General features: G+C 34.8%; 6 protein-coding genes and 3 long non-coding RNA genes across 27 annotated transcripts; 5 read left to right on the top strand and 4 right to left on the bottom strand.

Annotated features, from left to right (window-relative positions):
* Nucleotides 1-9,501: 9,501 nt before the first annotated feature.
* Nucleotides 9,502-21,951, bottom strand: LOC105420420 (uncharacterized). Its single transcript, XR_016049743.1, has 4 exons — nt 21,844-21,951; nt 17,635-17,684; nt 14,997-15,080; nt 9,502-9,517 (listed from the first exon to the last, which is right to left on the bottom strand). It is a non-coding gene; the product is annotated as an uncharacterized LOC105420420 (long non-coding RNA).
* Nucleotides 21,952-28,576: 6,625 nt separating this feature from the next.
* On the top strand, nt 28,577-45,742 carry LOC18431353 (proteasome subunit alpha type-1-B). The gene is made up of 2 exons (XM_006841478.4): nt 28,577-29,192; nt 44,607-45,742. Exons 1-2 carry the CDS (start codon nt 28,842-28,844, stop codon nt 45,054-45,056), a joined length of 801 nt encoding a protein of 266 aa, XP_006841541.1. The 5' UTR covers nt 28,577-28,841; the 3' UTR covers nt 45,057-45,742.
* Nucleotides 45,743-46,308: 566 nt separating this feature from the next.
* Nucleotides 46,309-46,811, top strand: LOC148783375 (uncharacterized). Its single transcript, XR_016049742.1, has 2 exons — nt 46,309-46,394; nt 46,485-46,811. It is a non-coding gene; the product is annotated as an uncharacterized LOC148783375 (long non-coding RNA).
* An 8,355-nt stretch (nt 46,812-55,166) lies between these two features.
* Nucleotides 55,167-60,329, top strand: LOC18431355 (Ribosomal protein L3 family protein). The gene is made up of 2 exons (XM_006841480.4): nt 55,167-55,739; nt 59,798-60,329. The coding sequence occupies exons 1-2, from the start codon at nt 55,208-55,210 to the stop codon at nt 60,085-60,087; spliced, it is 822 nt and encodes a 273-aa protein (XP_006841543.3). The 5' UTR covers nt 55,167-55,207; the 3' UTR covers nt 60,088-60,329.
* A 1,913-nt stretch (nt 60,330-62,242) lies between these two features.
* LOC18431356 (uncharacterized) lies at nt 62,243-63,444 on the bottom strand. The gene has a single exon (XM_006841481.4). It carries the CDS (start codon nt 63,442-63,444, stop codon nt 62,473-62,475), a length of 972 nt encoding a protein of 323 aa, XP_006841544.1. The 3' UTR covers nt 62,243-62,472.
* A 4,238-nt stretch (nt 63,445-67,682) lies between these two features.
* LOC18431358 (uncharacterized) lies at nt 67,683-79,572 on the bottom strand. Of its 10 annotated transcripts, none has more exons than XR_016049739.1 (4): nt 78,909-79,564; nt 77,335-77,455; nt 69,239-69,311; nt 68,277-68,746 (listed from the first exon to the last, which is right to left on the bottom strand). XR_016049739.1 is itself a non-coding variant. In XM_011623952.3 (4 exons), the coding sequence occupies exons 1-4, from the start codon at nt 79,308-79,310 to the stop codon at nt 68,621-68,623; spliced, it is 717 nt and encodes a 238-aa protein (XP_011622254.1). In that variant the 5' UTR covers nt 79,311-79,572; the 3' UTR covers nt 68,277-68,620. The 10 variants fall into 10 exon arrangements, 5 of the variants coding, with proteins under 5 accessions (XP_088714884.1, XP_011622254.1, XP_088714881.1 ...); XR_016049741.1 differs by having other exon boundaries at nt 69,239-69,340; nt 78,909-79,485; XR_016049740.1 differs by having other exon boundaries at nt 69,129-69,311; nt 78,909-79,485.
* A 5,346-nt stretch (nt 79,573-84,918) lies between these two features.
* LOC110006996 (uncharacterized) lies at nt 84,919-100,145 on the top strand. 10 transcript variants are annotated; one of them, XR_016049728.1, is made up of 5 exons: nt 84,919-85,078; nt 85,200-85,290; nt 85,382-86,908; nt 91,295-91,354; nt 95,493-95,872. It is a non-coding gene; the product is annotated as an uncharacterized LOC110006996 (long non-coding RNA). The 10 variants fall into 10 exon arrangements; XR_016049729.1 differs by adding an exon at nt 99,449-100,145 and having other exon boundaries at nt 84,926-85,078; nt 85,200-86,908; nt 95,493-95,652; XR_016049733.1 differs by adding an exon at nt 90,628-90,647 and having other exon boundaries at nt 84,926-85,078; nt 85,200-86,863.
* Nucleotides 100,146-117,642: 17,497 nt separating this feature from the next.
* LOC18431359 (NC domain-containing protein-like protein) lies at nt 117,643-123,643 on the top strand. Its single transcript, XM_006841484.4, has 3 exons — nt 117,643-117,788; nt 122,056-122,351; nt 122,781-123,643. The coding sequence occupies exons 1-3, from the start codon at nt 117,695-117,697 to the stop codon at nt 123,192-123,194; spliced, it is 804 nt and encodes a 267-aa protein (XP_006841547.1). The 5' UTR covers nt 117,643-117,694; the 3' UTR covers nt 123,195-123,643.
* A 5,916-nt stretch (nt 123,644-129,559) lies between these two features.
* Nucleotides 129,560-138,749, bottom strand: EMB1138 (DEAD box RNA helicase (RH3)). The gene is made up of 10 exons (XM_006841485.4): nt 137,718-138,749; nt 136,956-137,086; nt 136,419-136,827; nt 134,570-134,668; nt 133,382-133,606; nt 132,734-133,111; nt 131,703-131,846; nt 131,434-131,529; nt 130,920-131,203; nt 129,560-129,932 (listed from the first exon to the last, which is right to left on the bottom strand). The coding sequence occupies exons 1-10, from the start codon at nt 138,177-138,179 to the stop codon at nt 129,854-129,856; spliced, it is 2,307 nt and encodes a 768-aa protein (XP_006841548.1). The 5' UTR covers nt 138,180-138,749; the 3' UTR covers nt 129,560-129,853.
* Between the last annotated feature and the right edge of the window lie 5,430 nt (nt 138,750-144,179).

Raw genomic sequence — 144,179 nt, 5'->3', positions numbered from 1 at the left:
AATGTCAATTTTTAAATAATAAGGCAGTCATTTGCACATGAATTTTTCAATGTCTAAATATTCAAAAGCAGTAGAAGGAAATATCACAATTTATTTTATTTTTTACTAAAAGAAGAAATATCACATTTATTTCTAACAATAAACAAGAAAAATAAATAAATTTATTTTTCTAATTTACAGCATTCGAAATTTCTAACATAGATAAAATATCACAATTTTTATCAAAAAGATTATTTTTCAAGATAATGAGGTCACGTGCGCATAAAATTTATCGCGCCTAAAATTCATGATAATAAGTAGAAATAATTATTTCGTTTTATTTTTTAAAAAGAATGGATTATTTTTCGAGACAATGAGGTCACTTACACACAAAACTGATAAAATAAAGATCCTAGATGGAAATATCACTATTTATTAAAAATAGACTATTTTTCAGAAAGACGATGTCACTTACCCACAAATGTTTGAGAGGGAGCTTCCGATAAAAAATTCGATTCGAGAGAGTTCACTGTGTTTCTACCAGAGAGAGAGAGATCTCAAATTTTTCTAGGGTGGGAGTGCTCACCTCTCCTATTTAAATTCTTATAACGTATTATTATAATATTTTATTACGCTCTACCTCATACCTGAGGTGTCGCGTTAAGCGTCTGCTTTTAACATACGAAAACCACGTCCGCTAAAGGAAGTAGCCAGCAGCAAGCAGCAGCTGCAAAGGCTGCAAACAAAAGCAGCAGCAAAAGTTTAAACCAAGTAAAAAGTTTTGAAAATAGTGATGGTCTCCAAGAACAATCATACTCAATCAGACCATCACCTATTTAAAAGCATCTTTTCTCCCTTTTTTTTTTTTTTTTTTTTTGAAATTTTAGGATTGTTACATGCCATTTACAAAGATCAATCTAAACGGTTCACACCAGTGTTTTAAAAAACGCCGAGTCAAACCGAACTCGTCCGGTTCGACTCGAAAATTGCAAAAAGTGGATCGTATCGGCTAAAAAATCGGAAATCGTCCGGTTCTAGAGAGAACCGGACGATTCTGTACAGTGACTCGCCTATTCACTGTACGGAATCGGCGAGTCTGAACAGTGAATCGGCGAGTCCCGTACGGTTTTTTTTTTTTTTTTTTTTTTTTTTTTGTGTAATCCATGATAGATTTTTTTGTAATACTTGATCGATTTTTTTGTAATCTATGATCGAATTGTTTTTTTTTTTTTGTAATCCATGATCGAATTTTTTGTTTTTTTGTAACCCATGATAGAATTTTTTGTAATCCATGATCGAATTTTTTGTTTTTTGTAACCCATGATAGAATTTTTTGTAATCCATGATCGAATGTTTTGTAATACATGATCGAAATGTTTGTTTTTTTTTTGTAATCCATGATCGAAATGTTTGTTTTTTTTTTTGTAATCCATGATTGAATTTTTTGTTTTTTGCTTTTTTTGTAACCCAGATAGAGTTTTTTGTAATCCATGATTGAATTTTTTGTAATCCATGATCGAATTGTTTTTTTCTTTTTTTGTAATCCACGATTGAATTTTTTGTTTTTTTTTGTTTGTTTTTTTTTGTTATCCATGATCGAATTTTATGTAATCCATGATCGAATTTTATGTAATCCATAATCGAATTTTTTGTAATCCATGATTGAATTTTTTGAAAATTTGTGATTTTGTTTTTTTAATCCATGATTGAATTTTTTTTGTAATCCATGATAGAATTTTTGGAAAATTTGTGATTTTTTTTTTTAATCCATGATCAAATTTTTTTTTGTAATCCATGATAGAATTTTTTTAAAATTTGTGATCTTTTTTTTAATCCATGATCGATTTTTTTGAAAATTTGTTTTTTTTTTTTTTAATCCACATTATTCAAAGAGAAAATGAGAGAGATGATGATTCGGAGGCCACCCTATCCCGGCCATATTATTCACATATCGAGTCCCAACAGCAACAGTGTAGGGATGAGCACGACAGTGCAGGTGAGCATGAAGGATGGACAATCTTCGAGGATTTTAGATTGGAAACACAACAAAACACTAACACTCGGGGATTTGAGAATAGTCAGACGCCTGCTAATATTGATGATTCGTTTTTAAATCGAATCAATAAATTGTTAAACGAATTCAATCAATGACACCAGCGTGACCAAGAAGAACAATAACGTCGTCTATCATTTTATTTTTAGATCATATGTTACTAATTTTATGCTTTATTGTAGTCCATGTATGTTGATATACTTATTCCATGATAATTATATGTTTATCTTTTTGTGTGATGTTAAATTAAATGCTGAATGGCGGTTCATGCAGGGAAAGAACATATCAATATTCGCATATTCATTAAAAAACATGAAAATTCTTAATGGAGTACCCCCATTTCTTATTGAATTCCTAAAAAACAATATTTATAATGAATTTTAATAATTTTTTCGGATTTTTTTTAAGCTTTATTCTGACCGATTCACCCGATTCTCGATCCGGATTGCCGATTCACCGATCCGGATGGGTTTTTTGAAAACCCAATCTGAATCACCGATCCATTTTTTAAACCATTGGTTCAAACACTACTTTCATAGATCTCATGCACCCTCTCTGTCGCTCACTTTAATTACAGAATCGCAGTCGTTCAACCTTTCATGAATCTTGTGAATAAGCATCACCTGTTTGCTATAATCAATTTAATCGTTCTGGCATTCAGACAATCTTTCCGTTTTCTTGATCTAGGTCGTTGAAACACTCTTTTCACGCTTGCATGTATATTCTTATTCAGAACCAGATACCCGTCTCCCAATGCGTTCTGCGATTCCCTCACTCTCATACTCTTATAAAAACCTATGCATCCTCCCTCTCACATACCATATAATCTTTAAAAGCAAAAGATGTTCATCTTTTCAAATCAATGGTCACATTAAAATCATTTTCTTTCTTTTCTTTTTTTTTTAAGGTAATTAAAGCCCCAATCCATTTTTTCTTAAAATATTAGTGGGATGGTATCAATGAAAATGAAAACCACAACTGGTGACTAGAATATAGGGTGCAGCCACCACTACCACAGCCGTTTTCCCAAATCCTCCCTTTCTCTCTCTCTATCAGTGGATTAACCCAGCTCTTTTCCCAAATCCTCCCTTTCTCTCTCTCTATCAGTGGATTAAAAGATGAAGTCTTTTTTCAGGATGTTTCAGCTGTAGGAGTCAAACTTAGGACAGCTTAACTAATCAAGCCCTAGCCGGTATTCATGAACTCTCTTTCTCTCTCTCTCTCTCTCTCTGAAAAAGTTTATATAGAGCCAAGGCTCTAAACAATCAAATTTGGACCTACCTCAAAAATTTCACTAGAAAAAGTTGTTTTGATGCTCAAATATCTTCAAATTGATCATCTTGACATAAAGATGCATAGACATGAAAAAAAAAATAGATCACAAGTTTTGGAAATAAAAGTGTATTTTGTAATGCAGTTTTTTATCGTCAATTTTCAAGATTTTCATGTTTTTATAGATATGTCGATCTACACTATTGTTTAAGCTTTACACTTTATAAATAAATACAAAATATATTTTAAAGCTATCACAAAGATTTATTGAAACCACATTTCTCAACACTATTTTAGAGCCTAACCTCTAATTTGATTGTTCAGAGCCTAGGCACTATACAAACCACACCCTTATTCAATACTCAACAAAAAGGACACCATAAAAGATTTTAAATAAAAAACGAGTTCACATTATTCATAGTCTACAATCCAAAAAAAATTCAACAAAAAAAGAGAAAATATATATACCAGCAGAGTATATGATATTTCCAACTATTCAACGGAGCGCACTAGTTTTGGCCACCCGCGATTTCTGGTAGGTAAATACACCCTCACTTCTTTGACTCCATCCCAAAATATTTCTATTTTGCTACAAAAGTAAGAGGTGGCGCTAATAGATAGACAAACGCGTAATTGGTTTTGAGTTCAACACTCCATTGTATTCTTCGAGTGTATTTGTTTGGTATACCAGACCGCACCTCAGCCCTACCAGTCATCCACTCAAATGCGTACAAAACAAAGCAATTGTAGTGGGTGGGAGGGCAGAATAGTCTTTTCCTCACCGTACTCTCAGAAAAGGATGGTTCGTTTAGGTGAGGAGATGAGGAATTTTTTTTGTCACTGTTTCTCTAAGAAAAAAAAAAGAGGAGATTAAGAATTTTACACACCATTCCAAGGCCCTAATTTTGGAATTTTCGATTGATTTTTTTAGTAGATGAACAAAGAGAGAGAAAACCCTTCCACTAAAATAAATAAGAGAATTAAAACCTGGAAACATGATAATCACAACCACTTAGAACGTCCATGGAGAGATTGGGACCCCCCAAATAGAAACATGAAAACCACAGCCACTACAATTCAGGGTGCCGACAGCTCTATGCCGTCCATCCATCATCTTGAGAGCCGGCGATTACCCAAGAATGCTTAAGATCATAGTATCTAGGAGAAAAAGAAATCCTTGAGATCATAATTACATATTTGAAAGGTGGTAGATTGAAAGATGAATCAATTGTTTCATTTTGTTTAAAAAATTGTAAATGAAGCTTGGCTGTGCCTCTCTTGTCAACTTTACGGCTGACATCAATCACAAGTTAGAAGAAAGGTCTATTTCTCCCACCTAATATTCATCGCACGTTGCTATCCAGAATAAGCAACATAGGGGCCATCTCAGAAACCACTATTTGTTGATTTGCTTGGTGAAAGGAGTAGAAGAAAACATCCCTTATAAAGCGATGAAATGTGATGCACCGTATTACAAAAGGTATCTCTAATGAATGAATCGTCTTAAAAACAAATTTCGTAAAAAGAAGCTCAGGTAGAAACTGTCTTGAAAAGAAATTTCAGAAAAACATGGGAAAGAAGAAGGAGTCTTCAAAAGGAAAACGAAGGAAGGGGTGGGGGAGAGAGAGAGAGAGATTTGAAAAGTAGAATACAAAAAACCTTGGGGAGAAAGAATTGGTCTTAAAAAGAAAAACAGAAGGGATCTTAGAGGGAGAGAGGGAAGGAAAAAAATCTTGAAAAATAATAAAAAACCTTTGGTAGGGAGAGAGAGAGAGAGAGACTCCAAAAATATCTTAAGGTCATTTTCGAGCCTCAGATGGTTGTCGTGAACTTGAGACTTGATGGATCCACCCACATGTGGAAAGAAATGGGAGGCAAAGCTGGGTCTCTCGGTCAAAAATAGAAATGGACAGAAATTGCAGAAGAAAATGGAAAAAGGTGACCCAAGGGGTCATTGGTTCATGGTAAAGAACTTGTGGTCGAGCCGCCACTTTCCATGTTTGGTGCATGGGAAAGAAGTTCCGCCCATGTGAAAACAAATTTCCATATAGTGCTCAATCAATTCTATTTTGTAGAAAAGCACACATACTAAAAAAGGTTTGTACCCGCTTTCCCACGGGCAGACCATGCAACATATGAAAGCTCTCTCAAAGAGAACTTCCACACCAACCAAATACCCCCAAAAGAATCAAACTTCTTAAGGTGATGACAACCAGGACCAAACGTGAAATTATGTGACAAAAAACATTGATAAAGAAGGGATGAAGAAGAGCAAAAAATTGAGAACCAAATACCATGTACCATAATCAAAACAAAAAGGTAATACTCAAATTCTAGAAAGCATTTATAAATAAAAAATTTAACACTAACTGGAGAGGCAGTCAGATAAAGAAGTAGGATTAATTTGTACGTCAGGCCAGAAAGAGAGATCCATCCATTCTTCAATACCACTATCATTACTTTCTACTTTTGCTCATCATACAACCGTAATTACTCTCTCTCCAAGGAAAGTTTGTTTGGTCATGGTAAGAGTGTAACTGTGGTCAGCAAGACTGAAGCATTACGCACCAGCAAGCGTAAAGAGAATATTGGACCATCTTTGGTGGGAAATTTAAAAAACAGAATAAACAAATAAACAAAAACATACAAGAAGCAACCAATATCCATATAGTCTAAATAAACAATCAGCACAAGATTACTTGAAAACCCATTAAGAAATCCATCTCTCCTTGACCATGAACAAAAATATTAGACCATAGAGCTGTGTTAGAAAGCAAATGCATACTATATTATAAACATCAGATCTCAAGAACATCCAGCTGTAAATGAGAGGCAATCTGAGCCATTCATCCAGCAACAGTGGGCCATCTGAGCCATTCAGTCTCAGCAAGTTGCGTGCAATAAACTACTCATAATTAAGACTAAAATCCTATTGGCCATCCCATTAAAAAAAATAACAAGGTCCCAGGTTCAAAACTATCACATCTTCAGTGAAACTACTGATTATACAAGATTCTTTCATAGCCCAAGCTCTATTTTATGGTGATAGGAAGAATAAAATTATGTTCTTGACTTTGAAATTTACATTAGAAACTCTCTGTTGCACACAAGATTTCTCTTTACCCTTCTATGAGGATGATTTATTGTTGAACTAAGCAACAATATCAGTCATCATATGGGATTACCTACCATTTGAATACTCCAGCAATATCTGTATATGCATTAAACTGGGGTGCATTTAGGCCCTTCAAAATGAGAATAAAATAGGAAGACAAAGGAGACCACTAAAATTTTGTGAAAGCATGCGTACAGGCACAAAATCGGGATTTCACACCCACTATGGTGAACTTGCTAAATCAAGTTTATACATTTTTGGACAATTAATGCCCTCACTCCTTATTGCATCTCTCACAAATCATGGGACGAAGATTATAAATAAAGACAAATGAGTTTGTGAACAATTGGGAGCATCAAGTCATTCAAATGGAGATATCACAGGACCCAGTTGGGATATTTTACTGCTTGTCAACTAGCAAATGGCCATGTCCTTACTATTTTTATTTTACCCCTAGTGGATGGCGAAGTCCTCTTTCATTAAGAGCTTTACATATATACATAAGAATAGGTTTTTCAGACAAAGTCCCCTAGGTTTTGACACGACGAGAGTTTCAAGTACAACATTTACCAACAGGAAGTCTTAATGCCATCGTTAGCTGGCCCAATTTCTTTAACTTGTTTTATTTTCTGGTTTCTCTCTCTGTCCCTCAACATAGTATGTATTTCGTCTGGCTGTACTTTAGGTAAAATTAGATATATTCATATTCCCAACAATGAAAGACTGCTAAATAAATAAATACATAAAAGATACCTCAAACCCTAGAGTTCCCATTTGCGTTTGTAATGAAGCTTCTGTTTTTCCAAACCAACTTTCACAAATCACCCCCAGCTAGTTCTCTATTAAAAAAGAAGAGTACAATGTGTCGATACAGAGCAAGAAAATATAGTTCCCTACAGAGTGAGAATCTGAGAAAGTTCAGCATAAAGTATTGTAACAAATCCTGGGGCAGTTTGACCACAGGTGGATTCAATTAGGGAGCACTCAAGAAAGGAGACACAATCAAAGGGGAACCCCTGGACTTTTACCCATAAATGATACTAGAGTTTCTGATCTATCACAATTGAAGCCCTTTTCAAGGCCCTCAAATTTGAAAGTAGGAAGAGGAATAGGTTGCTCCAGTGGACCCAATTTGGATGGTCCCCTATTTAAATGAATGGGTCAATCAATAGACATTTCTAGACTTTTCAGAAATAAATGGGAGGGGGGGAGGGAGGGATGTTTTCCAGAGTTTCCTTAACAAGCTTGAGAGAAACAGTCAGGGCCTTTTTTCTCTATCTATTTGGGCTCTTCGGAGTCAGGCAGAGGTCAGCTTCATCGTTGCTGTCCAATTGGAGCTTTTGGTCTTTGCTTTAGTGGGTGTGCATACTTTGGAGGATCGGCATTCTTAAGATCATGTGCGACTTTGGAATGAGCCAAATAGGATAAATCTTCAAGGAGGCAAGAAACTAAGAAGAAGTGATATGACACTGATAGTGAGAATACAGGATCACATCATATTTCAGCTTGATTGATTTGTTGAGGGTGGGTTCCTCAAAGTCCTCTCATGGGGCTAGGGGATATGATCCTCCCCCTTGGTGTTTATCAATGATTGTTTAGGAGATTTTAGATCCATGTAGGGCTAGCCATGATTTGTTTTACCATGTGTATTGATGATTCGATGCTAATGTAAAAGCCTAATGTAAATCCAGATTCATTAGCAAATAGCGACATGATCAATGACGTTACATGTAACTACAGAGAGGCCCTATCTGAGATGCCACCTTGGCATCATAGTGATGGTCGTTTTCATTTTGTATGTTTCAAGGTATTCCCATTTAGGTGATTCATCATAAAAGGACAAAAACGTCTCACCCATGAAGAGTATAGAGGACCAAACATTTGGCTTGTTACCCACGAATAGGCCTGGGGGTGCACTGATTCATCCTTATTTCCTTAATAAATGCTTCATTCAAACTGGTCCTTATTTTATACTCTAAATTTCGTTTCAGGAATGTCAGTAATATATACTTCTATTTGTGCCAATGAACGCATATGGGGGCCTAGTGAACCACACCACAAAGACCCCCCAGGACGTGCCCATGAATTTGTGGGCCTGGTCCTCAAAGGCACAATCTAGTACCTAGCAAGGCTGAAAGCCCTAGTAAAAAAAATCCTTGGTTTCCTTTAAGAAACTGAAAGCCATGCCCATTTATTCTTCACAAAATGGTGGAAATCAAGCTGACAATGTGCTGGCTCACAAAGTTGTCAAGGAGATACTTTTGCAAACCACTCTTTTAACATATTTTTGTATAGAAACAAAAGCCCAAACGCGTCGTTTTGCTTAACTAATGAGTAGTCCAAATCTAGTTAAAAGTTGAAACCCAAGCTGAGCAAACTGCTTCCAATCATTTGTAACATACATTGTTCATTAAAATCAAAGTGTACTTTGACGACTTCAGTAGTAATACTTTAATCATTTTAAGAAACACTAAAAGAGTATACTCTCTTTCAATATTTACTCTTACAGAACCAGAAATGAGAAAGCAGTTCATTTAGTTTCTATACATAGAAAGCCATCTTACTGATCAAATCTTCCAGCAGCTTCATTGAGTCTCCAAGGCAAGTTCTTGCCATGTGTCTTCGATAACTGCATCATTCTCTGGAGCTAGCCAACAAAATAAACAGACTCCATTCTCAGTAGAAGAAGGGAAATCCAGATGAGAGGAAGAAAATGGCCTTAATTTTTTGTTTGTCCATTAGAACAATTTCATGATTTTGTATTATGGCTTCAAATAGTAGATCAGCAGAACTACCTGCATCATCACCATCCCCTTCTCGGAATGTAGCTACAGTGGGTAATGGAATGTCTACATTAAATAAATTGAGTTAGTACCAAAATTTTTGTCTATTAAAGTAGATTTAGATTCCAAAAGCTGATTAAGTGATAAATAAGAGTATCTCAGATAGTAGAGGAACTCTAATACCATCATCTGGCAGAGTATCCATCATCCATTCCTCATCAAGAATGTCCAATAGTAAACCCATGTTTAGTAGCTCCGCCATTTGGTACGCCTTCCCAAAGAAGCAAATAAAGGTTGGACCAACTTAATGAAGTCCTAAGAGAACAACATCAATATATAAACTTTAAACTAATGAGAATCTTTACTGAGAAAAAAGAACGTAATAATAGCATAACTGAAACTACATCCAGATTTTTGTCAAGAACTTGTATATTCAAATTGAAAACAAAAGAAGTACATAATCAAAATTTTCAAAGAATTCGCTTCTCGGATCAGTTTCATAAACCATTGTCTGAGTGTACATTTTTTTTTTTAGGAAAAGCTCAACTACCCATTGTCTGCTTGTTTGGAAATCATGTGGGATAGGAAATATTGTCAATAATGTCATCGTAATGTCAAAGTGACAGTCGCAAGCATGCAGAAGTTATTGGCACATTTTTATAAACTAAAACATTAGTATCCAAAAGGAGCAAAACAAAGGGTTTTAAGTTTTAACAAAGTGTTACTCAAATAAAAACCACTAGTGGTCAACACAGAGATAAGTGCAAAATACAGAAGACCAGGGAATAGAATGCTTATTTGTTTGGGAAAGAGGGATTAGATACCATGACAATGAAACCAATTAGGAAAAGTATTTCTTTTATCAAATTAAAGCCCTAAAAATAACAACTACAATATGGCAATAATAATTACAAATATGACCTTATGCACAAAAGAGAACATTAATCCCATAAAATAACCATGCATGCATCAACACTCAGGACCACCTCCCACAATTTCATCCAAGTTGCTCCCAAGAGTTGAGTAATAAAGCTCAAGTCATAAGAAATATGCTTTCCTTGGTTCACAAATTGGACAGCCAAATATTTTTACAATCTTATGTTCATTGTGAATCATTCATTCAGCCCCAACAGTGAACTTTAGGCCTTGCAGAAAGTTGTTTATGGCAAGTTATTTGCATAAGTAATTGTTTGCATCAGCTAGCCAGTTGCACATATATTTTACTAGTTCTCAACCCATGTAATGCATGGGTTAGTGCATGTATATTTGTGTGCTAGAAATATAGAGATTGGGACACCTCAGTATGACAATCAATCTCTAATAGATGTTCTGGACTTTTAAGTAAAAGAAGCCCTAATTCTTGAGGTTATCAATGTTATAGAAGGATGTACTAAGAACTTATTAAACTTTAATAGGAAATGTTATCTACTAGGACTTTAGGATTCTATCACATCCTTACTAAAGCGTGACGAATACAAATTCACTGCAGAGATAAGTTTCATACATTAGATCCAATACTCAAATCTTTAAAGGGAAAAAATAGAAATCACCCATCAATGACAAATTGAAATGAATGCCAAATTCCAAGTGTACTAAATAGTTACTAGATGTATAAAATAGTCATACTTATTAGTTATTACCTTGATTCATGGGAAGTGATGTTCTTAATGAGCCACATTTATTTATGCAATCCAAGCATGAAATGAGCTATACCTCAACACTTTTATGGAACCGAGAAATGAGGAAAAAATGTCACGAACTATGGAAGGATAATGATGTTGTGATCTAAAATCATCGTTATCATTATCATCCGAGCCTTGTCCCAACTATTTGGGGTCGGCTACATGAAGCTCATTCCATCATTCTGCTCTATTAAGGGCGTGTTTGATAACTGGAAGTTAGTTCCCAAACGATGGAACTTACGTGTTACTATTCATGTTTTGTGTTTGATAAAAAAATGCAAAGATATTTAAAGAAGTTCTTTATACTGTAGCTCTTCCCACTTTTACGCTTTAAAAAAGTTCCGTGGAAAACCACGGAACTTAAAAAGGAACTCCATCCCTACCTCACCCTCTCGCTTCTTTAGCACCCTCATGCCATTGCATTCCATGCCTCCGCTTCCTCCACGACTGCTCCTCCATGCCTCCACCTCCGCCTCTTCCGCAACTGTTCCTCCTCATCAGGTACTTCTCTCTCTCTCTAACCCCTCTTCCTCTCTCTCCCTCTCCCTCTCTCTCTAACTCCTCTTCATCAGGTACCTTTCTTTTTCCCCTAAAAATTTCCCCTAAAACCAGAAATTTCATTATTGGGCATTTTAGGGGTTCTTTTGTGGACAATAAAATGTTGAAAATTATTAGAATCATTAGTTTTGGGGGTGCTTTATCTTGCAGGGTTTCAAAGATTAAATCATTAATGGAGAAAAGATGCATCTTCTGATTTTAAAGTTATGTTTAGAGATATGGTAGAATACTTTTCTGGTTTCTTTTATTGGGCATTTTGGGGCTTCTCTCGTGGACAATAACACCCAAATGTTGAAAATTATTAGAATCATTGGTTTTGGAGTGTGCTTTATCTTGTAGGGTTTCAAAGATTAAATTAATGATGTATATTGCATTTTCTGATTTTCTTTTCATTATCTCTATCTCTTTTGTTTTCTTTTACTTCTTTTTTTTTGTTTAGTTCTGAAAATAGAGTACCAGTTTGAGAGTTATTAGAGTTTTAATGCTATGAATGAGTCTTGAACTTCTAGGATTGTAAGGACAGGGGACTGTTAGTAAAAAATAGTGCATTTTCTTCACATATTTCTTTTTTTCTTTTCCTTTTGAGTACCAACATATTAAATTTCAAGAAGAATTTGTGAATGAAATGTGGTTTTTCTTTTTTATTAACATTTTAGGGTTTCAAAGGAAGTTTACTAACCCTGCAGACTTTATTCTCCTCCTCACCCAACTGAATTGGGTTTTTTTACTGTTGTCTATGAGAACACCTTCTTAATGGCATCTTGCTTTTTTCAGACATTTTTTTTTTCAGATATTTTATGAATGGATGTCTATGAGATTATTTTCTTATGAAAATGTGGATTTTTAGATGAAATTGTTAGTCTTTCTTTGGATATTTGAATGGATGCCTAAGCAGGCTTGCTTTTCAATCTCTTGCTAGATGCACTAAACATACAATTTTTTAATTGTGAATGGAGTCTTTCTAATTACTGCATCGATGAACATTAAAGATCGCCACAATCTGATGTGGAATTTTTTCTTTTTTGTGAAGGCTTTCTCAACATGAAAATGTAGTCATTTGGACAAAAATTGGTCCTTTCTTTTTTTTCAGATTGTTGAGTAGTGGATGTCCAAGATCTGTCTTTTCTGTCTTGCTAGATGGGTCAAAGGTGCAATTTGAATGTGTCTAAGATCTGTCTTTTTTCTTTCTTGCTAGATGGGTCTAAGTGATTATATTCATCACAATCTATATCATCTGTTTTGCTCTAGGTTGTTTTTTTGCCAAAATTTGGTATATTTGATCTGATATTGACAACTAAAGGAATGGATAGTTTATGGCGTGAGATTTATTGAAGTACTTGTTTTTAACTTTTTTGGGAGTTTTTCATTTACTCTCTATTGTCATTTTAGGGCTTGAATGATTGTTATGGGAAACCTGTGCTCTACATTTTGCAATTTTCACTATCACTTGCTAATCTTCCAGCATGTTATCAAACACAGAAACCAAAAACTTCTTTAACTTCCCAGGAGGTTATCAAACACATAAACCAGGAACTTCTTACAGTAACTTCTATCTTCGCAGCAAGGAGGAACTTCCAATTCACAGTTCATGAACTTGCTTCCAGTTATCAAACAGGCCCAAAGGGTCATACCCTCAGTCAGACTATACATTATCACATCTCTTCTCACCACTTCCATCCATATTTTGGGCCTTCTCCTTGCCCTTTTAGACCCTTCCACTTGAACCAAGTCCCTCCTCCTAACTGGTGTCGTATTAGATCTACGTGTTGTACATGACCAGCCCACCTAAGTTTACTTTCCATGTTTTGATCCAAAATATTTGTTGTAAAATAATTCGATGTGAGGAGAGATAATGTGAAAATATAACATGCGGCAGCTTCACTAAACAGTATATTTTCGATTCTAAAATCTGGGGTAAATTTATGCTTCATTTGGAAAAGGATTCCATTCTCGTACATCTTGCGTGAGATGGTGTTGGAGGTTAACAATGTCGGTTTGAGAACACCAAATCAAATTGCGATGTCTATGCAAAACACCACTAGAAGCAGCATTTTGCATTCTTTCTAAGCTGGGGTTCATATGCTTTTAATTATAGAATGGCACACAAAAATGCCCCAGCACTGATACCCATTAACTCCTTTGCTCAATACACATCCCAAATGAGCTATCAGGATTATAATTTTCGATAGCCTGCTTATTATTGGGATTCCTATAGTAAACGGGAAGATGATTTAAAAATATTCTTAAATAACCCGGTACATGCCATGTGTAGTTTGACCCTATTATAGGAACCTATTGCACAGTGGAAAGAACGACAAAGTGTGACATACGCACCACGCATTATAGTAATGTATATATTGAGTTATTTCCTATGATCATTTATAGTGAAAATGTCTTAAGTCTAGAACCACAATGAGTCAACTGTAGACGTAATTGCAGCAATCTTCCAGTTGCAACACCCCAATGAATATGCACTTTAGGTATTCGAGCAATAATTTGGAGAACAGAGATTCTCAATTCTACTTCAGGCATATCCATCAAATTATAAATGGATTAAACAACCAATGCCATATGAAAGGCTTATGGCAGTGCTACTTGTCGCCAAAATAATATAACCCACATATCTAAGACGATAAGCCACAGCATGGGCCAGCTCTATTCAATAACATAGCACAAATTGCAATTACGAAAGTAAATGCGCATCGTGTGGGACAACTATTTGATTTAAAGGTTAGTTCACAACTAATTAACAAAAAGTATTTCACTTTGAAGAAATATTGAGCTCTTTGTAAAACAAGATACAAGGAATGTTGCCACTACGGAGAAAAATGACAACCTATGTTCAAAAATGCGGAGGTGCCCGCCTAGGCAGTTTGGGGTCTGGGCCGCCTAGGCAGGCAGGCACCTAGACATAAAGGCGGCATGTGTTGACTTTTTTTAAAACTTGGACCCCCCACTTTATTGACTATAGAATTGTGTTTTTTTTATTTTAATAAGTTTTGTATACAATATATAGTTAAGATGTCGGAAGTACAGATCAAAGATAAGCATTTACGGCTTAGACATGAAGACGAGGAAGACATTTCACCTACAATCTTTATCTATCAAGTATCAACTTATCACTTAAGCCTGAAGATTACAAAAAACAACAAATTCGAACTTGAAAATATTTACAAGAAGCGAAAATTGTAAATACATGCACAAAAACAAGATTAATTTACAACTACTAGTCTAAATATTTCAAATGTCAAATTAGAATTTTGGGGATAAAAGTCATGGTCTATGAATCATACAAGTAAATTCATGTATAAATTTTTTTAAAAAAAGGAGTAAAAAACAATATTTATTTGGTTTGGGGGCAATGGACTTTGTTATGATTTGTTTTCCCAAAGACCCAAACTACATATCCAAATTGGAAAATAATAATCCAAATAGACAATAACATATCAAATATATATCACAAAGTATCACAAAAAGATACCAATAGCAAAGAATAACATCATTAGACATTGTGGAAAAAAATACAAAACCTAATAAAATCTATTGAAGTATACCAAACATTTACGGCTTTAGACTTGAAGATGAGAAAGACATTTCACCTACAACCTTTATCTATCGTATCAACTTATCACCTAAGCCTGAAATTACACGAAAACAACAATTTCAAAACTTGAAAATATTTACAAGAAGTGAAAATTGTAAATACATACACAAAAGCAAGATTAATTTACAACTACTAGTCTAAATATTTGAAACGTCAAATTAGAATTATAGGGATAAAAGTTATGGTTTATGAATCATACAAGTAAATTCATGTATAAAATTTAAAAAAAAAGAAGTAAAAACAATATTCATTCGGTTTAGGGGCAATGGACTTTTTTATTGAATTGTTTTCCCAAAGACCCAAACTACATATCAAAATGGGAAAATAAAATCCAAATAGAAAATAACATATCAAATATATATCACAAAGTATCACAAAAAGATACGAATAGCAACAAATAACATCATTAGATATTGTGGAAAAAAAAATACATAACCTAATAAAAACCAGTGAAGTATACCAACCTTCTTGAAGTGGATTCGATATTGGGCCAAAACAAAATGCTTTAGTTCCCAAATCTCTTCTTTTACACCCACTAGAAGCCTAAAGATTGGGGATGAATATCCTTTACTTTCGTGCCCATTCGATGAGGTTGAAAAATATTTTGATCTCTCAACGAATCTACAAATCTAGTTTTTTCTCAAGTTTCTCACTCAAAACTTCACTAAAAATGTTTTTGGGCACAAGAATGGCCCCCAAAACCCTATTCCTCCCTTTTAAGGGGGTAAAATGACGATTTTACGCATTTCCCATATGACATTTTCTGTCAATAGTCGAGGCGGCGCCTAGGTGCCCACCTTTTATGCCGCCTAGGCGGTTGCCTTGGGCGCCTAGATGGATCCGCCTAGAGTAAGCCGCCTTGCCCACGACTAGGTGTTTTTGGAAAAAGACCGCCTAGGCGGCAAGGCGGCCGAATTTTCATTCATTGATAACAACTAATGAAAATGATGGAAATATGCTGTCATGAATGGATCCCAAGACAAAAAGGTTTGCATGATGCAGACACAACGCCTTAAGAGCATGTTTACTGAAATGCGAGAAATAAAGCATCAATTCAGGCTCTGAAAGAAGCATCACAGGCATGGGTTTCAATTCCAGCACTAGATAATGTCTACGATGAAGTCCTCCCCAAAGATTCTTGAATTTTACAATAACCGCAAACCCATATTGCTAGGTAGGTTTAGGCCGTCAACAATAACAAAGTGGCTTGGAAAATCAAATAAAGTGTCATCCCCAATCATTTTGTCTTGTTTCTTAAAGTTTTTAAGAGTGGAGGAAAAACCCAAATAGAATTATGAACATCTGACATTTGGACAGAAAAGAAACAAAAATATGGAGCCGTAAATTATGAGTGGAATTTCAACAATAGTCAACATCAAAACTCTCCTAAAATAAACATTCTTCTATAAATGGTAGAAAATGATAGTCAACATCAAAACTCTCCTAAAATAAACATTCTTCTATAAATGGTAGAAAACGATGGACTGATTAAGAAGCCTATTATTGGATTTAGAAAAGGAAAACAAATAGCATAAATTAAAAAGAAAAAGAAGAAAAGACCCACCGTAGATATAACTGAATATTTAGAATGCGATAAACACAAAATTCCTAATGAATACAATATTCAACACATATATACTTTATAAACAAAAGAGTCTCACATGTCTGAACTCTGAAGTAAATGAGCAATAAAGCTAATACTAATAAATACAAGGCTTCATAGTTTCACAAATAGCATAACAAAAAATAATTAGGATGTAAGAAATAAAAAATGAATACTAGGCAGCATTAAACAATACATACTTTCCCATATCAACATAGAGAATGGACTAATTTAGGTCACTCGTGGTTTCTCTCAAAGAGCAATGAGAAAAAACAGAAATGGAAATTAATAAATCAAAAAGTAGACATGATTTTTTTATTAGTGTAAAAAAAAGATGCAATTGCATAAGATGTGTTGTAATTTGAAGAGCTAGAAACCCATAACAATAAATTTAAGTGATACCTGAAGGCAAAGGAAGAAAACCCCAAGAATACAGAAAAACGTAGATTTTCATAAAACTAATCCTCAAAACAAAGATCAATACTGATACAAATACATAGCGATACATCTTTCTAAAATATAAACCAAATGAAATAGTAAAAGCTTGATATAAGAACTCCTAATATTAACCATAGCTCACTGATCAATATACCGTGAACTCAATAAGATTAACCCTTGATTTGATGATGGAACCTTCCACCAGTAAAATGTATTTACCAAACTCCGATTTTAAGATCATGAATTGAACATTGGAACTTCCAATGGATAAAATGCTGTGTCCATACACTATGACATTTCAACCTTCCTATAGTCAATCTGATATTTTCCAACATCCGAAAGAACTGCACAAACAAAAAAAGGGAAAAACACTTGCAAGTCCACTCCAGATATCCTTTTTTTTTGAGAAAGTTAACTTTGTCTACTCCAGATATCTTAAAGGGAACTTCACAGAGGTTTTTATTGACTGCTCATTTTCACGTGGATAATATGATTTACTAGCAAAAATGAGCAATTAACAAAAGATAGATTCGGGAAGTAAACTTACAAAATAGTTGTGGTTCAATCACAAACAAGCCTTAGATATCATCGAAAACCCTGAAAATATCAATAATGAGATTGAAGAAATTAGAATCTTGAAATTAAAAACACCTCCCTCCATCCCTTTCCCCTCCCTCTCTAGGTCAGAATATCTTGAACATAATCATGAACAAAACCTATAGACCTCACCAATGGTTCCCATTAAAAGCCCTTAGATGATGCAATAATGCAAATTTAGCAGTCTGCTAAGAAACAAGTGCTCTCTCTCAAGAAAATACCAACACCCTACAATATGGGCCACTTTGGCAGCCTTCAGATGCATTTCCTGGAAATGCACTGAAATTCTGCTCCATGTATCTCCTGAGAATGCCCCATGACTGGGAAGCTGACTGGATGCTGTTTGGATAGCATCTGGATGCAACATGTAAGATGCATATACACTGTTTGGCTGGTCTAGAAGATGCATTTCTCAGAATATCATTCTACCAAGGGAAATTATCAAAATACCTATGAGAGATTAATTATTTAACGTTATTGCCAATTGTCACTATTCCAACTCAGGATGATGTTTATTTTTATGGGTATTTTTAAATTAAAACAAAATATATGGGTAAGATTTTAACTTATTCATGAAGTTCATAACTTCATGAATTTCCCTTCTAAATATTTTGCCAACTTTATAATTAATATTATTATTTTTTTAATATTTTGTTAATATCTATTTAGATATGCCTAATATGAGTATGTTCTATGATTCACACACTTGCTATAGAAAAATATATAATAAGCGCATTCATAGGCCATGCTATAATTAGTTTTTTTAATCGATTTAGTAGACAGAATCATACTTTGTTACATAAGTCAGATATCTTTTACATGGTACAAAGGAACACCATGCCCACCATGCCCACCAATTTGTCCATATCCATAACTTCTAATCAAAATTTTTATTTAAAAAAAAATTCCAATCAGAGTTATCTCAAAATTACAACATAAGCAAACACCGTCGCAATGCTAGATAGAGAAATCTGTCTTACTCAAAACCGATATCTCAAAATTACAACATAAGCAAACACCGTCGCAATTCTAGATAGAGAAAACTGTCTTACTCAAAACCGATAACGTATCATACTATGGCCTCCCTCTATTTGCACGATAGGAATGATTGCAAGTGCAGAACAAAAGAATATACCATATATGTCCATGTTATTGATAATATGCTTGTGTATATACATGTTTGTGTAGGTTCCATGTATTAACGTACATAAACCTTGTTTGATTGTCCAAATACCCATATTCACCCCAGAAAAATTTGCCAAGACAAGCAAAAACTCAAATCATAAAATTAGAAGAGATGTCATGCAAATACGACCCAAATAACAAGGGAAAGACAGCAGACATACTTAAGAAGCAAAGCACGTTAAAAATACTAAGCAGGAAACTGAAGAATGTTTGATAAATGTGATGGAAACATATGATATTCCAAAGAGACTCGGAAAAAAAAAAAAGACATTTGATATTCTAATCAAGAATCAACCCATTTAGAAATGAATAAAATGAAAGGCTAGTCGATCCAACTATTAAAATCAAATGTTAAGTGTTTGTGTGCATTACAATTTGAGGGAATTACTGTCGCTAGTGTAACATGTTTCATGTCTTTGAAACCGAGGTATCCCAGCACCAAGCATCATTCTAAAACATTATCTTCGACCTAAGCAGTGGATAGATGACCCCTCCCTAAGTGTAGGGATCTTAAATTTTTCTTAGTCCTCTTCCCTCAAATTAATGCTTATAATAAAGTGAAATTCCCTCCAACCTATTTGATTTGGGGACAAATCAACTAAGTACATCAAATCCTGATGGATATGGAAAAATCAATACAAAATTTCTTTTATAGATCATCACTAGATTGTCAAGGTTTTGGTTAGAAAAGAATGTCAAGAGAAGGAACAACATTGAAATGTATAATAAAACAAGCCTTCTTACCTCAAGAAAAGGAACAAAATTCACAATCATGAGATCATCAAAACATTAAGTCCATTGATAACAAATACCCTGCATAATATTTTAAGGTAATTGAATGGATGCAGTTCATTAATAGAAAAGAATGTCAAAATTTTATATCTGCCCCATAGAGGCTTGGTTAGTGATGAAGAATGTTCAACATATGCATAGCCCTTTTGGTAAGAAACCCTAGTCATGTGAGGCTCTTGAGTCCTCGCATTAGAGTTATAACTTCAAAAATTCAAAAATATATATATAAGGCAAATAAACTAACATAAGATGAACACCTTCCTAAAATGCTGGGAAAATAGATGAAGATGAACACCTTCGTTCTTCTAAGGCTGCAGCTTGAGATTCCCAGTAAGAGTTGCAGGGTAAACTCTAATTGCGATTTGCAGAGAGAGAGAGGCGTGATGGGATGAGCTCATGGGTTAGAAAGAGAGAGAGAGAAAGAGTGGCATGAAGGTGGAGAGTGATGAGATGGGAGGAAGGCTCACAAGTTTAGGTGGCGTTAATTATGTATTTCATTGATATGATGTGCGAGAAGAAGTCTAGTGAACATAAGTCAAGCATTCTCCATAAATTGAATGCAACAGGAGCATGTCAACCCATAGTATTGTTGTAACATACCACTGATTTATAACATGACCAAATGACATAATTTGAATAAGTCTAGCCATACTATCACATACACTCAAACTTTCTAAGCTCTCATGGATCAAATGAACACAAGTCAAGCAACAACCATATGTTGGGTGAACTCCAGGCAAACAATGGGCTTTCAAGTTGATTTGAAGTGAGCTTCCGAGCAATTTCAGCAATTCAAACCCAACTTCAAGAAAAATGATGGTCCAAATATCATAAAAGATATCAAAGGACAGTATGGATGCATCAACATTCTCTACACTTTTTTGGAGAGGGAGGTTGTCCAAAGCGAGAGAGAGATCCTCCATTAGTGAGCATGAAGAGAGGCCATCAGGAGGCCTTCTTTGCCTCTTAACGTTTTCTCCCTTCTTTTTTTTCCCTTTTTTTTTTTTTTCTGATGATCTTACACAGAGAAAAACAATTTCTAAGCTCACAACTTCAAATTAGCAAATCAAATCCACCGTAGTCTTTCTAAACTGCTACACTCCTCTTCAATCATCCATTTAAAAGGTCCTGAATTTCTGTCTCACCTTCCCCTACAACAACGGTTCTCTTAAATTGTCAAAGTAAACATGTCCTCGAATTTCTCTCTATACTGTGACCAAATCACACATCAATCTACAATCAACAAAGTTCTAGAGAGAAAAATACATATTACTGCCACAACAGGATCTATTGATAAGTAAGGTCTTTCTCACTGTAGCCAACTCTTCAATCAATCTAAAAAACCCATGAAATCAGAATTGATCCCAATTCTTTCTTCAATCAATCTAAAAAACCCATAAATTCAGAATTGATCCCAATTCTTTCTCTCTATGAAAAGTTCAAACAACAAGCCCTTTCTCTCTATAATTGCTCTTCTTGCATACTTTACCCTTGCTTAACCTTTTTCTCTCTTTATCTCTCGTTGCAAATGAAGAAAAGGTTTGAAAGAGAACTAGAGATACGAATGATGTTGGAGTAGGTGAGGGTATAGACAGAGAGAAAAGGTTTGAAAGAGAGCTGGAAATACGAAGATGTTGGAGTAGGTGAGGGTAGAGACAGAAAGAGGATAGAAGAAAAAGGGCAGAGGAGAGGGAGGGAAATAAAATTTTCATCTATTCCATTTTGAAGAAATGAAGGGAAATAAAATTTCATCTATTCCATTTTGAAGAAATGAGGACCATCCATTCCATTTTGAAGAAATTTTTCATCCATTCCATTATGAATCAAGGAAATAAATCAGATTATACAGGACCATTCTCAGCTTTGTTATGTACCGAACATCACCAAAAACCACCAAATAAACAGAGGAAATCCAACCCACAATAAGGAAAGAAAAAAATATATATCTTTATGGAAGGACAGAAATGACAGTTCCATACTGTAAACAGAAATTTCGTGGCTCCCAATTCAAGCCACAAAATAGCGAACTAATGTAACTTTTAAAGCCCTAATTTTTTTGGGGCAGATTTACAACAGAGAAAATAAGTAAAGCCCTAAATTTTTTTACATTAGGAAACCCTGAGAGGATCCGACACCCAAATTAGTAAAAAAGAAAAAAATGGAAAATCTGCATATAACTCACTAATCGAGCGGCTCGCTCAGGGGTTGCTCTTGCTCGCACTGGTTCCTCTAGCTCTTAGTCGCAGAGGATGAGAGAGAGAACGGGTGAAATGTACAGAAACCCGCACTTGGAGTATCCCACTTCGAAAAGTTGGTGGAAAGTCTAAACTCGAAACCCGCACTTCGAAAAGTTGGTGGAAAGTCTAAACTCGAAACCCGCACTTCGAGTATGGCCAATCCCACTCATGAAATGGGAAAGTTCGAGTAAAAAAAATTTAACATCCCAACTTTATACATAGGAACGCAATAACAAAAGGAAACAGTTTATATAGAGCCGAGCTCCAAACAATCAAATTTAGAGCACACCTCCAAAATTTCATTAGAAGCGGTTGTTTTGGCAACATCAAAATGCATGGATATGAAAAAAAAAATAGATTTCAAATTTTGAAAAGGACCCGGTTTCTATACAGCCAAGCCCGTATGTGTAGAAATGTGGGCCTATTAATAAATCTATTTTTGAGATGGATTTTTTGACTTAATTTTTAAAGATATGTAATCTCTAACATGGAGATCATGAATATGAAAAAATAAGTAAATTTAAAAACTAAAAATAATAACTCTAGTAAAAAAACATTTGGATTTTTATATGAAACACCTACTTGCATACATATTCAAGAGAATGCTTTACACTTTTTGGACCACATATATAGTCATGTCGTCCAACCCACATAGAACAATTTCCTTTTGGAAATAGTGCATTTTGTAACGTATTTTTTGACCGTCAATTTTCAAGATTTTCAAATTTTTATAGATCCGCTCGATCTACACTATTTTTGAAGCTTTAAATTTTATAATTAATATAAAAATATATTTTAAGGCTATCACAAAGATTTCTAGTATTGAAAATTTGAAACCATATTTCTTGATACTACTTGAAAGTGCGTTTTATAGAGCCTCGACTCTCTACAAACCTCACCCATAGCAAAACTCAATCAAAGACTAAAGATATCGGTGGTAAGGGTGGTTGGTAGTACACATATGTCTCGAGTTCCAATTTTGTCATATAAAAAACCATTTCCTTGCAAATCTACCAAAAAAATTAGAAAAGAAAAAAAAAAACGTAATCGAAAACTAGCTCAAGAAATTAGCTTGCCATAGTTCATGGGGTGGCAGTCTAATCGGGTCGACCTAAACTGGGTATGGGTCTAGGTCCATATTTTGGACTCGACTAGGGGTATGCGTTTGTATCTAGTGTGGATCCTAGGGTCGACGTCGATCCAAACTCGTCCTGACCTGCTATAAATTATATAAAATAAGTACTATCATAATTATTTAACAAAAAAATGTACTCACAATCATCATCATCATAGCCTTTTTCTAATCAATTGGGACCGGCTACATGAATCCCGATTCGTCATTCTGCTATATTAAATGTCATACCCTCAATGCGGCCATAAGTCCCAATATTTTTTCGGACTACTTCCACCTACATCCTTTTGAGCCTACCCCTTGCCATTTTCAATCTTTTCACGTGAACTAACTCGCACCTCCTAATAGGTGTTGTATTTGTTTAGCACTACATATGGCCAGCCCACCTAAGTCTATTATATCTCATATTATCATTTATTAGTGTCACACCTAAATTCTCGAGAATTTATTCGTTTCAAATTCTATATTTTATTGTCTTGACATTCATCCATCTCAACATCATGATATCCGCTAAACTCATTCTATGGGTATATTATTTTTTGTCCGCTCAACATTCTGCCCCATAGAGCAAAACTAGTCTCATACCTGTTTTATAAAACTTGCCCTTCGGCTTCATTGATATGCGGTGACCACATAAAATTTTAGTTGCACATATCCACTTCGCCCACCCAACTCTAATTATATGTGCAACATTTTATTCAATCTTTCTATTTTCCTGGATTATCGGCCCAAGATATCGAAAATGCGATCGTTTTTGTACTTCGTGGTCTTCAATGTTAACCACTTCCTTGTCTCTACTTCTATTGTTACCAAATTTGCATTCCATATACCCTGTCTTAGTCCGACTAATTTTAAAACATTTTGATTCTAGAGCATCCTTTCAAAGCTCTAACTTTATTTTAACGATGCTCCGAGACTTGTCGATCAAAACCATGTCATCTTCTAATAACATGCACCACAATACCTCATCCTGTAGGTACCTGGTTAAGTTGTCCGTAGTTAAGACAAAGAGATATGGGATTAATGATGATCCCGTTATTGAAAACTCATTAGTTGTTTGTACTGGTTAGAGCTCCACTGTACATATATCTCACAAAGTTGATGTAGTATCTAGTAACTCATTTATTTTCCAATACCCACCAAATCAAATATCAAGTTACTATATCGTAAACTTTATTTATATAAATAAAAACCATGTTGAAGTCTTTTCTCTTCGCCCTAAACTTCTCAATCAGTTGCCCAAGTAGAAAAATAGTCTCAGTTGTTGACTTTCTTGGCATAAAATCAAATTAGTTTTCAGATACACTCGTTCCATCCTTAGTCGTTGCTTAATCTCTCTCTCAGAGGTTCATAGTATGGCTCATAAACTGTCACTTAATAGTTCGCACAATTATGTATTCATCATTTGTTCTTGTAAATAGGTGCTATAATATATTTCCTCTATCCGTCTGATATTTTCTTTGTTCTCAATACCTTGTTAAACAACTTCGTCAACCAGTTAATGTCAATTTCCTCCATGCACTTCCAAACCTCTATCGGGATACCATCTGGTTCTAAAGCCTTTCCTATCTTCATTATTTTCAAAGTTTCTTTTACTTTTGACATCCTAATCCTACGAATGTTCGCCCTCATTTGTACCAATATTTCCTTATACCGCTCTTGTTCTTATTATATTTGTCATTTAATAATTTTTTAAAATAAACTCACCACTTTTTATTGACCTCGTCATCCTTCGCCAAAACCCTTTGATCATCACTCTCAATGCATCCCTACACTTTTTCTATCTTATTTTTTCTAATATGAAAATATCTTTTTCACCTTATCTTGTTCTTAGTTAGTTTTATAAATTGTCATATACCTTGAATTTAGCTTTTACTTACTATTTGTTTAGTGTTTTTTTTAGCATTTTTATATTTTTTTAAGTTTTGATTGTTTCTATTATACTGTCAAGTTTTACAACATAATTGTTTTTCTCTAATGGCCTCTGAACCTCATTGCTCCACCACCAAGTTTTCATATCGGAGATTTTCCCCCTCTAAATTCTCTTAAAACTTCTACTGCCACTTTCTTTATACAGTCAGCCATCTCGTTCCATATTACATTTACATCATGTTCAAAATTTCATTTTTCTTCTTCAGCTCATTTGTCCCTAAATAAGTCTATTTTCTCATTTTTTTTAATTCCAACACCTAGTTCTTAGACACCCATTACTTCAACCCTTTCTCTTCCATATCTTTATACAGACGTCTATAACTATGACACTACGCTGGGTAGTCAATCTGTCTCATAACCTTGCAATCTTTATATGACAGTTGATCTACATTCTTAACTAGGAAGAGGTTTCTATGTGGTCATGTTCATAGGTTATTATATGTTTATCTCACTTTTTAAAGTAAGCGTTTGTTATATCTAGATCGTAGGCCATAGCAAAATTTACAATAACCTCATCCATCTCATTTTCTTCCCCAAAACTATATCCCCCATATATCCCTTTATATATTCCATTATCAGTCCCTACATGACCATTTAGTCCCCTTCTAAAAATATCATTTCTCCATTTGGTATGTTTTGGAGTATTCCATCTATGTCCTCCTAAAATTATCTCCTAATTCGATCATCTAATCCTACTTGTGATGCATAAGTACTAATTACGTTAATTATCTAATGATAGTTTATCACCTATTCACATTAATTGTTTTATCTTTTAAATATTTGTCTGCTTTTATGCCTACCACCATTTCTATTATGAGAAAGGTTTCTATATTGCCCCTTCAACATAGAAGATCTATGCTTCCCCTATCATCCAACCGTCCAATTTTGATCAAGAGAGCCACTCACCGTTTGATCTTAGATCCAATATCTCAAAGTATTTTATTTGTATTTTTTTTAATACAAATTGTATGAATATGAAATTTGGTATGTGTCATCTTTTCATTGGGACGCACCTATAAAAAATATTAAAAATATTTTTTTGATAAAATATAATGACCAAAATACCCCTTTAAACTTTCATGGGTATTTTGATCATTTTATTTTATTGGAAATATTTTTTTATATTTTTTGCTAGTGCGAGTTTAATAGAGGATTGGATGTCCAAAATTTGGTATCAAAATAGTTTATAGAAAAAACATAAAAATAAAATAGTGTATAGACGTGACATTGTGATTGAGGCAATCTTAGCCCTCCATTCAAAAAGGACGTTTGGATAAGGGTAAGTATATAAGTTTTATGTTGTAGGGGAAGTATAGAAAGCTTGTCCTTTTATTATTAAATATACTCATAATATAAAATATTTTTTTTAAAAAATTAGACAGGTCTGTGCTGCGTTCAGGTCCAAATGACTTGGATCCAAGCCAAGTCTGGGTGAAACCTAGTCAGGTGAAGACCTGGACCCGACACGACCAATTGCAATCCTTATCTAATTCAAGGGGTGACAATCAGGTCAGGTTGGACAGGGCCGAGGTTGACATGACCTAACCCGATATGTTGCTAACCTGATAGTACTTCTACAAAAGTAACACAATAACCAAATAAAACTGGCTCAGTTCTACGATACCAAGGATAGGGGGCCACGCCTACTCAATTACCAAAAATAAATAAAAATAAAAGGAAATAAAAAAGGAAAAAAACAAAGAAGGAAAAGAAAACTCACTTCAGACCAAAGTAGCGCAACACGAGAACTTGTTCAGGAAAGGGTTTTTTAAGAAAAAAAAAAAAACTTATATATTTTATTTTTAAGACATTAGACTCATTGGATATTTATTTTAGAGTTTCGCTCCCCAACTTCTTTAGAGGAGTAAGTTGATCATTTTGTCCATCTTTTAAAAACAAATTCCTGTGGCCTCATTTGTGTTCACTTTTTTTTTTTGATGGTTTCTTCCCTCCCTTTTCCCTACTTTTTTAAGAACCCAATTTTTTAAACTCTTTCCTCTCCCATATTCTGTCTCCAATAACCTAATTCAATATACCTTCTTCTCACATTCTCTTTCTAAACATCAAACATGTTCATCTCCACTATGACATTCTTTCTATAGAAATCCAACCTAATTCCTTCCTCATCTCATATTCTCTCTGCAATTTTAACTTTTGTTTCTACTTACACTCACTTTAGAGATCAACTCCATTCTTGCCTCCCATATTTTCTCTATAAAAACCTAGCTCATTTTTGCTCCTTTCACAAATTTTCTCTGGAAACCCAACCCCATTCTTGCATCCTCTTATATTCTTTAGAGAGAGAATGTGAATGAAAGGAAGAATGTATTAAATTTTCAATAAATGATGCGGTGGGCAGGATGAAACCATAAAAAGAAGAAGAGAGAGATGAAAAGCTTTATGAAATTGTTTTTTTTTTTTAAAAGGAAAAAGTTATAAGTGCGAGGCTCTAAACAATCAAATTAGAGCACATATCAAAAATTTCACTAGAAAAGGTTGTTTTGATGCTCAAATATCCTCAAATTGATCATATTGACATTTAAATACATGGACATGAGAAAAAAATGGATTTCAAGTTTTGGAAATAGTGCATTTTGAAATGTATTTTGAGACCGTCAATTTTTAAGATTTTTAAGTTTTCATAGATCTGCTCGATCCACACTATTTCTTTGAGCTTTAAATTTAATAATTAAAGATGAAAACATATTTGAAGGCTATCACAAAGATTTCCAGTATTGAAACCACATTCCTCGGCACTAATTTGAAGGTGTGTTTTTCTTTCTAAACAATCTAAATAAAGCGCACCTTCAAATAGTATTGAAAATATTGGTTTCAATATAAATATCTTTGTGATAGCCTAAAAATACATTTTCATGTCTAATTATAAAATTTAAAGCTTAAAAAATAGTGTAGGTCGAGCATACCTATGAACAACTAGAAAATTTTTACAATGGAGAGTAAAAAAATGCGTTACAAGATATACTATTTTCAAAATTTAAAATCTATTTTTTTCTCATGTCCATGCATCTTGATATCAAAATGAGAATATTGAGCATCAAAACAACCTCTTCTAGTGAAATTTTTGAGGTGGGCTCTAATTTGTTTAATTAGGGCAGTGTATGTCGCCTTTTCTTTTTTTTTTAGAAAGGGAATAACTCTATTTACCCTTTTCAAAAGTGGAAGGTCGGTAGGAGAAGAAGGGTGTGGTTTGTATAAGGCTTAGGCTCTAAACAATCAAATTAGAGCCAACTTTCAAATAGTATCGAAAAATGTAGTTTTAATATTGAAAATATTTGTGATAGCCTTAAACTATATGTTTATTTTTATTTATAAAGTTTAAAGCTTAAAAAATAGTATTGATTATGAAAACTTAAAAATTAACAGTCCAAAAATATATTACAAAATACATAATTTTTAAAATATGAAATCCATTTTAATCTATGTCTATGCATCGCGATTTCGAGATGATCTATTTGAGGATATTTAGGCATCTAAAGAACCTCTTCCGAAAATAGCTCAAATAGGATGTTTAGAGCCTCGGCTCTATATAAACTTTTCGTTACTGGGAAGAAAATTCCTATAAAAAAAGTGCCCTTGAAGAAATTATCCTCTATTCTAAACAAGTAAACCCATAGGTAAACGACACTCTTTCCCTCCCTCACTTGCAGAAGAAGAAAACGTCCGATCACCTCTTCCCACTTTTATGTTGTCTTCGTTATAAAAAGGCCCTCTACAGCTTCCATTCTTTATTCCTCTTAATTTCGACATTTAGGGTTTCTCTCACTTCCCCTTCCTCTCTCTCGGGTTTTTCTTGAACTCCATTAAGACCTTTTTTTAGGGTTTCTCTCTCTACATTCTCGACTACTTGAAACCAGAACCATGTTTAGGAACCAGTATGACACAGATGTCACGACATGGAGCCCAGCTGGCCGGCTCTTTCAGGTCGAATATGCCATGGAAGCTGTGAAGCAAGGGAGCGCAGCCATTGGCCTCAGATCTTCGAAGCATGTGGTTTTGGCAAGTGTTAATAAGGCGGCTTCAGAGCTCTCTTCTCACCAGAGAAAGATATTTAAGGTTGATGACCATGTTGGGATAGCAATTGCTGGTCTCACTGCTGATGGTCGTGTTCTTTCGAGGTATCTCAGGTCCGAGTGCATAAACCATACGTTTGTTTATGAGTCGCCTCTCCCTGTTAGTAGATTGGTTGTTCAGCTTGCTGATAAGGCACAGGTTAGATCATATTTCTGTGGGTTGTTCTGGTTTGATTCATTGTTTCATGGAATTTGTACGTTTCCTGTTTGCTATACGAGATCGATATCTATTTTTCTATCTGTGCGTCTCTTTATACATTTTGTTTTGAATCAATCTCTGTATTCTGCTCAAGAGTTTCTTGGTTTTCTAGCTCTCTATTGAAATTATTTGACTATTTGTTGCTAACTGGGGTTTTATTTCGATTAGTTTCTTCTGAATTTGTGTTGTGGAATTATATTTGGTCACTTGCTGATTTGGTTCATCTATTGGGAATCCTCTTCTTTTAAGAACAAGCTTGACTGAGGAAAATTTCAATCTTTGTACAATGCGACTCTTTTACTTCAGAGAAATTATGAGAAATATACCTTAATTTTTGACAAATTAAAAAAAGACCCTTAACTTTCATAAACCTCGGCCATACCCTTTTTCCTCAGTTTTGGCATTTAAAATACTTCAGGCATTTAAAACCTCGTATAAAATGAGGTAGTCATTACGGTACTTAAGGTACGGTAATGCTAGGGCTTCACAATAAAACTACTACTGTGAAGCTATTTTGGTCTAGAAAATGTCAAAAAATTTATGAATGTTGAGGGTTTTTTCCAATTAGACGAAAATAAAGGTATATGTATGATAATTTTCCTTTATTTGTTTATTTTATTTATGAAGCCTCAAAGTGAATTAATGTTTAAATTGCAGACATAGTTTCCCTTTCTCCTTTGGATCTAAAGTTGCATGAGACGCCCTTCCAGAGTTGATTTGAATAGAATTGTTTTTTGGGTCCATTATGGAACACCTAGCTTAAGAATTTATCGCATGCTGAATGATCCCCTGCTATGACCAGCATGTTATCATGTTACTGGAAAATATGGTTACTTGCAATGAGAATGATAGAAAGGGGTGGTGGTGGTTTGATCCTCTTTGAGGTGTTTCTTCCTCCTTGTGCTGCACACAGAGATTAGGGGCAAAAACACAATGCCTTCTTTCTTATTGTGACTCACGTTTATATATAGGCATTCCCCAAATCCACTCCCATACAATATTCTAATTAAGAAACTACCAAATCAAGAAATCCTATTCAAATATTAAAATTAGATAAGTTAACTACCCAAGCTGCTGATCCTTTAATTCTAGCTAGGCTAATCCCTTTGTTCTAACCTACCGTTTCCTAACATTCCACCCTCCTTCAAATCAACCTTGTCCTCAAGGTTGGAAGTCTTGGGAGATGCTCAGTTATTAACTTGCTTGGTCATCTGCCTCCCAGTCTGCATAGCCATCTAGGATAAAACAATTGCTAGGATTACATATGTGCCCTTGTCTCTACGTTCCTTCATCTTGAAAGTAAAATTATTGGAACGAGGATGAGCACCAAGCCGAGATCTGAGAGGGGTGTGTCGCGAGGCTGGTGATCGCAGAGCATGGATTTTATTTCAAGCACCCTTTTTTGTTTTGAGAGAAGAGAAGCTTTTTGTAAACCCAAGAGGCTCTCTAATTTTTGTCGTGTTTTCCCTCTTTCTAATTTCCCATATTTATAGGAAAGAAAATGGGGCCCAACTTCCATTTCTCAACCGGTCTCTGAGAAACAACATCCTAGATTTCAGGGATGCTTATCCCCATCTCACATGAACATTAGAAAAAACATCGAGAAAATAATTATTTATTTTATATATTACATTTAAGAAAATCTTTTAAAAATGGATAAGCACTAAAAAACAACTATCCATGGGATTCGTCCCATGAAAATATGTGTGGCCTTGTCACGCCCCAAGAATTTACAATACTGGTATTCTTGAGATGTGACAGTCAAAACATATATACATCTCATTGATAAGACAAATTTACAGTGGCGAATTCTTACAAAGTAACAAAAGAAAGCTTAGGCACAACTACAATATCTTCCAAAGTTGATCCTGACGAGCACTCAAAATGAAACCGCAGTTCTCCTGAAAAATGTTTACCATAGTTTGATGAGTTTGGCTACTCAGTAAGTGATCATCATAATCCTAAAAATAATCATCGATGAAAGATATAAACAAACTTTCAAAATGGAGGTCAATTAAAAACAATGCGAGCACAAGCATTTATAGATAACAATATCACTTTCAGAAATGCACAATTAAATATAATTCAAATGATTGAAATGCATATAACATTTTAACGGCAGTGCATAATTCAAAGGATTTCACAAAATACCCTATTGGCGTCCCAAGTAGGTCACCTATATACCCCATCAGCGTCTTGATGGGTCCACTTAATCCTTATCGGCGTCCCAGATAGGTCCACTTAATCCCTGCAGGTCCACTTATACCTCACCGACGTACCGGATGAGTCCACTTAATCTCTACCGGCGTCCCGGATAGGTCCACTTAAACCTCATCGGCGAACCGGATGAGTCCACTTGCATACTTAAAGTAATTCAAAATCTCTTAAAACATTCGAAAGCAGCAATATCATGTACTCAACATATCACTGAAATCATTAATATGAATTTCGCTGAAACCATTAATAACAGTCACTTTCAATAACATTTCAAAAATAACCAATCAAATATTTTGGGCTCAAATTTAGAAAGGTAGCAGTTCGTAAAGACATTCTAGCATAATTGCCAGTTTAATATGTATAGAAAAACTCTTATAGAATTTCAAGAATACGAAATTATCACAATTTATGAGATGTCAATTCGCAATTAAACATTTCACAACAATGCTATAATCAATTGCAAAAATATCAATTTTTAAATAATAAGGCAGTCATTGCACATGAAATTTACAATGTCTAAATATTAAAAAACAGTAGAAAGAAATCTCACAATTTTAGTAACAGCAGAAATATCACATTTATTTCTAATAATTTTATTTCTAAAATTTTCTAACAATAGACAAGAAAAATACATAAATAAATTTATTTCTAAGAATTTACAGCATTTAAAATTTCTAATATTATAATTTTATTAAAAAGATTATTTTTCAAAATAATGAGGTTACTTGCGCATAAAATTTATCGCGCTTAAAATTCATGATAATAAGCAGAAATAATTATTTCATTTCATTTTTAAAAAGAATGGATTATTATTCAAGATAATGAAGTCACTTACCTAAAATATTTGAGAGGGAGCTTCCGATAAAAATTCGGCTAGAGAGAGAGATCTCAAAATTTTCTAGGGTGGGAGTCCTCGCCTCTCGTATTTAAATTCTTAGGATAATATATTATATTATTTTATTAAGTTACACCTCACACATGAGGTGTAACCGTTAAATTACACTTTAAACGCTTAAAGCCCACGTCCTTTAGTGGACGTGGCAAGAGCAAGGCAGTAAAAGCTTTAAACCAAAAGCTTTTGAAAATAGTGATGGTCCCTAAGGACCTTCATGCTCATACAAACCATCACTTAATAAAAGTTTCCCCCTTTTTTTTTTTTTTTGGAATTTTAGAATTATTACATTCTTCCCCCCTTCAAGAAATTTAGTCCTCTAAATTTGTGTACCTGATTACTGAAAAAGATAGGGATATTTTTCTCTGATATCGTCTTCTCGTTCCCAAGTCGACTCTTCTCTTGAATGGTACTGCCATAATATACAGATTAAAGGAATCTCCTTGTTGCGCAACACTTGCGCCCTTCTATCCAGTATCAAAATTGGTTGCTCAATGAAGGATGGGTCCTTCTTGATCGGTAAAGTTTGTATTTCAAGATATGGGATAGGTCAGGCTGATATTTTCGCAGTGACGATACACGGAAGACATTATGGACGTTTGCCAATTCGGGTGGTAAGGCAAGTTTATAAGCGATACCTCCGATTCTTTCCAAGATTTCAAATGGTCCGTCGTAACGTGGGCTGAGCTTTCCTTTCTTGCCGAATCTCATAATGCCTTTTATTGGTGAGATATTTAGGAAAACTCGATTACTTTCTTCAAATTCAAGATCTCTCTTTCGGTTATCGGCATAACTCTTTTGCCGACTCTGAGCTGTCCTGAGCCTTTCTCGAATTAATGCTATCTTATCTGTGGTTATCTGGATAATTTCTGGCCCCAAAAGCTTCCTTTCACCAACCTCGTCCAAACAGATGGGTGACCTGCATTTCCTTCCATACAGGGCTTCATATGGTGCCATCTGGATATTGGTTTGGAAGCTATTATTATAAACAAATTCAATCAGGGGTAAATGGTCATCTCAGCTTCCTGTAAAGTCAATGACACAGGCCCTCAGCATATCTTCCAAAGTTTGGATGGTCCTCTCCGATTGTCCATTAGTTTGGGGATGAAAGGTAGTGCTAAAGGTGAGTCTTGTCCCCATGGCTGACTGTAGCCTAGCCCAAAATTTAGAAGTAAACCGAGTATCCTTGTCCGATACAATACTGACCGGAACTCCATGCAACCGCACTATTTCCTTAATGTACAACTGAGCCAATCGATCCAAAGTATATGTTGTGCGAATTGGCAGAAAATGGGCAGCTTTGGTCAACCGGTCTGCAATGACCCAAATGCTATCATGTCCTGAATTTGTTCTAGGCAAGCCAGAGACAAAATCCATAGAGATGTGCTTCCCCTTCCACTCTGGCACGGGTCAAGGCTGCAACAACCCAGCGGGCCTTTGATGTTCAGCTTTTACTTGTTGGCATGTTAGGCACTTAGACACAAATAGCGCTACCTTTTTTTTCATATTATTCCACCAAAAGGTTTTCTTCAGGTCCTGATACATTTTAATTCTTTCGGGATGTATCGTATAACGAGAGTGATATGCTTCTTCCAATATAGTTTTTTTCATACTCTCATCATTCAAATCTGACCTTTGAATCTTAGCAAATCCTCACTACATATATAGAATTTGTCTCTCTTTTCTTGCTTCACCTCTTCTACAATTGTTATAAGTTGAGGGTCTTTCTTTTGTGCCGATTGAATCTGTTGGATTAATTGGGGTTCTGCCTTAATGTTGGCAATCATACTTACCACACCATTGATGAACGGAGCCGGATGTTAATCCACTATTTCCTCTAACAATCTCATTTCTTGGATCATTAGATGAGCTAAGACTCCCGTAGATTTTCTACTTAGAGCGTCAGCCGCAACGTTAGCTTTTCCTGAATGATAATGGATTGTACAATCATAATCTTTTAAAAAATCCATCCATCTTATTTGCTGCATATTTAAATCCTTCTGAGAGAAGAGGTATTTCAAGTTCTTATGATCTGTGTATATTTCGAATTGCTCACCATATAGATAATGCCTCCACATTTTCAAAGCGAATACTATTGCAGCGAGTTCCATGTCATGAATTGGATATTTTTTCTTTTATTCTTTTAACTGTCTGGATGCATATGCCACTACTTTCCCATATTACATTAATACACAGCCCAAGCCTTTATGTGAAGCATCACTATAAATCACAAATCCCCCATTCCCCTCAGGAATAGTTAAAATAGGTGCTGAAGTTAATCGAACTTTTAGTTCTTGAAAACTCTCCTCACATTCACTTGTCCACTTAAATTTGACATTTTTCTGTGTCAATCGAGTTAATGGGGTTGCAATTCGAGAAAATCCTTCTATAAATTTTCTGTAATAACCCGTCAATCCCAAAAAGCTTCGAACTTCAGTCACATTTCTTGGTTGTTTCCAATTAACAACGGCTTCAACCTTTGAAGGATCAACTGATAAACCTTCTTTTGATATGACATGTTCTAAAAATATCACTTGTTCAAGCCAAAATTCACATTTACTAAGTTTGACATACAATTTCTTTTCTCTTCATATTTGCAATACCATTCTTACATGCTGCTCACGTTCCTTCTGATTCTTGGAATAAATTAAAATATCATCGATGAATACCACAATAAATTTATCCAAAGAGGGCTTAAAGATTCGATTCATCAAATCTATAAATGCAGCCGGTGCATTGGTTAATTCAAAAGGCATGGCTAAAAATTCATAATGGCCATACCTTGTTCTGAAAGCCTTGGGAACATCTTCACTTTTAATCTTAAGCTGATGGTATCCAGATCTAATATCAATTTTTTAAAACACTTGTGATCCTTGTAATTGATCAAATAAATCATCAATTCTAGGTAATGGATACTTATTTTTCACGGTTACTTGGTTCAACTGTCTATAATCGATACACAATCTCATAGTCCCATCTTTCTTTTTAACAAACAATACCGGAGCACCCGAAGGTGACACACTGGGCTCGATAAAACCTTTATCTAATAATTCTTCCAATTATTGTTTCAGTTCTTTAAGTTTTGCAGGTGCCATTCTATAAGGTGCCTTAGAAATTGGGGCTACCCCTGACAATAATTCAATAGAGAATTCAATTTCCCTGTCATCTGAATAAACGTCGGGAAATTCTCGGATAATCGGAGTGGTATCCAAATTTATCTCTTCCTTCCTATCTTCTTTGATATAGGCAAGAAAGCTTTGACACCCTTTTCAAAAGAGGCGATTGCTCGAATACAGGAGATTAAATATGATGGGGAGTCTTCTTTGATACCATTGAAGTAAAATACTGGTTGATTCGGAATACTAAAGGTAACCATTTTCTAGTAACAATTAATACTTGCATGGTATGCAGAAAGCCAATCCATGCCTAAGATTATATCAAAATCTTGAATTTCTAAGAGTATTAAATCAACCAACAGTTCCTTTTCTTCTATCTTTATTACACATGATTTGTACACTATATTGGTGTCAATTGAATTTTCCATCGGTGTGGCTAACTCTAGAATGTATTCTAATTGTTTTGGTTCTACCTTTAAGTGGCATGTAAAATGTTGTGACACAAATGAATGAGTAGATCCAGGATCAATCAAAATATGAGCTACTTTTTGGAAGATAATAAGAGTACCTTGGATCACTGATTTTGAGGCCTGAGCATCTTGCTCGGTGATCGCAAATACTCTTCCCTTCATCTGAGGCTTTTGAGCTATCTCTCTCTGCTTTGGAAGCTGTTGCATCTGTAAGCTAAGACATTGCCTAATCTGGTGCCCCAATTTTCCACATTTAAAACAGGCTCCGGTATTCTAATAACAAGGGCTGGATCCATGGTTTTTCCCACATTTTTTACATGGTTCTATTGGGCTTTGAAGTGGTAAGGGCCTTGGCTTCTTGTTTGCCCTTTCAAGCTGTTGTCGTTTAGATGGTGTGGGTCTAACATGGCTTTTCTGATTTTTCGTCTTTTGGTAATTTTCGAAATCTTTTTCAACAATTAGGACTTGATCCACTATTTCAGCATAAGTTCTCAATTTTAAGACTGATATTCTGCTTCTAATAGCTGGTTTGAGACCCCTTTCAAATTTCTTCACCTTTCTTGCCTCATTGTTAATCATATGTGGTGCAAACCTGGCCAACTCAGTGAACTTGGCCTCGTACTGTGCTATTGTCTGGTTTCATTGGATTAATTTCAGAAATTCCATTTCTTTTTGGTCTCGAATAAAATCTGAGAAATACTTTTCATTAAATGCCTCTATAAATACTTCCCAAGTCAAGGGTTTATTTTCTTGGGCCAATACTTCTTTTGCCATTCGCCACCAATGTTGTGCTTCTCCTTCTAACATAAAAACTGCCAAGGCTACCTTCCTATCATCAAGACATTCCATTACCTCGAATATTTTCTCCAATTGCATAATCCATCCCTCGGCTTCCAGTGGGTTTACAACACCCTTAAAAGAAGGTGGGTTCAATTTCTTAAATTGTTCGATATCACTCCCACCATTTTCCGTAACTGACTGTCTAGGTGGATTGTTGTTTTCCATCTGATGTTGCATTAGAGCAACCATATTTTTCAAGGCTTTGTGAATTCCTTCCATTATAGCTTCAACTATTCTGGATCTTGACTTCGTCCCGATTTGTACACGTAATAAATATTATTTTAAGTACATTCTTTTTAAATTTTCTAAGAATCTTAAACCTATTGCTCTGATACCATAATTGTCACGTCCCAAGAATTTACAATACTGGTATTCTTGAGATGTGACAGTCAAAACATATATATATCTCATTGATAGGACAAATTTACAGTGGCGAATTCCTACAAAGTAACAAAAGAAAGCTTAGGCACAACTACAATATCTTCCAAAGTTGATCCTGACGAGCACTCAAAATGAAACCGCAGTTATCTTGAAAAATGTTTACCATAGTTTGATGAGTTTGGCTACTCAGTAAGTGATCATCATAATCCTAAAAATAATCATCGATGAAAGATATAAACAAACTTTCAAAATGGAGGTCAATTAAAAACAATGCGAGCACAAGCATTTATAGATAACAATTTCACTTTCAGAAATGCACAGTTAAACATAATGCAAATGATTGAAATGCATATAACATTTTAACGGCAGTGCATAATTCAAAGGATTTCACAAAATACCCTACTGGCGTCTCAAGTAGGTCACCTATATACCCCATCAGCGTCCTGATGGGTCCACTTAATCCCTATCGGCGTCCCAAATAGGTCAACTTAATCCCTACAGGTTCACTTATACCTCACTGGTGTACCGGATGAGTCCACTTAATCCCTACCGGCGTCCGGGATAGGTCCACTTAAACCTCACCGGCGAATCGGATGAGTCCACGTGCATACTTAAAGTATTTCTAAATCTCTTTAAACATTCGAAAGCAGCAATATCATGTACTCAACATATCACTGAAATCATTAATATGTATTTCACTGAAACCATTAATAACAGTCACTTTCAATAACATTTCAAAAATAACCAATCAAATATATTGGGCTCAAATTTAGAAAGGTAGCAGTTCGTAAAGACATTCTAGCATAATTGCCAGTTTAATATGTATAGAAAAACTTTTATAGAATTTCAAGAATACGAAATTATCACAATTTATGAGATGTCAATTCGCAATTAAACATTTCACAACAATGCTATAATCAATTGCAAAAATATCAATTTTTAAATAATAAGGCAGTCATTGCACATGAAATTTACAATGTCTAAATATTCAAAAACAGTAGAAAGAAATCTCACAATTTTACGAACAGCAGAAATATCACATTTATTTCTAATAATTTTATTTCTAAAATTTTCTAACAATAAACAAGAAAAATAAATAAATAAATTTATTTCTAAGAATTTACAGCATTTAAAATTTCTAATATTATAATTTTATTAAAAAGATTATTTTTAAAAATAAATGAGGTCACTTGCGCATAAAATTTATCGCGCTTAAAATTCATGATAATAAGCATAAATAATTATTTCATTTCATTTTTAAAAATAACGGATTATTTTTCAAGATAATGAAGTCACTTACGGATTATTTTTCAAGATAATGAAGTCACTTACCTAAAATATTTGAGAGGGAGCTTTCGATAAAAATTCGGCTAGAGAGAGAGATCTCAAAATTTTCTAGGGTGGGAGTCCTCGCCTCTCGTATTTAAATTCTTAGGATATTATATTATATTTTTTATTAAGTTACACCTCACACATGAGGTATAACTGTTAAATTACACTTTAAACGCATAAAGCCCACGTCCTTTAGTGGACGTGGCAAGAGCAAGGCAGCAAAAGCTTTAAACCAAAAGCTTTTGAAAATAGTGATGGTCCCTAAGGACCATCATTCTCATACGAACCATCACTTATTAAAAGTTTCCCCGTTTCTTTTTTTTTTTTTTTTTTTTTGGAATTTTAGAATTATTAAAGGCCTCATGGACATACATGTGCCAACACATCTCGGCCCAGGTTAGTTTCTTAATTGCAGGGGTTCTCGTCTTAGAAGCTGTTGGCAAGGGTACGGTAGCCTCCAGCCAGATAGATAAATTTTGTCTTCTATGCCTAAAGCGTTGTAGTTTTTCTTCTGGCATACATATGTGGCCGGTTTTGATCGTCGAGGTTGTGGGCTGGAACACTTGGACCTTGGTTCCAATTTCTTCCTTTAGGCCCCTGAAGAAGATACGATCAAAGCCTTCGCCGTCCAACCCGATCCGCTAGCCACTCAAAAATGTTTTGATATTCTCGAATGGTTCCTGTTTGCCATAATTTAAAGGGCACTACATCAAAATCTGTGTATTATGTCGGTCCAAAACTAACATAAAGTGCTTTAACAAGATTTGTGGAACTTAGTATCACATATGTCTTTTCATGCCACTGGAACCACTGCATTACGTCTCACTCAAGGTAGAAAGATGCCAAGATAGCCTTTTGTTTCTCCTATGTGTTCTAAAATGTGAAGAATCACTCTACACGATAAATCCACCCAGCTGGATCATCGCCACTAAACTTGGGAAAATCTAAGCATGTAAACTGGGCTTGGATTGGGGCTCCAACCTCTTTGGTGCTAAAGGTCCCTCCATGGTATGCGTCTACCCAGGTCCTCCCACCCCGATTGATTGACTGTTCCTCAACATCTTAAGGCATTGAAGACTCTAACTGCTCGTATTGAAGACTCATAATGGTGGGGGTCTCAAGTACCTTGCGCAGCAATCCTGAATGTTGCTGCACCTCTCCTTTGAGCTTTTCCGTTTTTTCTTCCTTCTGCTGCTTATTCAAAGCCTTCTGGCTAGCTTCGGGCATACCAGCCTCGATGCATTGATACCAGATGTTATGATCTTGCTGGAAAAGATTGTAATGTGCAATCAAAAGGATAGAAAGGTGTGATGATGGTTTGATCCTCTTCGAGGGGGATCTTCCTCGTTGTGCTGCACACGCAGTTCAGGGGGAAAAGCTCAATGCCTTCTTTATTATTGTAATTTGTAACTCGCATTTATATATAGGCATTCCCCAGATCCACCCCCATAAAATATTCAAATTAAGAAACTACCAACTCAAGAAACTGCCCAAATCCTATTCAAATTTTCAAAGTAGATAAGTTAACTACCCAGGCTGCTAATCCCTTCACTGTGACTAGGATCCTTTTATTCTAGCCTATGGTTTCCTAACACAGCATAATATCTCATGATATAAACTCTCTGTGGCAAATGAATCTGATGAATCCTATTATATTTTTATAGTCGTAAGTTTGACCACCCTCCATGAACTTCTAACAATTGGCCTCTATCAATAATATTTTTTTATTTAAAATTGGCATTTGGCCTCGTCGGGTGGTGACACCTAATTAACATGATTTATCCCTCTTTGCGAGCACTATTGTCTTCCGTTCCATTGCAATTATAGTCATCACCCTCTTGGAATTGTTTTGATTTGGTCTTTATTGACCCGGGATCTTTTGTTGTCTTTCTTTACCTTTGATTGTCAAGTAGGGCCCTTTTTGGGCACTAACTAATATTCGAAGGTTTAGATCAGTGCTTCCTTTTAGGATGAGCTCGCATGAAGATGAAGTTGCAGAGTTGACCAAGTCAGTAAACACATGTCAGTTTATATGAAAATAGAAAGGTATGACCTTATTGTCAGATCTCACTGATTTGGAGGTTATTTTAGGGAAATATGACATTTATGTATTAATTTTGTGGTGATACATAGATTGCTTTATCCAACTTGTGTTCTAGTAAAGAGGCAGCTTCCTGAGTATTTGCTTTTCTATAGCTAGCTATATTATATAAAGATGATATTCTGCATTAATCATCTTCAACATGGAGTTATAGTGTTGCATACTTTCTGCTGAGAGGACGAGCAAACCATGGGCCATTTGCTAGTTCATTGCAGACTAGCAAATTGGCAGGGTTTTCTTTTTCCTCAGGTATGCTGGAGTTCTTTGATACTTCTTGAGTTATATGTCTTAGTGCGTCTCTCATTTTGGATGGGATTTGGGTAGGGATGGTTGGAATGGACTTTTTAGCATCTGTTTGGCATATCTTGAAAGAAAAAAATTTGAAGTTCCTGGAAGTCATTATTGGATCAACACCCTGTCTTTGAAGTCATTTAACTGAATGTTGCAGTGTAGCATTGACAGAGATTTGTGATGGTGCACCAAAAGTTCTATGTGAGATGGCTCATTGAGGGCTACTGAAGAGCTCGAAGAAGTGTGATGGTAAATTGTGAGGCAAGGGGTAATGAGTTGGCAACGGAAGTCCCACTAGATAACTCAAAGAGTGATACCAAAAAAACAAATTCTTTAAAAAGATGATCAATGTTGGAAGAAGGATCCTGACTGAACTACCTAAGAAAAGAATAGGGAGAGGTTATAGTTAAAGATATGTAGAGGAGATAGATGGCGTAGCGACAATCCAATAGCTACATATGTAAATATTTTGTGTATTTATGAGTTATATCCAAAGGTGGGGAGAAGAAGACCAACATTTGATGGGCTTAGTTTTGACAGCATTTCAATTGAGATGGTAGGCGAGAGTGCAGATTTATAGATGGAATTTGCAGGGAATATTTGTATTGGGAAGATCCTAAAAGATATTATTTTTATATCTTGGTTCAATAATCCATGAAAAAGGAAAGATTGAGGAAGATGTTGCTCATAGAATTAGAGCTGGGTGGGCAAAGTTGACATGTGTTTTTGGAATTTTATGTGATTGTTGCATACCAATGAAAATGACGGGGAAGTTCTGTAGAACGGTTGTAAGACTAACCATGCTTTATGGAACGAAATGTTGGGCAGCCAAGAAACAACAAATCTATAGAGCGAGTCGAACTGAGATAAGATTTTGAAAAGGATAAGTGGCAAGACAAGGAAGGACAAAATTCAAAATGAATACATTCGAGGGAACGTAGAGGTAGCTCCAATAGGGATAAAATGAGGGAAAGTAAACTTAGGTGATCTAGTCAGTGTAGGGTCGACCTAAAATAATAATGGTTAGGAGAGGTGATTTGGTTCAAGTATAAGGCTCTAATAGGGTAAGGGGAAGGTCCTAACGAACATGGATAGAAATAGTGAGAAAAGATATGGTGACTTATGGTTTGACTGAGGGTTTGATAGAGCGAAATGGCGTAACGAGATTCGTATAGCTGACCCCAAATAGTTGGGATGAGGCTAGGATGATGATGATTTGCATTGGGAAGATATATTCTTTTTGTTTCTTCTTGACCTTTTTGGATCTCCTAAAAGATGACATAATGAAGCTATTTGATGAATTCCACAGGAGCAGCATGTTTAAATGGGGGTTGAATGCCTTGTGAGTGCCCCAGATCTTGGTGGACATTACGGAATATGGGCCAATCACCCATGCAAATTAGGTTTTGTTTTTTTGGCTTCTTAAAGCTTCAGTGACGTCAATTGTAGGGAATGAATCACTTTTTTTTTTCCCTGTGAGATATTTGTTTAGTTTCAAACTTTTTTATCTGTATGTCATTACTGTGTGATATGGTTTATTTGATCGGCCATTAACCATTGTTTGTCTTGACTTTGTAAACAGGAAGTATCTGTGCTTCGAATTTTTACATTGGCCTATCCATCAACCATAAACTTCTTTTGTAATTGAAAAAATTTGAATTGCTTTTCATCAGATTTGGTATCTAGAAGACTAGGTAGTCCAACATCGAAGTAGTCAATCAAATTATGCAAGTGATGAAAGAACGTTGTTCATTCACTTTTTAGTACGTCCCCTGGGGATTTCTTCCTGTGTTTGTCTAGGCTACATATGCCATGCACCCTGCACACCCCCCACCACCCCCTCACACCCAGTCAGAATCTGTGGGTTTGGTTATTGCTAGTGCGCAAAGCTTGCTGGAACTGGAAATGACAATTTTTATCTATGATTTCCTTAATGATTTTGTATCTGGTGGTGACATTGTAATGATTTTTGTTCTCTTAATCTGGTTTAAAACTTCATATATTGTGTGCTTTCAGCTATTTATGTCATTCAACTATCTGGAACGCGAGTGCTACTTTGTCATGGTTGCTAGTTTGACACTATTCTTTCTGATCAATGTTTGGCCCATGATTCCCATTATTATTGTTTAGTTAGGAACTTGAAGCCTATTTTGAAATGTAGTTATGATGTTCATCCTTAAGGGTGATTTGTGAATGTGGGGTATGTAGTTTATGTAGTTTATCAATGATTCTTCTTTCCTTTCTTTTTATTTTTCCTTTTGGGGTGGCTTGGTTGGAAGTTGGAACTTACAACCTCAAGAGCCTTCTAATTCATTTGTGGGTTTGAATCCAAAAAGCAATTTGTTTTATTCATTATTTCTTAGGGGAAATACTTCTTTCATGCTAATCCATACCTTTTGCGTGCAAAATTTTTGTATTTGGATTTGCCATATCTACTGCACTGTTCCTTCAGAACTTAAACTGCATATCATATTAAAAAGTATGCAAAAGACTCTTTCCCTTCTCCATGATTTTTTCTCCGTCTGAATTTTTTTTTGTTACACGTACAATAACTTTACATCCTAGTGTTATGGACTTCATTGCATTATAACTTGGTAACCATGTATCATTGTTTTCATTGCCATCTTGATCACCGGATTTAGCGATTTAAATTAAGAGATCTCCATTCTTTACTTGTCAAGTGGTTCATTTTTTATTTGAAAATATGTTAGCTGCCGAGCTACCCACAGCGCTGTTAGTCAAAGTCGCTTCCTTGTAGCATACTCATCAGGCATAATGCTGCATCTGAGACACTGTGGCAACATATTTTGTAAAACAATGGGCTGCCAAGCAGAGGTGAAGTATGGAAATCAAATATCATGAAATTGAAGGGTAATGGCATCAACATGATAATAGTTATTTAGTCAAACCAAGTACTGTTGGTGGCTATTAGTAAAGTCTAGTAAAGAGGGCCAAATGATGTAATTGTAAACACGTGCATGGAACTCCACCCTAGGCAAATTTGTAGAAGAAAGGAGAGAAAAAAAAATGTCATTGTTCCTTTGAATCTATAAGATACGGCGAATGAGGGGTCAGAGTTTTGAGCCTCTAAGCTAGTTGATGTGCATGACATGAAATTATTCCCTCATGTTTAATAGTTTTCTATGATTAGTTTTTAAAATTTAAGCAGAAGGATGAATATGGGGTTTGTAATAGTTGAAGAGAAGTTATGTAGATTTACTAAATGATTGATATAAGGGCTTGAATGATAAGGACTGCAAAACCTCACCGAAAGGTTATGTTTTAAGTATAAAGAGGGGGAATTTCACTTGTTATGAAACGACCGTCTAGCTAATTATTTCCAATGGAGTGGATGTAAGCTCCCAATATTTTGGGGACTCATTTGCTGGAATAGGATTCGTATCGCCAACCCCAAATAGTTGGGATAAGGCTTGGATGATGATGATGATTTTGCTTAGGGTCTTACTCTCTCTCTCTCTCTCTATATATATATATATATATATATATATTCCTTGTCTAATTGTATCACCAGTGAAAAAAACTTGTTGAAAGAGAATATTCTTGTATAATTGTGTCACCAGTGAAAAAAAAACTTGATGATACTTCTCTTTCAACACGGTTACTCAGGAGAAAAACTAAAAACTGTTTATTTTTGCTCTGGTTTTATTTTGATTTTCTAGGTGCTATTAAATACTAGTTTCAAATCTCTTGCAGGTGTGCACCCAGAGGTCATGGAAGCGTCCTTATGGCGTGGGCCTCCTTGTTGCTGGCCTGGATGAGTTGGGGGCTCATCTATACTACAATTGCCCAAGTGGAAACTACTTTGAATACCAAGCTTTTGCAATTGGGTCTCGCTCCCAAGCTGCAAAAACCTACCTTGAAAGGAAGTTCGAGACATTCAATGACTCTTCACGTGAAGAACTCATCAAACATGGTCTCCTGGCTGTGAAAGAAACCCTGCAAGGAGAGAAGCTGACCAGCTCAATCTGCACTGTTGCCATTGTAGGGGTTGACGAGCCATTTCATAAGCTTGATCTGGGAACTGTGCAAGAGTTAATCGATGTCTTGGAGGCCGAGGAGGCGGGCACATCTGAGCCTCAAAGGGAAGGTGATCAGAGTGCCATGCAAGAAGACAGCCCCGATGTGGCTCCCATGGATATCTAAGTGGCGTGCAAATGAGGTTGACTTTCAATGTTTTCATCCTCCCTGGATTTTCAATTGGTCATTTGAATATGAATATGGGAAACATGCTCATCCGATTAATCACTTTCCTTTTGTTACCTTCGTCGCTTATTTGGTTTTTCTTTTCGTATATGACAAGGACAAGTTTTGTTAAATTATATCAAGCGACTGTTAATTTATCTCCTTTTTATCTGGAAAAAAAAATAGCTATATGGGGTTTAACTATGGTTTACTCATTGGGTTGATGTGGGCTTTAACGATGGAGATGATTTTGCGGTTGTTCAGAGCAGGCTGGTATTATTCTGATCTGATTGTTTTAAGAGAACAATTTTTTTTCTTTTTCGTTGGGATTGGGATGGGAATCTTGGGTTGATTTAAAAAGCTTCTTGTTTGATAAGAGGCTTTTCCTTCTGAAATCCTACTTCAGGGTAAACGTGGAACTAAAAATTGGATATCACAGTATGGTGGGAAAAAGGATCACCCCTTTCTCTATTGTCATCCCGTATTTCCTAAGGCGAGTACCGTGGCATTTTTGCTCCTTCATGCACTTGCTATCAGGACATCTTATATGGCCTTTGTATCATGATTACTGTATATATTGCCACTATCTAAGCACTAGGAAAAAGTACTGACATTAAGCTTCATATTCTCAATCGATATCTCCAAAATCTAGGAACAAAATGACTGCATTTTCTTCATATTCTAAGTCCTGGTTCTCTAAGGGTTATGATATTGTTGATATTTTGTGTGTTTTAAAAAATGGATGTGATCATTCTCCGTTTGGGCTACTATATCAAAGTACCTACGATCAATATCTGGTTTCTTTAGGAACCTTTTTTTCCAACTCAATTCTTCATTGGCCATGCTCTCGACCGATGAAATATTATTTAAAAAAAAAAAAGTATACAAGACACTATTTACGTATGATACAAGGAGTTCACAATAATTGTCTGTCAGATCTTAAATCAGGTGGTTTGCAAGATTTTCATCGGCTAGACTCAAAATTGCAAAAAATAAAATTCGCGAATCTCATGACACATCTTTAGCCATTCAATCTGACATCATATGGCTAGACCTCCTTGTAGCAAAGATATGTGGTCTCACACTATATAATCCCATTCACAAATGTCATTGCTTCTTGGCGGTTGAATATAAATAAAAGATCTGGAGTGAGAGTTCTTTCTACTTTCTGTTTTTATTCTCTTTGCTGATATTTCTATATTCTTCATTGCTGAGACTTCAAGGAGAGCATCTCTACCATGGTTTACTCCCTCCAAACTTCTGGTGATCCATTTTGTTGTCATTCAAGTTTGATTCAAGGTACTTTTTAAACAGCAAATCAATATGGTGTTTGTGTATCTACCATCTTTTAGGGTATGAATTTAACAGAGACTTTTGCTGTTTCACTAGGCTAGGTTGTACTCATGGAGGTAGTTATCAAAGCTAATGCATCTTGAGAAACAGGTAGGGGATGCTAAATATCTTAAAAGATAGCAAGAACATCTTGTGCCAGTCTTGAGTTCAGTGGAATTCTACATCTGTTAATTTGTGTTTGTGGAGTTTTGAAGGTGGTTTCTTCTAGAATTGAAGTTCTCGTTGTTGTTAACTGAGTTGCTGTTGCATTTCATTGCGGTTTAGTGTCGTTAACTAATTTCGTTGTTGTTAAAGTTCTATATTGCTTTACCCGATCTGCTCTGCTTTACAATTTCCATTGCTATCCAGTTCCATATTGTGCTACGCGTTCTCCTTGTGGCTAACTGTTTGTTACACAATCTCTTGGTGGTAGCCATTACTATTGCTGTTAACAATTTTCATTATCACAAGCAGTGTGAACAGTTTTCGGTACTGTTATGAAAATACCAAAATTTTAGTCTTCAAGAACAGGAAAACCAAGGTTGTTCCTATAGTCTCTTCCAAAGATTTGTTCGTCCTTTCTTACTGAGGCAATTTTTTTTTGCATTCTTTTCAAGCACTTTCTTTCGTGCCTCTTAATGTGTTAGTATTTTAGGTTTTGAAAAATACTTGTGTGTATTTTAAAATGACAATATGGTTTTGTGCAATGTTTCTAAGCTGTGTATTTTATAAAGAAAGAAAGGTGTGCTTTTTTAGTCCCACATTGAAAAGAAGAATGTGAATTAAATGATATTTAAGTGTAGAGGTTCTCATATTTTATATTCTCAGTACAAAGGTAAGAGTGATTGGTAAACATGTATGCCTAGGGCGTTTGATGGTGCACTTTGTACTTCATGTGTGTGTGGGTCGGGTTCTTGCCGTTTGAGGAAATGGATGCTCGTAGCCGTCGAGATTAAGGGAGTCTTAATGTAGTCTTTCCACACCTTTTTCTCGCACCATTCTGTACGAAATTTGAGAGAGCATGACATAGACTCATCTCTCTCTACTCGTTTCCTCTATTTCTCTCTCTAAACAAAACATCTGGTGTCTAGTGCGGGCTTCAAATACGAGTGCATAGAGCTTTGGAGCATCAAAAGATACCCTTATGTTTTCATGCATCTCGAGGATGAATTGTTTTTCCTTATGCACACAATTTACAATATCGAAAGACGATAAATATCGTCTTGAGATAATGCTCATGCATTCTTGAAAATTAGAAGGATTCAAGCTATATTTTGTTAAGAACAATTGTTTCATGCGGGTTAGACCGCAATTCTAAAATATGCAGTCCAAAGGTACAAAGAATCATCTTAAAGATGGATGCAAATTAGTGGTACATCTAAAAAGAATTGTAACTAACTGTTCAAATGTTTTCTTAATATATATTATTTCTAATTTTCATTTTTTTTTCATATTCATTATCTCCATATATATTCTCTAAAAATTATGATAAAATTATATTTAGAAATATATTTATTGACAAGCCTGCATTTCTACATGTGTGGACTTGGCCTCATGCTAATCGCATCCTTTTCTTAATTCGTACTGTCTTTTTGCCCCTGTTTCACCCAACCAACTCCCAACATAATGCATATAGATGTTGGCTTCTCCGGAGGGAATCGGCCAATTTAAAAATCCTTTCTCTATATCTTGTGTTTTAATCGTACGGCTACGTGGGTGCAGTGTAGGCCCTTTGAGGGAACATAGGTTGCGTTCTTGGACATTAAATAAGTGGTATTGTCTTTTACGTATGTTAAGGGTCTTCACAAAACTGCAACTGCATTTCATTTTCTGAGACTCATGGCGATCCATTCAAGAAACCAAGAAATGCTTTCCTTAGTTCTAGGGAAGATTGGAGAGAACGGTTGTTAACTCCATCCAAATGGCATATCAAATTTGATACTCCAAATAGAAATGGGCATGCTTTTCTTCTTTTATGCCTTGTTCTATTACCTTATTGTCCTATATGCGATGACTTCATTAATTGTTTTCTTCTTTTATACCTTGTTCTATTCCCTTATTGTCCTATATGCGATGACTCTTATCAACCTATAACCTCAAGTCTCACCCCTTTACCTATTTATAGGCTATGATGAAAGTTATGTAACCTACCAAATGAAACAAGTATTCCATAACTGGGCTTGAGCCAGGCCTTGGCCCAAGCCTGCACTGGTGTGCATCAGGCTGAAGGGGGGTCAGGCATGGTCCTAGCCCATTTTGGGAGTGGCCAGACCTAAAAAGACTCAAAAAGAAAAAAAAAAAAAAAAAAAAAAAGGAAAAAAAAGCAGGGTTAACGCGGTCTTGTTGGGGCCACAATCCTAACTCAGTCCGTCAAGCCATTGGGTCATGTTGGCTGGAATTAAAAGGCTCAAAAGAAAAAAATAAATAAATAAATAAAAGAAAAAAGGGCTAGGCCATGATGGTCCAACCCAAGCCTGACCTGCGGCCATGATGGCCTAGCCCTCGAGCCACATTGTGGCCCACGTCATAGTTTTTCAAGGCTGGGCTAGGCTGCCATTCCATTTGCCAACACTACGTATAAAATAAAGCACTAGAGAGTTTCAGACCCACGATCAATAGTCTATAGTTATTTAGTAAAATAGTCCATATTTATTCAGTAAAGATGGGTGATGAGCTATCCCCTAATTTTATAGATATTTATTTATTAGTAGAAGCGTGGATGATTGATGCTAGCTACCCTAATATCCTACACGTATAAATTATATTATGTTTTGTTCCTTTCATTGTGGATAACCCTTAAATTTCTTTAATCGTTTGAAAGAAAGACAGGAGGGGGTTCGAGAAATTTCCCTGTTCCAAAGCATGCCCAAGGTGGTTTCTCAATAACACTAATTCTATATTTCCATTTTAATCTTGAAAGAGATTTAATGATCTTGTGGGTTCATATTATACATTTTGCCTTTCCCCCGCCCCCAGCCCCACCCCCACCCCCACCCCCACCCACAAAGATCAAATTAACTTTGGGTAATTCATCACCACAACAACAAGAACAATTTTAAAATTGTTGTAGTTTGAATAAGATGTCTAACCTTAAACAATAAGGGGTACTTTTAAATCTTGTTAAAATAAGTAGTTCTGCGGTTGAAAACCTTAATGATGACTTAAAAGTTCTATGTTAATGGAGAGATCGAAGAGTATGTTGCATATATAATTATAGCTGGGTAGACGAAGTGGAGAGGTGCTTCCGGAGTCTTATGTGATCATAGCATTCCGATGAAATTGAAGGAGAAGTTCTATAGGGTGATTGCAAGAAACAACATGCTCATAGAATGAGTGGTGCTGAGATGAGGATGTTGAAATGGATGAGTGGTAAGACAAGAAATGATAAAATTCAAAATGAATACATATGAGAGAACTTAAAGATAGCTCCGAATGGGCAATAAAATGAGGGAAAGTAGACTTAGATGGTTTGGCCATATGCAATGTCAATCTAGAACAGCATTGGTTAGGAGGAGCGATTTGGTTAAAGTAAAAAACTCGAAAAATGCATGAGAAATGCACAAAAAATATATATAAAAGTAGTGAGAACAAATATGATGACCTATAGTTTGACTGAAGGTATATTCCTAGATAGACTGGAATGACAAAATATAATTTACGTAGCTAACCCATAATAATTGGGATAAGGCTCTGATGATGATGATAATGTCTCGAGGTCGAGATGATCATTTATAGGGTTTTTTGACGTCTGAAAAATATTTTTGGGAGGATTTCAAATAATATAAATCCCTATGCTAAGGTGTTTTCCTTGCAAGACCAAATGTAGAGTATTCCCATGGAACCTCTATGTACACACCAATTTTGATATGATTTGGGAGTGCATATACTATTCTCCTGTGAGAGAAATTGTTAATTTGCTTCGTCGATTAAAAGATGTAACTCGGAAAAATTGGATTTGAAAATTTGGGATCTACTAATATCATTACATCATTATCATTCAAACCTTATCCCAATTATTTGAGGTTGGCTACATGAATCATGTTACTCCATTCGTGCCTATCAAGAGCCATACCCTTAGTAAGACCAAAAGTTACCATATCTATTCTCACTACTTCTATCTATGTTCTTTTAGGCATTGCTTTCCACTTTAAGTAAATTACACCTCTTATCGGTGCTGTGTAGGTCTAAGCTGCATATGGCTAGCCCATCTAAATCTATTTTTCCTCATCTTATCACCTATTAGAGCCACACCTAAGTTCCCTCATATACATTAATTCTGAATTCTATACTTTTTTTTCTTGTTACTCGTCCATTTAAACATCCTCATCGTAACTACACTCATCCTTTGGACATGTTGTTTATTTACCGCCTAACATTCCGTCCCATAAAATATAGTTGGTCTTACAATTATTCTATAGAACTTTACCCTTTAGTTTCAGTGGCATGTGGCGATCATATAAAACTCAAGATGCACATCTTCACTTCACCCACCTAGTTCTAATTCTATGTGTGACATTTTCTTCAATTTCTCAATTCTTTTGGATTATCGATCCTAGATATCAGGAATAATGTCTTTTATTATTTTTTGGCCATCAATCTTAACTACTTCTTCATTTCTACTTTTATTATTACTAAACTTGCATTCCATATATTCTATCTTAGTCCGGCTAATTTTAAAATCTCTAGATTTTAGAGCATCCATTCATTATTGTAACTTTGTATTAATGCAACCTCTAGTGTCATTAATCAAAACTAAGTCATCCAAAAACAATATATATCATGGTACCTCATCTTGTAGGTGCGTGGTTAACTCATCTATAACCAAAGCAAAGATATATGGAATTCACTTGTATCTCCACTAGTTATCGGTACACAAGTTAGCTCTACCTTGTAAATATCTTTCATTATGTCAATAAGATAATTATTAAAAAAAAAAAAGATTATGGGCTTCTTAATCCTTGGATCTTGCTATCTAAATAAAGGGCGGTACTCATTCAATTTTAAGACATTATTTTTTCAAACTCATAGGATGTATATTTCTTTTTTGTGGAGTTGGTCTCCAAGTAGCAGATGGTAAATCCATAAAATTTGGCGTCCTAAATACTTCTAATGTTTTTTTTGACCAAGGGAGTAAATGAACAATTTGCTCCAAGGAGAGCACAAAATCATTTGGCATGGTCAATATGGCAAAGCTGAATACGCGGGACGTAGCTGGTGACGTTACAAACGACATGGCCTGCAATACCGATGATAGCGATGCCTTCCAGCTTTATACATCCCCTCATTATAATATTAGAATATCCCTTATTATATATAAAATGAAATTAAAATAAGTAATGGAAGAATGCCTAATTTGGCTCTCACTACTTGTCTCGACCCTAAATCCCATTAATCCAAACCACTCCCTTGGAATCTTAAACCAAAGAACCATACTGCTATATAAGCCTCCCTAGCCTAGTGCCACAGGGTTCAGTGCCACAGGGTTCGGACAGACACTCATACTACTTACTCTATGTTTCCTTGACCTTGTGCAGCCAGGGAGGAGCGAGTGACCTAAACCTCACCAAATACCCATTCTACTCTACGTTTCCTCAGCCTGGTGCACCAGGAAGATAGTGATTTAAACCTTACCAATAAGAGTACTCCTAACCTAGTGCAACCAGGTTGAGAGAGAGAGTTCCTGAGATGAGGATGTGCCGAAAGCCTGCGAAGGGCCGCGAAAAGTATGTTGGGGTCCGACAGAGGCCCTCAGGAAGATGGGTCGCAGAGATCAAGGACTCGGCTCATAAGGTCAGGTTGTGGCTCGGCACCTATGACAGTGCAGAGGATGCAGCGCGTGCGTACGACGAGGCGGCTTTCTCGCTCCGGGGGCCCGGGGCTCGAACCAACTTTGGCAATCCGACCTCGACCTCAAACCAGGTGTCTGCGAACGAGGACCCGACACCGTTCTCGTTTGAGGGCCCTGAAGAGTCCACATGCGTGGTGGGGGGCTTAAGGGGTGCCTTGCAGGCAAAGTTGATGGAGGGTAGGGGGCTGAGCAGGGGCACGGTTGTGGGTCCCGCATCGTCGGCGATTAATTCGGTTTCCGAGAAGGGATCAGGGGATAAGAGTGAGATGTGGAATACATGTTTAGGGGGAGGAGGTGGTGGTGGTGGTGGTGGAGGTGAAGGCCCCGGTGAGAGTGGAGGAGGGGGGGATGGGAATTTTGAGTTTGTTGGGGGTTTGGAGGAGGGAGAGAATGGGAGTTGGGCATGGGATTTGCTTCTTCCATCTATGTTTTCTCCTTCCTAGTCCTACTCCTACTCCTTTAAGTTAGTGGAATGGAATGGAGTGGAATGGAGTGGAGAGGAGCCCAACAAATACTTCCACCCCTAAAAGGTTGTAGGAAAATACTTTCCATGTACTCTCACACAACCATGGATTTCCTTTTTTTGTTAATATGTTGTGGGGTAATGCCTTCCCACCTTCTCATTATTGTTTAATACCCAGCTTCTCATTATTGTTTTTCCTTCATGTGCCACCATCTACCATAGGGTTTACCTACATATTCCTATTTAATGCACCATATTCGACTTGAAATTCACTCCTATGTATACGGTGCACCTACTTACCCAAAAAAAAAAAAACAACGTGCACCTTATACATAGCAAATTGTGCAGTTACGCCTTCCGCCGAAGAGGCCCTAACCAGGCCTTACACTGGTCCTATTCAGGCCAGGCTAGACCAAGTACAATCAAAGAAGAAAGGAAAAAAAAAGTAAAAAAGTGTTGGACGGGCCTTTTCGTGGCCCTAACCCATGCTCGCCCAGGCCCTCGTGCCACATTTTGTGGTCCAAGCCCTAATTTTAGGGCCGGGCAACCATACTAAGTTTGCCAAAAACCAACCAAAGTTGATAACCCCCTTCTTTTCCTTGTTTCTTTTCTTCTCATTTTTGGTGGAAAATATCACTTAAATCTTTAAGCCACTTTAGAAAATAATATAGGTCTGTAAAAAATCACATTTACCGCTCAAATGTGCGCTTTTATCACAATGACGATCCTTCTTAAAAAATACCTTAAGAAAATTAAATTACCTCTATTCAAGAAATCTAAAATACTTTGACCTAAACCTGAGCCAAACAACAATACCCCTTATTGTTGAGGTTAGAAGTCCAGAGCAACAAAATGATATTGATGATAATAACCTCGTTTGTATTAAAAATACAAAACTCGTTTGTATAAAGTGGCCTTCTTATACGGTAGAAGTAAGGCGCACCTCCATAACTTGGTTGGAAATGTAGTTTTAGTATAAGAAATCTTATGATCGCTTGAAAATCTAGTTTTATTGTTGAGGTTAGTAGTCCAGAGCAACAAAATGATAATAATGATAATAACCTCGTTTGTATCAAAAATACAAAACTCGTTTGTATAAAGTGGCCTTCTTATACTGTAGAAGTAAGGCGCACCTCCATAACTTGGTTGGAAATGTAGTTTTAGTATAAGAAATCTTATGATCGCTTGAAAATCTAGTTTTATCCATAGTTACGAAATTTAAAATTTAAACAATAGTACAGATCGAGTAAGTCAATAAACACTTAAAATTCTTGAAAACGGACGGTCGAGTAATATGTTACAAGATGTATTATTTTTATAGTGCATCTCAAAATCGAGATAAACTGCACTAAATTATTATTTTTCTTCATATCTGTACATCTCAAATTTGAGATGATCCATTGGAGGATTTTCCAACATCTGAACCCTCTCATCTAGAGGATTTTTGAGGTACACCTTACTTCACTTGTACAAATTTACACCTTATATAAAATTTTTCCAATTATTATTACCTTACCAAAATGCCGCTAGTAATTAGGGTTCCAAAACTAAAGAGTGGCAATTTGGAAAATTTTGAAAGTTTATATGTTAATAAAACTTGAAAAAATGAATAAGACCATTTGATCGCCTTAGTAATTTTGAAAAGGGAAAGAAATATCTTCATGCTCTTGTTGATCTATGGTGCACAACATTAGGCATTTTCTTGATTCGTTGATTTACTATGGCCTCAAGTGTCTAATGCATATTTTTAAAAGGGATTGTATATAATGAGACCATTCATCTTTGGTATAGAAAGGTGGCAATTACTTACAACCATCCGATATGAAATTTGATAGCTTGGGTATGTCATAAAGTTCAAATTTTTTTTTTTTTGAACTTTGAGCTTGGTCAATAAAATAAATACAGCTACACAATTTCACGTCCAATAGTCAAACTTAATTGTGACCATCTTGTACTCAAGATAAATAATCTCATTATATACTTTCTTTTATAAAAAAATATTTTTTTATCTATTCATAGTTTTTGGTTTAAGAAGGGGAAGGACCTTAAATTTTCCCTCACCCATCACATGCCGAAGTAAAAGAGGTGGATTTGGCCGTCAATATAAAACCTTACCAAAACTTTATATAAATCCTGAATTTATGTTACCTTCTTATGACTATTGGTAGCAAAAAATGATAGATCACGTGGGGATTCATATAGCCGACCTCAAATAGTCCGAAAAAAAAACTAACGAATAGGATGAGGAGTAGTAATTTTATAAAATAATTTAAAAGTTTAAGTGTTATTTTCCCCTTTACCCACATAAAAATGTGTAATACAAAAGTATTCATGTATGTAAGAACCTCGCAATTTTAACCACCGAGTCGTCCAATCTTCACCAAATCTCTCCAGCCTTATCCCAACCCCAGCACGGACACTATGCGATAAAGAAGCAGCTCACGTATCCTTCCTTCCTTCCATTTCTCCATGGCCACAGCCATGGCTGCACGCTGCTCTATTTCCTCCTTCCCTTCTCTCTCATCTCCCAAAACCCTAAGACCCAAACCTCTCTGTCACACTTTTTCTCTCTGTACCCTCCCAAAATTCCAAGTAAAAAATTCAAAAAAACCCATGATTTCCATGTCCTTTGAAGCTGGAATTGGGGTTATGGGAACCAAGCTCGGAATGATGACCTATTTTGAACCAGGTGGCAAGGTTGTGCCCGTAACCGTGGTTGGGTTTAGAGAGGGAAACATTGTGACCCAGGTAAAGACGCAGGCGACGGACGGTTACGATGCAGTCCAGGTTGGTTATCGGAGGGTCAGGGATCGAAAGCTAACTAAACCAGAGTTGGGTCATTTGAACAAGATAGGGGCAATACCTATGAGGCATTTGCAGGAGTTTAGGTTGACATCGCTTGAGGGGTTTGAGCCTAGCCAGAAGTTAAATGTGGAAGAGTTATTCAATGAGGGCGATTTGGTCGATGTTTCGGGGAACTCAATTGGGAAGGGGTTCCAAGGTACATTGAATTCAATTAATTCTCTCTCTTTCTCTAAGTTTCTCTACATTCATTTGCCTTCTGTTCGCCTAGTGGAAATGATGAGTTTGGGGATTCTGAATGTTGTTTAATTTTGCAAAATCCAAATGGAAATTTCTGAAAATTTGGATTTCGTGTTAGATTGCTTCCATGGAGTTGTTTGTTCCTATTATAATTTAATTTCGTGCTACTGTTTTCATGGTTTTTTGTAGGATACTGCTCTTTTTCTCTCTCTGTCTAGTTCTCCGAATTTGATTTTGATAAATGGGTAGGCATTGAAAAAACCAATGAGAACTGGAGTACTTCCACCATACTATTTGATTATTATGGGCATAAGTATCATAAGTCGAATTCTCCTGTAACTATTTATTTGTAATAAAGAATAATGAATAGTTTTTTATTCGTTCTTCAATTGTTCAATTTTTGTTCCTCCCATTCTTCTCTATCAACGACCATACCCTCGACTAAAAGTCACCGTATCTTTTCTTACTGCTTCTATTCATGCCTTTTGGGTCTTCCCCTTGCCTTTTAGAGCCTTCCACTTGAACCATATCACACCTCCTAACCAATATTGTAGTAGGTCTACATTACAAATGGCTAGTCCATCTAAATCTATGTTCCCTCGTCTTATCACCTATTGAAGTTACACCGAAGTTCCCTTGTATGTATTCATTATGAATTCGATCATTGTCTTGCTACTCATTCATCTCAACATCCTCATCTCCGTTACGCTCATGCTGTGGATATGTTGTTTCTTGACCACCAAACATTCCTATAAAGCATGGCTGGTCAACATCTGATGTATAGAACTTCTCCTTCAATCTCAATGGTATGCGGCAATCTCATAAAACTCCGGATGCACATCTCCACTTTGCCCATACAACTCTAATTCTATACGCAACACCTTCCTCAATCTCTCTATCCTCCTGGATTATCGACCCTAGATATCAGAAACAATTTCTTTTAGGTATTTCTTGGCCATCAATTTTAACTACTTCCTCGTTTCTACTTTTATTATTATTAAACTTGCATTCCATATATTTTATCTTAGTCCGACTAATTTTAAAACCTTTAGATTCTAGAACATCCCCCCAACATTCTATCTTTCATCTATCTTATCCTAAAATAGGGTCAAGTTGAAAGCGTATACACTGCAGTCCGCCTAAATTGGTAAACCTTTACAAATTCTGTCTCTGTTTGGGTTGTAGATTGACTTGTTGATACATGCATAAAGAAAGAGAACTAGAATATTCACATGTGAAGTGCTCATCTATATCATCATGTAACAACTTCCTCGGTTGCATAATAATTAGAGTGAGATATGAGGCCTGAGATAGGCATTCCTATAATTGTTGAATCTCTTGGTAGACTTCTAAAATGGGCTATAAAATTGACAACCACTGAGGGCCATTATTCAGGATGAGGTACAAAATGGGTTTCTTAGATACAATTCATGGATGGCAATATAGTTTTAGCATAGCTTCTATGGGTCACTCCCTCTTTCATAGTTTTGCAGCAATGTGTTTTGAGGAGTTGTTAGGGAAAAATAGAGGATAAGTAATTGCATTATGCATGTTGACATGGTTCAGGAAATGGCTAAACAATGGGTGGTGATGTATTTACCAATGTTTTGAAATTGGGCTGTGGCCTGAGCCAAGTTAGTTGGTGGAGTCTTGCTTAACACCAAAATAGGCCCAAAAATCTTTATTAAGAACAATAAAGATCAGCAAAACTAAAATAAGCAATATAAATAATTAAAAGTATGTAAAAGATTAAAAATTATATGAAGGATGGATATTGAAAATTTTGGTTATACCTTGGAATGCTTAAAAAAAACAAAAAAAAAAAAAGAAAATTAAAAAAATTAAAGCATATAATGGGAGATGTTCACAAATCATCATAAAAGTCCTTAAAACACATATGAAAACATATTTCTAAATTATATACTAGTGTTTGTAAATCATAACAAATTATACCTTGGAATGTTTCAAAAAATTAAGAAAGGAAAAATAAAAAATTAAAGCATATATATTAAGAGAAGTTTACAAATCATCATAAAAATCCTTAAAACACATATTTCTAAATCATATATTAGTGTTTCTTTAACAAAATTTGTGATTCTTAAAGGGAATTTAAGAAGTGTACAGAAACTCGCTTTGGCAGGGCCCTGAGGCTGAGTTACCCATCCTAGTCCAAGTTACTTCTTCGATTCCAATTTGACTTGGCTGTGTCCCTTAACACTGGTATTCACCCTTCCTTGTAAAAATATCCAGCTTGCCCTTGTGTGTTAGTGCTTCTGGGGATAACTTTAGGATCCAATTTTTTTTCATTTGGTGAGAGACTTGACAAATATGTAACTGTATTACATTATCTTTGTCCAAAATGTTGGAGATGGTCATTAAGTAGGAAACCTTAATATGACTTTGTATGAAATGGTGGATTTTCTTGGTTTAAAGTGAAGGAAGCATGCAGATCAATTATTGCTGGGGCCCGGGTATTTGGAAGATGGATATTGTAAGTCCATGTTGATTGATTGTCTTCTGCATTTCGGGACTAGAAATTTGTCTCTAGAGAAAGATTATTATGAGGAAGTTTGTTCTTCATGGTAGTGAGATATTAGATGGAAAATGGAGCAGTACTTCTTCAGTTGTTTGGAGGGTTGTTCACTCTCTAGTGGATATTGTAGGGAAGGGTGCATTGTTATGTGGTGTCAAATTTTGTTGGGACAGGTTGCATGGAGAGTTAACTTGGAGATTAGTAGAATCATTTGATGGATTATTTTGTAACAGGCGGTGTAGAGTGTGGAGCCCTCCCCTTCATTTGACTTATGGCTTTAGGCTCTGTTTGGGGGACCAAATTTGGATAATGGGTCCATACTTTTTTCATTCATCCAATTATGAGTGAGAAAGGAGCCTGCTTGATCTGCCCTCATATTGATGGGTGACGGATCCTTGCAATCCTGGTTGTCAGAGAAATGCCACCAAAACAGGACTGGCAATTAAGAACATAGGTCTAGTGATTAAGGATTGAGATAATCGAAGTCAATATCTTGAAAACAGGACCAAAAGACTTAGTCTGGTCCTATCTATTGCAGCTGATGATCCAACTGGTTGGATGACAGCAGAAAAAGCGGAACAGAAAATCTTTTTATAGTTCTAACTTGTTTAAACTTTAAACCCAGTTTGATGCCTTCAGCCAGATGGTTTAGAGCAGTTCACAACCAGTTTGTGGATATTCCTGGTTTAAGGTGATCATGCGGTTGCATCTCTTTTTCTGACTGGCTTGAATAGAATTTGGTTATTCGGTCGGTTGGAAAAAATTGATTCGGCAATGTTAGACTAAATATTAACATACTTATATTGTTTGGACATTTTTTGTGCGTCAGTGTCCAACATGGGTGTGGGGTGTTAGAATCCTCATGCCATGAAGAATAGCACTCAGCGACATGGCTATATTTTGAGATAGCCAAATCCAACAATTCTTATTCAAGTTCATGATTAGTAGCAAGAACTAGTCAATCATACTGTAATTGGCTGAATGAATAATTATTTCATAGCTCCATTGACATTTTCAAAGTTCACATGTCTACTCAAAAAAAAAAAAAAAAAGAATTTTCTCTAAAATAATGTAATTGATGGTTAATAAACAGGAAGAATCTGTATCAATATGTGTCAGACATGAGTAGGGCACCTAAACACACAAATCCATGGAACTTATAAAAAATGTTGGCTATCTAACTATGGCTACAGTCAAATTTGAAGCCTTGCTTGGTGTACATCCGCACCACGTTGTATTCTCCATTGTTTATGGGATGTGAGATTTGGATTCTCCATTTCTCTAAACTAAAATGGAAGTAAGTAAATTTTCATGACCATCTATGTTTTGTTTGTTCATTGATTTTTAAGTAAGCATATCCCATTTGTAAAATTTGAAGATTTAAGAACTAAATCCCCCAAATGCAATATACAACCCTTTGTGTAATAAATGTTTTATTTGTATTACTTGCCATTCCATTGACTTTTTGCTTTAATCTTTTTCAGGTGGAATCAAGAGGCATAATTTCAAGCGTGGTCCAATGACTCATGGGTCCAAAAGCCACAGGGCTTTGGGTTCCATTGGTGCAGGTACCACACCTGGTCGGGTGTACAAAGGCAAGAAAATGCCTGGTAGAATGGGAGGCACCAAAACGAAGATCAGGAAGCTAAAGATTGTTAAGATAGATACTGAGCTACGCGTTGTCATGATCAATGGTGCAGTTCCTGGAAAACCAGGAAATCTTCTTCGTATTACACCGGCAAAAATTGTAGGGAAGAACATCCCCAAAAATTAGGTTAGGTCTTGTCTTCTCCCTATCTCTTTCCTGCTACATTCCTTTTGTTGTACTTACTTTTGGTAGACTAGTGGTGGAATTTGAAGGTTTGAATATTGAACTGCAATGCTGAATGCCCTAAGTGTGGGTGCAAGAATCCAAACCCCTCCCTTTTGTTTTACTTGGTTTCTCCAATTTAAATGTATTAATTCGTTTTTTGGTCATGTTAAATATAAAAAAGAGTGTCAGGCTCATGCTTACAAGACTCTGCTTATTGAGTCAAACACCATGTGTGTCCCCATGTTAAACAAAAAATATAGAAAATTTCTTGTGAATTTTTTTTAAAGAGAGTAGTTTCTAAGTTTGAACTCCTAATCATCTTTGAGTTGGGTATTACTCTTTCTCTTCCGGGGTGGGGGTGCTTTGCAGATAATCCTTGCATGGGATTGTCTTTAAAGAGACCATGTATATTTTGTACATTGAGCTCCCAATCATCATTGTCCCTTAAATTTCAAAATGGGTGGTTGTAAGAGTGTGTCATGATACAAAGTTCTAAAATAAAAATTCTTGGACTTTGTGGCTCACTGCAAGCCATACAATTTGACATCTAATGAGTAGAAATGATTATGACATCCGTTTACAAAAGATATATGCTCATTTTGTAGACAATTCCTTTCTTCCTACTAAAGTTTGGAATAAGGCTGAACCGCATTTTGTTGTATTCCAATACTTTTGGTTGGTTGGCCCGGTTTGCTTGCATCTAGGAGCAAAATATCCAGGCATGTATGAGGGAGGCCAATGATTTGTCTCAGCACCACCAAAATGCCACATAGTGAAATTAATATACGGCAGTAATTGTTTGCGTGCATATCACTCTATCTCTTGCCCGTGTTCATGTGCATGCAGAAAGCCCACAAACACATGCACACATGTGATAGATTATCATTGGATTATGCCGACATTACATATGCATTTGACTAATGCCATTTGATTACTGTAATGGAAATTACAGTTACTTAGCTTTATAATCAAGTCAGTATTCACTCTAAATTCCTTCTCTTCAATCTTGCTATATTGGAAACCAGAGCAGTATGCAACTGTGATGTGCAAGCTCTCCAAAAGCAAATGTATTAGCATCTACGCGCCTTCCAGGTTGGGGGCCTGTTATTTTCATTTCAAACGTCAAGAAGGAATATGAAAGAAATGAAGGGACGTGTTTCTCCCTCTTATCTCTTCTTAAAAAAGTAACGGACGAATGTTTACATATTCCTCGCTCTCGACTTTTGTCCTTTATACATTAAGGTGACTGATGATCTTTTACTCTTTCCACTGTCCGTGAGGCCTTCAACATTCTCATTCATATTTTGAATCTAATTCCTAGATATTATAGATTTTTCAAATAAAAGTTTTGGGGATTTATGAGTTTCGGCATTCTGGTGGTTCTGTTTTCAGTGTACAGCATCCTTCGTTCATTATTTTTTGAGGCATTCACCTATACCTCTGATTTTGAGGCTCATGGATGTAACCCCTAGGCATTCGCATGATTGCCTTTGACTCTCAGAGTTACATCTTTCTAACCAGCCTCAAACTCATGCCAGTGCTTTCCTGTGCCTCCTGGTTATGTCACAGCTACTCTAATTCTCTACATCTATTGTAATTTATCTCAACAATTTGGGTTTCAAAGCAATGCTTCCATGCAAAGACCAACCAAGGCTTACCACAAACTAACCAAACCAGCTTCGATTTCAAAACCATTACGTATTGCTGGCAATGGTCAACTTTCATAGCATTATGCATTGTTTTTTTCCCTATTGAATCAATTGAATTATGGTTAAGTACTTGATCACCAGCAGTTGTGCAACAGTTTACTTAGTTATACGGACATTTTAAATACCAAAATTCTATATCGCATTCAGCTACCTGTATGAAGTTATGTGTCCCAAGTTTCCATCAACTGAGGAAACTAGACCCAGTTTATGGTACCACAGTCACCATAAAGAAGAATAGCTGGAATAGAGGCCTTTAATGTCACAAAATTTCAAAAACTAGAGTATGATGCTCTGCAAATGTTTGGTGAGTCCCGTACTTAACCATTTAAGTCAGGTTCGATAGACAATTTCAAAGGCATTTATATAGAGAATCAGTCATTTTAAGGGCAATTATATAGAGATAGTTATCAGAGAAGAACCTTGTGCTTTTTCTATAAACTGCAGCAGTTTCGAAAAACTTGGAGAGAAGATAGACTGAACAGTTCTTGCAACTTCAATCTCAGACTGAGACCTTAAAGCCTAAAAGATCAAACATCTCTCTCTCTCTCTCTCTCTCTCTCTCAACCTCCTACCCAACTGTAACAACCCACTACCCACAAAATCACTACCCTACCGGAACGACCCATTAACAACAAAATCACTTACCAAAAAGTAAATTCATCACACTTCTAAACACGTGCCCTCTCTTGCTCAAAATCTCTCTAGTTGCCTTCTCATCAGGGGCAAATCCCCTGGCCTTCATTTTCTCCAAGTACACCCCAGCCTCTTCAGTCTTCCCCTCTTTACATAAACACTCAAAGAAAGTCGTGTAAGTCCCAGCATTTGGTTTAATTCCCTTATCCATCATCTCCAATAAAATCTTATTGGCCTCGGAAAATTTCCCATCTCTCGAGAGACCTTTTATAAGTACAGTATACGTATAAGCATTTGGTTTAACACCAGAGGCCAACATTCTCGTATAAACCTTCATGGCCTCTTTGCTTTGACCAGCATTCGCATAAGCTTCGATAACAGCGGTGTGAGCAACAATGTCAGGCATTTGTCCCTTATCTTTGATCACCCCGAAAAGCTCCATGGCTTCATGGGTTAACCCATCTTTAGACAAAGCATCGAACATTTTAATGGCGTTCGGAATCAACCCTTCCGACTTCATCTTGTAAAAAATCTCTTGAAGGTTTTTTGGGTCCTCTGGTTCTTCAACAACTGGTTTTTTGCTGAATGGGTCATAAGGAGGGGGGAGCTTGCTCTTGTCTATTACCTTGTTCTTCTTTTTTGCTTCTTCTTCTTCATCGTCATTGTCTGAATCAGAGTTGTTGAAATTAAGCTTCGTTGTGCTGTTTGATTTCGATTCAGAGCTGAACCTTTTGAAGAGAGAGAAAATGGAAGTGGATTTTTCTGGGTTATTGAGATTGGACGAGATTTGAATGTTCCCTGGGATTGAGGTGAAAAACTTTGCAGAAGGGATAGAAACAGAATTGGGTTTTGGAAGTAAGGGAACAGAGAGAGAAACGATCGGGAATAGGTGAGAGATTTTGCGATAATGAGAGAGAAAGCACTTACCAATTGACGATGCAGAAGAACTGCAAATAAGGAAGCGGGAAGTCACCATTTTCACTTTGTAAAGTGCAAGCAGAAAGGAGGGGCGGAACGAGACAAGCACGCTGAGAAATGCAGGGTTCAAAGTCTATATAAAATGAAAGGAATATATCCTCGGATTGTATATAATGAGATAATTTACCTTTGATATCGGTAGGGTTGGTGATGGACCCGGACCCAACCCGGAACGTGTCAGTAAACCTGACATGGGTCCGGATATGGGTCCAACATTTGGACCCACGGGTTGAGTCTGGGTTCAAATCTTGGACCCAAAAACTATTCGGGTCAGGGTTTGGGTTCAGTTGGACCCGACCTGTACCTGTAAACAGTTGGAGATAAAATACTTCAAGCCCTAATAAGACAGCTTGAAATCCAACGGCATGTCATTGTGGCTTTGTTGCCAATAACATGAATATAAAATAGTAAAAAATTAGCAAAAAAGAAAAAAGAAACTCATAATGATGGTGGTAATCGGTCCAACCAGACTCAAGACCCAACGGGATAGACCAAAGAACCGACATGTGTATGGGTCCAACTTTTAGACCCGACAGGTCGTGTCTAGGATCAAAACCTTGACCCAAATACATTTGGGTTTGGGTCTGAGTCCAGCCGGACCCGACCCATACCCAACCTGTTGCCACCCCTAGATATCGGGAGGTAACAATTATTTACAACCATCCGATGTGAAACCTTATAGTTTGGATGTGTTATAAAATTCAAATTTCCTTTTTCAAACTTTGAGCTCTGCCAATAAAATAAATGCGGTCATCGAATTTCACATCCAATAGTCAAGATTAATTATGATCACCTTGAACTAAAGGTAAATGGTCTCATAATATACTTTTTCATATATCGTAGGCTACCCCAACTACTTTGAAAGTGATATTAGAAAAAACAAATTATAAATTTTGCCAAAATATGTAGTTTTGGTGTCGGAAATTTTACAATGCATTGAAATTCCATTCTCAACCTTAACAATAGAATTTAAAATTCAGAAAATAGTGCAATCGAGCAAATCTATAAACACTTGAAAATCTTGAAAATTGAAAGTCCAAATAATTTGTTAAAAGATGTATTATTTTTAAGAATTGGAATTCTTTCTTCTCTTTATATCTATACATCTTGAAGTCGACATTATCAATTGTACGATTTTTGAAGTTTTGAGTACTTTTTTTACTTAATTTTTTAGGTGCACCTTACTTTTATAATATAAAGTGGCAACCTTAATAAACTTTTTACTCTAAATTTTAGAAAAAATATCTTTGAATGGCATAAATTATCTTACAATATAGGGGGATCAAAATATTTCATTTTTCAATCTAGGGTTTACTTTTCATATTTAATTTCAAAATACCTAAGTTGCCCCTATTAAGTTTTGGGGATCCTGAACAACGGAGCATATTTTGATTTAATCCACTTAATTGCCCTAGCCAAATTATGTAAGTACCCCTAGTTGTTTAGAAACATGGAACTAAATGAAAGAAAAACCTATGTAATCTTTTGTCAGGGAAATACAACTTTTTTTTTTTTAATAATAATCACCCTTTATAATTTTGGCAACAAGATCATTCACAGATGGTCTTATTACAAATAATAGAAATTCAAAAAATAAATAACACATCAATAAAATAAATCTCAACTACTTGATGCCATTCATACAACCTAATACTGTGCTTGAGAATATAAAAATAAAAGAACAAATAATTAAAAGAAAAGATGCCGAAGATTACCTCAATTGGGCTTTTTACACCCCACACCGAGTCACCACATCCAATAGCGCGGGATCAACGGTCTAACTTCAATTTCGAACTGAAAAAGCTAATTTTGGCCAAACTAGGTAACCACCTTAAATCTCTACAAAACCCTAACTCCAAAATAATTAGGCTCAAATCATAATTTTTTCAACCCTTAAATTAGATCATGAGAGAGAGAGAGAGTTTGTATGTTGGGGTGTGCCCCCTAGGGTCTTTTTAGAAAAGAGAGAGAGTAGAGAGAGAAAATCAGAGAGTAGAGAGAGCAGCGTGGTCCCAAGGGAAGAGAGAGAATTTATGGGAGAAAGATGTGTGTAGAGATGGGGGAGAGCACCCTTATTTATAGTGAAATTTAAGTATAAGGTTTCTTTAGGGTTTCCTATAGCTTGCCTCTTTCTTGAGATCGAATATGGATCGTTGATCAAGGTGACTTGTGGGGTGAAAGATCTGAGTCATCCATTTCATAAATGGGTCATCAACATTACGGAAGGTGCATGAACCATTATCCCCTTTTCTTTAAACCATGTTTTCATCAATATATTTAAATAAATTAAATCCATTAAAGATATAGTGCATACCATAAATTGCATATTCCATCTCATATTTTTCATAAGAATATTTCAATAATATCAAGTCAAGATAATCCTTCAATAATCAAGATACGATACGGTCAATATTTCCTAATCAATATTTGACTATATGCTACAAGATATAGTTACCATATTTAATAAACTTGAAGACAAAGTAACAAGAGAAAGTATCCAAGGGTGGGGCATGCCACTTATGTATGGTATGTGGGGCCCCACCTAATACCCACATGTTGGGCCCATGTGCACTATGGGCCCCCACGTATTTTTTTAATAAATATTTTAAAATTAAATAAAATGAATTTTAAAATATTATAACTTTGTAAATTAATAACTTTATTTTTATAAGTCCAAAATTAAGAAATAAAATATCAAATGACTTATAAAAATTCAAATAATAAATCTAAAATAATTTAATAATAAAATGAACACAATTAAATTAATATGATGGGAAGTGGATCCATATGGTCCAGAAATTCAATCAACGATCACGGGGTACTCCACCTTCAACTGTGAACTACAGACCATACTTACTTTATCGAACCGACACAATGTTTTTCATGACCCACAGTCCAAACAGGAGCTCATTATCGGGTCACCAAAGTCTGGTTGATGAGCCAAGGAGTCGCAATCCTAGTCTATGGATTACAGGTCATCCCCTAGAGACAAGTTAATGTCACCACGACCTGATACGACCACAGCTCTATAGCGCATAGAGGTATCTCTCACACGTGCATATGCTTCACCCAAAGGTGGATATCTAGCTTTCTTGAACGATCTATCTATATGCAAGTCGTGTGATGGAACATGGATGAAGTTTTGACCCCCGTCTCTGTAGGCCTACCATCACACACAAGTGCCTACCATCACACACAAGGGTCACATAGTCCCTCAGCTCACTCATCTAGGTATAAGCTCCGACCTTATCAAGGGCTAACCCAAAAACCCTTCTCGATTTATTTTTTATGCCCAGGTACCTTGGGTTTTTCAACCGCCTAGATTGTCAAGTACAGTCTGGTATCTGCAAATATCATTTGCTTAGTATGGTCTTCGAGGGACCACACTCCCACTAAGTTTATGTTCCACTATAATAAATGTTTTTCATTACACACTCATAAGGTCTTTAAAAGCCATATAATCCCAACACTAAACCCTTGTTGTTTACAAACATCGAAATAACCAAATAACAAAAAATACCCTTGATTCCATATTGTTAGCCCTAAACAAAAGGATAATTTGGTTATTTTGTAGTTCTATTTTCCCAACCTTGAACAAACGGGCTGATTTTTGTAATTTAGATCAAGTTATTACAGGTCGATTTACCAAAGTGTCCCCATTCATTCAAGATTCCCAACCTTGCATAGAGATAGTTTGGAAATTATTAAACAAACTTTCAGCAGTACCTCTATGAAATAAATCTGAAAAATGAATACTGAATGATAAATTGAGTTATTTGTAAGATAATTTAAGCCATTTAATAATGTACTCTGTAAATTTTGTTTTGAATATGCACAAACTAAGACAATTAAGTACTGAATAGAAAACTAGATGTCGCAATGAGCTGGGTGGCCCAGTCCGGTCAGTGTGGCCCTAAAAAAAAGGGCCTGGGCCTCAAAACATGGCCTGAGAGCCAAGTATGGCCTGGCCACCTTGGCCTGATTACTGGGCCTAGCTGGGCCTGACCTGGGGGCACCTCGGTTCAATCTTGGCCCTTTTGTTCTTTATCTTTTTCTTTTAATTTTTCATTTTCCTATTTGGTCCAGCCTGGCCTTAATAGGGCTAGGGCTAGTGCTCCCCCTATGGGGATCCAGACCGGACTAGGTCTAGGGCAGGGTTGGCACGTCCCAACCCCGCCCATTGCTAGCCCTAAGAAAAACAATTCCATCGATTTGTGTGGCTTGAATCCAGCTTCTACTTATCTTCCCCTATGACTTCATTGTCCACATTTGAAAATTGGCAAAACGAATGGAGCAAATATTACCCACCCAGCCTTCTTTGGCAAACTTGCGCTCGGCTGACACCAATTGGTTTTCCTTTCGAATTTCTAAGCCAATCCACAAAAGAAAATCAAGCAGAGCCACAACTTCGAATAAAATAACTTGAAAATCTAAGTAGAGAGGATATTCCAGATAAATTTTAAACAACATGCTAGCAACTCCTTAACATGTGATATTAAGCAAATAGTTTGAAACCCAAGTACTAGTAGCATAGAATACAAACTGCAAAATAAATGATCATGAATAGATTGAGCAAAAATAAAGATAATTTACACTGGAAAAATCTGGAAGAATGGGACAAGAATGGAAGAAGCAATAAGGGACTAATAGAAATTTAGAAGTAAATTGCAATAAGAAATAATCTACATTTAGTCGTCCTAATGTCATGAACTTCGATCGTCAGATAATCTACCATGTTCAACAATAATTAAGCCTGACTCTGGCGAAGCACTAAAGCCAAGCCGGCTCTAGGGACACAATGCATTAAAAAAGGAAGTTGTCAGTGCAATATCTAGAATGTGTGAACCTTTAAGAATATATACAAAGAGTTAATCACATACAAGTACAAACTTCAAAGCACTAATTGGAGAGCGTACAAGAGAATAGAACTGCTTCTTTTTTTTTCTCTTTTTTTTTTCTGTTAAAAGAATAAAAATGCTACTAACGACATTTAAATGTACATGTATAATATACCATGGGAGACAGATTCAGGCGTGCCAAAACTTAATAGTTGGTTGCCTTAAATGTCTGCCACCAAAAACACATTTCTTAGTGCTGGAAGTAACATGGGAATCTTTTTTAGTGCTAAAATTTGCATGAGAGACTAGGTCTGATTTGTTGAACCCTCAATTCTTTTATTCTAACTCGGTCTCTGATGCTACTTCCTCTTCCAGTTCAAAGGCGTCAATCTCTGCAAACTTAGCTCTTTGTTCTTCAATGAAATCTCGAGGGAGCAGCTCGGGCATTGAATACCGTCGCTTCTGAGAGAGCATGTCACATATACATTTCTCAGTATTTATTTTTCTTCTTTTGCTTCCATTTCTAATATTGTGACATGATGAGCAAGATCGAGCAATTGAAAAATGGGAAATTAATAAAATTATACCAAAGTCCCACGGACTGAGGTATGCTTAGCACAGGAGCTACATCCACCTATTGGTTCCATTGAGGGATAGTTGAAAATTAACTGGGATGGAACCCCAACCTGCATAGGATTAATTTGATCTCCAACTATTGATCCATGGGAACATATGGTGGATATGAGCATACAATGGTCCATTGTACCATGGCAAACTAATTCATGTAAAGTTCCAATAAAAAAGCTACAACCCCAAAAATTTCAACAGAAGATAAAGCAGAAACCTAGGAAAACCGATGCTTCTTGTTAATGGGATCCTTGCGAATGAATCCAGTAGTTTCAAGAAAAACAGGTAAGATTGATTTGATCTTTTGCAAGCAGAATAAAAAGAAACCTTTTTCTGAACAGGCTCTTCTGTGTGCGCTTTCGAAGGACCTGCCTCACAGACCTGCTTCCCCAGTTTCTTCCTGATCATGGAATAGGCAACGAAAGACCCCTGTTAAAATAAATATTTAACATTTGGCCAACTGATTTTTTTTTTTGGGTAATTCAGTGAGGATGGCGAACCCCTACCTGTTATTTGAAATCGTTAGTGGTTTTTTAATGCGTTAGGTGAGAATAGTAACCTAGACTTTAGCTGGGGTACAAGTGGTGCTACCACCATGGCCCCAGCCCCATTCTCACATTTGGCCAAATGATTGATAGGAAAAAGATGCACAAAAGGCAACTGAATACTACCAAAAACAAAAGGAAAAAGAAAAAAAAAATGCAACTAAATACGCCATGTGTAATACATCAGGAGTTAGGATTATGTACAGTATGATCCACCACAATACTGATCAAATCATAGGGCCGCCCTTAATAACATACACTATTAAGTATCCAGATGGAGCATAAACATTGTTTTTTATTTTGGGTAAATAGATGGAGCATAAACATAGAATGTTAGCAATCAATGACAAAGCCAATGTGATAGACAAGAAGCACAAGTTCCATGAGGTTTATATAATCCTCAAGAAAAAGGTTGACTGCAGAAGCAAGAAAGGATTGGTTGCACAATCCAACACAAAATTCTCAGCACACTGCCATTCATTTCGTTTTTCCTGCAGAAATTATAGGCTGATAGCTACATGAGGAAGTTATAAGGATGGACTCCAGCCTCTATGCCCCACCATGAGCTGTTCGATAGGAGATAAGTGAGCAGATTTAAATTAACCATGAGACAAGCTGGAAGCTTAGAACTGCCCCAGCAAGAAGCTCAACAACTTCTAGAGAATGACATGCATGAGATATACAAATAAGCAGACGTTATTCAACATGTAGGATGGCATAATTGCCCCAGTTTAAGTGTGATAAGATTCAACTTCACATGTGATATCATGGTGGTTAACAATAGAAAGAATGCATCAATACAAGTAACCTCATTCTCATTGAGGCTTGAGTGTATGAAAATAGGATGGCAAGACAAGAGTAAGATTTGACACTAACTAGGAGTATTCAGGGGCTTGTTAGTAGAAAGAATAGTTTCCTTAAGTCATATGTGAGGAAACAAAAGTAGTCAAGCACAATTGACTTTTCTATTAACAAGCCAGAGAAACATAAACTAATTTAATGACTGTCCTCGCCCAAAAAGCTGAAGCTGTAACTTCATCCGAAGTTGGAATTTTCCAAGCCATGCATGAGGAAACAAACATACATGTTTTACTTTCCTCTTAAAATTAAGAGTCATATAAATTTGGAACATGAAAGAAATAGTAACACACAATAGCCTAATAACAGATTTTGCTATGAAAGATGAAGTCATTAACAAAAGCTCAAAGTTGGAAAGTATCCAACAAGTCATCCAAAATGACCCTTTTATTCTCTGTGGAGTGGTGTATCTAAATGGAATTGGAATAGAAAATCTTCATTTATGCTTTCTACATAACGTATTTTGTATCATTCCATGAGCTGCCTCTCGTAGAAAGAAAGGGAGAGGATAGGGAAAGTCCCTAAACAAAAAGTGATGTGACAACAGTGGATTTGACAACAAAAAAAGTAAAATCCAAAATTAGAAAGAATACTACAAGCACGATTTTCAAGGCGCATGAGGTTTGTGTTCCTGGACAAACAAACAACATTTTTTGTAAAGTTGCATCAGCTATGAATACAGCTTTTATGCCTCCAAGAGAATTGCAGCACGAGCTTCATTGTCCACTCCAGTTCTGAATCTCTCTTCCTTATCTCTTAGTGCTTTGAGATTTTTTAACAATCTCTATAGAGTATAGCCCACCACAAGGTTCATGGGTGAGATTTTGTGTGTTGGTCCATCTAGGTTCTTTGAATCAGGGGCCACAAATCAAACCATAGTTAAACTTCCCTCATCTAACCACCGTAAACTCTCAAGAAATGAAGTGTGGGTCTAGGCTACGGGGGAATATCATTACTTGACGAAAAAAACCAGCCATTCATTCATTAGATATCGTTCTTGATGTTTAAAACTCGCCGAGTCCAACTAGAACTCAGCTGAGTTACTCAGAACTGGCAGCCTGACATTTCCAGAGGGCCGTCAACTCACTAGGGCTACTGTGCACAAAATCACCTAATTCCTAACAGTGATTCAGACAATTTTTGTGTTGGATGGACAGGTCCTCCTAAACTTGCCAACTAGAACACTTCAGAAAGGGTGGTGGAAATCCGACCCCCTTTCTTGCTTGTTCTTGTCACTGAGAGTTCCAATCACAATGTAAATTTGTCTTTAATCCTAATTATCTACCGTTTAAACTCAAAATCATATATTCAACAGAAAAAATACTCAGAATCTCCAATTCACGAGATTTGTAATAACCAAAATAGGGTTTGGCCAACCCCTTTTCCTTGCTTGTTTTTGGCATTTTAGCTCGAATCAATTTGTTCCTATGCCTATATTTGTGTTTTCTATCGAATCCAAAGCTTAGATTCAACAAAAGAACATTCAAATCTCGGATTTGCCATATTTAGAATATAGGAATAGGGTTTGTCTAAAAATTACAAGAGCTTTGGATCAATTAGATGCAAAGTTGAGTAAAAAATTAACTTCCCATTATTGATCATTTTGTATATCAAATTCTTATAATTTTTCTTTATTTTTTGAATTTTCGTACTTTTTGGGATACTTGTGTCTTTTCTCTTCAGCTCGAGCAAGTCACAGTGACTCAACAGCCCACCGAGTGACTCACTACCAGAACTCACCAAGTTTGATTCCGTGGTATTATAAGATAGATTTTCCGGTCTTATATTGGATAATTGTTTTTAAAAATATGGCATTGTCTTCTCATCTGGTTAGGAATTTGAGCAGGACCCCTTAATAGGATGCTGATTGGAACAAGATCTGATGATGGACAGCTTGTCTAACTAAACTTTCATAGTAGAATCTAATTAAATAAATGTCTATTGTGCCTTTTTGGGAAGAAATAGGCCACATGACTAGAGTACTTAGAATAAAAGATATGGACCTATGAGTTCCAGTAACTACTCTAGTGACTTGTTCTAATTTGATTACTGTCTGTTGAAATACAGTATCAGTTTTTATCAAAGTTCTACAACTTGTAACTGTGAAAATCTCAAATGGTCCTTTCTAAAGGCCTCTGCATAACAGGAGACTCCTGGCTATTTTAATGAATCACAATCAGAAAAAGACCATCTGATAACAAGGAGCCACGGAAAGTACAAGGATATTGTATACCCACAAAGAATCTCCAACTTGTTGAAACCTACAACTATAATCAGTCCCAAGAAGGATTTCTCAAACTAATTTGCCACCTTAGCTGGGCCAAGGTTACCAAAAGAGTTCCATCAAATTTAAGCTTCGTAATTTGACAAGGAACTCAACCTGATTCCTTCTTGAACCCATTCTCAGCACCTTCACCATTCACCAGACTTTCATTTCCAGACTTAGCCCTACTTCCTCACCCTAAATTCCTCCCAAATCAATAACTTAAAAATGAGATTCATCACAGTTAGGCTCTTCCTCTGTAATGAACATTCTCTTACTCTAAACTATATTAATACATCATTTCTGACAGATTTCTGACAGAGCTTATGCAAAGTAATTGTACCAATAGATATAGGGAAAGTTTACAATGAGACCATTTATCTTTAGTACATGGTGGTCACAATTAATGTTGACCATTGGATGTGAAATTAGATGGAGGAACTTTGTGACACACCCAAGCCATCAGATTTCACATCAAATTGTAAGTAATTGTGACCTTGTTATATCAAATGTAAATGGTCTCATTGTCTACAATCCCATAGATATATGGTGCCTTCTTATGGATCCTTATTAAAACATAAGTGTCCTAAAAGAATGACAACTAGGAAAAGAACAATACCAAATAGGAAGAGAACAATAATACATATTTCAACCTTTTCTACATATTTTGTTGGTTTATACATATCAGATATGGGTTTTACAATGATTCGAAGAACATTTGATTACAGCAACCTGGTACTTCAAATCCATTTTGGCACTTAAAACCTTGAAATGTACCAACAACATTAAACTAGAACATAACTCATAAGGTCAAATGTGAACGGAATCTGTTTATCAAGAGAAACAACTTACTCTTTTCTGTTTAATATAAAATATAATATTTTAAGACTTAAGAGAAACAAATTCAACAAGCAATATTAATTCGCATGATGTAATAGTGTGACATATCCATCGTGTTTCTAGATAACACCATCCCATGTATACAGCATTAAACAACATTCACATTGTTACAAATAGTCCTTTCACTTCACAAAGCATAAATCAATGAGCTGTATAAATTGGACCAAAAGGAAATTCCAATAAGAATATTTGAACAATAAATTATTAGAGAACTAAAATAATAAGCATTTACTAAATAGACATTGCTCACATCAGTACACCGTATTTTGTTCCCAGAGAACCACACAATCTATTCTTTTCATTAGAACACAACTCTTTCATATCGTTTTGGACACACAATAAGCAGTATTTAACTGCATATTACCTCTTAGTGTATCTAATCTGTAATAATCACATCTATGAAAAATTTGTTGTCAAAGTTTATGATTCTCTTTCATTTTATGTCTAAGTCAACCCAGATGAAACCCTCGTTTATCCAAAACAAGCATGCCAAGTATGAAATCAGTAAAAGAAGAAACATAAATATTAATAGACAAAGAAAGTGATCTAAGGAAATCTTGAACTTCTAAGTAATCTAAAGGGACTATTTAGTTTAGAGTTAGCAAACTCACACTCACTCCAGGACTAGCTGAAGTAGCACGAAAAAATATTAAATTAAAAACATGAAGGCACCCAAATTTCAAAGCCAATCCGCGAATCTTTGTACTTAATGTGAATCAATGTCTTCAATCTTTGTCAAAGAGGTCCTAAAATACATTACATCGACACCCTAAACCGGGTTTCTGAATCGAGCTCTTTATTTTTGGGTAAATACAACGTACAAAAATTTGGCAGCGGACTGCTTAGGCGGCCTGTTTCTCAAAACTGTCTAGGCGTGGCCCAGGCAGGAGGTCCAGCCAGACTTGTTTAAGGCACCCGCCTAGGCGCCTAAGGCACCCGCCTAGGCTCCTAAGGCAGCCTCAAGGAGGGTCCGGGCGCCCGCCTGGTGCCACCTTCTTAAACCGTACAGACTCTTTTGGGAGGGGTCAATTACCAAATGGGCAGTCATTTGCCTGAAATTATGAGCACCCCCCACCCCCCTCTCGGGGCATTTTTTTTTCTTAAGTTGCCCTCTTGTCTAGCAATTCAAATACCAAACAGGGGGAAGGCTATTTTTAAATAAAAGAGCTATCAAGCATTTCAATTGCTGGACAGCTACAACAAACTTTGCTCACCGACTCTTTCTCTCTCTAATACCATTTCTCGCTTTCTCACCAAAGTACCACGACTCTCTCTCTAAGCACTATTTCTCCCTCTCGAAACGCATTTTGCTTTCTCTCTCCAAAAACATCTCTAGTCTCACTCCATAAATGCCATCTGTGTGTGTGTGTGTGTGTGAAATCAAAGTGAACCTAAAATGTTGTTTTCTATTGTGTTCTCAAATTCAGAAGGCAATATTTTGCGAGAACGGTATGTAAATCTCAGCGATCTTTTCATTTTAGTCGCCTCCAAATCTGTAATTGCCTCTGCACTCTCGACCCTCTCATTGCTTTGTTCTTCAATTGCTATTGCTTTTTGCTCTCTAGAAAAATTGCCTCCGGAAATTCTTTTTGTTCTTCAATTGCTATTGCTTTAAATTTCCTTTGCACTCTCGCCCCTCTCATTGAAGGCTGGCTCCAGCCCAAAGTGTTGGGCATAGTCCTCGAGGGATTGGATGAACTGCCGCTTGGTGGGATATGTGGGGAAGTGGGGAGGGAAGAGCATCAAGGGGAGCTCGAAGAATTTCTTCGAGAGGTGGAGGCTCAGCGGCTCAGCCTGTTGTATGTCTTAAGCTGCCACAGAATCTCCCATCCTTCCCAATATCAACAAACAAAATTGCCAAGGAGAGAAAGAGAACTGTCCGGTATTTCGAATACCGGATAGCTCTTTTACTTTGAAAAAGCCCTTTGCCTATTTGGTATTTCGAGTACCAGACAACTCTTTTTATTTTGAAAAAAGCCCTCCTCCAGTTCGGTATTTGCATTGCTAGACAAGAGGGTAACTTAGAAAAAACAAAATATGCCACGAGTGGGGTGCATGGTGCTCATAATTTTGGGCAAATGACTGCAACATTTGGTAAATGACACACCCCCTCCCCCTCCCCCCTCCGCCCCCCCGCCCCCCCTCAAGAGTGTCTGTACGTGATTTTCTCTATTTATTTTTTTTTGTTATTTAGTGAGAGAGAATTAGGTTTATAAAGAGAGATTTTTATTATTTGTACTTCTATTCATTTATTTTAGAGAGAAAAGGCATCCCTTTTCAATAAAAGTACCTTTCTTTATTTTTTGTTCATCAAACAAGTAAAGCAACTGGCACTGTTCTTAAAAAAGAGTATCCTTTTTCTTTCATTTAGTAAAATACTTTTCTTTAAAAAAGCACACTTTTGACACATTTACACAATGACACATGCACATAGCCATGATATTATTATTACATTTTTATACAACTGCTCATTGCCTAGTATTAATATTAACTTTCTATACAAATCGAAACCATAAAAGGGAGAGAATGCGGAAAAAAAACTAGAAAACTTCAGGGCCACCCAGTTATTTGGGCGCTTGCCTCTGCCTTCTTGAACATTAGGTAAATAGTATTTTGAATTTCAAAACTCTGCCTTGGCTGGCCCCTTGCCGGTCGTGCAAGTCCCAAGCTTGGTAAAGGAGGAGGGTGGTGTTAGTTAGGCAGCCACAGTAAACTTTCCTGCAACTTTTCTTGAATCTTGAATCTATGTTTGGAAAGCTCTAAAAAGACAAGGGAAATATCCAAAAGGACATGGATGGAAGTAGTGAAAAAAGATATAGGACTTATGGTCATACTGAGGGAATGGCCTTTGATAGAGCAGAATGACAGAACACGATTTATATAACCGAACCTAAATGGTTGGAATAAGGCTCTTATGATGATGATGATGAGTGTTTCGAATTTCAAAATAATGCAATATGAGATTTCTAGTGGTTTTCTATGACAAATATAACTATGATATAAGAAAGAAATCCAAACTAAGCTTAGATAACAAACTTCAACCAAGATTGGGCCACAAGCATGTGAAGAAATTGCAAGTTTTTGGCCACACCGCAATTTGAAAATTGCAATCTCTTAAATTTGAGAAATTCTATTTTCTTTTCTATATTGATCTATTCATTGGAAAGGGGTTGCAAAAATTGCCAAAGACACAAGTTTCAAAATTAGATCTGAAGCATGGTTTTAAACTAAAAAAGGCATTGGACTTGCAAGGCTGCCACTGCCAGAAGCTCGCAGAGTCTCTGCTAGCTCGCCCATCACTACAATAATGAGGATGAGCCATGCTACAGTACCTCCTACACAAGTAGGGGGTTTTCTGTTACTAGGGTGAGCCATGTTAGAGTGCCTCCTACACAGGTTGGGGTTTCTGAGCCCAGCAGGGTGGTGAGTCTAGGTGACTCGACCGAGCCCAAGTTGAACATGCTCCGTTTTTCAACATTGATTTACATTTTACATGTTACATGTATCTTACAAGGGAAAAGGAATCAAGTTGATCCAATGCACATAAACATCTGTCGTAACATGGACAATTTCAGCTGCCGAAATGCATTGAGTGGGCCAAAATTTTTTGATCGATAAAAAATAACAGAACTCTCTCCATCCTATACAAAAATCAAAATAATGCAACCCGAAGTAAAGCAGCCACATTCTAGGCACCACGATAGTTACCTAATATCATCATTATAATTAACAAGGTCCGTACCAAGTAAGTCTGGCTATCCAATTAACACTGCAAATTCACCAAACTAGCAACAATAACAACAATGACTAAAATAATTTGAAAAAAACCTCCATTGAGAAAGAAATAATTAATATACCAGAAACGTGCAATTGGCACCATGGGAGGGCAGCTTGCGGGCAATACTTCAGCATTCTTTCTTGTATCTGATTGGCTCCATGGAACTTCATCTTGGTCTATGCTTTTGCTTCCATTCAGGCCTACATTATGGCAAAGGATACAGAAATTAAATTACAGATGTGGTATCCCTTAAAACAAGACAAGATAAAAAGGAAGAAAGAGTAAGAGACAACTCATGCTCAAACCTCAAAAGCATTGACAATGGTGGACAATGCAACCATGTATCAAACATGAAAAACAAGACCTCAACCATCCAAGTCATAAAATGCTTCTCCTATAGCAGAATATTATTCAAGCTAAAGAGTTTAAACTAATATAAAATATATGAATTATGAAATGCATTGATGAACTTCTCTAACCAAAGAATTACAAAAAGTTTGAAAGGACAAAATGCTTGATATTCAAATTTGCATGTCAAACAATTACCAGAAACTCATATAACATTCATAATTTGCGAGAATTGCCACTAAATTTGGCATAACTTAAAAATGAAACCATGAGTTAGAAGAAATCCACAAATTACCAATTTAGAAAACACCAAATCAAACAATTCTAAGTTGCACAAATATTTAATATAAAAAATGTTAATACTTACCAGGAAAGAACAAATCAAACAATTCATCGAAAAATATACCGTAACATACCCCAGGATACCAGAAACTAGAGATAAATAATGTGGACTAATTTGACCCATAAATAAGGAGATTTGGGCTTTTTGCTTTATTGTTGCCTTCAGTGATAGTTAAAAGAATTTCAAAATCCACTTCCAGCAGAAACTAATGGGATAAAAAATTTTGAACATAGAACCTGATCCCATATTTACTAGAAATTAAAAGGGCTATGCATACCAGGAGCAAACGCCAACTCTTAACTACAAAGAAAATTAAGAGAAGAAACACATCCTAATGCAGGCTCCGTTAAGAATTAACATACAAAAAATACTAGAAGTTAAAATTATAAACATCAATTATCAAATTTCAAAATTTAGAGGCACGATTCAAGAGAAAATACAAATTACTTAATTGAACACAAGGATGAGTGATCCAAATAGGTAGAAAGTACAGAGTACTGGATTGTGAGTTGACCACATATTCACAAGCTCCAATAATTAGCAGAAAAGTATAATCAAAATTCACAAGAAACTAACAAAATAAGAACTCAATAGAGTCATGACAAAATACCAAAGAAATTCCAAATGTTCTAGAGATCACGACCAGTTAATTAAACAGTGCAAGGCGGTATCAGAGCCCATGAATAAACAGTAATTCAAAATCCAATTGATCCACCTTAATTTCCTAACCCTAAATTATCAGATAAATCAAACCCAAATCAATACCCCGCCAATAAAGGCAACAAAACAATTACGATTCACAAAATGCAGTACACTACCAGTTTCAGTCGAGCTTTCCTAATTCAAAATCACGAGAACCCGAGAAATGAAAACAGTTCTTCATCTATTCCAGGCCAAACCATAAAATCCACAAAAGAACAAAGAGGAAAAATCAACAATTATAATCAAATGAAATACCGTACATTACCAGCTTCAGTGGACCTTCTAACAGAAGGATTTGCAGGCCAAAACCTCTGAATCTCCTTACTCACTGCATCATTTGAACTAGTGCTGGTGTCATACTTTTCAGAGTTTTCTCCACTTGTCCTGGAGTCGTGTTTCTTACGGTTTTCTCCACTGATCTTAGAGTCGTGTTTCTTAGGGTTTTCTCCATTAAACTTAGAGTCGTTTTTCTTAGGGTTTTCTCCACAGGTTTTCGTATCGTCCTTCGGAGGGTTTTTCCTACCGGTTTTAGATTCGAATTTCTTAGGGTTTTGTACTTTGGGTTTGGCGAAAGACTTCTTGATTTCAGAAGAAGCTCTGGAGATTGTGTTTGTGCAATCAGCTAGGGGCTTCCTCTTAAGCTTTCTTCGCTCAATTTCCATGACTTTCCATTTCAGGAAACTGGTTTTTCCTCTTTCTGAAAACAGAAGTACCTACCAAAAAAAAATGAACAACAGAAGTGTAAAGATTTGTTGCTTCGGTAGAAAGATGAAACAACAAAAAGAGCGCGAAAATGGAGAGAGTCGAGTATTGCGAAAAAGAAAAATGGAATATGGAAGCATCAAAGAAGAAGATCCACGGTGAGGGGTATTTTGGGAAATTCGGTGGCAGGGTTATTTTAGAGAATTTGGTGGATGACTTAAAAATAAGGTTATTATGAAATTATCTTGAATTTTCTGTTTTTCTAACATTTTAACAAATTCTTTAAGAAAAGATGGAACCAGAATAAGGTTATTATGAAATTATCTTGAATTTTTTGTTTTTCTAACATTTTAACAAATTCTTTAAGAAAAGATGGAACCAGGGTTTTAAAAATCGACGAGTTGACACGGGATTAAAGAAATATGGAACCAGGGTTTTAAAAATCAACAAGTTGACACAGGACGATTCTTCTGCAAAACTAAGAATTGCCCGATCCTAGAGGAGAATCGGCGATTTTGAACAGTGAATCGCCCCTATTACATCATAAATCGCGATTCCAGCCGCTTAGTGACGTCACAGGGACGATTCTTCTACAAAACCAAGAATCAGCCGATCCTAGAGGAGAATCGGCGATTTTGAACAGTGAATCGCCCCTTATTACGTCATAAATTGCGATTCCAGCCGCTTAGTGACACCGCCCGATCCTAGAAGAGAATCGCGACGATTTTGAATAGTGAATCGCCCATATTACGTCATAAATTGTGATTCCAACCGCTTAGTGACATCGCTCGATCCTAGAGTAGAATCGGTGACATCGTCCGATCCTAGAGGAGAAGAGAATCGTGGCGCTTTTGAACAGTGAATTGCTCCTATTACGTCATAAATCGTGATTTCAGCCGCTTAGCGACATCGCCCGATCCTAGAGGAGAATCGACGATTTTGAATCATGAATCGCCCCGATCCTAAAGGAGAATTGGCGATTTTGAACATCGCCCGATCCTAAAGTAGAATCGGTGACATCGCCCGATCCTAGAGGAGAATCGGGATATCGCCCGATCCTAGAGGAGAATCGGCGATTTTGAATCGTGAATTGCCCCTATCCTAGAGGAGAATCGGTGATTGCGATTTTGAAAAGTGAATCACCCCTATTATGTCATAAATCGTGATTCGGATCGGTGATTTTGAATCGTGAATCGTCCCAATCCTAGAGAAGAATCAGCGATTTTGAACCGGCGATTTTGAACAGTGAATCGCCCCTATTACTTCATAAATCGCGATTCCAGCCGCTTAGTGACATCGCCCGATCATAGAGGAGAGCCGCTGATTTTGAACCGGCGATTCCAGCCGCTTAGTGACATCGCTCGATCCTAGAGGAGAATCGGCGATTTTGAACAGGCGATTTTGAATAGTGAATCGCCCCTATTATGTCATAAATTGCGATTCCAGCCTCTTAGTGACATCGCCTTATCCTAGAGGAGAATCGACAATTTTGAACCGTGAATCATCGCCCGATCGCAGAGGAGAATCGGCAATTTTGAACCGTGAATCGCCCAAAATCGCCCCTATTACGATTTTGAACAGTGACTCGCCCCTATTACGTCATAAATCGTGATTCCACCTACTTAGTGACATCGCCTGATCCTAGAGGAGAATCGACGATTTTGAACCGTGAATCGTATCGCTCGATCCAAGAGGAGAATCGGCGATTTGAACCGTGAGTCGCCCATAATCGTCCCTATTACGATTTTGAACAGCGAATCGCCCCTATTATGTCATAAATCGCGATTTCAGCCTCTTAGTGACATCGCCCGATCTTAGAGGAGAATCGGCAATTTTGAATCATGAATCGCCCCCTATTACGTCATAAATCGCGATTCCAGCCGCTTCGTGACATCACTCGATCCTACCCGATCCTAGAGGAGAATCGGTGATTCCAGCCGCTCGCCCCTATTACGTCATAAATTGTAGATTCCAATAGCTTAGTAGAATCGGCGATTCCAGCCGCTTGCCCCTATTACTTCATAAAATGTCATAAATCGTGGATTTCAGCCGCTTAGTGACGTAGAATCGGCGATTCCAGCCGCTTACCCCTATTACGTCATAAATCGCGGATTCCAGCTGCTTAGTGATATCGCCCGCTCCTTGAGGAGAATCGCCAAGACCCTAGAGGAGAATCGCCGATTCCAACTGCTCACCCCTATTACATCTTAAAACGTCATAAATCGCTACCCGATCCTAAAGGAGAATCGGGGATTCCAGCCGCTCGTCCCTATCATAAATCGCTACCCGATCTTAGAGGATAATCGACGATTCCAGCCACTTGTCCCTATTACGTCATAGTCCCTATTACATCATAAAACGTCATAAATCGCTACCCGATCCTAGAGGAGAATCGGCTAAGCCACTCATCCCTAGTACGTCATAAAACGTCATAAATGGCTACCCGATCCTAGAGGAGAATCGGTGATTCTAGCCGCTCGCTAGCCCCTATTATGGCTCGCTCGCCCCTATTATGTTGTAATAGAGGAGAATCGACGATTCCAGCCGCTCGCTTGCCCCTATGAGGAGAATCGGCTATTCCAGTCGCTCGCTCGCCCCTATTACGGCTCGCTGGCCCTTATTACGTTGAAATAGAGGAGAATTGACAATTCCAGCCGCTCGCTCGTCTCTATTACAACGTAATAGGGGAGAATCGACGATAATAGGGGAGAATCGGTGATAATAGGGGAGAATCAGCAATTCCAGCCGCTCGCTCGATCCTAGAGGAGAATCAGCGATTTCACCGATCCTAAAGGAGAATCGGCAATATTACATTATAATATAGGAGAATTGACGATTCCAGCCGCTCGCTCGATCTTAGAGGAGATCCTAGAGGAGAATCGGCGATTTCAATGAATCGAACATAATCGGCGATTCCAGCTGCTCGCTCGATCCTAGAGGAGAATCGGCGATTTCAGTGAATCAAGCAGAATCGTCAATTTCAGTGAATCGAGCAGAATCGACGATTTCAGTGAATCGAGCGATTTCACCGATATCCTAAAGGAGAATCGTCGATTCATCCTAAAAGGGAATCGGCGATATTACGTTGTAATAGAGGATCGGCGATTTTAGTGAATCGGCGAGTGAATCACCCCGATCTAGAGGAGAATCAGCGATTTCACCGATCCTAGAGGAGAATCGGCGATTTCACCGATCCTAAAGGAGAATCGGCGATTTCAGTGAATCGACACGATATTACGTTGTAAGAGGATCGGCAATTTCAGTGAATCGACGCAATATTACGCTGTAATAGAGGATCGACGATTTCAGTGAATCGACGAGTGAATCACCTCGATCTAGAGGAGAATCAGTGATCGACGAGTGAATCACCCCAATCTAGAGGAGAATCAGCGATTTCACGGATCCTAGAGGAGAATCCGCGATTTCACCGATCCTAGAGGAGAATCCGCGATTTTAGCGAATCGACGAGTGAATCACCCCGATCTAGCGATTTCACCGATCCTAGAGGAGAATCGGCGATTTCAATGAATCGATCGACGAGTGAATCACCCTAATCCTAGAGGAGAATCGAATCGGCGATTTCAGCGAATCGCCTCTATTACGTCCGATCCGAAAGGAGAATCGAATCGATCGACGAGTGAATCACCCCGATCCTAGAGGAGAATCGAATCAACGATTTCAGTGAATCGCCTCTATTATGTCCGATCCTAGAGGAGAATTGAATCAACGATTTTAGTGAATCGCCTCTATTACGTCATAAATCTCTTAGACGAGAATCGGTGATTTCAATGAATCGCCTCTATTATATCATAAATCGCCATTCCAGCTGTCGGTGATTTCAATGAATGGCCTCTATTACGTCATAAATCGCCATTCCAGCCGCTTAGTGACGTCACAGGGGGCGAGTCCTTACCTGAGGACATTTTGGTAATTTTTTTCAAAATATCACTTTAGGTTACCCTTTCTCTCCATCGCACTGGCAATGAGGCTTTTGTAAAGGTATTTATATCTTATAGACTTTCTCCAATTCTTCTATGTGGGACTTGCGTTAAGCGATATTATATTGAAAATTCATACAATATAAGTAAATATTGTATAAAGCTCTCCAGCAGTGTGTGAAGGGTTGCTGTGGTTAGCAGCAAAGGTTTTATGGGTAACTTCCCAAGTTTGAATCCTAGTTGGAACGCCATTGTGTAAAATTCACTTTTTGTCTTCATAAAAAAAATTTTAAAAAAATAATATCTAAATTTTTTTTAAAAAAATAATATCATAAAAAAAAGAAGAAGATAGGTTTTTACTTTTGTCTTAAAAAAAAACTAAAATTTGTCTTCATAAGAAAAAAATAATATAGGTTTTTACTTTTGTCTTAAAAAAAAAACTAAAATGAAGAAAATAATGTAATAAAATCAATAAAAGAAAAAAAAAGTAAGACAACAAGTAAAAAGAAAAAAGTAATATAACATCTTATTTTTTCTCTTGTCCCAAAAAAACAAAAAGTAATACAACAACTATCATATTTTTTCGTAAAAAAAAAATACAACAAGTATTTCTTGTCAAAAAAATAAAAGATATTTCTTAATACAATAAATATTTTTTGATACAAACTAGGAATAACTGATCTAATTATAATTTTTTTTTTATAATATGGTAAGCTTTAATATAAATTAGGAATATTAATTTTAAGATATGATTCATATACATTTGAAATAATTATCTGTCTCTAACAATCTCTTTCATTAAATTTATTCTAGATTTCTAAATAATTATATTTTTTAAAATTTGAAGTGTTATTTCGAAAATTGATGCGCATTCGAATAATTTATATATTAATAATCAAATATTTTATTTATTTATTTGTATTATAAATCTTGTAATGTATTATTTTTCTTACAGTTGTCAATAATACATTTTAAATTAAATAATATTATAAAATATTTTAAATTTGCTATTATTTATATAATAAAATATAAACCAACAATTTTCTTTGCGATATATAATATTATAGTTAGATAGGTTGTAATAATTTTGGATTATAGTTAGTTAGGTTGTAATAATTTGGTTTTTTTTTTTTTTAGTGGATTAGGTTTTTCCGTCAATGCGAGATTTTAGTGGCAATTTTTTATCGATTTAATCCATTATTTATTGTAGTTAATGTATGATTATATACTTTATCCATGGTAATTCTATGTTTTTATTTTATGTGATGCAAATTTAATGGTTAACATAAGTTCATACAAGAAAAGAACATATTATTTATTCACAAATTGATTAAAAATGAAAGTTAATGATGTAATATCCGTATTTCTTATTGGATTCTTAAAAAATAACATTTATCATGAATTTTCATAATTTTTTTGGATTTTTTTTAAAGAACCGATTCGGTCGATTCTCTATCTAGATCGCTGATTCACCGATCCGGATGGGTTTTTGAGGTACCCGATTCAGGGCATCGATCTATTTTTTAAACCACTAGATGGAGCTGTGTTGTTCGGGTAAAAATTATTTTCAAAAATAAAATTTTAGAAAAATTCAGTTTTTCTAAACTCAAATTGAGTTCAAAACCCCTTTGTCTCTCAAATCTCAGTTAGGTAACACCCAAGCCTTTTATCTCCACAAAAATCTCTTTGGCCTCGTTAACCATGCATTCCTTGCATAAACCACATATGAGAATAGGGTATTGCAGAGTCAGGAACCCAGCATCGCAAAGACCCTTAATCGTGTTATAACAGTATGTATACTACTCATTTCCTGTGTACTATTAATTTTATCAGCTTCACAAAACCTCTTGATCATCGTGGTATAAAATACACAAACCCCTAATTTTGGGTTCTTCTCCTCTTTGAGGGCAGATGCAGCCACAATGAAGCTAGGGTTTCAAGGGGCGTTTCTATAACTTCTACATCTTTGAGAATACTGGAGAGACTGCTTCTTCATCTCTGGGTGAGAGAAAGTTCCTGGCGTTTACGCCATTTTCTGGTGATTTGATGGCAGAGAGTTTCATACTCAAACTTGATCCACTTCCTATGCTTAGGATTTCATCTGGATTGGAGGCCATTTCCTAGAGGCATGAAGAGAGAGCCAACGTTGAGCCTCAATGAAATCAGGATGAGAGAGGGGTAATCCAATTTCGGTTTTTGACAAAACTGAATTTATCTAATTATGGATTTTTTAAAAGGGAATTTTTTTAATTTTTAGTTTTTTGAAAAATAAAAATTTTGTAATAATGTTAAATATAACAGATTGAGGTGGATAAAAAGGGATCATAAAGATGCAGTCTACCTTTAAGAAAATAATTCCATAAAAATTGTAAGGTATATTCCTCACTGTAAGGGAAAAGAGAGAATATGAGTGCGCACAAGAGAGATTATTTTTTTCCTAGATTTTGTGCGTAAGTTACCCATTAGTTTTTTTGTTTCAAATCTATTTCCAACTAAAATTTAGAAGAGAGATATGTATATCTTGTTTACATATCTAAGATTTCCCATTAAAAATATGAGGTGCATATTCGGATATGGATTAATTAATCCAAAATGAATTGACAAGCATTACTAAGATATATCATATGATGAGATGCATATTCGGATATGGATCAATTAACCTAAAATGAATTGACAAGCATTAATAATGTATTACGTTTCCTTATTAAATTTTTGTATTTTAAAATGTCTGTATTTTATAACCCCATTATCTGTACTGGATAGAGAGAGAGTAGGGTAGAGAGAGAAAGAAAACACTCAATTGAAGGGACGCATAAATTATAGGGGTAGAGAGAGTAGGGTAGAGAGAGAAAGAAATACTCGATTAAAGGAGAGAGAAAGTATAAGATGAGAAGATTTACGTGAGATGGAGATGCTACCTCATGTGCAATTCAAAATGCAAAAGAGTAGGGATTTGAGGTTATAGATTAGAGATTTAGGATAGGGTAGAGAGAGAAACAGAACTTGATTTTTAGGGAGAGTATATATGCAAGAGAGAGAATGAGATATTTTAGGGGAGATGAGTAGAGAAAGAGAGAATATCTTAATATAAGATTTAAAAAAATAAAGATTTTAATTGGATTTATTTGAGAGAATATGCACAAGAAAAAAAAGAAGAGATAATGAGCAATTTTATGAGAGATTTTGAGGAGAGAGAGTATATGAGAGATTGAGAGAGAGTACGTGAGAGATATTGAGAATGAGAGAGAGAGTACATACAAGAGAGAGAAAGAAAGGAAAGTGAGAGAAAGCTCAATCTATGTCTCTCATATATCTTAAAATCTATAGTTACTATTTTTTCACCTAAAATATCTCTCTTATACTAAGTGGGAGAAATTATATATCTCACTTTTTGTTAAGACGTTTATTCTAATTAGGTTTAGAAATCTTATAAATAGAAATTTTTCAACTTCTCAAAATAGTTTCACATGCCTCTCTCAACCTCAAAATTTTGCCTCTCTCGACCTCAAGGTGTGCTCCCTCCCTCCCTCTTGATCTCAACCTCAAGTTGTGCTTCGTTTCTTCCTCCCCTCAAGGTGTGCATCGTTTCTCCTTCCTTCCCTCTTGATCTCAACCTCAAGGTGTGTTACGTTTCTCCCTCCCTCCTGATGGTTTTTAGTTTGATGGTTTTTAGTTTCTTATTTGAATTAAGAAGTTATGGCTTTTTAGTTTTTTAATCAATGTTTTGGTTATTTGAAGTGAGAAGTTGAGTTAAGTATATGTTAAGAATTTTGATAGTTATTGCATGCTTTTCATGTTATTCTTTTGTTTTTATGGTTTTTTATTGTGAAATTTTGGATAAAAAAATCTTAAGATTTTGAAAATTGGATGGCATCTATTCAATTTGAGACATTATTTTTCCCGAAGGGTACAATTTTTATTTAAGTTAATCTATTCTTTGAAGGGGTTAAATCCCCAAAATTGGTGTCCTAATATTAATTCTAAATTGTTTAGGATCGGGCATTAAAGATTCAAAAAGCTACATAGGAGGATTTTTTTCGATATGAGATTGTGGTATCTATGTAAAAATCACCGGATGATTAATTTCAGAAATAGGAAATTTGGGTCTTGAGTTTTTTATGCTTGGACTCAGATTTGGACTTAAAAAAATTATGGGATCTGAATTTTGCTTGACCTTGACCCAGATCCGAAAAACATTATGAGACCCAGACTCGGATGTGGACTCGAAAAAAGTCATAGGACCCGAAATTTTGCCAAACCTAGACCCAGATTTGAAAAACATTATATGAGACCCAGACTTGGATGTGGACTCGAAAAAAATTATAGGGCCCAAAACCTGGGCCCATCCAAAAATAGAAAAATAGGTATATTTTTACTATGAGGGACTGTGTTTTTTGGTAGTAAAAATTTGGATAATAGAATATATATATATATTAACAATGTAAAGATCAATATATAATATATATAACATAATTTAATATATAATCAAATGTATTTTATATATTTTATTAAGGTATATTTGTATTATATATAATATAATATAAGATATATATATATATATATATATATATATATATATATATATATATATATATATATATATATATATATATATATATATATATATATATATATATATATATATATATATAATATATATATAAGTTAAAGCAAAGATAAACACGTTTCATAAAAATAAGAAAATAAGAAAAGATCATAATTATATAGAACGCATTATCTAAACATACTATATTGAAAGTATATTAAAAGGTTGAGAGAGAGTAAGAGAGAGAATACGCATTTTCTTAAGATTGAGAATTTTAAAAAACCAATTAAAATAGCTACATGTCTTGCATGATGTTTCCTAGCCTAGCCGTTCTTCCCAAAGTTTTAGAGAAAGAGATAGGTACGTTGAGATAATATAATATAGTGAGAGAGTATTCTTCATTAGGAAGAGATTGGCACATGAAAACAAGATAGGATCCTAAAAATATTAAAAACAATCCATATTGTTTTGACGAATGGAAACAACTCATATCACCATATCCTTTTTTTGGTATCTCTTCTTGATATACTTAAATGGAAAAATATTAAAAAACATATTTGAAAAATTATTTCATGGCGTAGCCTCTATCTTCCTTGATATAATAGCAATAGAAGCTATTACATTTTCAATTTCAATTAAACGAGAGAGACGTGTGTAATAGAGGTAAAGACGGAGATAAAGATTTTAGAAGGAGAAATATGAAGAGAAAATTATGGAGATAAAGAGAACAAAATTTTAAAAAGAAAGAGATAGAGAGAGATAGAAAGTAAATCTCCAATATTATTACAAAAGATAGTATGATGTAGAGAATACAGATAAAGATGGAGACAAAGAGAGATTTTAGAAAGGGTAAGAGACAGAGGGGGGAGACGTGCTTAAGAGAGAGAGAGAGTTTCATCACCGAGAGAGAGACACGTGCATAAATCCTCTAATTTTTTTTAGAACTTTGCATTTGAGGTTTACTCTTCGTTGAATATTCTCTATCTTTGCATAGGTTTTCTCTTTGCAGTAGAGATTTTTTTTTTCCTAATATTTCCCATAATTCGGTATGTATGGCATAGAAATTTCCTCAATATTTTTAGAACCATGTACACGTTGCAGTAGATGTTTTCTTTTTGTTGAATAGTCTCTTTACCGTAGAAGTTATTTTTTCTAATCTTTTTCAGAATTTTTGCAATTAGTTCATATATATATATATATATATATATATATATATATATATATATATATATATATATATATATATATATATATATATATATATATATATATGAGAAAATTGTGATTATTTATTTTATTTCTACATGCAATGCATGTAATTCAACTAGTATATTATAACACATTATCTAGATTGTCTATTTTCAAGTGTTTATGGTTCCATGAGTTATGTATTATTTTTTGAGCTTCAAATTTTATAATTGGTGATGACAATAGATTTTAGACTCATCATAGGGTTTGCATGTCCGAAATGTTTTCAAGATGAGGTTTTGGGGTGAGGCTTTAATTTTTTTTTGTATGGCCTAAGCTTTATGGAGAACTTATACTTTCATAAGAAAAAGGTTAAAATAAAATTTCCTAAAAAAAAAAGTTAATTAAGGTCACAAATAGGCTCAATGCTAGGTGGTTAGGGTGGTAAGTCACCAGACACGATTTCTTGAGGACCATTCTTACTACATGATGGAGACCCAATCCCCACTTAACTACTTAAAAAAGAAAAAAGAAAAGTTCTAGGGATTAGGCTTATGGAAAAAAGTAAAGCCGGATCTCAAGGTGTTAGAAAACCTTCAAATCGATTTTAACACATTATATAGACCATCCATTTTTCAAGATACCTTATATCAATTCTTGACTTACAAATTTTATAATTGGTGATGGATAGAGATTTTAGAGCCATTATAAGGATTTCTCATTCCCAAAGTGTTTTTAGGATGAGCTTTTGAGGGAAGGCCTTAAATTTTTCCGTAAGGCATAGGCTTTATAGAGACTGCATCCTTTCATAAAAAGAAAATATTATAATAAAGCTTGGGGTTTATGGAAAAAGTAAATTTGCATCTCAAATTTCATCAAGAATTACAGTTTTAGTATCAGAAAACCTTCAAATCGATCATCTAGACCTGGAGTACATGGATGTATAAAAAAAAAAAGGATTTTAAGCCTTAAAAATAATAAAAAGAGTAAACAAATGGACCATTTATTTTTGATACAAGGAGGTTACCATCACTCTAATCCTTCAAATTTCAAATTGAATGCTTATAAGAGTGTCATTGAATATACTCAAAGTTCAAAAAAAAAAAAAATCTCAAACTTCGTGACACCCCAAGCTATCCAATTTGACATCTAATTGCTAGAAGTAGTTGTAATCTCCTTATACCAAAGACAAATGGTCTTATAATATATAATCCCTATATTATAGTACATTATCTAGTCCATCGATTTTATGTGTTCATGAATCCGTGAGATCTATATTATTTCTCAAGCTACAAATTTTATAATTGGTGATGGAAATAGATTTTAATCAGCCTGAAGGTTCAAACTCTTTTTAAAAAAGGATAGAAGAAATACCGATAAATCCCATAATTTAAATCAATATCTAGATGTATAATACCAGTCAACTTCAAATATTTGGGAGAAGGCTTTGATAATGATGATCCAGAAATATTACACATGATAAAAGCAAGGTGCACACTATTAAAATCACTTAGAAATCTACTTCTAGTCCTGTTTGTGTTGTCCTAAATACCATATTCTATTCCGTTCAACAAGTCCGACTCTTTGTTTTTTTTATTTTTTCAGGCAGTTGAAGCGAAAAAAAGGTTACGGGATTCATCTTCAAGATACAATGTTTTTCTCTTTAATAAAAAAAGCAAAACTATTGACTTGGTATATATATATATATATATATATATATATATATATATATATATATATATATATATATATATATATATATATATATATATATATTCACAAGCAATAGTTAGTTAATGACTGACGGTTTAAAATGATTTTTCATAAAGACTTAGTGGACCTTGCAAGACTATATGGTTTTCTCAAAATCATATTCATAGACTTAAGTTTTTATCAAATCCTCCAATTTAATTTTAAAATATATGCTTAGCCTTCATAAATCATTTTACCACATTCACTTTTAATTTCCTATCAAGTCAACTTCATGGCCACAAAAACAAATCATAAATACTATCTTATAATTTTATCCAAAAACAACATGACTAAATAATTGTTATTAAAATCCTTGACAAAATACTTTCTTTTTGGCAAATATGAAGACTTTATCAAGAGATCATTATCACATACAACACATTATATTATTAGAAAAATAATATTTCTCTCAAATTAGGTTGCTAAGGGGATTCACATAAAAGTTGAGATTTGTGATAAAGAAGTTCATAGTTCCATTAGAGGGATTGATCTAAATTTGCTTTACCGGTTGAAATTGAAGGTTGATCCCGTACTATCGGATGATGGTGGTTTGGTGTTAGGTGTAATAAGCCCGGTTGAGGTAATATCTGAAACTCTGTTTTTGTTTCTTGTCATAATTAATTATGTTGTCTTTATATTCCTAAGTGGATATTTTCTTTGTTTAAAAAAAATTGGTTTAATGGCATCAAGGTTTTTAAGATATTGGATTTGTTAGTTTTATTTTTCTTTAAAGCAATAGTTATTGTAATAAGACTCATTGTAAGTGATATTTGCCAAAAGAAAAGAAAAAGCAAAGAAAATAGGAGAAAAAAAGAAAAATAAATAAAATATATTCCCCAGTACGATCGCATTAGTCTTTCTTTCATTAGTATCAAAGTTATTGATACTTGATGCTATTAGTTGTACTATATCTTTATTGAGTCTAGATCAGGTTTGAGAATGAGATATAAGAAAGTTAATGACCTTTGTGGTCACATAATACACCAACGGTTAATAATTATTGGAATATTCAAACACGGAAAAAGGCACTACGCAAAATAAGTATTCTGGGCTATTTTGGAGTAGTGATATGAAGAAGATAATGATATATTTTTCTATTACATACTTCAATGATATTGTGTCTTTGAGAATAAGATCTACCTGAAAACTTTTAGTGGGAGATCCTAAGGGAATTGAGAGTTATGGACTCATGACCCTGCAAAATCCAGGAACTTTCTATTGAGTTTTGTGATTTTTCCCACAAATTATATGATTTTATTTCTAGTTGAAATTTGATTGTAACTCATCAAATTGAGTCCACTTTCAAACAAAAATAGTTTCATCAAGAAATTCCTTGTGGTTTGAAAGATACAGTCTATTAATTGAAGGATGCGCAAGTATTATTTTCTGCAACAAAAATTATTTTAATGATTTGAAAGTCATGATTTTATTTATATTCTTAACAGAATGTTTTATGGCCCATACCTAGTTTTTAAACTTCCATTCTGAGTTTATTTTCTAATAAAATTTATTTGAGAGACAAATATCTATGGAAAGAGAGGAATAAAATTTTTGGATTGAATAGAGGTCATCCTGAATTTTTTACAATTTGGTATGTTCTTCATTGAGATATGAATTTCTATATTTATCAAGCCTACTTAACATAGTGATATGAGGCTTGTGGAAATATATGTATTACCATTATATGTCTACTTTCAAACAAAATTGGTTTAAAAGAGAAACTCCATAAGAGTAGAGAGAAAAAACAAGTTTACTGGATAATGTTCATCTTAGAATTCTGCAGTATAATTTATTTTGTGATGTGAATGTCACTTATTTATTTATCTGAAGAAAAGTATAAATAAATTCTTTATGAGTTGAGAGATATCATATTTTTATCATTGGTTGCTCATGTTTTATTATGCAGTAAATTAAAATATGTGGCATGTTAAGGCACATTTTTTTATTCCTAATTATGGAGACCTTTTTAGGGCTCATTTAAAAGGTTTTATAATGTGCCATGATTATGGTTTATTATAGTAAATCTTCGTAATGCAGAGTTGATGAGAAATGACAGTCCATATGAAGAGTATTCGATCTGAAAAATAGTAGAAAAAATAAGAAACACAATACCTTTAAAAACATCTTGGTTTTTTTTAGATAAATGGATATAAAGGGATATATAAAGAGACTTGATGATAGCAAATAAATGCTAAAGATTAGTAGGAGAATCGAATTTGTGATATTTGAAATGATGGGATGAAAAATATTATATCTTCATGGTGTGATAAAGGGACAATCCAAGTGCCGAAGAGATGGTCATTTCATGACATATGAAACCGATGAACAATATATTCTCCATCAGTTGCGTGCTTTTCCAAGATCACAAAATATTGTCAAACAAGTAAATCAATAAATCGATAAAGCCCAGGTACCACACTATATGGTTTTGAGATATGAAATTTATCACACATTACTTGGTAAGGTTATATAGGGAAAGATGATTCAGTAACCCTTTATTTTTAAGTTTCATATACTTCTTCGCTTTTTTGGCTATTTGTTTTATAAACATGTCTGGAGTGTATGGACATTAGGTTATAGGTGCTAACAAATTTGAAAGAGATAGTTTTGAATTTTGAATACCCTGTGTTTTTGTACCTAATTGTGCTTGAGTGTAATCTACTTAAGGTAGTAATACACATGGAGATGTGGTTTGATCGAGGGCTTTGAGCTAAAGTATGAAACACGAGAGATAGGTGTGGCTCATACAAATATATAAGTACGAAGGGAGTATTCTGATGGAACTCAGTCTAAGTGATCATCCTTCAATGTTTATAATATGATGTGTTGCATGTGTTGATGATCTCTTGATAAAGTCTCTATATTTACCAAAAAAGAAGTATTTTGTCAAGGCTTTAATAATCATTATTTAGTCACACTTTAATAATCATTCTTTTAAAGAAGTGATTTTGAATTTGTTATGGCTTAGATCTTGAAATTCACTAAATGGATGGTCGAGATTCATTGTTGGATGGGTACTAATTTTGACAATATCTAGGGTGCAAATTGAAATTTTTTTTTTCCGCAGGATTGATTATGAGGATGAAAATAATGTATCTAAAAAACTTAGGGTCATACAAATGCCAAAAGTATGGTTTTCTAGATGTGTGGTTGCATTATACTACTATACAACTGTTGCATTAGATCATTTCCATATATATATAGATAGATAGGAAAAGTCTTCCTAACACCTATAGGCGAAAATAAATAGTGATTTCGCCTACCCTCATCATCGTCCAAGTTTCATTGCGGGTCATGATTGTCTGTTAGTATTTTATTTTTTATTTTTTTTATAAATCAGAATGACCTGAAATTTAGAGGGCATGTATATCTTACTGAGGCGCATCTAATAAAAATATAAAAATAAATTATCCGTGAAAATCAAAATTGACCAAAATACTCCCTAAAAGTTTCGGGGGTATTTTGGTTAATTTTTTCATGTAAAATTCCTTTTTTATATTTTTCAAATATTCCCCTATTTTTTATGAATACACGTTCCAAATTTCAAGTCATTCCGATTTGTCGAAAAAAATTAAAAAATGAAATACTATCGGACAATAGTGATTGCGCGATGAACTTTGGACAGTGATGGGGTAGGTGAAATCACTGTTCATTTTCACCTATAAACATTGCGCAGTATTTTTCATATATATATATATATATATATATATACATATACATATTCATATATACATATATATATATATATATATATATATATATATATATATATATATATATATATATATATATATATATATATATATATATATATATATATATATATATAGGGTTTTTAGGGTTAACAACCACTCAAAATACAAAGGTTCAAGTTAAAAAGGGTTATGATGGGTGTATTTATTAAAAAATCATTACTTTTTTATTAAAAATGATTTAAATATGTAACTTTACAATCAACTAAGGGCAAATTTGAAATTTTAATAAAAGTACAATGACATTTTGGAAGTTAGTGTTCTAGAACTTTATTTGTAGAGTATCATTGTCCTTTAGTTAAAATTTCAACTTTACCCGTTACAGAAATGACGAAATTACCATTTGTCTTGTAGTCATATTTACAAAATTGTCCCACAAAAGTAATTTTAAAAAAAAATAGACTACAAAATTAATAAATCCACCCTTCACAACTCTCTTCATCTTGAAATTTTGTAATTTGAAGGGTTGTGAAGTTTATATTATCCTATATATATATACACTAAGTCAATAGTTTTTTAATTAAAGAGAAAAACATCGTGTCTTGAACGTGTTTATAAAAGTGGGAGAAAAACTGTCATGCATTAGTTTTTAAATACACATATGCCTTGACCTCATGTTTATAGTTATTTAGAATCCTCGATTGCCTAAGATCTTGAACCATAGGGAATGTTGTAGGAAGGTCATGTTGAGAGGCTTTTTTGATATATGTTGTGTTGATTAGATAACTTGGTTTGTATTAATTTACTGCTGCGACGACTAGTGTGGTTGAACCTTTGTGGTTCAGGAAAGTTTTTCATATTGTGAAACCAAAGGACATTGAATTACATATTGCAAGAGGCTTGCGATGCTACCTCATGATATATGCATAAGAATGTTGAGAATAATTATGTTATATATGAAATAATTGAGTGGGAGCTGCTACAATCTCACGTTTCTTTTAGTTGCTTGGATATTCAAATATACAGATACAAGCTATCTCACGGATCCAGATGATGCAAAGTTTATATTTGGATATATGTGTTCATGCTTGGAGGGAGTACAGTTTCTTGGAAATCAAAGAAAGATGATATGGTAGAATAATCCACTATGGAGGCAGAGTATGTGGCGTGCTGTTTGGCGGCCAAGGTGCGTGCTGTTTGGCGGCCAAGGTGACCGTATGGATTAAGAAATTTTTTAATCGATTTGATTTTCACCCTGTACATTATGAGGCAGTAAGGATTTTCTGTGACAATACGGCGGCGATATGCGTGTCAAATGAGCAACGATTTCATAAGAGCTCCATGCATATAAAACCATATTTCTATCATCTGAAGAATGAGATGAGATTAAGAAAGATCCAGATAAACTAAATATTCCAGTGGGAGCACTAGCTAGTATTTGACAGGTCATCTGGAACGACAGACTATATTGTTGTTCACCCATAGAACCCACATGTGTGGACTGGTTGTAAATGATATAGTAGAATATGAACTCAGTGGGAGTGTGGTCCCTCATGAACTATATTAAGCAAACAATGTTTGTTGATACCGGACTGTGCTTGACGAGCTGGACCAGTCGGTTGGAAAAAACTTATGTTATCTAGGCATAAAAAACTAATTGATATCTAATAGTTCATCCATTGATGAGGTCGGAGAATGCTCGGATGAGTAAGCCTAGGGATTGTGTGATACGTCTTTAGAAGAGAACTTGAAATCTACAAATTGGCTTATCGACCAGACCTTGATACTAACTAATGAGCCCCTACATAGATTGTTGTGTCATGCGAAACACTAGGTCGGTTTGACAAAATAAGTGTGGACCGTAGTCCACAGTTAAAGGTGGAGTACCCCAATGTTTATTTATTTAATTCCTAGACCATATGGAACATTTTTTTATATAATGAATTTAATTATATATTTTTTAATGATATATGATTTTTAGAATTATTATTTGAATTTTTCTAGATCTCTGGATATTTTATTTATCAAATTTGGTTTCATAAAAACATAGATATTGATTTTAGATGATTTAAATATTCAAATTTGATTTTATAGCTTTCTAAAAATCATATAATTAATTTTAATATTACATAGGGGGCCCAATATGTTAATCGGCCCACCATTGCATGTGGGTGGGGCCTATGAAGTACCACCTAGGGTGGCACACCCCACCCTAATGAAACTTTCATTGTGTTAGTTCAAGTTTTGGTTTCAAGAGAAAGCTTTGAAGTGTTTTGGAAAGATTTTGCCTTGAGAAAGCTTTCAAATGATTTTTTGAAGTATGAGAAGGCTTGTGCATAATTTTGGTAAGCATTATATTATAAATGTAATTATTTTATTTAATTTATATTGATGGGAAAATGGTTTAGGAATGTGAGATAAATATTCTAGCCCCTTCCATAATATTGATGGCTCCATCTACGGAATGGAGGGTTTAAATCTCTCATCCCACAAGTCACCTAAGATCAATGATTCATATTCAATCTCATAAGAAGAGGTAAACCAATAAAACTTTAAAAAACTTTAATCGTGTTCAAAGCCTATAAAAAGATACTGTCTCTACCCAAAATCTCTACATCTTATCTTTCTATCTTCCTCCCTCTTAAAAAAAGTTTCTCTCTTTCTCATGAAAGCCCAAAGGGGGAATATGCCTTACTCTCTCATCTTTGAGATCTCTCTCTTTCACATTGTGAAAGAACTTAAGGGGTTTAAGCTATTGAGAGTTGACATCTCTCTCATGGTCTTTTTCATGATCTCTCATCTCTCATCATTAGGGTTTTTTTAGACTATAGGATTGGAGTAGAAAAGTGAAATGTTTCTCTCAAATTAGGTTGCTAAGAAGATCGCCTAAGGGTTTGAGATTTGTGATAAACGAGTTCATAGTTCCATTAAAGGGCTTAGCCTAAACTTGTTTTCCCAGTTAAGATTGAAGGTTGATCGTTGATCCCCGTGCCATCGGATGGTAGTGACACGATGTGTGGTGTAATAAGCTCGGTTGAGGTAATATCTGACACTTTTTTTTTGTTTCTTTCCATAGTTAATTTTATTGTCTTTATATTCCCAAGCATAAGAATTGTAGATACTTTCTTTGTCTAAAGAAAATTAGTTTAATGGCATCAAGGCTTTTAAGATATTGGACTTGTTAGTTTTATTTTGCTTTAAAGCAAGAGTTATAGTAATAAGACTACTTATAAGTGATCTTTGTTAAAAGAAAAGAAAATGGGTGAAAAATAGAAAAATAAAACTAAATAATCCAAGATCTTAAAAACCTTGATGTCATTAAATCAATTTTCTTTAAACAAAGAAAATATCCACAATTCATATGCTTGAGAATATAAAGACAATATAATTAAATATGATACGAAATAAAAGAGAGTGCTGGAAATTACCTCAACCGAGTTTATTACACCCCACACTGAATCACCACCATCCGATGCCGCGGGATCAACGATCAACCTTCAATCTCAACCGGGAAAGTAAATTTAGGCCAAGTCCTTTGATGAAATTATGAACTCCTTTATCACATATCTCAAACCCTTAGGTAAATCCCCTCAGCAACCTAGTTTGGTAGAAATACTTCTCTTTTCTACCATAACATTATAGTCTAAAAAAAATATCAATGAGATATGGGAAATCATGAGAGACACCATGAGAAAGATGACAACTATCAATAGCCTAAACCCCATAGGTTCTTTCACGTGAGAGAGAGATCTCAAAGATGAGAGATGAGAGAGTGGGGTATGTCCTCTTTGGGCTCGCATGAGAGAGAGAGAAATTTTTCTTAAGAGAGAGAGATAGAAAGATAAGGTGTAGAGATTTTTGGTAGAGATAATTCTTTTTTATAGGTTTTGAACAAGATTAGGATTTTTCTTGGTTTGTTTTTCTTATGAGATTGAATATGAACCATTGATCTTGAGTGATTTGTGGGGTGAGAAATTTGAGCCTTCCATTATATAGATGGGTCATCAACAATATGGAAGGTGTTAGAATATTTATCTCCATTTCTAAACCATTTTCTCATAAATAAAAATTAAATAAAATAATTGCATTCATAATATAGTGCTTGCCAAAATTATGCTCAAGTCTTTTTATGCTTTTCAAAAATCCTTTGAAAGTTTCCTCAAGACAAAATCTTTCAAAAACACTTCAAAAGCTTTCTCTTCAAGCCAAAGCTTGAACTACCACAAGTAAAGTTTTATTAGGGTGGGATGTGCCACCTTAGGTGGTACTTCATGGGCCCCACCCACATGCAATGGTGGGCCCATTACATACTGGGCATCCCATGCAATATTAAAATTTTTAAAATTAAGTATATGATTTTTAAAAATTCAATAAATTAAATTTGAATTTTTAAATCAATCTAAAATTAATATCTATGTCTTTATAAATCCAAAATTGATAAATAAAATATCTAAAGATTTAGAAAAATTCAAATAATAATTCTAAAAATCATATATTATTAAACAAACATAATTAAATTCATTAGATGGGAAAATGATACATATGGTCTATGAATTAAATAAATAAACGATTAGGCATTCTACCTTCAACTATGGACTACGGTCCACACTTGCTTTATCAAACCGACCCGTGTTTCTCATGATCCACGGTCCATACAATGACTCATTAGTGAGTCACCAAAGTCTGGCCGATGAGCCAAATGATCTAATCTCAGTTTGTGGATTTCAGGTTCTCTCCTAGAGTACCAAGATTTACCCGTGTTTCTCACATGACCCACAGTCCATCCAAGGACTCATTAGTGAGTCACCAGCCGATGAGCCAAGTGATCTAATATCAGTTTGTGGATTTCAGGTTCTCTCTTAAAGACGTACCAAGATTTACCCGTGTTTCTCATGACCCACAGTCCATACAATGACTCATTAGTGAGTCACCAAAGGCTGGCCGATGAGCCAAATGATCTAATCCCAGTTTGTGGATTTCAGGTTCTCTCCTAAAGACGTACCAAGATCACTTAAATCTGATGCAACCACAACTCCTATGGCGCATATGGCGCATAAAGGTATATCTCGCATGCATAAGCTTCACCTTTAAAGGTGGTTCGCTTTTCTGAAACAGTTATCATTTTACATGTTGTGTGATGACTCGTGGATGAGGCTTTGACCCCCGTCTCTGAAGGCCACCATCACACACAAGGGTCACACAGTCTCTCGGTTAACTCATCCGGACATACTCCGACCTCATCACAGAACTATTGGAACCCTTATCAGATAATTTTCTATGCCCTCAGATAACATAGGTTTTTTCCAACTGACTGGCCTAGCTCGTCAAGCTCAATCCAGTATCAGCAAATATTGTTTGCTTAGTATGCTCCACGAGGGATCACACTTTCATTGAGTTCATGTACCGCTATATCATTTTATTTTTCAAGCACTCATGACGCCTTTAATGGCCACACTCACCCAACAACGACCTCCTCCATTTTTATCATCAAACTATTCCTTCTTCAGGTTTTGGTTTTTGTTTGAGACTTGTTGGTTTTGCTCTATGCTTAGTGAAATTTTGAGAGCAGTTTTGAGAGTAGTTTTGACGTTATTATTCGACATTAGTGAAGTTTTGGGGTCTTTAAGAAATCATTAATGCTTTGCTCGAGTTTGTTTGAGGATTTTATTACCAATGGGATGATAACCAATCCAATATATATAGTCTTTAGAGTTTCATAATTTAATCTGATACCAAATTTATCTTGGAAAATTATTAATTAAATTCTGAAAATAAATAATCATGCAACTATTCCTGAAATAAATAGGTAAGGAATAGACATTTTGAACTTTTGGTTTTAATTATGAATCTTAATTGCTTAAAATAAGGGATTATAAAAATACGTTATACAATAGTTAATAGATAAAGTTTGTTTATGTGTATGCAACTCCAATTCTCACATAGTAAGAATTCTTTTGACTTTTTATTTTTCAATAAAATAAGAAACATGAATTTTGGGTTTATTATTTGAAATTATGACTTACCTAATTCACATAAGACATTTAAAATTAATAACAATTGGATCTGTAGTGCCCACGGTAGGATATGGGATCGTGGATTTCAAATTGACCAAGGCCACATCTAACATTACAAATTTATTCTACTTTTATTTTTATTTTCTATTTAAATATTATATTTATCGAAAATTTGAGGTGTATACTCATTTCTCTATAGCATACCAAAGTAAAATAAATACGATCTCTAACTAAAAATAAAAATAAAAATAGTTTGTGGCCGTTGGATGAGACTAGGTTAAATCTGATTGTGCATCTTTCAATGGACACTATACCATCCGTTTGTTTTAAGCAATGTTTAACCACTCAGACTCAACCGAGTCCACTTGGACCCAGTTAAGTGGCCGGGGACAACTAGGGCATATTAAAAAACTTATATAAATAAGTAAGATCAACCTAGAAAGAAAATATAAGTAATTTGGATTTTTGTGCAATGATTTGTGTGTTTTCTTGTCATATGCACTATTTTTGTTCCTCTTTTTTTGGATTTTTTGAAATATCTCAACCTTGGATCATATTTTTCTAAATCCATCTGTTTTATATTTTCTCAAGTATACTTCTCATGTCGTTTTCAATTTTTTTTAAAAAAAAATTTATTTCAATTTGAAGCAATGTTTTTATAGGTTTTTTTTAAATTCTTTAGGGCATTTTGGGCCAGGTATATGTTGCCTCTGGGTCCACTCATACTCGGCCGAGTTACATGGCTCGAGCCACGGCCAAGTCCCATGTCGAATTTCAAAACATTGGTTTTAATTGTTTTACTTATGGATTTCCTAAACTTTAAGAATTGTTTGGATTTGCAAACATGATGATTCAACTGGTCCATTGATCCGGATAGTCGACTGATCTGGACCACTTTCCAGGATGGATGAAAGTCACCTGATCCACTACTAAACATTAATATATACTGCGGATACATAGGTAATAAATCCTATTATAACAAAAATTGATAAATTTATTACTCATATATAATGCGTTATACATTTTTATTTGAAATATGAGTTTGTATAATTAAAAAATAGCTTAACATTTGTATAATTCCAAATCTGTAGTTTAATCTAATTTATAAGTTTGAAGAATACTTTACTTGAGATAAAATTAGAAAATTATCAATAAAATTATAAAATTTAATGTGTCTTACCTTTTGAGTAAAAATATGATTTTCAAAACAACAACAATCATAACAATGTCTACTACTTTTATGACTAATTATTTGAAATAATAGTAATTCACAATGTTTAAACAAGTATGTTCAATGAAGAATTTGTTAAATTCAAAGTTTTGTAATCACTATACTGTGAAATACAAACTAATTATTAAAAATAAAAAGTTCGTCTATATATTTTTAAGTCAACGTTATAATTGCAAATGGTAAACAAAGATTTACAGTTTAACATTTTATATTGTTGAGAATACTTTCACTCGATTTTTGGTTAGACTCAACTAATAATTTGATCTCCGAAAGTTATGGGCAATTAATAAAAGGGTGCGGTTTGTATAGAGTTGAGGCTCTAAATAATCAAAGTAGAGCGCACTTTCAAATAGTGAAATGTGGATTCAATACTGAAAATCTTTGTGATAGCCTTAAAATATATTTTTCATCTCTAATTATAAAATTTAAAGTTTTAAAAATATTACAAATTGAGCAGATTTATGAAAATTTGAAAATCTTGAAAATTGACGGTCCAAAAATGTATTAGAAGATGCACTATTTTCAAATTTGAAATCCATTTTTTTTTCAAGTCCATGCATCTTGATGTCGAGATGATTAATTTGAGGATATTTGGGCATCAAAACAACCTCTTCTAGTGAAAATTTTAAGATGCGCTCTAATTTGATTGTTTAGAGCCTCGGCACTTTTTTAAACTAAATAAAAATATGATTGGTTGTATACTTGTATTCCCCTTTTGAATAAAAATAGTTTATATTTTATATTTACTTCTATTTATTAATTAATAAAGTCCTTATCCTAGCCTTTAAATGCCAATGGCATCAAATTTTAATGGATACCACATAATTAGTAACACAGAATGCACAAAATAGGACAATACACATTGTTGTTCAAGGTTGGCAACATAAAATTGTATATTTTCATTGTAAACCCTTGTTCTATTTTTCTAACTTTGAACAACCAGTGATGTTATCATTATTTCGCTCTGGCCCTTTAGTGACACCAAATTACGAAAATTACTATATTTGTTCGAGGTTACCAATCTTGAGTAGGGGCAGTCTTTAGAAATATTTTATTTTTTTTGAGGAAGTGCTGAATTTGACCACCTTGATGATTTTATAGTATGGTTTGAGGATTTAATTGATTTTCTATATAAAACTTATATTATTTTAAGTAAATATTTGGAAACAACATTCAATGTAAAATTTACAAATATATTTTATTTCTCTATGATATTATGAAGTAGTCCCTTTTAAACAATTGTGAAATTAGTAAACATGTTATCTAAATACCCATTTGATTAATTTAAAGTAGATTCCCATATTCTATATCAAGAAAATAATGTTTGAGAGGATAATTGCATAGTGTAATCCCACTAGAGTACAGTATACTATTTTCATCCTTAATTGTGCATATTCCATGTATTCCTTCAAGAGCATGAAGCCCACTTGCTCCATTCCATGAAAAATCTATTTCAGAAGATTGTTTGGATAAGAAATTTTGGGAACCTTACACAAGTTGTAGACCTGTGGGGCCAATATTCCCACTATTGTGATGGACAAATCTGTTCGGAAATAGAGCTCTTTAATCGTGGAATTACACCGGCTATATCCCCACCAATGTGATTGACCGGTTCCGATCTAATCGACCAGTTAAATCAGGCGATTTTGCGAACAATGGTTGAGACCTATGAAACAAATCCGCAATAGTTCAAAATTTGAATTGGCACCATATCACGAAGTGGCCGCCCTTGCTCAATTTAAATTACGGAACGATTATTAAAAATAGGTTGTGTTTTTTAACGTCTAGATTTAGTATAGTCAACTTTCAATTTAACAAGTTTTTTTTAGTGGACAAAGTATGTATTTGCATTTTTTTTTCTAAACTTTCTCGCTGAGTTGTAAATTCATAAAACTCAAAAGTCTTCAAAAATTTCCGATCTTTGTTTTTACTAAAGGAGTAAATAGTTTGCTCCTAGGGGAGCATAGCTTTGTTAATGTTTTATTACATTAATAAACAGTCCTAATTGAGTTTTGTCCTCTTCCTCAATCGATCACTCGCCCTGACCATGTGAAAAAAATAGGATTTCAAGAAATAATGCATATTGTATTACATTATCTAGACCTTCCATTCCACTTTAAAATAGAACAACTGTTTCATGCGGACTGGACCGCATTTGTATAATATGTGGTTCAAAGGTATAAAGCATCCATCTTAAAAATGGATGCAAATAGGTAGTCAATCTAAAAACAATTGTAACTAACGGTCCAAATGTTTTCTCAATATAATTATTGTTTCTAGTTTTCAAAATTATTTTTTTTTTTATATTCATGATCTTCATGTTAAATATTATATATTCTCCAAAAATTAGGATCAAACTATAGTTAAAAAATATATTTATTGCCAAGCCCGCATTTTTACATGTGCGGGTTTGGCCGCATGCTAATCGTGTCCTTAAAAATAAGGGTTCATAGATCTATAAGATTTCTATCATTTTTTGAGCTTTAAATTTAATAGTCAGTGTTGAAATTTGATTTTAAAGCCAAAAATTTTCAATGCCCAATGTACTTTCTGGACGAGGACTCGAAGTGAGGCTTTACTTTATTTTCATAAAGCCCGGGCCCTATAAATTTGCATCTTGCATATCATATTATATCATACTAATGGAATCCACGTGCTCTACACGTGATTTGAATTATTTTAAAATAAATTAGAACCTTTTTAAAAAGGGTGTGGTTTACATAAGTTTGCAATAATAAGCAATCAAAGTAAGGTGTAATTTGTCATGAGAATCTATTTTCATCTCTAATTATAAATTTTAGACTAAAAAAATGGTTCGAATCAAGTAGATCTATGAGCACATGAAAATATTGAAAATTGACGGTCCAGATAATGTGTTGCAAGATACAGTATTTTTGGGACTCGAAATCTTTTTTTGTTTTCATATTCATACATCTCAATGTGGAGATGATCAATTAGAGGGTTTTCTGACTTTCAAAATTTACAATAGATTTTTTAGGTGCACCTTAATTCTACATTTTAAGGTTGCAACCTTATATAATTTTGTATATTAATTTTTAGTAAAATATTGATTAGAGTAGTGCAATCTGTTATGTTTATGGTGCTAATTTATTAGGTTGCCTATGCAATTCGTGTGACGAGTTTAGGTGCCAAAGTGACTCTAGAGATAGCTAGAGAAATGTAATAGCTAAAAATTTCTAAACAATTTATGTAAGTTATATTGAGTCATAGCAAATGTAACTTGGTAACTTTATAATTTGACTAATAAGTTGATATTATATTTATAAGAGAAAATATCTCCTTATCCCTTATTTTTAACTTTTATAACTCATGAGACCCAAGAATTGAAAATATTAATTGTAAGCAAAAGGCTTACATCTTTTTTATCTTACAACCCCCTGTACTACTTTGACCATATATTTTTTACCCAAACAAACACTAAAATGACACCCTATCTCAAAAACTTCATCTCTCTCTCTCTAAAACTTGAAAACGGCTTGGTCCACTGGCCCTGCCATTAGAGCCTCTTATAGCCATAATGATTCATGGAGCCCCTTTCAACTCTCTCCATATTGATTGACAGAATGTGGATTGCAGAGACATCAGCAGTGGGTTTTCCAAAGCCGACTGCTTTTTCAATCTTCTCTCCAATGTCATGGATGAAATCCTTCACTTTTTCAAGGAAACCACCTTTCTCTTCTTCTGTTTCGATCTTTTCCACTAGTTTATCGGATGAAGCCATGGCTTCATAGAAGGGAAGAAATGGAAAAACAGAGATAGAATCAACAAATAAAAAGAAAGATATGGAATTCAATAGAAATAATTTAACCAGCAAAAATTGAATCATTCAAATGGTTGGAAATTTAATATAATATAAGAAGTTGATTGCAAAGTGGGAAAACAATCCAAGGATCCATGAAAAATTTAAAACTTACTCTGTTTGTTTCTGATGCTTCTACGACTATGGGTTTGTTTATCTCTCTGTCATTTCTCTCTCTAAAAGCAATTCAGAAGGTGCATATTTGAACATTAAGCTAAATTTAAAAATAATAAAAAATTAAATGAAAGAATTAAGAAATAGAGAAACTTAGTGGATTAGCCTGAAATGCTCAAAATAATGTATTACACAAATCATGTTTTGTCTCTCAAAAATTGGTTCAAAAAGTGATTAGAATGATAAGGAGTATCTTAAGACATAAAAAGTTTGATGGATTGATTTGTTTCTTCTACATGTATGATCTTCTATAACCTACCCTCTCTCTAACTTGATTGTTTCCTTCGTTTATAATCTCTCTTTTTCTCTCTCTAACTTGATGAATTTGTTCGTTTCTTCTTATCATTAAAAAATAGTCATATTGCATAATTTTATCCTAATTTGCGGCAGTTGGATTAGTTTCCGGCGAGTGGGTTGCCGGAAAAGGAGGTGTAATTTGTGAAGGGCATGTGCTTTGTTATGTGGAGCGAGGTGGAAGGGTTGAAGAGAGAGAATGGGGCGATGAGAGAGAATATAGAGAGAGAGAATGGAGTTTTGAAAGAGAGATGGAGTTTTATAGTGTCATTTTAGTGTTTGTTAGGGTAAAAAATTGATGGTCAAAGGGGTCCAAGGGGTTATAAGATAGAAAAGATGAAGACATTTTGCTTACAAGTAATATTTTCAATTCTTGAGTCTCATAAGATATAAAAGTTAAAAATAAGGGATAAAAAGATATTTTCCCTATTTATAATATCAACTTATTAGTTGGTGCAACTATCCCTCAAGACCTACATAGAAATTAAGATCCCATTGGTTGGCTTCTATGAGGATTACGAATGGTTTGTGTGTTATATATAGACATGTCTATTGAGAGGCCAACGATGTAACTGACTCTTTGGCTATATGAGGGTTTACTTTGCAATCCCTCCTTATTTTTTATGTTCCTTTTGTTTGAACTTGTTGTAATTCTCCTTTGAGCAATAAAGTTATGGAATATTGTCCAAAAAAAAAAAACTTACAAAGGAATAAAGAATTGATTAAGATTCAAATTTGACATTCAATTAATATTACCATAAAGTAAACTAATGCTTAGAACATTAGAACATGTCATTTTTGTGGTGGCACTATGTTGTGTTACTCACGCAATTTGTGTTATTATTTTAAAGAAGTATTAATCTTAAGTAAACCATTGCTTCGAGCAGTGCAAAACATCATTTTTGTGGTGCCACTATGTTGTACTACCTACTCAACTTGTGTGAAATTCATTTTAAAGAAACTAAAATGAATGTAGAATTTATTTAAAGTTGACATATTGTTTCATTATAGAGTTTTAAAGGACATGTGCATTGGATTGCTTAAAAATTATAAACTACAAGTTATTTATCATGATCATGCTAGATTATATTGTAGGTTTATTTTTAATTAATCTTGTAGTAGTGCAATGTATCATTTTTATGTTGGCACTATGTTGTGTTACCTGGTTAACTTGTGTCAGATTTATTTCAAAAGAAGTCAACATGAATGTATGATTTATTTAAAATGAATATAGTGTTTCATTATATATTAGAAATGTGCATGTGCATTACAAACTAACTCGAGAGCTTAATGCTTTAATTGCGTAGAAGAAAAAAATAGAAGCTTTTTATTGTAGTATTGCTAGACTATATTGTAGGTTTATCTATAATTAATGTTATGTTTTTTAAATCAATTAGATTTATTAATCAATTTTTAAGAGTTTGTTCTAATTAAAAGATATAGTAAATATAACTTTTATAATTATATATATAATTAAAAGTTATAATAAATTCCTCTATATAGGGTACAAACTAACTATAAGGAAAAGAGAAAATTTTGTATAGAATCTTAATTTCTCATATTATTTCATTGTAGACCCTCCTTCCGTTTTCTTTTCAAGCGGTATAAGAAAACTTCTAAAGATTTCACCATACCCCATCATCTCTTATCTCCCTCTTTTATTGATTTTTGATAATAAAATTAGCCCTAAAAATTTTTTTTATATCATTTCAACCCAAATTTTTTTAATGGGTAGAAGGGAAAAAGATGGTTAAAAAAGTTTTTAGGATGAAATGGTATAAAAAGATTTATTGAGGCTAATTCTTATAATCAAAAGTTAATAAAAAATGAAGATAAAAGATGAGGGGGACGGTGAAATCCTTAGAGATTTTCTTATGTTGAAAGAAAAATAAAAGAAAGATCTACCATGAAATAATAGGAAGAATTAGAGTTCTATATGAAATTTTCCTTAAAGAAAAACACTCAATATTTGTTTTTCAAACAATAACTCTCTCAACATCAACAATATGTTTAAGAATTCTCTCTCCTTACGGTGATGTCATGGCACCTCCAACCCCATTCTCCATCCTCTCCACTAATTTCTTCTTGGTGAAGATAAACTTTCTTTGGTTCTCTTTTAACAAAGATGGATCCCTGATCAAGAAGAAATGCCAGCTTGTATAATTAGGGCATATTATCTCCAATTTGGTGTTTTTTAAAGTATTTTTCAATTTTGTCCCCAGATTTTCATAATAATGGTCATCTTCGTTTTGATTGTTTTGAGGTTTTAGAGAATAGAGAGTGAGTAGGGGTCCTAGAGATAGAGGAATGAGTTGGTGGGATTTGCAAAGAGACTATAGAGCATGATATTTTTTGTGTTTCTCCCTTCGACATTGCTGGTTATGTGAGCTCATTTATAGAGTGAAAAAAAAAAAATACCTCTCTTCAGACGTGTCATTGTTCTTTCTTTAATGTACATCTCTTACACAAAGAAAGGAACAATCGGGCTTGTAATGGGAAAGTACTTTCATAGAGAGAAAAGAAAAATAGCAGTTTGTAGAGGGACATAGAGGGTGCTCTCTTTCTCTTTTGCATTTGCTAATCTTGTACGTCTATTTGTAGAGAGAAAGGAAAAACAAGGAGTTTGTGAAGGGGAGCAATGATCTAATGCAACGGTTGTATCATAGTATAATGCAACGATACTTCTGGAAAATCATATTTGTGGTATTTGTATGACCTCAAATTTTGTATACACACTGTCTTCATCTCAATAATCAATCCCAAAAAAAACAAAAAAAGTTCAATTTGAAGCCTATATGTGGTCAAAATTAGTCCCCTCCAAAGACCATTCATTTTATGAATTTCAAGATCTTAGCCTCTATAAACTCAAAATCATTTTTTCTTTTTTAACATTGTTCATCTAATGATAGTAAAGCCATCCGAAAAAATTGGAAATGAAAAAAATCCTTCTAAGGCCTAGATCTAAGTATCTTACCAAAATGTACGGCCTATGTTAATTGGGCTAAAAAAATACTTTCTAGGTTGTGTTTTCAATTTTTTCTTTTTTTGTGATTGTTCACTAGAATGAAAAGAGTGTATATTTTAAATTTTGGATCAAACAAAAGCCATAAGATGGTTCTTTAAAATTATTGCATTATATTACTATACAACGATTGCATGAAATCATTCCTCAAGAGAAGGGATAGATGGAATGATGCAGGGAGAGTGATTGAGGGCCACAGACAGATCTTAGAGAGAGATTTGGATTGGAGGAGAGAGAGCAAAATGAGATTTTGCGTAGAGAGAGATTGAGATCTGCAGAAGGAGAGCAAAATGGGATTTTTTAAAGAAAGAGTTAAAGAAAATCTTTACACCATCATATTGAATATTTTTAATGGGTGCAGTTGGCATACGGATGCATTCTTAGGTGTAGAGGTAAAGTGCACCTTCATATTTTATCATTGTATATAACTTTGATGTAAAATGTTATTAGGATTATCTCAAAATCTATTTTTATATCCAATTATAAAATTTTAAATATGATTATCTCAAAATCTATTTTTATATCAAATTATAGAATTTTAAATTAAAAAAATGTTTAAAATCAAGTAGATCTATAGACATATGAAAATCTTGAAAATGGACGGTGTAGATAATATGTTGTAAACTGCACTATTTCTGAGACTTAAAATCTTTTTATTTTCATAATCATACATCTTGATGTCGTGGTGATCAATCAAAGGGTTTTTCAACATTAAAACTACCTTTTCAGATGGATTTTTGAGGGGCAACCGTAATTCTACATTAGATTTAATATGGACTGATTTAACGGTTATGATTGCATTTTTTATTTTAATTTTAATTTTAATTTTTTTTCTACAAATTCAAATCACTTGAAATTTTGAGAAATTATTATCTAAAACTAAGAGAATCTAATAAAGACATCAAAAAATTAATTTACCAAAATACCCCTAAAACAATTTTGGGGTATTTTGATCAATTTAATATTTGCAAATTATTTTTTAAAATATTTTTATTAGGTGTGTCTTGATGAGAATAATTGATGCCTAAAATTTTATATGATTTGGATTTATAAAAAAAAATACTAAAATTATATTACAAAATGAGGTTGTGACCATCAGATCAGCCCAGATTTAATTTGGGCTATTGGGTTTACACTACTCCATCAGCTGATGGGCTGACCTTAACCTTTTCCCCATATATATATATATATATATATATATATATATATAATAATATCATGTAACCATGCCATCATAATATAATGAAACCACACTTCTAGAAAATAATGTTTGTGGTATTTGTATGACCTAAAATTTTGCATACACGCTCTCTTCATCTTAATAATCAATCTAAAAAAAATATGAAATAATTTGTACCCTATATGTGATCAAAATGAGTTCCTTCCAATAGTGAATCTAAATCATCCATTTGGCGAATTTAAATATCAAGCCTTGATGAATTTAAAATCAAAATTTTATTTTTTAACGTTGTTAATCTAATAAAAATAAAGTGGTTCAAAATTTTTGGAAATATCATTCTAAGACCTAGATCTATTCATCTCATCAAAATGAACGGCCTGTATTAATTGGGCTAAAAATATATTTTATGTTGCGTTTTCTAATTTTTAGTTTTGGTAATTGTTCATTAGAATGAAAAAAAAAAATGGCTCTAACATTTGGGTCAAACAAATGGCTCTAACATGGTTTTTGAATATTACTTTATTATATTAATATATAAATATTACATAAAATCACTCCCCTATATATACACATACAGGTTATGTTAGGGTGCTCATATATAGATCGTTTTATAATTCTATTCAATAAATTTTGGATATTAATATGCCTATTGTTTTGCACATGGATCATTTATATTATGTTACATTATCTAGTTTATGCCAGACACCTCTTCCGGGCATTCCAAACGATCCATAGGCATTTTTTTAAGTCTCTTACCGGATGCTATCCAAACAACGATACCAATCCCATTAAGAGGTTCCACGGAACTAAACGGGGGCCGTAAGAGTACCGTCTCACCCTACATTCGTGCAGCTCTAAAAATAATGCAAAACCATGATAGGTAAAGAAGTACGATAGAATGTTGCTACCAAATCCAACACTTCAAAATTTTATTTATTATCCATGGATTGGGGAATTTGGCACCCGAAGTCAAAACCCCACTCAAAAATAAAAAAACCAAAAAGAAAAAAGCGGAAGTAAAAACAACAAGCCTACAAAATTCTTAGGAAATCTATTTTTATATCTAATTATAAAAATTTAAACTCCAAAAATTGTTAAAATCGAGTAGATTTATAAACATATGAAAATCTTGAAAATGAACGGTCTAGATAATGCGTTGCAAGATGCGCTATTTCTGGGAGTTAAAATATTTTTCTTTATTCATATATATGCAGCTCGATGTCCAGATGATCAATTAAAGGATTTTTCAACATTAAAACAAGCTTTTCTGATAGATTTTTGTTGTGCATATGTAACTCTACATTTTAAGGTTGCAACCTCATATAAACTTTTTTCTTAAAGAATGGTACAAGTTTTCTATACTTCTCCTACAACATAGAACTTTTATCCTCCCCTTTATCCAACCATCCATTCTGAATGGAGGGCTAAGATTTCCCCAATCACAATGTCACATTTTTACACTATTTTATTTTTAATTTTTTTCTATAAACTATTTTGATACCAAATTTTGGACGTCCATTTCTCTATTAAACTCTCACTAGTAAAAATATAAAAATAATATTTTTAATAAAATAAAATGACCAAAATACCTTTGAAAGATTCAAGAGGTATTTAGGTTATTATATTTTATCAAAAAATTATTTTTAATATTTTTTTATTGGTGCGCCCCAATGAGAAGATGTCACATGCCAAATTTCATATTCATACAATTTGTATAAAAAAAAACTAAAAATAAAATACTTTGAGACGTCGGATCTAAGATCAAACGGTGAGTGGCTCTCTTTATCAAAATTGGACGGCTGGATGGTAGGGGAAGGATGGAACTTCTATGATGTAGGGGAAACATAGAAACCTTTCTCGAGAAAAATAAAAACAAAATTAAAAAATATTAGGATAAAATTGGAATAAAAAAAGATGTGCATAAGAAGAATAAGCGAGGAGATGTGGAAATGGCCAATTCCCCATAAGGTACATATTTTTATTTAGTTGGCAGCATAGGATAAAATTCTAACTGTGGACAATTTGATTAAGAGAGGAAAAATTCTACCTAATGTGTGTCTCTTATGCAAACAAGATGCTGAAAATGGAGCACATCTCTTAATTCATTGCCCCTTTACTACGAGGTTGTGGTATTGGCTGCTAGGGATGGTGGGTGTTCTAATGCCATTACCACAATCAGTAAGGGGGATTGTATCATCTTTGAAAGTCACGTCTTTACCAAAAAAATGGCGGCAAATTTGAAAACTCTGTGTTGCTACAATCCTTTGGGAAGTGTGGAGGGAGAGGAATCGAAAGACCTTTGAGGGAGTTGTTTGCTCCACGTTTGTAAGACTACTATTTGGGCGTAGTTGTCAGTTCAAAAGGAAGGATGGGTTATTAGTAAGGTGGTTATTATGGTCAACTTGCATATCTATTTTCTCTGCGACACAGTACTGTTCATCCTAGAAATATCTGGATTGCTCCATGCCCTTGTAGTTTTAAGCTAAACTTCAATGGAAGTCCTAATGGCAACCCAGGGCCGGCTGGAATTGGTGGTGTTTTAAAGGATTGCTATGTAAGTGTTGTTTTCTCCTTTGTCAAGCCCATATGTGTCAAAACAAGTGTTTTAAAAAACGTCGAGTCGAACCGGACTCGCCCGGTTCGACTCGGAAATCACAAAAAGTGGATCGTATCGGCTAAAAAATCGGAAATCGTTCGGTTCTAGAGAGAACCGGACGATTCTGTACAGTGACTCGCCGATTCACTGTACGGAATCGGCGAGTCCCGTACGGAATTTTTTTTTTGTAATCCATGATAGATTTTTTTGTAATACTTGATCGATTTTTTTGTAATCCATGATCGAATTGTTTTTGTTTTTTTGTAATCCATGATCGAATTTTTTGTTTTTTTGTAACCCATGATAGAATTTTTTGTAATCCATGATCGAATTTTTTGTAATCCATGATCGAAATGTTTGTTTTTTTTTCTTGTAATCCATGATCGAATTTTTTGTTTTGTAACCCATGATAGAATTTTTTGTAATCCATGATCGAATGTTTTGTAATACATGATCGAAATGTTTGTTTTTTTTTTGTAATCCATGATCAAAATGTTTTTTTTTTTTTTTGTAATCCATGATTGAATTTTTTGTTTTTTGCTTTTTTTGTAACCCATGATAGAGTTTTTTGTAATCCATGATTGAATTTTTTGTAATCCATGATCGAATTGTTTTTTTCTTTTTTTGTAATCCACAATTGAATTTTTTGTTTGTTTTTTTTTGTAATCCATGATCGAATTTTATGTAATCCATGATCAAATTTTATGTAATCCATGATCAAATTTTTTGTAATCCATGATTGAATTTTTTGAAAATTTGTGATTTTTTTTTTTTAATCCATGATCGAATTTTTTTTTGTAATCCATGATAGAATTTTTGGAAAATTTGTGATTTTTTTTTTTTAATCCATGATCAAATTTTTTTTTGTAATCCATGATATAATTTTTTGAAAATTTGTGATTTTTTTTTTTAATCCATGATCGATTTTTTTGAAAATTTGTTTTTTTTTTTTTTTAATCTATATTATTCAAAGAGAAAATGAGAGAGATGATGATTCTGAGGCCACCCTATCCCAGCCATATTATTCACATATCGAGTCCCAACAGCAACAGTGTAGGGATGAGCACAACAGTGCAGGTGAGCATGAAAGATGGACAATCTTCGGGGATTTTAGATTGGGAACACAATAAAACACTAACACTCAGGGAGTTGAGAATAGTCAGACGCCTGCTAATATCGATGATTCGTTTTTAGATCGAATCAATGAATTGTTAAACGAATTCAATCAATGGCACCAGCGTGACCAAGAAGAACAATAACGTCGTTTATCATTTTATTTTTAGATCATATGTTACTAATTTTATGCTTTATTGTAGTCCATGTATGTTGATATACTTATTCCATGATAATTATATGTTTATCCTTTTGTGTGATGTAAATTAAATACTGAATGGCGGTTCATGCAGGGAAAGAACATATCAATATTCGCATATTCATTCAAAAACATGAAAATTCTTAATGGAGTACCCTCATTTCTTATTGAATTCCTAAAAAACAATATTTATAATGAATTTTAATAATTTTTTTGGATTTTTTTTAAGCTTTATTCTGACCGATTCACCCGATTCCCGATCCGGATCGCCGATTCGCCGATCCGAATCGTTTTTTTGGAAGCCCGATCCGGATCACCGATCCGTTTTTTAAACCATTGGTCAAAACTGCTAATTTTCCTGAACTAAGCACTTTATTGTGTGGCTTGAAGATCTTTTTGAGGAAGAATCTACACTCAAGTTGCGTTATTGAAGGTGATTATCTAAATGTGATTAAGTGGTGTAGTTTGGAATAAAAAGTTCCCTTGGGAACTTCGGTCTCTTTGGTTGCATGTCATGGATTTAGCGACAAGTTTAGCAGTATCTTTTTTCCATGTTTATAAGGAGGCTAATTTTGTGGCTGACCTTCTTGCCAAAGGGGGTACTTCTTTATCCTCTCTAGTTGTTTCTGATGATGTCATTTCCTTTGATTAAAGTCTAATAAAATTATTGATCTTGCTCAAAAAAAAAAAAAAGAATAAGCGAGGAGACCTTGTTGTTTAATAGTATATATAGAAGGAAAAAGTTTATATAAGAAATCAACCTTATACAATTGAAGTAAGGTGCACTTTAAAAATCTATTAGATACGGTTTTTCTGATGGATATAGCAAAAAAAAAAAAAGGAAGGAAATTTTCAAGTTATGAAGATAGTGCATCTTGTAAAATATAATCCGGACATCTATTTTTCAAAAAATTATTATCCTTTGGGCTTTAAATTTTCTAATTTGGGGTGAAGTGCGCTTTAAATTTTCTAATTTGGGTTGAAGTTAGATTTTTAGACTATCACAATGGTTTTTTACACCAAAAATGCATCTCAAAATAATTTACTGGTTTCACCTTACCTTGTATAAACTGCGACCTATACACAATAGTTGGATATATATATATATATATATATAGTTTTATTTTTACTTTTGTTGAGCCGAATCTAAAATATTTATAAATTTTCTCCTATAATTTTTGTCAATATGTATTTTTGCGCCAAAGATTTTGTGTCCGACCTTTTAAACAACTAATTTCATCATGATTTTTCAATAGAAAGTTTTCATATAAGTTAAACGTTAGTTGCAGATGTAAGATCCCAGTAATATGAAGTTATGCACGATGCATTTTTATTAGATGCTGTAGATTTTGCATTGTTTTAAAGAGCTTCAATTTTAACACCGACTTTAAATGTGACCAATCTTTACCATCGAACGAAAATAAAGCACCACATCATTGATTCTATAGGTAAGGTTGCCGCCTAATATAAACCACACGCTTTTCAAATCGGAAAAAGTTCATATAAATATTATTAGAGTAAGGTGCACTTCAAAAATCGTATGGAAAAAAATGTTTCGCTATTGTAAAACTTCCAATTTGATCATCTCGATTTTAAGATGTATGAAAATAAAAAAAAAAAAATTTCAAATCTTAAAAATAAATTCCACAGTCTTAAAAATATTACATATTGTAACAAATTATTTAGACCGTCTATTTTTAAGATTTTCATTTTTTTATAGATGTAATTGATTTTTTCTATTTTTGAAATTTTAAATTACAAAAGTATAGAATGAAACCATTTACCTTTAGTATAAAATGGTCACAATTAATCTTTACCATTGGATGTGAAATTGGGTGGTTGCATTTATTCCATTGACCAAGCTCAAACTTAAAAGAAAATTTTATTGAACTTTGTGACACATCCAAACTATCAAATTTCACATCGGATGGTTTTAAGTAATTGTGACCATCTTATATCAAAAGTAAATAGACTCGTTATATACAGTCTTTTTTAAATTCATAACTAGGGATAAAAATATATTTTTTTAACCGTAGCCCCAGTTGGAGCTTAGTTTACTTCTACTTGAAAGATTTTTTTAATATGAAAATTTGATAACCACATAAAAATCACTAGATGATTATTCTCAAAAGTCAAAATTCAAAAGGTACGGTTTCTATAAGGTTGCAACCTTAAACAATCCAATTAAGGCGCATCTTAAAATTTTATCATAGCATGTAATTTTGTTGTAAAAAATTCTTAGCATTATCTTAAAATCTATTTTCATACCAAATTAGAAAATTTTAAAATCCAAAAATGGTTAAAATCAATATGTGAAAATCTTGAAAATGGACGGTCTAGAAAATGTGTTGTTAGTTGCACTATTTTTGGGACTCAAAAACCTTTTTTTTTCCATATTCATACATCTTGATGTCGAGACGATCGATTAGGGGGTTTTTTCAACATTAAAACAATATTTCTGATAGATTTTTGAGGTGCATATGTGATTCTACATTTTAAGGTTGCAACCTTATTAAAACTTTTCCCAAATTTAAAATTTAAGTTTTATAATAGTTAGCGCTCATCATATAAAAATTGGACAGTCTCTATTCAACTCAAGATATTTTTCTTCTTTTTTCAAATGCACAGAGGCTACAATTAAATTATTATTGTTTTTATCAAGGTTAGCCTACAGTTTGAAGAGGTTACGTCTCAAAATTTTATTTTGAGGTTCATGATCTCCATGTTAAAGATTAAATGTCCTTAAAAATTAAATATTAAAATCCACAGCAAAAATAAATTTATTAAGAGACCGACATTTCTACATGTGACAGGCTTGGGGGCATAGACACAGGCAAGAGTAAATTTGACATGTAACGGCTTGGCGGCAAAGAAACGGGTAGGAATAAATTTTGACAATGCACTCCCGCAAGGGTATAATATATTTGAAAAACATTTACATAAGGTGTCAACCTTACACTGTATGAGTAAGGTGCACCTAAAAACCCCACTGGAGAAAGTTGTTATCATAATGGAAAGCCCTCGAATCTATATCTGGACTTCAACATTCATAAATATGAAAAAAAATAAAAAAAAGAAGAGATTTTTGATCTTAGAAATAGCTAATCTTCTAACATATTATATGGACCGTTTATTTTTAATATTTTTAAGTATTTATTGGCCATTTTTAAGAATTTAAATTCACAATATATTTTCATATCATCGCAAAGCTTTTTGGTACCAAAACTACATTTTCTGCATAGTTTTGAGATGTACCGTACTTGAATAGTATAAGATTGAGACCTTATACAAACCTCACCCAGTATCTTTTATTAAACGACTATCGCTTTTGCAATCGAATATATGAGTGTCCCTCTCACGGTATTTTCGTGCACAGATATTAATCCGGAAACCCTCTCAGTTAAGCAAGGCACACACTCTCTCTCTATCTCTTTCGCTTTCTCTTTCTCTGTCTAAGAACGCTCGCTTGGGATTCCTCAGAGCGATAATGGAGCGTACCTTTCCTTGGTAGAAAGGTTTAGCCGGAGAAACTACTTCAAACAAAAAAGGGTTTGGCGAGAGAGAGAGAGAGAGAAATTTGAGGAAATGGGCCTTCTTTCCAACAAAATCCAGAAGGACGACCTGAAACCAGGGGATCACATTTATTCATGGAGAAACGCCTATATTTATGCTCATCATGGTCAGTCTATAAATCATTTTGTTTTTAATTTTTTTGTGTGTAATTTACGTGAAATTTCCCCCTTTTTTGCGATAATTAATAGCGTTTAAATCACATTCTCTTAACATGAAACGTCTGAAAAGCTAGAATTTGTTTAGGATCCCTGGTTTTCTATGATGAAATTTGAATTTTCTCTGGGAAAGGAATTGGAAGCTTTGCTCGTTCAATGGCTGAATATTTTCTGACTCATGGAAGTTTATCATTTATTCCTTGAAGATGAGGAATTATTCAGAGGGCTCTGTGTGAACCCTAATTATTAAGTATGCAAAAATGCCAAATGGGGCTTGTTGCTAATTTGCTGCAATGCGTTTATTTTTATTTTTTTCTTTTTTGGTTGATAAAGCTTCAATTTTTTTCATGATCTTATATTGAATTTTTAGGTTATAAAGCATAGTTACCGGTGGGAAGGAAGAGAAGTATGTTGTCTAAATTGGCTTATAAACGCCTTACATATTCATACGAGTGCTGGAAACAATATAATAGATTTTCCTAGGAAATTAATGGGTTGTACCGGAACGCTACCAAACATTAAAAATAATGTTTCTTTTGCTGGGTTAAAATAGTAAATGATGGTGGAATTAAGAAAATGTAAAACAATAAATTGGTTAATGACTGGTGTTTTCTCAGAGAGAACTAAACTAGATCTGGCATTGCTTTTTCAAATGTGGTTTTTCAATATGTAGGATCAGATTGAGCTATGTGTTCTTCTTCTTCATGATTTGGATGGTTTGAGATTCTTTTGTTTGAGTCTAATCTGTTTCGTTGTCTTTCACAGTTTTCACGCCTAATTGGATTTGAGAATAGGACCATTATGAATTAAATAGAAGAATATTGAGAAAATTAAGTTGATTTCCTTACACCATTGTTGCCAAACTGTCAGATGGAGGGCAGCATAGCCGAACCTTACCTTCTTCAAATTGAGATCAATGTTCACCTCATCCATTGTCTTCAACATTAGACTCCAGAAACGTTAATATTCAAACCTTCAGTCCTAAAAGATCATGTTTAAGGGATTTCACATTAGGAGTTTCAAACCCACTTGCATTCCATTGTAGATATTTTCACGATTGTGATAATGATATGGCTCTTTTCAATTTTCTTCATTCTCTGTCCCACCCTACAGCTACATTGTCAATCATCATAATCTCTTGGTGATCATCATGATAAAGTTCAAGAAATACTTTTTATTGTAGAGGTCATATGTTTTATACTGGTGCCTGTTCATTGTTCACTTATCACATCCTTTGATGGAGTCTAAAGGCCTTCTCTTTGATGAATGATATAGGGATTTTATTACTGATTTAGAATTTGGTCTTACTGGTATTTTGAAAGGCAATCGGTATGGCATAACTCGTTAGACATTGTCCATGAGGTTTATTCATGTAAATATGGAAAACGTATCATTAAAAGGATGCATTTGCTAGGATTTTGATCTTGAACAACCACCGAAGAGATTCATTATTTGAGGGAGCAAGATTAGAGAAAGAAATATTTCCATTTTGAGATACCATAAACAGAAGAATGGGATACTTGTAAATACAAAAGGTACTACACAATTAAACGGAAAGAAAATAAGGTTGAAGTTTGTCAAAACTCGATATGTCTCCAATTCTAGAGATTCCATCTACATACTCTCACAAGCAAGGGTGATGGTTGTGCATGAGGCTGCACATTGTTCCAATCATTACGTTAGATAGAATATCTTTCCAAATCTATGGCCTCTATTGATTGGCTTCTATTTTTGTGAGGTTCACAAAATTTCAAACACCAAGCATAAATGAAACAGAACAATTCTCATCATGTAATTGTACAACTGAAACAAGTTTCATCAAGTGATCCAGAACATGTAAAAGTTCAAAAGATTCACAATGCTGGAAGAAGAAACTGTTCCTTTTTTATAATGATGAGGAACCGTTAGTAGTAAGTAGACAGTAGTGTACAAAGCATGGTCCCTTATAAAAAAAATGATAATATAGCAGAAGATTCAATTTTCATGGTATGATTTGAAGCACCGTATGCTATTAAAAACAATGTTCAGGTCACAGGAATCATCTACGTAAAATAAAGCTCTGGAAATAACAGTGTAGGATCCTTCCATGGATTCCATCCAATAAAGGTCCAAAGGCTCATTCATGTTACTAGAGAAATCAACACTCTCTCCTGAGATATGCTTAAAGGATTGATTGTGTGCTCTGCCTCAACTATGATGGAAATTGAAGACCTAATGGGTCTGCTATCTCCGATTAGTACCTTGTATGTTTGAGTTCAATACTTGATCTGATGGTGGTATTATCATTTCCTTGGATGGCTGAAACTTGTTTTTACCATTCATGACTCTTTACTGGGACAAGACTACGTTAGGCTTTGCAACGTGAGGGGAGTATATATAAGGGTCTATTTTTTTTTTGGGTAGATCAGTGGGGAATACAATCCCTACTCATTTTTAGAAATAATTAGCTGTTTTCGAAAGCATTAGTGGGAATGCAAACTTAGACCGGTAGCTGAGACACAAGTGGTGCTATCACCACGACTTCAACCCCATTCCCGTATATATAAGGCTCTTCTCTCAAGTGATACTATTGATTTCATGGGAAGGCAAAGAGCCTATGGAGGAAGATTGTTAAGTGGGTGTGGGAAATTTTGGGATTAAGTATGGCATTTGAGAGATTTTATGTGTTTAGAATGAGAAGTACAAACTACAAATGCTCTCGGGATGTCAAGGGTTTTTTATGGAAGACCGAGGTTGTGTAAGTTTATGAGTCTTCTGACAAATTGAGCCAGTGATTTGATTTCAGACGGTCCCACCTTTCCATATATGTCCAAACTAGAACTTAGGACTCGTATAATCCTAACCAGATACCAATTACACTAGCCTTGCCATCATTCTGTGTGTAATTTCGATGCCTGCCACCTTCTCAAAAAAAAAAAAAATTTCAATGCCTGTTTCGAGTTTCTTCACTAAGACATTCCCCTAGGTGACCATTTATGGATATCAGTTTGTGGAGTGCTTTTGGCGTTTATATCTATACATATTGATCTGATCAAGGATGCACTGACCTTCTCATCACTTGCTGCATTGGTGGCTAGAAGGCTTGAGTCATAACCCTTTACTGGAGATTGAAAATACCCAAAACGTTTGCTTTCTATCCAACGAAGCTTTGTGGTGTTTAGGAGGTTTGCAACCTTGCTATTTGTATGCCATTTCATAAATTTAGTGCCCATGCTTGATTAGATTAGATCTGGTAATTGTTCTAGCTTTTCATTATGCTGAAAGGTGTTCTTATCTCATATGCCTTCAAGCAGATGCCACATTTAAGTATAGGAAGAAGGGTTCTGCAATCAAATCATACTGTTGGAATGGCATTGAGAATGTAGAGTAGTAATTGCCGCATTATATGGAAGTGCTGCATCAGGCAAAGTCTCTAGCCATTTAATTTGTTTCTTTTTGTCTCGGGCCTCATTGGAATGTAACAGGGTGTTTCACATGGTACGGATAGTTGAATGTCCTTGGGTATATTAATGTCTCAAAGTGTCAAGTAGATGGGAAAGTTTGATGAGAGTCAAAGTTTTGGAAGTGCTAGCTGCTTAATGTTGCTTGACTAATATTGAAAATAATATCCTAGTAAGGTCTGTAGTATGTTTCATATATATATTTATTTATGTTGCATATAAATTTTTATTTTCACAGTTTGTAGTGTGAAATCTCGTTTCTCTGGAACACAATCAATACGAAGTTATTTTCATCTTCCCATCTTGTGCCTTGTGATGTTTGTTTTGTAGACATATATAGATGACAACAATACTGCCTAATACTTGTTTCATGTGCACGGTTTGCATACCTATGTGAAGTTGTAAATGAATTTTGTATACTCTTTTATTCATCATGGTACATTGGTTGTATCCAGTGAATAAAAACTCTTTCTTCAAAGAAGGAAAATCTCGCTAAGTCAACTTCCTTCTCGTCCATAGCCAAATTTAAAAATGAAAAACTTGGGTTTCCCGAGTTTCTCTTTTTAAAGAAAAAATTACTAAAAAATTGTTAAAACCTTATTGTGGTTATCCAAATTGACAGTTTCACTTGATTTGGTTTTGGCAATGACTGAGTCGGTCACCAAGTTTCACTTTTTAAACATTGCTTGTCTCGACTGCCACTTTCTATATACCTTTTTTTATATTTTTAATAGATGAGAGAGAGAGAGAGAGAGGTAACTAACCGCTGTTGAATTAGGCATATACGTCAGCGAAGACAAGGTGATCCATTTCACTCGGGGAGCCGGTCAAGAGATTGGAACTGGAACCATTCTTGACCGTCTCCTTCTCAGCTCATCTCCAGTTCGCTCAGACACCCCATGCGAAAAATGCGGAGACAACACTCGTCTTGATGGGGTCATAAGCTCGTGCCTTGATTGCTTCCTCTCTGGTGGTGATCTCTACCGCTTCGAATATGGTGTCACCTCCATCTTCTTCCTTGCCAAGGCCCGAGGAGGCACGTGCACCCTTGCCTGTTCAGATCCACCTGAAAAGGTAAGTTACCTTTGTACCTAGTTTGCAATGGAGGTTAGGGATTCCATAAAGTTTATCTGAAAATCATGGAATTCTATAGTATACTACATGTAATATATTATTTGTATGCTAGACTTAGATTACATCATTCATTTTCCATGATAGACGATGGAGGTGTGAACTATTTTTCCACTTGAGGATACAAATGCCGGGAGCGGTTTGTCGCTAACATTAATCAGTGAGAATGAACAACAGAGACCACATGTAGTTTAGAACTACTATACTGCACTAATAAAATGTACTTCCCCCAAAAAACCCGCCCATTCATTTTGTTTTTTGTACTCTTTTTCCTGTATTAGTCTACACTTTGTGAAAAACTAGATGCATATCTTTTTTGTATGAACCTTAAAAGAGCAATTGTAACCTGCCCTCTATTTTTCTCAATTTAAGGTCCTCCATCGGGCTACTCACCTCCTTCAAAATGGGTTTGGATTTTACCACGCCTTCAGGAATAATTGTGAGGACTTTGCAATATATTGCAAGACCGGGTTGCTAGTGGTTACGAGCCTGAGTGTGGGAAGGAGTGGGCAGGCAGCCTCGCTCTTGGCAGCAGCTTCAGCTATTGTGTCATCACCTTTGCGTTTTATGACCACCAGTTTTAGTGGCCTGGCGGTGGTGGCTGCAGGCATGTATTGCATTGGCAGGTATGTGGTTGATATGGGGGTGAGAAGGGATGTGATTGAGATCGCTGTCGAGGACCTGGTGGCTAGGTCCGAAGTGATCAGGCCCGAGGTTGTGGGGGTTGTGCCTGATGAAGTGCTTGGCAGACTTCATGGTAGCACGCAGCAGCTTGTGGCCAACTGAGTTATGAGTTGGGTTGGGCCAATATTAAAGGTATTGGGAGGTGGAGTAAAGGAAAGGGCCTAGTAGAATGTGTTTTTTTTGTGGACCTGGATGTATTTGTGTGTATGAGAGGCCCGCATGAAGATGAAATGCGGGTGTTGGTCTCCCATGTTGTGATTCAATGGCTTGTATTAGGAAGGCCATCTGGATCATCCAGTCAAATGAGTACTTTTACTTGGTAACATGCGCTTTCTTCGTCTTATCAGGAAGTGCATATTAATGGTTGACGCCTCGCAGGAAGAAGAGGCTTGTGAAGAGAAACACCGGAGAAGAAAAGAAATTTCTTTCAAAATTGGATAGTTTCTATTCAATCTTGAAGTGTTAGGTTTTTCTAATATACAGAAGATACTTGGAAAATTTCTTTTGCTAAAATTATTGTAGTAAAGATTCCTAAAAATTTGAGATTTAAACAATACTGCTAGCATGGATTTTTGTCGAGGGAGTAAATAAATATTAGACTCCCAAGAGAGTAGAAAATTTAAAATGAAAATAAGATGAGAAAAGATAAAGATTTGAATACCCTCGGACATGATTTGAATAAAACTCCACAAAAGGGAAATTCTTTGATGTGCTTGGTGTAGATTAAATCTGGGATCGATTCAATGATAATGATTGTATTTCGTATTTTAATTTTAATTTTTTATATATATAAATTCAAATCATTTGAAATTTTGTGTGTATGTTTTTTTTAAATATTAGAATTCAATACAAATATCAAAAAAATATTTCGTGAAAATAAATTGATTAAAATACCTTTAAAACATTTCAGGTGTATTTTGATCAATTTATATTTTGTGAATTATTTTTTTAATATTTTTATTAGGTACATGTTGATAAAAAGAAAAGACTTTTAAAACTCACATGATTTGGATTAGTAAAAAAAAAATTAAAATTAAAATATAAAATGAAGTCGTGGCGGTCAGATGGGTCTAGATGTTGGGTTTATATGCAGCTGTAGGCTAGTGAGCACATCGCAACATTTCCTATATATGTATGGGATTGTGACCATTTATCTTTTGTATATAGAGCTTATGATTATTTTTGTTTATTCAATTTTAAAATAGGTGGTTGTAAGAGTGTCATTGAACAAACAAAGTTCTAAATTTGTTTTTTTTTAGGACTTCGTGATTCATTTCAAGCCATCTAATTTGATATCTAATGAGTGTGAATGATTGAGACTTGTAGTTTGAATAGAGCTTAGGCTCTAAACAATCAAATCAGAGTCTACTTTCAAATAGTATTGAGAAATGTGGTTTTACTATTGAAAATCTTTGTGATAGCTTTAAAATATATTTTTCATATTTGTTTATAAAGTTTAAAGCTTCAAAAATAATGTAGATCGACATATCTATGAAAACTTGAAAATCTTGAAATTGTCAATATAAAAATGCATTACAAAATACACTATTTTCAAAATTTGAAATCTATTTTTTTTTCTTGTCTATGCATGTTGATGTCGAGATGATCAATTTGAAGATATTTGAGCATCAAAACAACATCTTCTAATTAACTTTTTGAGGTAGGCTCAAATTTGATTGTTTAGAGCTTCGGTTCTATATAAACTTTATCCAAACATAAATGGTCTCTTGTAGATAATCTCTCTCTCTCTCTCTCTCTCTATATATATATATATATATATATATATAGGAAAAGTCTTCCTAATGTCTATAGACGAAAATAAATAGTGATTTTGCCTACTCTCATCACTGTTCAAGTTTTATTGTTCGATCACGATTGTTTGATAGTGTTTTATTTTTCATTTTTTTTTATAAATCGGAATGACAACGAAATTTGGTGGGTATATACATCTTATTGAGGCACATCTAATAAAAATATAAAAAAAATTATCTGTGAAAAAATCATGTAAAATATATTTTTTATATTTTTTGAAGATTCCCTTATTTTTTATGAATACACGCTTCAAATTTCAGGTCATTCTGATTTGTAGAAAAAAAAATAAAATATGAAAAACTATTAGACAATCGTGACCGTGCGATGAACTTTAGATGGTGATGGGGGTAGACAAAATCATTGTTCATTTTTCGTCTATAGGCGTCGCGTAGTATTTTCCATATATATATATGGAAAACATTTATATAAGGATGCTACCTTATAATGTAGAACTACAGATGCCCCTCAAAAATCTATCGCAAAAGGTAGTTTTAATGTTGAAAAACCCTTTGATTGATCATCTCAACATCGAGACGTATGACTATGAAAAATAAAAATATTTTAAGTATCAGAAATAGTGCATTTTACGACATATTATCTACACCGTCCACTTTCAAGATTTTCTTATGTTTATATATCTACTTGATTTTAACCATTTTTAAAATTTAAAATTTTATAATTAGATATAAAAATAGATTTTGAGATAATCCTAAGAGCATTTTACATCAAAATTATATACCTTGATAAAATTTGAAGGTGCACCTTACCTCTACACCTACGGATGCATCCGTATGCGAACTGCACAATATATATACGGCAATGATCTAATGCAACGGTTGCATTATAGTATAATGCAACCAAATTCCTAGAAAAACATATTTGTGTTATTTGTATAACCCAAAATTTTGCACACACTCTCTCCATCTCAATAATTGATCCCTCCCCCCCAATTTGAACCCTAAAAATGGTCAAAATGAGTCCCCCCCGCCCGCCCCCCCAACCAACAGCGAATCTACAACTATTCATTTGGTGAAAATCAAGATCTTAACCTTTACAAACTCAAAACCATATTTTTATTTTTTAACATTGTTTATTTAATGGTAATAAAACCATCTAAAAAATTGAAAAAAAAAAAATCCTTTTAAGGCTTAGATTTAAGCATCTTATCAAAATAGACAGCTTATATTAATTGGGTTAAAAAATATTTTTTAAGTTGTATTTTCAATTTTTTATTTTTTATTTTTTTTTGTGATTGTAGAATGAAAATAGTGTATATTTTAAAATTTGGATCAAACAAATGGCTTTAAATTGGTTTTTAAAGATTGTTGCATTATATTATTATACAATTATTGCATGAAATCACTGCCCATTTATATATATATATAAAAGAAGATACTACAAAATGCCTATAGGTGAATATGAACAGTAATTTCACCTACCCTCATCACCATCCAAACTTCATCGTATGGTCACTGTTGTCCAGTAGTGTTTCAATTTTCATTTTTGTTTTACTAATTGAAATGATTTGAAATTTGGAGCGTGTGTACATCTTAGCGAAACGTATTTAATAAAAATAAGGAAAACATAATTCGCTAAATATAAATTCACAAAATACCCTCATAAATTTTTGGGAATATTTTGATCCATCTATATTTTTGTGAATCATTTTTTTCATATTTTATTAAGTGCGCATCACTAAGATGTACATACGTTCAAAATTTCAAGTAATTTGGATTCGTAGAAAAAAAGTGAAAAAGTGAAAAATGAAAACTATCGGACAACTGTGACCGTACGATGAAGTTTGGATGGTGATTATGATAGGCGAAATCATTTTTCATTTTTACCTATAGGCGTTGGGAAGAGTTTTATATATATATATATATATATATATATATATATATATATATATATATATATATATATATATATATGAAAAAGAGAAAGGGAGAGTGAGAGAGAAGAAAACTATTAAAAATGCCTATAGGCAAATCGAATAGTGTTTCGCCCCGCCACGGACATAGTGTGTTAGTAGCGGTATTTTGAACGGAACCGCAATGGATGGCTCGTGGTTTATAGCGTTTTTGCATACTTTTTTATTGCCATGGATTTAGTATGTCCGTGATGGTATCGTCACGAACATGCTAGGTCTGTGACGGTCAAAGATTTCACGCTATTCGAAAAAATTGGACGGTAATGTGCCTATGGGCGAAAACAATGTTCATTTTCGCCCACAGGTGTTGTGTTGTGGCTTATATATATATATATATATATATATATATATATATATATATATGAAAACACGACGCAACGCCTATAGGTGAAAATGAATAGTGATTTCGTCTACCCCCATCACCGTTCAAAGTTCATCGCGCGGTCATCATTGTCCGATAGTGTTTTATTTTTCATTTTTTTAAAAAAAAAATCGGAATGACTTGAAATTTGGAGCATGTATTCATAAAAAATAGAGGAATCTTCGAAAATTATATAAAAAATATTTTACATGAAAAAATTGACCAAACTACCCCTGAAAAAGTTTCAATGGTATTCGATCAATTTATTTTTTTCGAATAATTGTTTTTATATTTTTAGTAGATGCACCTCAGTAAGATGTACATACTTTCCAAACTTTAGGTCATTCTGATTTGTAAAAAAAAAAATGAAAAATAAAACATTATCGGACAATCGTGACCGCGCGATGAAATTTAGACGGTGATGAGGGTAGACAAAATCACTATTCATTTTCACCTATAGACGTTGGAAAGATTTTTTCATATATATATATATATATATATATATATATATATATATATATATATATAAAAGAAAGGTTTTTATACTTCCTCTACAGCATAAAAGATCATCTATGCTTCCTGCCATCTAGCTGTCCAATATTGATCAAGAGAGCCACTCACCGTTTGATCTTAGATTCAATGTCTCAAAGTATTTTATTTTTAGTTTTTTTTATACAAATTGTATGAATATGAAATTTGGCACGTGCCATCTTCTCATTGGGGTGCCCCTATAAAAAATATTAAAAGTAATTTTTGGATAAAATATAATGACCAAAATACCCTTTGAAACTTTCAAGGGTATTTTGGTCATTTTAATTTATTGGAAATAGTTTTTTAATATTTTTCGCTAGTGCAAGTTTAATAGAGGATTGGACATCCAAAATTTGGTGTCAAAATAGTTTATAGAAAAAAATTTAAAAATACAATAGTATAGAGATGTGATATTGTGATTGGGGTAATCTTAACCCTCCATTCAGAATGGACGGTTGGATAAGGGGAAGTCTATAAGTTTTGTGCTATAGGGGAAGCATAGAAAGCTTGCCCTATATATATATGGAAAATACTGATATTAACCCACTAGCTCATATGAATGTATGAGCTAAACGGCTCAAGTTGAATCTGAGCCGATCTTACAGTCAAGACCTCATTTCGTGTTTGAATTTTAATTTTTTTTCTACAAATCTAAATAACTTGAAAGTTTAGGCATCCATTTTTTCAAAGCACTTTGTGAAATGGTTGGTCATCCAAATACAATATTCACTTTGAAATTGTTGGGGGTTTTGTGAAACTAGGGACGGAATGTTAACGCCGGATTGGACATAAAAAAGAAAAAGAAGAAGAACGAGGTAAGCCGTGGCCCAAGCCTGTCTTGGCCTACCCTTGGGCCATGGTTACCCTACCCGGTCTTGGACCACATTGTATCGCCCAGGCCCTTGTTTAATAGGACCGGGCCGGCTCGCTTATTGCCACCCCAGTTGGGACTTCGGACCGGACCACTTTTAACTGAATTTCGGATTCCATAGTACAAATAATTTATGAATCTGGCTGGGAATGGCAACTAGGACATTACAAAAACCCAAGGAAGCGCTTAGGTTGTTATTCATTAAAAGGCTTTGGCAGTTACAGCGCGAGGTGGAGCAATGACATTCAGGTTGAATAAGAAAACATACCTCTGCCATGTTTGGATGACCACTATTCATGACTAATACCATCTTCCTAGTTCAGTGAATAATTACTGTTATCGGGATACCTATCGGTGGAGAGAATAATCAGGGCTTCAATATGCTAACTTGATTGATTATTTATTATGATATAAAATTTTATCAACATTTGATGAATTTCAATTCAAATTATACACAATTTAAAAAAATAAAAAGTCAAAAATAATTTCTAATGTAAATTAAATCAATTTATTCAGAACTTATTATCCAACTAACAGGTTGAATTGCATGTCCATCATCAATTGCTTGCAAATTGCACCCCATCCAATTTGTTGATATGTTTAGAGCCGTTTTCAGGTAAATAAAATGTTTCTTTTCAAATTCAAACTGCTGATTTTGCTTTCATACGGCATAGAAATTATTATCAGACAAGTTTTTATAATGAGGACAACCAAAATTATCGAAAATGTAGCAGATCTCTCTCTCTGAAGTCCAGAGATATATGAAAACAAACTTCAAATTCTAATACAGCATTCGTAGCAGAAAGTATCATTCTTAAGCATAGACGACTACAAAACGTTGATTTTCTTCCAAACAGGATGGCCCACTGCAGAGAGAGAGATTGTATATGCTACAAGCGCTTCATTCAAGCATTAAATCCAAATCCATAAAGGGAACACTTAAAAACTACTTGCAAAACAGATTGCTTTAAAACGCCACACGCATGGACACGCGTGCACATTCCATATCTTGATATAGATATGTGAAAATTCGATAAGAACACTTGCTTTACATACCGTAAATTTCTCTAGCACAACAACAACAAAACCCTGTAACTGTCATTGGAGAATGGCACCATAGAACTCTCTTATCTCAAGTGGACAAGAGTGAGTGAAAAAACTCTTCAGATCTTTGAAGCTTTTCTAACCAACTATGATCAGAAAATATATTACAAATCAGACAGAGAAGGCTGTGAACAGTTGAAGAGGTGATCCATTTAGAAATCTTGCTTGCTTGGGCAGTCTGCCGCCCTGTGCCCAGCTCTGCCACAGACGAAGCATGCACCACCAAAGCTTCTGCAACATATCCAAACTTAATGTCAGACACCATGTTGACATATGTGTAACTCTAGTATGCGTACATACAATTTTTCTATAAGCAAAATGTTCTCTTTAAATCTGAAACGTTGATTCGAATGAATTAAAACCTCAACTGCTGATTAATGCCAAGAGAAGAGATGTGTCAATGAAAATTCAAAGTGCATCAGTTTTTTCCTGAGAAAGGCAATAGAAATTAAATTATAAGTTTACAAATACACTTGCTAAGATTTATTAGAGAAGTCGAGAGCTTTTGATCAGTGATGTCACCAAATAAGTCGTAATTTTCCTGGTGAATAATAAAAACAGCTAAAAGCTGCAAAAATAAGATTCAAACAGAGATGCGTAGGGAGAAAGTTGATGAGATTGAGGGTAAGTCTCGAGTTTTCTGGGGCTCAATTTATTTTAACGAATCCGCACATGATATGTTGAGCAAAATGCTATGGGGCAATCTGTGACACATTTGGAAACAAGAGAAACCATAGGCAGGTCTGGAGATTTTTACCTTGAAAAAAGTAATTTTCTGACTAAAAAAGATCTATTGGAGAATAATTTAAAGGGATATCGTTTTGAGAATAATCTGACAATGATACCAAAATAAGTGAGAAGTAAGAACATGTATTGCCATATGATCAGGTACGAAAAGTGCCTACCGATTTGAAAGGCAAATCCCACAGCAATAAGATCAGAATCCAACCATGAGATGTGGGTAGGGATTCAATCGTGTTACTAAAAAATCAGCCCAGCATCCCAAGATTGGATAGAATTCAACAGTTGTAGAATTTTGAATAGACAAAAGTGGGGGATACTTTTCCTACCCAATCAGGAGTGAAAAGGACATCTGTTTGGGTGGTAATAACCTTGTAACAACCAAATGAGACAATATGCATCAAGTAGAAAAGGTCGAGGAATAGTATTTGGTTTTAATTGTGCGTGTGTGTGTATACAGGGGAAGTCACAGAGTACCTGTCCCTACTCCCAAAAGAGGATGATCGGTTAGACCTCCTATTGCCAATGAGCCAATCATCATCGTCATTACTTCTCCAAGAGTTCCGAGACTGGCTACTCCCACCTCTGAAATTCCTCCCACCTCGCCTGAATTGATCTTCATCATCAGAGTCTGAGCGGCCCCAGTTTCGTGAACCCCTGAAACCTCCTCGATCTCTCAAACCACCTCGGCCCCCTCGATCCCTGCTTGGAAACCGCCCATAGTTGTCTCCTGATGGCCCGTCATCTTGCAATGGTGGCAACTGTGAAGGTAAAGAAAAAAAAGATTGTGGCAACCATTCAAAGAAGAAAAAAAGGCAACAAATTGAACAATGTCTGAAAAGGTTATTGTTCATGTATAAAAAAGAATTAGCTAATAAGGGAAATAGCAATGAAGCGCACGCAGCAGAAACGAAGCTGCAAGTAAAGGTTATATCATGGGTAGAATGGGTAAATGGCAACTTAAAAAATATGCTGCACATCATATACTAACCTTCGTAATCTTGGAAATGGTATTACCAGGTGGAGTCTGCTTTGTAAGTAACTCTTTGGCTATCTCCTCAGGCAAATCAAAAACAGCTCCTTGAACCTAAGCAGGACAATTCAAAACATAAGAGGCTCTTTGAATAAATGCAGGAACCGTACAATTTCAGGTCACTCGGACCAACTAAACAGTTCCATTCATATTTAGCCAATCAAGCCGACCATGATATAATTCGAGTTATAGCTAACATAAGAATACTTAAGATGATAAGTACATACCCTTTCATCAGCAATCAAGTGAATCTTTCCGACTTCATCGGCAGCTGCAGGATAGATATCTGATAGAAATCCAGTGACAGATCTGGCTGACAGAAACCCTCTTGAGAATCCCTGTTCGCGTGTTAACTGCAAAGTCACCCATCCCTGCCTCCCAAGAAAAGCCATTTTCAAAGTGAATATTGTATTTGGACGATAAAGTTACCCAATTGATATATTTCTGTAGACAAAGGAATGAAAATGTGAAATTGATCAATCAGTTTCACCATACAAGCTTCACATCTCAAAACATGGAAAATCTCTGACCAGCCATAGATTTATTTATCTAAAAAGTAAGCATATCTACACTACATTATCAAGCTAGAGTTAAGGGATGGACACATGTCAGAAGAATAAAAGGGGACTCTACGATGAGAGAGTAGATAAGGTAAGGAGTCCTAGAGTTAGGGTATTACTTAGGGAATGGGTTTATATAAAGCCAAGAGAAATCCCAAATTTTAAGAGCTTTAGGTGAGATTTTTTAGGAACTTTAGATGTTAGGGGTGTTTCCCTTTTCCTTAGGAAGAAAAAATATACTGACTCTCTAAAATTTTGTAAACCAACTCTTACATAAGGAGAGCATCCTAAAAATTCTCCTCTGGAAAATTGCGAGGCTCTCTCTAAATTTCTTATTTAATTTGACCCATAATTCATATTTTTTATTTTTAGAGGAAATCAATATGGTAGTTATTAAAGTTTAAATGTTGCGGGTTCGTGAATGCGAGAGGTAGAGAGAGAGAGAGATGAGTTATCCTTTTAAAGAGTGCTGGGAGATATTCGAAGAGAGAAAGATATCAACAAGGATTCCCTCTAGAATCCTACAAGCACCTCCTAAAATTTGTCCATGCTAACCTTAGGAGCTACAACGATTCGCACGCGTGAAGTGCATTGTCACACCTTAGACTCAACACATGAAGTTAGAAAAGACTTCATGAGTGATAGGAGTTCTAGAATGCATAATGAAACAGTACATCTGATATTCCAGCAATGATTACCTGTTCATGAGTGACAAGAGATCTAGAGGATGGGGGTTGAGAGAAACCACTCAAGTGAGCTAAGGCAGCTGCGAGAGCATCCGTTCCCTGTTCTTCGATCATTCTCTGAGCAGCTGGAAGGAAAAACTGGATGGATTCAGGATGGACTCCCTTAAGAGTAGCAACAACTTGTTCAGCTGAAGATTCCAAGACCTCTTCCATTTGAGGAGGACTGATAAATTCGAAACTACACCCTACATCGCGTTCGAGAGATTTGATGGTTCTCCTTTGACTACCAGTGAACATAAGAATAGCAGTGCCTTCTTTCCCAGCACGACCTGTACGGCCAGAGCGGTGGACAAAGGTTTCTGGATCATTTGGCAGTTCGTAGTGGATAATCTGCATGAAGTTGAAAAACAAAATCATGCTATATTCCTCAATGTTAGTCCCCCTCTGATGTGCATATGTTGCATTCAAATATTGCTGAACGATATGTAGTGTTTCTCTACGGTAATATTATTTCATGAATAAGAGGAAATCATTTAATCAGGTTGCAAGAAATGCACACAAATGCAAATTACCTCAAAAAAAAAAAAGAAAAAAGAAAAGGAAGAAGTAGAAGAAGCATAAATGCCAAGATTTCCCCAAGAAATATCTTTAAAATCTTACCAAATCCACATTGGGAATATCGAGCCCACGTGCTGCAACATCTGTGGCAACAAGCACAGTAAATTTGCCTTGTCGAAAACCATTGAGTGTTCTCTCACGTTGATGCTGAGAGATATCCCCATGCAGAGCCTCAGAAGTAATGCTACTAGTTAACGCCAAAGATACTTCATCAGCATCTCGTTTAGTTTGTGTGAAAACTATTGTCTTTCCTCCTTTAGCATAGACCTGCAAATAAATAACAAGAAGCAAGTTAAAAACAGTTTGACAGTTCACAAGTAGAGGGTACATATACTCTGTAAATACCGATGGCAAAAAAAGCAAGATGACATCCAGTAAGAGACTTGAAATAAAAGTTTGATGGACGCAAGGAATATTTATGCAAATCAGGCCTCAAATTTTATATATAATGCAATGCTACAAGAGGAAAAAAGGCAATAGCCTAGTATACAAAATAAAGTATGAATTAAATGAAGTGTGAATTCAGGGAGTCCTTAGCTTAAGAGCTCTCAGACCAATCCAGATAGGTGAAACTATTTCATTGTTCTTTTCCCAATCTAATGATGATTGTTGGGATAAGGCTTGAATGATGATGGTGATGATAATGATTTTTCACAATCTAATGTGAAAAGGGAGAGATACGAGGGGGAGTGGACAGGTTTAAGGGTTCAAGGGTACAGTGGGGGCTTGGAGTGGTTTACCCTCAAGGAATGCAGGGTTGTGCCCTTTGATGCTCAAATATCTGGTATTGGAGATCATGAAATGCTCCAAACCAATTATATCATAATTTTTTTTAATAATATAACTTCAGAGATAATCCTAGATATTGTACTTGAAGAAACTTCTGCCGGTTGCATACTATTGCATAAGGCCTAATTTGTTGGTTCAGCGCATAGGAACAAATAAGACACATTATTTAGCTTTCCAAATTTCAGAATGTTCACTTATTATGCTTGTTTTTCAAGAGTCTTGTTTTCAACACAAACATGTGAAATGTTCCTCCCTTTTTGTTCATTTTCATTAGTATAGATATATTTAGCAGCCACAAACGAAGTATCATAAAGTGACAAGAGACAAAAAGGATATGACATAAAAAGAAATTGTCAAGAATATAATTCGTAAGTATAATTCCAGATCATTATATGACATACACCAGACGTGCCATTATCATGATGATCTTCTCAATCATACCGTGATGAGATCCCCAAGGATAGTGCGCTTTGTTGTTGCAGTTGTTGGTATTGCATATAGCTTGATGCCTTCTGCTAACTTTTCTTCTTGATCACCTACCTGTAAAGCAAGCACATGACGTTGTAGATGAAATTCAGCATGCGCGTGTGCATATGTCATGGGAACAAGGGGACTAGTTTGCAAAAGATGCTAAAACATGCCAAAAGAGAGAGAATATCAAACTAGATCTATAAAATGCTTCTGATTACATTGCACACCATAGCGGACAAGAATAATCGATCTACATCAACCTGATATATCACAAGTCTGTAACCACTTTATGATTTTGTGAAGTCAAATTCAAATACGAGATTTTACAATACAAGACTATGATTCTTTTTGATAGGTAAATACCAGTCTATTTTCAGCTAGACGATGTCAATACCAGTCCTCACTGAGAGAGAAGATGAGAAATGCATACATTAAGAAGAAATATTTTATAAGTCTATAAATTCTACCTACACTTTCACCAATTTAGTAATATCCATTGTATAACTTCTGATCACACTCTAACCCATCATGGTCAAGTATAATTGATCCATATAAACCTGATATATTGTAATCCACTTCATGATTTTCTGAAGCTTTTACAATACAAGCCTATGATTCTTGTTGATAGGTAAATACCAGTCTATTTTCTGCTAGATGAGGTCAAAAAACCGTCCTTGCTGGAGAGAAGAGAAGAAATGCATAAATTAAGAAGCAATACTTTATAAGTCTATCAGCAAAAGCATCACCAGCAGAACACTACAATAAAATAAAATCTACCCTAAACTTTCGCCTAGTAATCTCCATTATATAACATCTGATCACATTGTATAGCCATCGTGATCAAGTGTAATTGATCTCCATAAACTTGATATATTATAACCCAGTTCATGATTTTCTGAAGTCAATTTCAAATACTGGTGTGTACAATACAAGCTCATGATTCCTTTTGATAGATATATACCAGTCCAGTTCCGGCTAGACGAGGTAAATACCAGTCCACTGAGTGAGAAGAGAAGTAATGCAATACATTAAGAAGGAGTAATTTAAAGGTCTATGAGCAAAAGCAGCACCAACTAACCTCTATGGTAAACTATAAATTCAACCTTATTAGAGTTCCACCAATATTAGTAATCTCCAATGTGTGTGCGCGCGTGTGTGTGTGTGTGTGTGTGTGTGTGTGTGTGTGAGAGAGAGAGAGAGAGAGAGAGAGAGAGAGAGAGACTGCACATACCAGTAAAAGGTTCCAAGTTTTGCAACCATGCTAACAAGAAAAAATGAAAGCTATAGGCAAAAACAAGCAAAGCAAATATTTCTCTAGGTTCCACTGATTGAATAATGCGCAATTGTCCTACATTTTTAGCAAATTAAAAAAATAGATTAAACTTTATTTTACTGGAATAATTACGTTGGATTTGCATCCAGGTTAACAACCCAACTGACCTTTGGGTCAGATCCAATCGAAACAGTTCAATTGGTATGGTTCCATAATATTATTACAGCAACAAGCTAAAGTACCTGCATAACTTCTTTACTCTACGAATGAGTCCTAATATTCTGTTCATTGACAAGTTATGTCCATTCATATACAGCTCTACATATAAGTGACATTAATACGTATCAACTAAAACAAATTATACCTTAGAACAGATGAAGTCATCACAAAATAAGGCATAGGCTTGATGGATTTGAACATCAGTAAAGGAATCTAACATGAAATTGTTTGTAATTTAGTATCTCTTTAAACATCTATAATTAATATGGTGTACAAAGAAAAAACCAATTCATCTACAAGTATTATCTAGTAAAGAATGAGTATTACCAAATCAATTGTCATAGGATTATCCAAGTACTTCCTCGCCAACTTCTTCACCCACCCAGGCATCGTTGCAGAGAAAAGCATACTCTGACGTCCTGTTGGAAGCTTTTCCAATATAACTTCCACATCTTCTTCAAACCCAACTGCAAGCATCTGATCAGCTTCATCAAGAACCAAATACTGAACTTCACCCAATTGGAGGCTATTCCCATTCACCAGATCAATGATACGGCCGGGTGTTCCCACCACGACATCGACACCCCGAGTAAGGGCATTTTGTTGGATATTATAAGAAACTCCACCATAAACACAAACGGTGCTTAAATAAGGCGCTGATTCCTTTATCTCCTTTTCAACTTGCTTGGCCAACTCTCTAGTTGGTGCTAGCACCAAGACTCGAGGAAGTCGTCCCCTATAGGAAATTAAAGAACTTAATGAAGCTCGTGCAACAAAAATAGCAAACCATAAACATGATTTTATTCACCATAGCAAGTCAAAAATGTGGAGGCTCAAAAGCTTCAAAGTGTTAGATAACATTACCTAGAAGGGCTCCTCCCCTCATCATCCAATCGTTTAATGATCGGGATTGCAAAGGCCAATGTCTTTCCAGTACCAGTCTTTGCACGGCCAATGATGTCTCTCCCTTCTAAAGCAGGGACCAAGACTGCCCTCTATATACAAAATGTATATATTGTCAGGAACACAAACACGTACATCGACCAACCCAAATGCACTAGAGAAAACAATAATTTTAGATTAAGAAATAACAAGAGGAGAATGTCGGGATTGCTCTCTGAACACAGTTTTCGCTTTTTCTTTCCTCCCAACTGTTGTGCATTTTTTCTAGTTAGTCAATGAGAAATTAACACGATATTGAAATGAAATAATATGCCAACAGACCACCACATGAACATATAGAGATATATATTGTGAAACCTCAGCTTTAACCAACTTGGGCATATGTAGAGAAGCACTTGAGCATCTCCACTTATAAGTTAGTTTTATAATTCCACATATTTAATGAGTTCCCAATAAATGAGCACAATACCACATATAAGATAATTAAAAGTTAAAGGCACTGGTTATTTTTTAGTCCAATTGGTGGCATCTGCAGAAGCATTTTTGGCTTCGCTATTTATCAGTTAACATTGTAATCTTGCTTCTTTCATGAATTTACATCAATATCAGTGAAACATACCATAAACGAACTAAGGAATTCAAAGAAAAAACAATGACAAAGAGAACTACAAATACTTTTCCTTCACTCTCTAGTACATAAAGCACGAAGAATGCACTGTTTACCTGAATAGGAAACAGATGGGTAATCCCCCTCTTTGCGAGAGCATCCACAAGCTCCTCACGCAAACCTAAATTGCCAATGGCGAGATTTTCTTCATTTGAAGCTTCAGAACCCACCTCCAATTCGTAATCATCCTCCCCATCATCTTTAAAACCACGACCTTTTGAAAGGCCTCCGAGCCCTTTGAATGCCTCCTCGCTCAAAACCGAATTTGGAGTAGCAATAGCACAAGGAATTAGACCCTTAAAGCCATGTCTTTTGGCAGATGAATCACCGTTTAGGGAACAAGAAGCTTCGAAACTCTTGTTCAAGGGTTTAGGAGAGGACAGAGAACGGAACTGGGGTTTTTCAGAGGAGGAATAAGAAGGGGCCGAAGAAAGGGAGGGTAACTGAGAAGAAGCTCTTCTAGAGAGTTCTAGAGAGAGAGTCTGGTAGAGAGAGGAAACACCAATAATGGAGGCCATGGAGCTTGCTCGAGAGCTCAATAACAGGGGGTGGTTTTAATGGGCGAGATAAAAACTTTTAGAGCCAAAATTAGAAGTAAAAGATTAGGATAGCAATAGTAATAAAAACACAGTGAAATTTATGGCAAGAAGCCCTGATTTCTTTGTTTTTATATATTTTGTACCTCGCTAAGCAATAGGCACAGTTTTCACAAAAAAAATTGAAGCTAACTTACTACGACTCTCTCTGAAAATTGACTTCCCCCGTTGCTAACAGTCCATATGAAGAAATGCTTCCTAGAGAGAGAAAATGAAACAGGAGAGAGAAAGACAAGAAGAAAAAAAATGCGGCAGAGATACTCAGAGACAAAGGAGCATGAAGAGAGAGAAAGAGCTCCTATCCCTCTCACTCTCACTGTTGCAGGCACCTCTTAGAGAGAGAGAGAGAGAGAGAGAGAGAGAGAGCTCCTATCTCTCCAACTCTCAGTGTTGCAGGCACCTCTTAAAGAGAGAATAAGGGAGAGAGGTTTGGTCGATAAGGCCCCTGGAAACGTATGGCCTCATAAACCTCCACCTCGGTTCACTGCTTCCAGTACATCTACAGATATGGAGCAACCTAAATATGACAGTCTTTAGGTTATAATATGGAAAGTGACCTATATTGCTCTTTACATATAGCGTAATGGCGTAATTATCCTCTTTTCGTTGATGTTTTGCTCACGAGTTATGTGTTCGAATTTCCACCTTCCATTCGAATGGAAACCAAATCTTAGCCCTTCAATTCTTCAAACCTGAGTTGAAAAAATGACCAAATTGGGCAAGAGGAAACGTCACCTCCAATTTTGAGACCGAACGGAATCCTCCACGGAGTTTTCCAGGATATTTTGACAAAAGTGAGGGCATTTCGGTCATCTTTAAAAGAACAAGTGGCCTTTTCTTTCCCGCTAACTAGGTTGTTGAAGTGGCACTGTAGCAATGTTGCGGGAATATTTGTGCTACATGTAACATTTTATAGAAACTAGTGTTAAAAACCTTGTCTAGTGGGGAGTGGGCTTGAATCGTGAGTCAGCTCGGGGTCGCCCGGATCTCTCTCTCTGTACCCTTAACTTTTTTTTGGAATTTTTTGGTCTTGATTAATTAAAGGAAAAAGTTTATATAAAGCGTAGGGTCTAAACAATCAAATTATAGTCCACCTCAAAATTTTCATTAGAACAGGTTGTTTTGATGCCCAAATATCTTCAAATTGATAATCTCGACATGAAGATGGATGGACATGAGAAAAATGGATTCACGTTTTGGAAATATTGCATCTTGTAATGTATTTTTGGACCGTCAATTTTCAAGAGTGTAAGCTTTCCCTACAACATAAAACTTATATACTTCCCTTTATCCAACCGTCCATTCTGAATGGAGGGCTAAGATTGCACCAACACAATGTCATGTCTCTACACTATTTTATTTTTAATTTTTTTTTCTATAAACTATTTTGACACCAAATTTTGGACGTCCAATCTTCTATTAAACTCCCACTATAAAAAAATATTTTCAATAAAATAAAATAGCCAAAATACCCCTGAATGTTTTAAGGGGTATTTTGGTCATTATATTTTATTGAAAACTTATTTTTTATAGGTGCGCCCTAATGAGAAGATAGCACGTACCAAATTTCATATTCATATAATTTGTATAAAAAAAACTTAAAAAAAAACTTTGAGACGTCGGATCTAAGATCAAACAGTTGAGTGACTCTCTTGATCAAAATTGGACAATTGGATGGTAGGGGAAGCATAGATCTTCTATGCTATAGGGGAACTATAGAAACCTTTCCCTTTTCAAGATTTTCAAGTTTTCATATATATGCTCTACCATTTTTTGTTGGGTGTGTGTGGCCTGTAAAGGCTTTATGAGTGCTTGTAAATGAATTTATACAATGGAACATGAACTCAGTGGGAGTGTGGTCCCATGTGGACCATATTAATTAAACGATGTTTATTTATACTAGACTGTGCTTAACGTGTTGGTTAGGAAAAACCCATGTTACTTGGGCATAGAAAAAAAAAATTGATAAGTGTTAGATGGGTCATCCCTTGGTGAGGTCGGAGTATGCCCGAAAGGGTGAGCTAATTGACTGTATGTGATCCTTGTGTGAGATGGAAGCCTTCAGAGACGAGGCCAAAGCTCCATCCGCATATCATCACACGACATGCATATTTGTAGCCATTTTTGGGAAAGGGAACGACCTTTCAGGGTGAAGCGTGTGAACGTGCGAGAGATAACCCCCTGTGCACCATCGGGTAATGGATTGCATAAAGTCTAGGTAACTTTGGTTTCGTCTCTAGGGGAAAACCTAAAATCCATTGACTAGGACTACGACCCCTTGTCTATTGGTTAGATTTTGGTTACCCACTAATAATCCCTTGTATGAACTGTGGGTCATATGAACAACACTAGGTCGGTTTGATAAAGCATGTATGGTCCATGGTCCACATTTGAAAGTGGAGTGCCAACAAGGCACATTTATTTATAGACCATATGGATCATTTTCCTATCAAAATATTTAACTGCATTTATTTTAATAATATATGATTTTTAAAATTGTTATTTGAATTTTTCTAAATCTTTACATATTTTATTTATCAAATTTGGATTTTGTAAATGCAAATAAATTGATTTACATTGATTTAATTATTCAAATATGATTTTAAGAAATTCTAAAAAATATATTATTTTAAATATTGTTTGGGAGGCCCAATAGGTTTTATGGGCTGACTATGACAAAGTTGGTGGGGCCCATTGTGTGCTACAAAGGGTGGCACAGCCTACCTATATGGCTTTCTATTTTTGTAGAGCACAAGCTCTTGTCTTGATGGATAAGTAACTTGAATTTTGGAAAGCTTGTGTCTTGAGGAAATTTCGAATAAAATTTTAGTAAGTGTGAGAAGGCTTGAGCATAAAATAAGAAAGGATATCATTATCATATATTAATTTTTTATTTAAATTAAATAAAAATATCTTATTATCCCTTAGTTTTTAACTTCTATATATCATCAGACCCCAAGAATTGAAAATATTAATTGTAAGCAAAAGGACTTCATCTTTTCTATCTTCGAACTTCCTAAACTCTTTTGACCATGTATTATTGACCTCAACAACTTATGAAGTGACTCTCTCTCTCTCTCTCTCTCTAAAACTCCATCTCTCCCTCACATCATCGTCCCTCTCAGAACTCCATCTCTCTCGAAAACCCAAACTTCATCTCGTTCTCTCTCACATCATTGTCTCTCTCTCTCAAAACTCCATCTCTCTCCCTAAAACTCAACTCCATCTCTCTCTAAAACTCTATCTCTCTCTAAAAGTCCATCTCTCTCTACAACCCAAACTCCATCTCTCTCTCTACAACCCAAACTCCAGCTCTCTCTCTTTACAACCCAAACTCCATCTCTCTCTACAACCCAAACTCCATCTCTCTCTCTCTACAACCCAAACTCCATCTCTCTCTCTCTCTCTAAAACTCCATCTCCCTCTCACACATAAGAAAGTGTGCTCATGTTCCAGCTCAAGCCTAACCCCTTGGCTGAGAAACTCACCGAGAAGCGAAGAGAGATAGATGGAGTTTTAGAGAGAAAGAGAGATAGAGTTTGAATAAGGTGTCATTTTAGTATTTGTTTAGGTTAGAAATTTATGATCAAAGGGATCCAGGGGGTTGTAAGATAGAAAACATGGAGACCTTTTGTTTACAAGTAATATTTTCAATTGTTGGGTCTCATAAGATATGAAAGTTAAAAATAGGGGATAAGGAGATATTTCCCTTGAATTAATTGATGGGAAAATGGTTTAGGAAGTGGAGGACAATTGTTTTAGCACATTCCATATGATATTGATGACCTGTTTATGGAATAGATGGCTCATATCTCTCACCTTAAAAGTCACTCAAAATCAATGATGCATATTCAATCTTATATGAAATGACAAGCTTTGAAAAACCCCTTGAAGCACTATAAAAAAAAAGATGGATCCAGCCCAATATTCTCCACACCACATCTTTTACACCTAAAATCTCTCTCTTCTCTCTCCCATATAAAAAGGAGAGCACGCCCCATCTCTTTAGATTCTCTCTCTCTTGACCAAGGTAGAGACACACCCCTCTCTTGGATCTCTCTCTCCCATCTTGTCATACATGCTAAGGGGTTAGCGTATAGTAGTTGAGATGCTACCTCTTAACTAGGTTATCAAAGGGGGTTCACCTATGGTTGAGTTTTGTGATTGAAAAAGGGGTTCATGTTCCATTGGTTTGGTTTGTCTTAAACTTACTTTCGTAGTTAAGATTGAAGGTTGATCATTGATCTCGTGCTATCGAAGGTGGTGACTCGGTGTGGGGTGTAAGAAACGCGGTTGAAGTAATATCCGATACTCTCTTTTGCTTCTTGCTTATTTACTTATTGTGTTGTTTATTCATAAGCATAGGTTGTCTTTTCTTTGTTAATGAAATAAATGTTTTAAATGACATCAAGTTTTGATATCCTATATTTATTTATTTTATTTAAAGTCGATTTATTATAAAAAGACTACTTGTGAGTGATATAAGCCTTGAAGAAAAAGAAAAAGAATTGAAAAAGGAAAAAAAAAAAAACTCTAGCTTGATCACTCGAGTCATTCTTTAATTTTTGAAGCTTTAAGTTTTATAATTAAAGATGAAAATATATTGTAAGGCTATCACAAATATTTCTAGTATTGAAACCACATTTATCGACACTATTTGAATGTGTGCTTTATTTTGATTGTTTAGAGCCTCGACTCTACACAAAACACATCCTTAATTAAAGGGTTGGATTTGTATAGAGGTGGGCTCTAATTTGATTGTTTAGAACCTCGGCTCTATATGAACTTTTTCCTTCCAAGAAAGGCTTAATGACTTAACCGAGTGAAACTACTCCATCTTAAGCGTGGTTAATGGTTGTTCAAAAGTTTGCAGGTATTATTTGCCCAAGGCCCAAACGAGGCTCCGCCATAGCCACCTAGAGGCTAAAGCCATGGCCATGCTTAGCTCGGGCATAGGCAAATCCATAGGGAGAATGTTTTGATAGGTCTACAACCCTATCAAAATAAGTAAAGCTTAAAATCAAACTTATTGAAAATTCCAATTTTTGTCAGAAAACCTTCAAAATTGATAATCTTAGCCTTGATAATTATGGTTGTGAAAAAATTAGGATATTAAGCCTTCAAAATAGTATATATTATAACACATTATTTAGACTTTTCATTTTACCCTAAAAATAAGTGTTCATAGATCTGCAAGATACCTCCATTTTTTGAGCTACAAATTTCACAATCAGTAGTGAAAATTGATTTTAGACCCATGATAAAGATTTCACATGCTCAAAGTGTTTTGAACGAAGTTTTGAGGTGGGGCATCACATTTTTTTCGGCTCAGGCCTTATAGAAACTCCGTTGTTCCATGGAGAAGCTTGTTCAACGCAATGTGTGATGAAACCTTTAACATTTTCTCTAAGTTTGAAAATTGTCCTTATAAACTGCAAAATACCATACGTTTTTCAAAGCACTCTCACTCAAAGTCAAAACTAATGAGTTCATAATGGAGCTTTCACGTTCTATTATTGAGTAGGTTTTTTTTTTTTTTGGTAGATAAGTGGGGATTTCAAGCCCCTGCCCGCTTTCAGAAATAACTTTTCAAGGACGGCCTTGATCAAGCCGAGTTAAGCGACCCGACTCATTGGGTCTATGGTCTGGATTCCTCTCTTGGAACTAGTTAGGTCTAAGCACATAAGTACGACTTTATAGTTTTTTAGGAACGGGTCGGGCTAGGCCACCCAGTCTGTTGCTAGCCCTAGTTTGGGGTTCTTGAACTAGTTGGGTCCAAACAGATTAGTATCTACTTCATAGTTTCATTGGTCGAGTCTGGTTTTAGGTCAGTTAGACCCATCCTCTCGCCAAAGGTGTGTTGGGTTTATGTGGCCTTTAAAGGCCTTTATGAGTGTGTAGTGAAAAACATTTACTACAGTA

The sequence above is a fragment of the Amborella trichopoda genome, chromosome 2 (genome assembly GCF_054954075.1).
Source record: "Amborella trichopoda isolate Santa Cruz 75 chromosome 2, AtrichopodaSantaCruz75HAP2 v2.0, whole genome shotgun sequence".
Lineage (NCBI taxonomy): Eukaryota > Viridiplantae > Streptophyta > Magnoliopsida > Amborellales > Amborellaceae > Amborella > Amborella trichopoda.
The sequence above is the reverse complement of the archived record's forward strand: the minus strand, read 5'-3'. Positions and strand labels throughout refer to the sequence as shown.

Excerpts from the sequence above, each read along its gene's own strand:
- LOC18431353 (XM_006841478.4), top strand. The coding sequence starts at position 28,842 with ATGTTTAGGAACCAGTATGACACAGATGTCACGACATGGAGCCCAGCT. Across the intron at positions 29,193-44,606 it reads AGCTTGCTGATAAGGCACAG|GTGTGCACCCAGAGGTCATG; the intron begins GTTAGATCATAT and ends AATCTCTTGCAG.
- LOC18431358 (XM_088858755.1), bottom strand. The coding sequence starts at position 79,310 with ATGGAAATTGAGCGAAGAAAGCTTAAGAGGAAGCCCCTAGCTGATTGC. Across the intron at positions 69,312-77,334 it reads GTGCCAATTGCACGTTTCTG|GAAGAAACTGGGGAAGCAGG; the intron begins GTATATTAATTA and ends TTCCATGATCAG. Across the intron at positions 68,747-69,128 it reads AGAAGCATCGGTTTTCCTAG|AAGCGACGGTATTCAATGCC; the intron begins GTTTCTGCTTTA and ends ATGCTCTCTCAG.
- EMB1138 (XM_006841485.4), bottom strand. The coding sequence starts at position 138,179 with ATGGCCTCCATTATTGGTGTTTCCTCTCTCTACCAGACTCTCTCTCTA. Across the intron at positions 134,669-136,418 it reads ATCCTATGACAATTGATTTG|GTAGGTGATCAAGAAGAAAA; the intron begins GTAATACTCATT and ends CTTGCTTTACAG. Across the intron at positions 129,933-130,919 it reads TCTTTTGGGAGTAGGGACAG|AAGCTTTGGTGGTGCATGCT; the intron begins GTACTCTGTGAC and ends GATATGTTGCAG.
- LOC18431356 (XM_006841481.4), bottom strand. The coding sequence starts at position 63,444 with ATGGTGACTTCCCGCTTCCTTATTTGCAGTTCTTCTGCATCGTCAATT.
- LOC18431355 (XM_006841480.4), top strand. The coding sequence starts at position 55,208 with ATGGCCACAGCCATGGCTGCACGCTGCTCTATTTCCTCCTTCCCTTCT. Across the intron at positions 55,740-59,797 it reads AATTGGGAAGGGGTTCCAAG|GTGGAATCAAGAGGCATAAT; the intron begins GTACATTGAATT and ends AATCTTTTTCAG.
- LOC18431359 (XM_006841484.4), top strand. The coding sequence starts at position 117,695 with ATGGGCCTTCTTTCCAACAAAATCCAGAAGGACGACCTGAAACCAGGG. Across the intron at positions 117,789-122,055 it reads CTATATTTATGCTCATCATG|GCATATACGTCAGCGAAGAC; the intron begins GTCAGTCTATAA and ends CTGTTGAATTAG. Across the intron at positions 122,352-122,780 it reads GTTCAGATCCACCTGAAAAG|GTCCTCCATCGGGCTACTCA; the intron begins GTAAGTTACCTT and ends TCTCAATTTAAG.